The sequence below is a fragment of the Siniperca chuatsi genome, linkage group LG13 (assembly GCF_020085105.1).
Source record: "Siniperca chuatsi isolate FFG_IHB_CAS linkage group LG13, ASM2008510v1, whole genome shotgun sequence".
Classification (NCBI taxonomy): domain Eukaryota; kingdom Metazoa; phylum Chordata; class Actinopteri; order Centrarchiformes; family Sinipercidae; genus Siniperca; species Siniperca chuatsi.
The window spans coordinates 5312800-5456978 of NC_058054.1; the positions used below are offsets into that span (position 1 = coordinate 5312800).

A 144179-nucleotide genomic window follows, 5' to 3' on the forward strand; every position below is an offset into this window, starting at 1 on the left:
AATGTGCGTCACATACTGCACACGCATGCACTAATAACTTTGTAGGTATGATCAATCATGTACTAGCAACACTTAAACACAAGGAAAATATCCATATGTGACATAATAAGTGGCACATGGTCCGGTCTGGATTTATTGCAGTTTCGTCCAAATCTGTATCTTGGCTTGTACTTTGAGAAGCCCCATTATAAGTAATGAAAAAAGCTGTACAGAGTGGTGCATGTATGTTACAATATGACAATATTACTATGAACAAACACTAAAGAGCAGTGCATCAGTGGTACTATGTTACGTTACAAATTTCAAGCATAGGAATAAGGAGTGTGAATGGGTAAAAAAAGAATGAAGTGTATTAATGGGGGCATCACATGGCAAGTAGCAGATACAATAAAAACAGTCTAACAGAAACAGAAATAACAGCAGTGGATTTTGTTTGAGGTACATGATAGCAATGCAGGATAATAGAACTCATTAGTGTCCAGCACCGAGAGAGGAGTAATATAGACTGATGGCCACTAATGTGTACCCTTAAACATGTAAACAATGTATGTTTCAGTACATGTGCATGTGTAAGTGCATAATAATAGGGTACATATAAACACAGTCATCTGTAAGTTTGTGTGTACCAGAGGGCCAGTGTTAGCCAGCATGTATCTGCTGTCGGTCTCAGCCCGCCACAACAGGCTAATGGCTCACTGTCAGTTTCTCCTGTAATTACTGAGGTATTTATAGAAATACCACCCCTCCTCCATCATTCCATAGCCATCACATGCATGTGTGTGCATGTGTGTGGATGCTTCTCCTCAAGGATGTACATACACATTAAACTGTAAGTGTTTATGTGTAACTGCACGTTTGTACCAGGCAGTACAATGTAAAGGTTATCACTGTTGAGCTGCACACTACGCTGTGAAACTATGTTGGGTATAGAGAGCCACAGACTCACCTGTGTCCTAGCTAGCATCTGTTCCACTAGCTTCTGTAACTCAACAGGTTTTCTCAAAAGGTTTGTTTTATCAGTCCTTCTGAAAGGTTGAAGCATTCGTGGAGTTTCTGTCCATTTTAAGATGTTTATCTTCTATTGTACTGGGAGTGTTGGGAAAGCCACTTTGAAGCAGTAGCTAGTGAAGCTACAAGCTACCGGAAATGTTACATGATTTTGGAAAGCTACTGGGGAATGTAGTTACTGTAAACTAGTAGCATCACTGCGCTTCAACACTGTATACTGGGCCGCACAACTCAAACACCTCTTTATTTAAAAAATTAAACAGTTATTATAATTTCATTAGCATTCCACTACTACAACTCGCATGAGGCTTTGACAGCGTGCCAGTGGCTAAGATTCACTGTTGATGAATGCTAACAAAATAAGCCTGTATATAAAATTTCAGCTGATTAGAAAGACTAAAGGATTTAAACAATCTGTAGCTGCTGGTTTTTCAAGTATTTTTCCCCAATCTAAATTTTATTTCAATGATATCCCCAATGTTGCTCAACATAGAAACAGGGTGGTCTTGACAATTCTAAAGGTTTAATTTATTGGTATAGATATGTCTTACTGAAATGCTCATTTGTCATCATGACTTCTCTCCTTGCATTTTTATCGACACAGGATTTTACCTTGGAGTGTTTTTTTTAAAGAACAAAAATATTTTCTAACACAGTTTCTCACCTTTTGTGCTGATGATTCAGCCAGGAGAGTTTTACATCCATCCAAGCTTTGGAAGTACTCCAACTGACAGTCACCTAATGTTGTCTATGAGAAAATGAACAGGACTTTTACTTCTGGAACCCCGGTAATGCAAAATAGCTCCTTCCACTTCATGCTTGACATTTGACAAAAACCTAAATAAAGGAAAACGGATGAAGCTAAGAAAATCTGGTTTGGTTTGATATGGAAGATTAAGTTACAGAGAACAACAGTTCTTGTGCGGAAATCTTGATGTATTAAAAATGTACAAAAATACACTTTGATTAACATTAATTACCATTGCCACACAAACATGGCAGCAGTTTTAAAATCCAACTCAACACATACCACACTCTCTGTATCTCACTGCCTGTCCTCTCACACTCACTCACATGCTAAAGCTCGCCTCAACGCAAACACACTCCCTATGATTAATGAACATGAACTTGCAGGAAAGTGATTTATTGAGCTGTTATTGGCCTTTTATTAAATCCCGATTAATGGCTCTGAATACTTGGAAATACTTTTCATGAAAATGGAAAAATATCAAGATGTTGAATATTTGCACAAAATATCAGCTATCAGCTAATACAAACGAAAACTGTTGTCATCAGATCTGTTATCATAACACAAACACACCAAGTTCTGTTCTCGCTTTAGAATCTGCGTCACTAACATGTACTTTGCCACTGATGCTATTTCAGTCATGCTTGGCAGTGTTATGTGCAGCCAAAGATTTTTTATTGTCTCCACTCCGACACATAAGAGTGCACTAAGTACTTCTGAAGACCAAATCTAGAATCTCAATGAGAATCGTATTTGAACGCTGAAGAGAAACATTTAACTCTGTTGTGATCTTTGGATTGTAATACAAACTGTTTCTGAGAAGTGAGTCGTGTGTCTCCTCGCTCTCTGCCAGACCCACTCAGCTGCTCATTTGCTGATCTCTTACTCTGTTTTTATGTCACTCATTCGCTCTCTACACTCTCTTGCTTTCACTCACTCATTCCATCATCCTCTCTGTTTACATTCATATTCTCACACACATCGTATTTGTCTTCCTTCCAAGCATGACAGACTTTGTTTTATGAAATCCTTTTCATCATGTGATTATGATCAAGCAGATGAATGTAGTTTAAATCTAGTAACTAACTACGGGAACCATGTTAGGAGCATTTCCAATATGTTATGAAATCTTACAGTTTACTGGCATCTTTGATTTAGCAAAGCCAAATCTTTAGTAGATGCTAAAAACTCTTACAAAGGAGTCAGCTGATTCAATCATTAACTTATGTATTGTAGGAGTTTAAGTAGGTTGTTGATGTTTGTCTGAAATTCCAGTGGTATTAACTTTTATAGACCAGCTGCTGGCCTGTCAGTTAGCAACCACTCCTGTTGTTGCTGTTTTCATTGATTCTCCAGTCGTTTTGCATTTCTTCATAACACATAGCTTTGGTAAACATTTTGCAAGCTAGCTGAAATGCCATGGCACCCGGGGGTCCCTTAAGGATGTACCAAGGGTGACACAAGATTTGTTCATTTCCATTTTTTTAGACTATTGTACAAAAAGTTACTTACATTCGCTACATATTTCTATGACATTTTCAAACAGAAACAAGCAGTAAACATTGGAATCACCATATTAAAAACCCTGTTAAATATGTAGTTATACCATAGGCTAAGCTGGGTGACATGACAGCTCTCAGTTGGTAGTTGTCATAGCAATGCAGACACACTTTCCAGCACATTTTTCAAGTGTTTTCCAGGACTGACAGAGCAAGTGCTGGATAGATTTGTCACTGATGCGTGAAAAAAACAGGGGGGGTTTGGTGTCTAACATGTCGTTTGTCCCTGAGTTTTGGATCTGAAGAACATCAGTGTCTCTGCTCACCACACCTTCATCACACTGCTAACACTGAACTTGAACACACACACACTCACTTCCTCAAAACACCCAAATGAATTCACCCTGATGATCAGTATAATTAGGCTACTTAGGCTTGTTTTTGCAATTAGTTTTGTAGGTATAAATGTCATGTAAACTAGTCTTCTTGGTTAATTTATGATTTGCGCACTGTGTATAAAGTACTGGGTAAGTGAGTACTACACATGCACACTCTGCTCCCTGCTATTGTCCCTGTACTGTGAAAACTATATTTCCCCAAAACATCAGCTTCAGGTCTGTTGTCAGCTTTGGGACAATGCATTTTACAAATAATCCAATGGATTTTTAATGGTTTGTTGTAAGAAGTATGAAAAAGATAAAAGATTAAATCTTCTCCTGAGACAGCGGCCTTAATCTGAACAACTGCTGAAGAGATTAAACTGCAGACAGCAGATCCTCAGTGAGGATGCAAACATTCAGGGAAACTACAGTAAACGGCTCATGTTTGCTAAGAGCAGAATACAACAACAGTTTTTTGAAAGCCTGCAGCACTGCATTATTGCAGTGTGGTGTGCCATTAGCAGCTCTTATAAGTGTCTTATAATCACATTTTTATCTTTATTTAGCCATGAAAGGTGTGCTGAACAAGCAAGCTCTAATTAATTACATACAGTTACCCCTGGGAGATACAGTCTCTGTCTTCAGCTGTTTACCACGGAGAAGCTCCACCAGGGCAGCAGACAGGATTTTAGAAATACTGAGGTCATGAGTCCAAATTCCAAATTCACTTGCATAAGAAGTTTTTGACAGGCCATCAAAAAGCCTGTGAAATGTTCTGATTGTTGAAGTTTTTTCTCATTTTCTTCATTCATTTAATCTTCTGATTGTATTTGTTTCTACATGATGATCTAAATGCTGTTTCACAGCCTTTCCACCAGTATACAGTTTCTTTATCATGTTTTTATTTTTACCTAAAAACTTTAACAATATAAAGATAGTCTAAAAAAAAAAAATTTAAATCAACCTTCAAAACTTTACTGTGTAATTTATGTGCAATTACAGAACGTAAACTCTTTCTCAGGCTGTTAAACCTCCCACACTTCCAAAAAATGAGGACGTGTTCTCAGTGTCCTTGAGCTAAACTAGTCTGTCGTCTTTTACTGTCCTGAACCAGATTGTCGCAGGTCCTCCGAGGTTTTGAACCAGCAGCTTTGGATACAAGAGCCAAGTTTCTTCTGGCTGCAGGCATTTTGTGATTCCGTGTGATGTCAGTTTAAGATTTAGTATTTCAGCGATCTAAAACACCAACTGCAAAATGACATTCTGTTGTCAGAGCAGCCATTTTTTGCACCAAAGCCACCTACATTAGTCCCAACTGACCAGAATGCAACGTCGTGAATAAACAGGTTGTGTTTTGTGTAGCTTTTGCTCTTTCATCTCTATCAATACTGCTTTCTTCGCACATAAAACAACACACCAGTATGCAGCAAGTTCAGGCAAGTTCTCTGGGAGGGTTGCTGAAAGGCATTCTGGGAAATGCAGGAAATCATTGGTGCTTCCATGAGGCAGTTTTAGGAACTCCTATAATGCACTAAACATTTAAGTCTGACTGTACATTACTGTCTGACAACGTGCATTTTATGTATTAATTAAGCCCATGAAATGCTTTTTTTTTTTGCTATGTATCTTCAATATACAGTGTGTAGGTAAACAGTAAGAATAACAAATGGAATAAAGGAGTCCTTGATAACTGAGAAAGGGGAAAAAATAGTTTTGTCATACAGTAAGTGATCTTTCTTCCTTTGCAGTCAGCTGTTGCCTCCCTGTCCATGTTCAGCCTTTGTCAATATAATATCATCCCATAATGTGAATCTAAAGATAACCCAGCGCTCACCTATCATACTTCATATGGCAGAAAGGCTTATTGATCCTTTATTAAGTTAAACTGGATAAAGGACAAAATCCATTTCGGGTCATTTAAAAAAATCATAAATGATGATCCATTTTGGAATAAATCACTTAAGTATCTCTAAAATGTACAAGGTCCAGTCAGTAGGAATTAAGTTATATAACCTTTAAAGTTAAACATCATTGAAGTTTCATTTTTTTAACAAATTAATTTTGTGATTTATTGGTAAAACGAAACAAAGAAAATACATGTTTTAACATAAAAAAGGATCCAGCATGCACTTCCAAGCCTGAATGATTCTGCATTTACATCACCAAAACAACCAAAACCAACGCAAAGTCAGACTGATGAACATATTCGGTCAGTGGGACAAGCTATCAGATGTAGGTCACCTAAGAAAGAACAAATACATTTTTCTTGAATCCTTTGCTCCTCGTTTAACAAAGATCAGATGTGGATTCACGGCTGCTTGGTGGACACTGCCCACACCTTTAATAGACTCACATGCCAGCGGGAGTTTGCGTGCGCAGTTTTCTTGCTCGCAGGCGTCGGGAGCGCACAGAGGGCGCACCGGTGTCAGTGTGCTCCAGCCCCTTGTAGCGGTCGGTCGCTGCTGGTTGCGCGCTGTGGCGTCTAGCAACAGGAATTTGGGGAGTGGAAATTCCGCTGTTACTTTCACGGCTCGCCTCGTATTTCTGACATTTCTGCTGTGACGGTCAGTCAGTCGCTGCGAACAGAGAGAGGCGGAGAAAGAGCTGAACTGAAATAAGGAGTAAAGGATTTGGAGAGCAGCGCTCCGATGTTCCTTGCGGTCGGTTTTCACTGAATGCCGGTTAACTACTGATTTCTCGTTTTTAAAAAAATTCCACTTGGAAGTATCGCTCCTGCTTGGTATCAGAAGTGAGAGGTTTGATAAAGGGTCGAGGGCGCACTGCCACTTTTTTCGAACGGATTTTTCCTTTTTGATTCTTCGTCTTATTTTCTGCGTTTGGATTATTTTTTCCAGGAGATGGCAAGTTGTTCCCTGACAGACGCAGGGATCTGGTGCTGAAGCTCGCAGGATGCTGTGGACCCTACAACAACCAGATATCTTACTTTGAGACAATTTTTGGTTGTTTTTCTCTTTTGGACGTAGCCACCCCTGGACGTTTCTCCCCTTGCGTTTGTCTTTATTTTCTTTTACAGAATGTCTGCGTTGTACAATCTAAGGATGCGTAGTGGATTGCTATTGTTCCTTTTCACCCAAGTCTTCTTGGTTGCTTCGTTGACTCAGACTGGTAGGTGTTGACTGGTTGTATGAATACATGTGTCTTGACAACAGGCAGCCTAGCTGAACATTGATCCATTTTGCATCATTTTGCACCATTGTTGCCTCTCACCTGTTATTGCCTCGGATTTCACTGTGAGAGCATCTTCAGGGGTTCAAGTTAGACCATGGAAATATTGTTGTTGTTTGTTTTTTTTTTACTGTAATTTCCCTAATCGATTAAAAGAATTAAGGATATTATACAAAACATATATTTAGCAATATCAAAAGATGCACAAAGTACCTTGCAATCACTACAAACTGACAATTTATTATCACAGACACACACACTAAGTCCCTATGTTAAGATTTCCTAATTACAATAGAAATATTACACATTTTTCGTTAAGGTCTGGTGGCGTTTCACCCATACTTTTGCGCGTGTTGCCACTGAAGCTTGATATAGTCTACAAGCAATTTAATAAATCATTCGTTGAGGAAATAAAATGTAATCATCCTGCCTGTTTGCAGGAAGCAGCAGCCAGCCCGACTCACCTTCATGGGCGTAATCACACCTTACAGGGATGCAATGGAGCCCCTTTATACCGCACCTTTTCTAAAATTGTCTAATCGGGGAGTTTTATCACCTTCTTGAGGCTGGTAGATTTCCCTGTGATGTCAATTTATAGTTACAGTGTGTGGATGGGGGCTTTTCTGTCAACACAATTTTTGCTCTGCTGGTGGATATTTGGATTTATGATGATCCCCAGCTGGAGGTCTCAATATCCTCACTCCCATCCCTTCTGATGCACTTTTACACTAAAATGTGCTATCAGTCAACATCTGAGTGCAGCTCAGTGCCCAGAAAGTCCATTTCTCTCCACTAACTGAACAACTTTCTGCCTTCTCTTGCGGCGCAGATAAATGCGGGGGGAATATAGAGATTCACACCGCGGACTACCTGACCTCCCCGGGCTATCCCGGCGCCTACCCGCCCTCCCAGCAGTGCGTGTGGGTGATAACAGCCCCTGAGCCTGGTCAGAAGATCCTCATCAACTTCAATCCTCATTTTGATCTGGAGGACAGAGACTGCAAGTAAGAGTTCACTCCTCACTCTCTCTCTCTTCTCCTTCTCCCACCCTCCTTTGCTCTCTCCTCAATCCTGCCTGGATACAGTGTGAAACTCTGCCACCTATTGGTCAAGGAGTTATACATCTGCTCCCAGAGAACTGGAGATACAAGGATGTGATATGGCACTGAGGCTACTGGCAATTCCTTCAGAGGAAATGGGGTTTGATGGGTTTTGTAATTCCTACTTGATGGGGGGGGGGATCTTTTAACTCATGTGTCTCTGCTTGGGTTTTTGGCAGGAATGTCTAGCCAGTGAAACTCAGAGCGCGCCAGCTTTTAATTGATGGAGTTCAGTTTGCTCATTGCAGGGATCGAGGAATGGTGTTTACTTTTCATTTGGAGGCAGAGTTTACCTGTTTGTGTTTGATGGAGATAGAGAGTGTGTCTGGCTCTTTTGTTTGCAGGAACAGAACCTCAAGGATCTAATTTAACTTTACAAATTGTTGGAAGTGCTGCTGTCAGGTTTTTGTAAGTTTAAGGAAAAGACACAAACATAAGTTTTTGTCTGAAGCTGTTTGTTTTCTCACCTTGTGCTTGTTAACCCACCTTTATATTTCCAATTCCAGTTCCAGTTACTACCATAAGTTGATTATTGATTAGAAAATTAATTGGCAAGAATTTTCGTTTAGGTCATTTGGGGGCGGGGGATTGTCAGATTTTCTGTCTTCTTTCATAGTAAAGAAGTAAATCTTTGGCTTTGGGACAAAACAAGCGATTTGATGATATCACCTTGGACTCCAGAAACATGTAAGGGACATTTTTGTCTGTTTTCTGACATTTTATAGATAAACGATTAATGGATTGATTGAGAAAATAGTCAGATTAATCAATAATGAAAGAAAATGTTAATGCAGTGCTATTTCCCGTCCCCATCACTGGCTCTGCACTGGCCAGGTAAGGGGCAGTTTTGGTTAAAAACACTTTAGAAATTTTCCACACAGACACTCAAACATGCATCACTAGTCATTCCTGCATGTGTCATAGTGCTTTCCTGAGAATTACCCTACAAGACCTGTAAACAAGTACCCATGCAGACACAGACACAACCCCTCTACCCCCTCTCTTTGACCCAGAGACACACACTCGATTGTGTGCATCCACACAACAGCCCATGTGTTGCTCTATAACATAAATAAGCCTGTTTTTATGTCGGCTCCTCTGTCTTTTTTAAAAGCTCCATAAACGGCTCCTGTGTAAATCACGACTGGCTGTCCAGTGCTGTCTCACAGATGGGGTCCTCCAATACTATTGGATCATGTTTCACCACCCAGGGACTAATAAACCATTAGTGTTCTGGACAGATATTGGATATTGTGTGTCTTTCAGTGGATTACACAACTTCCTCAGTTACCTAACAATCAGGAAATCTTTCTTCAGGAATACCTAATTCTGTAATGAACTTATTTTGTGTGATATCCCAGGGAGCAGTATGTAATAATGCTGTGTAAGTACTTAATGAAATGTAATAAATCGTAGTGATAACATTTTAGTCAGTGGTAGACACTGTAGTACACCACCAACAGAGTATTATTGTCAGCTTAAATTACTTTCCATAGGTTAATGTGCTGGAATAAGGCAGTTGTAAAGTAAAATCTTACAGTTTCATTAGGGTTTAACACGTGCTAAACATTTTATTAATATGTTCTTATCCAATGAGAGAGCAGATAGGCTTCTTGCATCTGACAAGGAACCGGGGGGGGTTCAGGTACAAAAAATATCAAGTTATTTCATATCCAAAAGGTGACAAAGCCTGAAAAATGCGGGAAAAATAAGGTCATAAGATACTACTTTTTTGCATCGAAGAGTCCAGGCTCTTTTTCTGCGATGGGACTGTTGACTTTGGCTATACACACTTGATTCCACTTCTTGGTAAGCCTGCAGTCAAGACAGCAAACATAAAATAAGATTAAGATTGAGAAGCAGCTACAGGATTCAAACCTGTGACCGTTCAACAGCCTGGCCACCCTGCAGCCACCTTAACATGTCATTTGGCTGTTTTCTTAGGGGCCTCTGTTTTGCTCGATTGGTTTCATTATTTGTTGTGTGAGTTTATGTTGGATGATGATGGGGTGTAGCTCATAGCTCTCTGACTTGGCAGGAGCAGTGTTGTTTTTGGTAACGAGTCAAATGTTCGAAATATGCCCATTTAGCCGGGCCTTAAGCCTTTGGCGAGACCACAGTCCCACTTAAAAATTTCCTGAGATGATATTTAAGAGTTTTATTTCACTGTTTGATGCCACAGAGCTCAACCTGAGCTCCAAAATATGATACTCGCTCAGTGAGGCCATGATTGGAAACAGCAACAGGATATAATGTTTTACTATGAATTTGAAGTTTTAAAGGTTGTGTATTAACCTCTTCTGGCTTTCAATCCAGAGGCACATGGGGCAGCAAGCATCTGCTCTGCTGAAGTGTCCATGAGCAAGGTTACTGGATCCTATTCAGTTCTAGATCTGACCCTTGACCTCTGATGTCTCTGCAGAGATGAGTGATAGAACTGAGAATCTGTTCCTCAGGGATCAAATGTACATGTATAGTAGAGCTGAAACGACTAGTCAATTAATTGATTAGTCAGTCAACAGAAAATTAATCAGCAACAATTTTGACAATCAATTAATCGCTTAAGTAATTTTTAAAGCCAAAATATCAAACACTCTCTGGTTCCAGCTTCTCAAATGTGAGGATTTTCTGCATTTATCTGTTTTACATGACTGTAAATGAGCCTCTTTTGACAAAACAAGACATTTGAGATGTCATGGTTTTAAAATTTTAAAGGGCATTTTGTACTATTTTCAGACATTTCATTTGACATATGCCAAACAATTAATCAAATAATCAAGAAAGTAATCGGCATAATAATTGATCACGAAAATAATCGTTAGCTGCAGCCTTTTAGTATATACTATATATATATATATATATATATATATATATATATATATATATATATATATATATATATATATATATATATATATATATATATATATTTATTTATAGTATTAGTATAGTGTGAGGTTCAGTAAGTTTAAGTCAAGCTTACAAGCTAAATCTTAATGTCTAATCAACAAAAAACTTTAGTTTTAGGTCACTAGTTAAATTTTTTTGATTAATTAATCAAATGTTTTATCTATAAAATGATGAAAAATAGCAGCGCACACAGTTCCAAATCTTACACACTGTATCGGGTGCACTGTTGTAGCGAAGGATCAAAACAAACAGATCACCCGCACTCACAGATAAATACTCTTCTTGTTCTCGGCTTGGCTCAAATATACTCTCCTAATTTAAATGTATTGTTGGAATGACACCCCCTCCTCCCTCAGATCAGATAGCCTGTCGCTGCTTGCCCATTTCTCCCAGTCTCATAATTAAATTACTGGACCAGAATGGAACAAACATGTTCCAGTGCTGTGAAACATGGCTGCAGTTAACTAGCCAAACAAAGGAGCCATAGCACTGGCATCCACAAGCAAACGCAGGCTACTTTCCGACATCTGTGCTACAAAATATCTTCCCCGTGCACCCTCATGACCCAGGGTTTTTAATTATGATCCCTAATTACATTGTTTTTAAAAATACATATTTGTCAGCCGGGAAATGTTTTCTGCTAGTGTGATTCATGAAGGAGGAAACTGAAACTTTGGGAGAGTTTTGTACTAAAATTAGCTGATCCCTCGGTTTGGAAACAATGACGCCTTATCACAGAAAAAACCCAACTATATTTAACTGATAGACTGTAGCTTTATGTTGTCAGAAAAATAACACAAATATTAGAATTCCCAAAAAATATCCTGGCATTTTTGAATATGAATAGGTTAAATAGATTAATTTGTGGTTCACAAGTCCTTCATGAGCTTCTGTAAAACAGTCTTGGTTTTCCAACGACAACCTTTTATTTCCACAAACTCTCAAGTGACACAATCTGCGCTCAGTGAACAGACGTTGGTGTAGACGAGAACCAGTAACACTTTTGTTCAGACACACTAAGATGCATCGGCTCTGCCTCCCTAGCCAATCTGGAGCGGCACCAGAACAAGTCTTGTCTCACGTCCACGTCTGAAATAGCGTGGCCGAAAAAGTGAATCCCTGCGGAGCGCGGTAAAATAGAGCAGAGGCATGGGTAAGGAACATGCGTTGGTGGCGGGATAATTTGGGACATCTTTTTAGGAGTTGGCTGAACTGTTTCCTCCTACACGAGGCTGTACTGGCACAGTCTGCACCTCATACATACACAACACACACATGTGATAAACACACACACACACGCAGGCAACCAAACTTTCTGTCACTTACAGTATGTTTCATGTGCACTCTGTGGTGCAAACACAGCTACAGTGTGCACACTCTGCAAATTCTCTAACACACATTTTGTGCACACAGCCACACAAAGAGACTAACACTGGCACACAGAGGGTAACTTTAAAGGGAAAATCCACTGTACGTATCTGCTTTTGGTGTCGCATCTTGGATTTACAGGTTCATACTGGTCACCAGGGGTAACTGAATGTTTTGATGAGTATGAGTCAATATTCGAATCCTGACTGCTCTCTTCATCCTCCCATACTATACCGTATTCAGTTTATTAGGTCCATCTAGCTAAAACTAATGCAACCTAATACCACAACCTACAATAAATCCTACTTTCATAAAGGTTACAATGTTCACTTTTAGTTGAAAGTTGCTATTTTAGAGGTGTTGATTCATCTTTATGATCATTTTGACACTAGTTTGTGGTGATGTTGAATTGTATTGTTATACTGAGAGAGGTGTCTGTAATATTTAGTCAACCGTCTTTGATATAAATGGGGTGGACATATTACAATATTACAATCATTGTGACCTTCATGATGGTTTGCGCTAGTTTTAGCTTGGTGCACCTATTTAACTGACTGTGTAAAACCCTCGTATTAACACAAGTTCAGACTAATAACTGAAACAGAGGTAGACAGGGCACGTTCAGGAAAAGCAGGTACAACAAAGAAGTTAATTAACACTTCATCACAGAATGACTGCATTGTCTAGACCATCCCATGATGATAAATAACAGCTTGTGGGGTGAGAGACAGAACAAGAAAGAGAAACAAATGGAGGGAGATGCTATAAATTCCTCCACGGTGTGATGGAAGGACCAGTTGTTCCTTATGGTATGTCCCAAGGCAAAGTGCTTCATGATTAGTCAAAGAAAAAATGTCCTCAAGCAGAGACAGTCATAGGACTGACATCCCACAGCCTGGAGTTGTCACATGAATGGAAACACAAACATTTGTGGCATTTTTGTGTGTCTATGTGTATGTGTGTTGGGGCTGTGGGGTCTGAGTCATTCAAAAAGTCAGTCATGGATCTTGTTTTTCACTCACTTGTTTTCAAAGTTGATCTTACTTGGCTGATCAACAAATCAAGCATTCTTGAAGTATTTGAAATATACAGTATTTCAGTTAAGGTATGGTAAAAAGATGGATAGATTGATGGTGGATTGCTGAATGAAGGATGAATGGATTGTTGGATGGTAATAGAAGAAGAATGAATGCTTGATCAGCAGCTGAATGGATGGATGATGGATATAAGGATGGCACGATGGATGGATGGATGGATTGGTAGATGACGGAAGAAGAGCAGAATATCTGAAAGAATCAGCAACTGGATAAAGATGGCAGAATGTGAATGAATCAATGGATGGATCTGCGAATAGATGATGGATGTTTGGATGGATGGATGGATGGATAAATGATAGATGAATCAAAAGATAGGTTGATAATGGAAGGAAGGATGTATCATTGGATGATAGATGGAAGAATTGCAGGTCAGATGTATGAATCATCAGATGGCTGGAAGGATTGTGGATGAACGAATGAATGAATGGATAGATGGATGGTGCTAAATGGATGGATATACAGTTGGATAAACTTTAGTTCCCAGCACATTCTTGATGACCTCTTCTTGTGAAAGTGCAAAACAACACTGGACAGCGACTCTGCCGTCAGTTATTTAGTCTTGTGTTTGCGCCGCAGCACAAAAATGTGCCACATCACAAATATCCTGTTGAATCTCAGCCTTTTTCATGTGGCTTTAGACCGAGACGTTGTTTCACCAGTGGTCCTGTGCTCACTTCTCAGTCTGACTTTGCCAGTTTCAAAGAAAATAAAAGGGTCCCTTCCAGATGGTTGTATTTTTCAGTTCCACAGCGGCCACACAAAACAGGAGGACAAAATATGCTGCTGTTACAGAATGGTTAGCCTGTGGCTCGCTTCCAAGGAGGCGTGAGCCTCCAAAAAATATTTAGTTGTTTGTTCTGTTTTGCAGCAGTGTGTTCCTTCTGTTTCTTACTTTGAAGTACAAAAGAGCCGTGAGAATTAGGTCAATGAAAGATGGATATTTGTTTTGTATTCCTGTTTGTAGTCTGAATGAGCAATTATGCTGTCTTATGTAATATGATTCCAATTTTGTCTTTCGTATTGCACTGACAAATGTGTAATTTCTCATGTACGTTTGTTAAAACAGAAAATATTCACAAAACCTTGACAATTTTAGGTTTAGGTTAATTGGGACTGAAAAGTCTTTCATCTTTGTTTAGTTTGGTTTAGTTCCACAGTGATTTAAGAAATTACAGGTATACAGATTTGAGAAAAAGAGATTGAAATACTCACAGGGTTTTATTAGGTAAAAGCATAGAGCAATAGATCTACAGATCAACATACCTCTCCCTTTTCTCATGCCGTCTTTGCTTTCTACTACATTTACCACGTTGCAGTTGGGTCTCAGTCTGGGATTCCCTTCTGCTGAGCTCTCAAACAGAGGGCATTAGTTTAATCATTAAATCCCTCCTGGTCATTTAGTGTGAGCCTCACAGAACGAGAAGAGAGGAAAGGAGAATTGGAAAACGAGGAGGAAATCTGCTGTATAAGAAAGAGACTGTGATCTCTGAGATGAAGGAAAGGAGGGGAAGATGAACAGGAAAGAGAAAGGTGGAAAGAGAGAGCAGAAGGGTACAGACAGACTCACAGAGACAGAGGGCTTCAGGCTGGTTGGCAAGTTTAGTCTAATCCTGACCTCGGTGACACACCTCTCGCTGTTTCTTGTCCTCCTCCACCCTCAGGCTGTTCTGTCGCTTTTTTCATCCCATCACGTCCTGCACCATCACTTTATTTCTCTCTCTCTCTCTCTCTCTCCTCACACTCTCCACCGCAGCACTGTCTATGAACTCCAAGTGCACTCATCATGATTTTTTCCTCTGTTCGCTATATATGCTCTCTGTCTCCTTCTCCTCCATTTGGATAAATGATGGTGAACTACTGTCTACAGCCTGAACTCTTGGCTGTGTTTAATAAAAACTACACATAAAATGACGAGTGAGCAAATTGTATCTACAGCTGCCATTTCAGTGGTTTGTATCTGAACCACATTATCAGCAAAAGCTATTTGCAACATTACTGGTGTAAGAATCAACTTGAAAAAAAGAGTAGCTAAAGATACTCAGCAGTAACTGAATAACTGTGGCCACTTGGAGGAAGAACTCCACAAAAGCTGAAATGTAATGACTTTAGAACATTGATATATCACTAACGTGTTAGCAGTTGCCTATTACACATCCAGCAGAGAGAGCAAAGTTAGCATTCATGTGAAGTCATGTTTCTTGCTGAATGGAAGTCCAATATCTACTTTCCTTTTTACTCTGTTTTGGTCTCCATGAACTGCTTAGAAAAATAACTGGGTCCACTTTGTTCACTAGATAGTCACTATCTTTGTCCCTTTTTGAACCCTTTGAACCCTTTTTGCTGAAAATAGCTTCCTGCTTCATATGGAAACGATGTTGGTGAGAGCTGGAACCAAAAATGTGAGACTGAACCAGAAGTGCTGAGCTTTCCTGACCTAAAATGTAATAATTCCTCCAGCTATTTAATCTGTGATTACATTTATTATTTTGCTATCTGCCATGAGCCTAGCTAGTACGGTTAAGCTAGTTGTCAACAACCAAGCTGCATAGCTGGATGGAAGACTTTTTGCTTTGTATGTCTACTATGAGAAGTAGGTTTTAGCACTTTTTTTGCACAATTTCCTCTATAAGCTCATGTACGTTTGATAAAATTGTCTGAGAGCATAAGGACACACCTCAGTCAAAATTAGCTTACAGTCTCGTATTAATCCTTTGATTTAGGTAAGGTTGTAGTCAAATTGAGGTTGAGCGCCTTGAAAACACCTGAAAAATAAATACTACTAATAAATGATCAACTCGGTTCAGATAGACTACACATTCAAGCAGTTTGAAACATCTTCTGATGCCTTTCCAATTATCACAGAACATGTAAGTTATATTTGTTTTAAAATAACTGACAGTTTACATTGTTTTGCAGTATGTTGTACTACATCCTAAAAAATTTGCTTGGTGCCAGTAATCAGTGTTACAAAGTTCAGAATTTATCTATCAATGAATAGAAATGCTGCGACGAGTTGGCCACTGTCCAGGGTGTACCCTGCCTAAGGCCCAAAGTCACTGGGATAGGCTCCAGTCACCCGCGACCCCTAACGGGACCAAGCGGTAAAAAATGGATGGATGGATGGATGAATAGAAATGGTTTCCACCATTTATAGATCAGAGTAAGAATAGAGTATGAACATTGGGTGACTTTCACCAGCTGACTCTTCTCTCTCAGCAGCAAATATTTGTCTAATGGAAGGAGGGGTGAACTTTGAATCCTGCTATTGTTTCTCTTACGCAGCTCTACATCATTTGAATTTGCCTTTCCAAACAATTATAGACACAAACTCTGCGTCTCTGTCATGGTTTTGGGTTTGTGTTCTGTTAGTTCCTGTTTTATTTTGAAGTAGTCTCTTTCCCTCTTGTGTCTGTTAGTTTTGCTTCCTGTCGTTGATTGCTTTGAGTGTTTTCACCTGTGTCATTGGTTTCATGTGTGTCTCCCTCACCTAAGTGTATTTTAGTCTGTGTCCTTCCTTTGTTCTTTGTCAGTTCGTCCCAGTTGCTATATTGGTTTGGGCTTCTCTGATGTTTGGACTTATATCTGTTACCTGTTTGTTACCAGCCTGCCTGTCTACCGGTCTGCCTACCTGTACCTGCCAGTAAGCCCTATTAAATCACCTAAATCATCGTGCTGTCTCCTCTGTCTGTATTTGGGTCCTTTCCTGTTCCCTGTTTGCCAACACCGTAACAGTCTCATATGAATCAGCTCACACATAAATAACACATACATAGGAGCATGTTGTATATAAATGTGTACAAACAAAGAAAATGTACACTGAAACACACACACACACACACACACACTAAAACATTTCTTTAAATGTAGTCAGACCCATTGTGGATTCCCTGCTCATCAGTGAGTTGCACACAAACACACACACAAATGAAAACACATGTCAGATTAGATCCTTAACGAGCAGAATAACTAGGAGAAGGTTTGGCAGGGGGAAAGAGGGGGAGACCCAGTTAGCAACGTCACACACACGCACAGCTGCAATCTCGGGATTTACAGGATGCGCTCGTTGATGCACTCCAGATGTCCCCAAAACAACGTACACACTTATGCACGATAGAGGGGCATCTATCAGAGTAAACAGACAGATTTTGCAGTGACGATAAAGCTTGTTTTCATCTGTTTTTGTAATAAAGCTCGACATATTCAAATCTGCAGTGAACATTGAATGTACAGTAAGCATGAAAATAATGTCAGTAAATGGGTGGATTGGCTGGTTTAATAAGTTTGGAGGATTTATCCAAAGAGGCATAGGCATCTCATTTGGGAGAATATTTAATGTTATGATGGTTATACACGGCTACTTTTGAATCTTCAAGTCTTAAGGAGTTTTAAGGCTCAGGTTTCATCCGTGCATACTTTTTTCATGCACCAGAATCCTTCAGAGACATGGATCACAACACTGAACTCCATCATCCAATCCCTGAAAAATACACAGAAGACGTTTCTTTGGTCCTGATACCACATAAAAACAAGGAACATCAGTCATGCCTTGGAGCATGGCATGTCATAATGCAGCAACAGCTTCAAAGGAGAAAAACATAATAATGCAGTCATTCACCAGATGTGTATTTTCAGTGTGAAGCTGGTTCTTAGGACAATAATAATGATAATATGTTGTATTTTTAATGTATTCAATGACACTAATGTGACACCATTGATGTTATCCAACTAAAAGTTTGTGAAGCACTTGGCTTTCACATTTGGTGTGGACTCCATGAGTCTGCTACAGCAGCTTTCACACCTCATCAAAGCTCCCATGGAAAACAGGCTCAGGTCCAAAAAAAACCTGTCCAATTGGCTCAAGTGTGAAAATGGCCTTACATGAACTTTAAAGTGATTAAAATATCTCTAAATTGACTGTATTATAGGAATTGAACATGTCTTGCTTTTTTATTGTAGATAGATGGATGGATGGACGATGAATGGATGTATAGGTAGATGTATAGATTGATAGATAGATTTACAGAGAAGCCTTGACCTACTTCCTTCTCTGTGAATTTAGTCAACATTAAACTGAAGTCACAAGGCACCATTAAAATTCTAGTTAACCACTAAATATAAATGACCGTCATCTCTCATCTGATTTGCAAATCTGCCTCCTTGTGAACTTAAAAGGCCCGTGAAAACTCAATGTCACGCTTGGGACAGGTCAGCATCAGGATTCGGGGGTCAGGGGTCAGTCAGTGGGTCAAACTGTGTTTTGACCTTCTCCGGGGAGGATGAGAGGCCTGGGAGGCTTTGTCCTTTCAAATATGCGCGACAGGAAACCCGCCCCCATTGGAGGCTAAATGGCTGTTCACTAGCAGCATGGACAACAAAGTCTGTTTCTTTCTCAGATTGTAGAAGAATGTGTTGTATCTGTCTGGGTAGAAACGCCCCAGGGTGACCTCCCACTGAGTCCCACGTAGGTAGACAACACACACACACACACACACATATCTATACATACATGGATGTAACAGTCATGAGTGTATTTAGTCTGATGACCCAAACCTTTGCAGGTCAGTTCTACATTTTACATCTAAACAAAACCTGGGGCTTTTATTTTGATACTCTACAGTATGGGAGTTTGGTTTTGTGGGCGTGGCCAAGTGTGAGTCTGCGGAGCTTCATTATATTAACTTTTAGGTACTTTGAGGAGTTCAGTGAACACTGGAGTGACTCATCTGCGTGTTCGTCTGTGTCATGAGTCATGTGTCTCTGAGTTATTTTGAATCAGACAGGAAACCACAACATAATTTGTATTATATGCCGACACTTTAGTATAAGATGAGGGATTTTAGACAAGTATCCTTTGAACAGTAGTAGTAGTAGTAGTAGTAGTAGTAGTGGTGGTGGTGGTGGTGGTGGTGGTGGTGTTAGATGCTTTGCCTAAGTAGCAATAGCATAATGTTGCAAGTCCTGCATTAGAGTTCTATATTAATAGCAAAAGGCACTTAGGTTTTAAAAGTAATGTGAAATGGTCCCTTTATAGTGTTAAATGATTTATGCATGATTGCATAAACAACATTGTGAGGCTATGCCCAACTACATTACACAGTGTTTGGTAGTAAAATCAATGAAAATGCATCATAACATTGAATTTATTATACATTTTCTATATGAAATCTTTATTAAAGTTACTAGAAAGTACAGCTTTCAGATAAATGCAGAAGTAAAAAGTTTCTCTCTAGTGAAGGAAAAGTATTAAGTTAAGTAAGTATTAAGTATTAAGCAAAATAGAAATACTCGCATAAAGTATAAACACCTCAAAATGGTAAAATACATGGGTTTATAACTACATTTGAACAAAGAAACAGGCCTGCCAGCACTAAAAAGTAATGTAATGTTTTCATTATATTGCCTGCACATTTACTAATGTTAAAAGAATAATGTTATTATTGTGTAACATTTAATTTTAACTTTAACGTGACACTGAAAAACTTCATGCTAGCTTCTCTCTATCACTCAGGATGCTAAAGTGTTAGTCTGGAGCTCCAAAAGCAGTGATCCACAAAGAACTGAAGAATCATTTTGGGGTTTATGTTTGCGTGACTGAAAAGCTAATTTGGCGAATGTGCTTATCCACTTATAACTGGGTTTATTTCTCAAATGCAACTCGTTAATTCACAACACCAGCAGGCATTTCTGCTTAACATCATTCTCTGAAATTAAGGCTATTTCACAACGTCCAACTGTTAGCTCTTTATCTTTCTATCTGCCTCCCCGTCTGTCTGTCAACTAGACTCTCTCATTGCCAAACTGAAGCAGTCCCTGCTGGGTTTTCTATATGTGTGTCTGAATAGAGCTAGCTAATTAATGTCACATGTTTTTGGGAACAAGAGGGGTGAATGTATAGTCAGCCAGGCCTCTGTGAATGCAGATGAACTTGTCGAGGCCTAACACATGTTAAAGTGCAGTGGAAGTGACACAGTGTTTATTGCTTTGCCCCTAACTCACTTTAGAGAGGCGTGGATTGAGTGTCAGTTGACAAAGGGCCATTTTCCTCCCAAATCTCTCAGTTACAGACGGAGACATTTGGTCTTTCTCTGAATTCAGACTCAGAAACGCCCTTCTGTGTTTGTTTAAGTCTAAAGTTACCCAGACAGACTCCGGAAGTAGTAACTAGCGCTCTCTTTGTTTTCAGTGAAACACACACAATGTTGCAACGCTGACCCTGAGAGAAACTTCGCTACTCCCCAAAATGTCAACTTTAATTTTTTTTTTTTTTTTTTACTTTTTCATATTAAACCCCATTTGATTTTGCACCAAATCTCATTTCATCCTTCAGGGTCCCTAAACAGTCTGTCTAAGAGAGGGGGGGGGGGCAGTGTTCTCCTTCCCTCCTCTGTCAGATTAAGGCTTCCTAAATGAGAACAAATTCCACCTCCTCCTCGTCTCCGTTTTAATTTCCCAGCAGGATTGTGCTGCCGTGGCTTTGTATCTGCACGGCCGAGGTGAAGGATGAGGATATTCATACTTTGGCTGCTTGGCCCAATTTATTTTTTGGGCATAGGAGGGAGTTTGTGTGGATGTGTGTGTATGATCTTACTCGTTTTAATAAGATTTACTTGAATACATTTTCTCAATTTTTGGAAGTGTTCTTCAACATCATACTGTTGATGCTGGGATTACCAAATTATTTTTCATCTAATCAGAGTTTGGATGTTTTGTTTGTTTTGAAATGTGTGTTTATTGCTCCTGACAAACAGTCATGGTCATAAAATGAAATGCGTGTGGGTGGATGGGTGGCACGAGTAAAGGTGGTTATTTCTGAGTACAATATGAGTGTGAAGAAATGGCATCTAGTGAGTGCTCATACTGTAGCTCTAATGAGTTCTGCAAACATTAATGAGTATCTTTATGTTTGCTCTAGTTCTTTTATCTTTGTGAGGACCATTATTTTGATGTTCAGAGTCAGAAAATGTTTGGTGCTCGCTTATTCAAAGGGCTATTTTAAGGTAAAGACTTGGTTTTAGGGTTAGGGTTAGACTTAGGTTAAGGTTAAGGAACTGGGTTATGGTGAAGACCCAATAGGAGTGCAAAAATGTTAGGACACCTATTCTGGCGTCTTGCTTGTCTCGGTGGGAGTGACAACAATCACAAGCCAACCCTGTCTCCCTGAAGTTACGTTTATATCGTTTATATGTTTATATATAACTAATTTGCAAGAGCAAATACATTTAAATGGAAACGTACCTTTTTTATTGTTAATTTATTAACTTAAATGGCAAGTCACAAAATGTTGATACTGAATGTATTAGTAAAATGTTCACTGACAACGTATTTCATTTGTTGTCCTACAATATTTGTTCTTTCAATAAAACATCTGCCCGTAGCAACTAAAGCATGAATAAACTTTTTTTGTGGTTATGTTTAGGCACTCGCACAACTTGGTTAAGGTTAGGGAAGGATGATGGTCTTGGTTAAATATTGCAAAAGGCAACAGTGAATTAAAGCACAGGACACAGTGTGTTTTAATTTGTTAACATTTAAACAAAACAACAATCTTTCCCTAACTATAACCAAAGTGCTTTTGTTGCCTAAACCTAACCATGCACGGGACACAGGATGCTATCCCCGGTCTCCGGTGTCAAAGTCTAAAAATGTTTAACATTGCTTTCACTCCAAAAAAAAAAAAAAACGTTGCCTGTGAACATAACCCAGGCAGCAATTACGATGTAATCTTAACATAATAGGAAAAACAAATTAGTATTAAATAAACCTAATTTTCGAGGAGACGGGGTTGCACTAGCCTAGCAAGTAATTCTCTTTAGCAATCATTGTGTAGTAAGGAAGCAACCTGCCACTTTCTCCAACCAATTGCATGACTTTGTGCCACACAGCACTTCATATTCATTTGTACCTGTAATCATAGAGGCAAGCGTCACACAAAAGAGGAACTTTTTTAGCAAGGTTCTACGGAACTTCCAGGTAAATTTCACCCTAATTTGCATAGTTACATTTTGGCAACATTCGGCCCCTCTCTTTTCTTGTGTCTGAGCTCAATCCCACACCACCTACTATCCCATAATGCTTTGAGAAGCAGTTCACTTGCACCCCATAGAAAATGAATAGGTGCTGCAGCGCATTCAGCGGGTCTTAACACTGTTAGGAATGCAAATATTTCTGCAAATATTTGTGTGTGTGTGTGTGAGAGAGAGAGAGCAGAAAAACTGACTAAGAATATTATTCATGGGGAGATGACATGAGCTGTAGTGACTACTCAAGTCTGTGTGTGTGAGAGAGAGTGAGTAAGAGAGAGAGAGAGAGATGTTGTCGATTTTAACACGGGGAGGTGAGAAACGAGGAGGGATGGGCTGGTGTGTGTGTGTGTGTGATGGCAGGTGGCATCGTAGTGTGTCTTCTGCTCACACACTCGGATATAACACACACACGTGTGCCATCTGTAGCCTCCCAGCAGAGCTCAGAACGACTGGTCAGACTGAGTTTATCGGCACTAAAACACAGCAACCACTCATGTATTACAAAATCTGAACATTGTAGCCTACAGCTTCTCCTGTGTGTGTGTGTGTGTGTGTGTGTGTGTGTGTGTGTGTGTGTGTGTGTGTGTGTGTGTGTGTGTGTATGTGTGTATTTGTGTGTGTGGAATTGTATTAGTCACATTTTTGAGACTTAACTCCCAATTGGAAACAAAAATTTTGTGCGAGAAGGCTAGGATGAGAGAGGGTCGGATTTAGGGTTGGACTTGTAGTGGTTATGGTAAAAGTCTATCTCCAGGGAATGATTGTAAGTCAAATTAATGTCCTCCTATGTGTACAAAAACAGGGTGTGTGTGTGTGTGTGTGTGTGTGTGTGTGTGTGTGTTAGTGGATGTGTGGGAGGATAAATCTAAGCACAGCATTTGACTGAGCAAAGCCATTGTTTTGAATGCACAATGTGGCTAATAGCTTATCAACTTCCATATATATTACTTATTATATCACACATATTCTTTGATTTAAATTAAGCTTAGGTAGCACCTGTACATGAATGATTAAGCTGCTTTGTGGGATGTTAAGAACTGAAAACATGAACTTAGCAAATTATTCATGTCACTATAGTAAATTCCCGATGAAATGCGAGTGTGCACTTTTTTTATTTAGTGCAGTTTCTTCTCTTCGCGAATAAAAGACAAAGTGACTTCACATTGACAAAATTCTAAGAGAGGTTCCAGGGCATGCAGTTTGACAGCAGACAACGTTTTAGCTATTTAAAGTATCAAGAATAAACTTCAGGTTTAGGTGTCTCAAGTCCCCAGTTTGACATTTAACAATCGCACAGGTAGAAGCATATGCACCCACACCAGCCTCAATGGACAAGGGGCAGGGAACGGGAAAAAAAGGGGGCACGACTCCCCTTCTTCTCAACTGGAACAACGCACTCTCCCGATGTTATTGGCACAATCGCTCTCTCTGTCAGCAACAAGCTCACACCTTTTTCCTGAGGTTGTTGAAAGCCATTCTAGGTAGTGAAGGAAATTACTACATGAAGTAGAAGTAGATGAGGCCTGTTGAGGAAAAGTGGGCATGCCAAAAAGTTTATTACAATACTCGATCAAACTTTAACTCCTGAAAATTTGGTTTGGGTGTATCAAAAGTGGAATGTTTCCTTTAAAGCCACATGGTTTATAGAGACGTTTTTGGAAGAATCTTTTAATGTCTGGGGAGGAAGGTGGAGAGCAGACGGTGTTTGCACAGACAGATCCAGATGAAGGGAAAGAGAGGTGGATGGAATAAATGAACGACAGAGGGAGAAAGGTGTGACGCAGCTCTGCAGAAACACTGAGTCATTCCCAGCTTTAGCTTTGCTTTGCAGGAGGTGAATGTAATGGCAGTTCAAACTTCGCCCCATAAATGCTCCCATGATACCTTCCAGATGTGTTTTTAAGAAGATTGCCCAGGTGGGGGGGGGCGCAACACAACACAACACCGCAAGCATGTTAATGAGCTGTAGTGTATGAGCGGAGTGGGGTGAGGGTGTCTGCTTATATCTCAGTACTCCAGTAGCTTGGGAAGAAGGCGGGAAGGAATGCAGGGCTTCTCCATCTGGATCTTATTTATTTAAAGAGGTCATCTGCCACATCCTCATTTGTTTTAAATTTGGCAACATTGTCGGTGCTCAGCGGTCACTGCTGTGGTCAGTTTGCTTTGTATTTACTGTATCACTTGTCTTAGTGGGGCACTTATCAAACTGTGTGGGTGATAATGAGACATCTTAATAATTAGAGTTATTATTGTATTTTCGTGCTAATTAATTGGATTTATTTTTATGTGCGAGTTTCTGTAGGTGTTACTCTTCTTTTTTCTGATCAGCCTTTGTGTTAATTGCTGCTGATGCTAACCACCCACTTCTCATCATTTTAAATAAAGCATTATTTCTGCTGCTTGAAGGGTTAAGTCGAGGGTGTAGTTTTGGTTTCAGAAGTGGGGGAGAACTGAAACTATATAAATGCTATCAACGAAACAATCTCAACTCAAGGTCCGCTTACTCACTTGTTCTGGAGCTTTCAACTGTATCATACAGTCTTCATCACCAGATGGAGTTTGGCCAGTTGTCATGGAACTGAAGATGTTTAAACTTTCCATTACTGTGAGCACTTTTAGGACTTCTCATGCATGTTGGCTTAAAGTTGAGTTGTTATTTTCTGCATTTATATCAACCTTGCAAACAGATCATGATGATATTGGCCATTGGGCTTTCTATAACAATAGTGTACGTTTCTGTATTATTAATGCTCTAACTCCATTGAAATTTGATGTATTGAACTTATACTATATATATTGTTGTATTTGCATCTTTAACAAAAAAATCTATTCTTGTGTCAAGACCACTGTCCTTTATTGCCTTATCTTGACTGGTGTTCAATACTAGAAGAAGAATATTACATTTTTAGTTTGTCACCTATAAATCAAAATGTAAAGGTAAAAAGTCCTGTCAGGCTGAATACGGCCACAACAAACCCCACCAATCAAATGGTTATGACATATAGCCTGAGAGGCAAAACCCAGGGCAAAGAAAGCCTTCTAGGGCGACCTTGATGAGCATATCTGCATTTTTATAATCTCAGAACATTTTTCATCTGGGTTATTGTGGGTGGATAGTAAAATGATACTGTTTAATGAGTTTCTAGTGAGTAAATAAAACTGTAAAACTAGGGGGGACAAAATTAGAAATTTGAAAACTGAGCGGCACATATCCCCTCCATCCCAGGTGGAAATTGCACACTCGGGTAAAGACCGTCATTAGGTCTTATGTTCAAGAGGATTTTTCTCAGTAAAAACAAATTTAGCAAATTTAAAAGCTTCCATGGAATAAATTAATTCATTTGTTTTTCTTATATCAGTTAGTGGTATAGAGTTGCACAACCCACATTTTGTTTTATCTGAAATTCTTCCAGATTTCTAGTTTAACCAACATTTGTTCAAGATACAGCAACAATTTTATACATCTCTTGACCTTCTCTTGCACTTCCTGCTACTAGTAGCTTATTACGTTTGACATTTAGTCCACTTGCACTTACTGTTCTGTACATCACTGTGGGTAAGAATGCCAGTAAATAGCATAAAATGTTAATTAATAATTTAAACGTCTGCTACCGGGCCCCCGGATGGAATGGCAATTGTTTTGCCCTTGAGCAAGACTACGGACAGCTGCATTTGAAGGGCACGAGTAGCCGGTGTGGTTAATGAGTGATGTGAGGAGATTGAGAGGAGGCTGCAGGCGTGCAGACTGAGAGACTCTTCCTTAACTAGAGTGTGAAGAGACAGACCCACTTCATTAAACGGCCTGTCTCGGTAAACACCGACTGCCTCCAGGACTGGCTGAAGTGACTGACTGAGTGAGTGTAGCCATCTGCATGCAGACAGACACACACACACACACACACACACACATTGTTTCTCTCCATCTCTTTCCCTATGGCTCTTATTTTATAAGCTTCTGTAAGACATGGCAGGAAGGGGAGAGGAGGGGGAGCGAGGTGGAAGTTTGATGCTATGAATAAAAATGCCATCACCTAAACATCAATGTCAGCACCAAGACTTTACAAGTGAGCACTTAAGTCCATTTCTCACCGGGCATGTAAAGCCGCCTGCAAACACATGGAGAATAAGACAGAGAGAGACAGAGAAAAATAAAGTCAGGGATGGAAAGAGAAAGAACAGATTTTGTACACCTCTGGCCAAAAACCTTGATTTAAACATGGAAAACATTGTTTATGCCCTGAGCTGTCAGCACTGCTGATACATAATGTGTGTAAACAGACTTGCCTAAGAATTTCTGTATGTTTGACAGTGTGGAAATTTAACAAATGTTTTTATGCCTCCGGCATTATGTTTCACAGTTTGTCACACGATGAATTGGTGACGGTCAAAGGTCACTGTGACCTCAAAATGCACGTTTTTGACCATAACTTAAGAATTAATACAGTAATTATGACAACATGTCACACATACTGTATATTTAATGGGATACAACAAAAGGTCAAAGGTCAACTTCACTGTGACATCATAACGTCCTGGAAAAACACTTTATTCAGCACCATAACTCAAGAACAGAAGGGGAGAGCTGGTCGGACACTGAATAGGTGACACTTTTGACTCAAAGGTCATTGTGACCTCTAAATAGGTTTTTAGCCATTATTTGAAAATGAATTGGGCGATCCAGATTTCACACACACATGTTGACTGTTGACACAGTTGATATTAATTGTTTTTAGAGGATGTAGCTGCAGCAGTAATATGCAAGTTGCAGTATGTTAGTTTACATCAGATGTAGAGACAGTCGAAGGACTGACTTTAAATGTTTCCACATCTTTATAGGTTTGGGCTCTGCTGCTGCTGCTTTTGCTGCTGGTGTTGAATTTTGAATTTGTATTGATTGTTTATGCAATTTTAATTGCTGCGTGTTTGCTATCTGCAACTTCTCCGATATGATTGGATTAGATTCTACTGTATTGATCAGGTCTCTCTCAAAGGGAAACATCTTACTCGTTTCTGGTGAAAATTTAAAAATGTGAAAAATGTCTTCAGATGTTTAACATTTTGCTTATTTAGGGATGTCTTGGTGACCTGTAGTGGTCCAAGAGGAATACCATATATATATAACAGCAGTGTCTGGGTTCGATTCCACTGTAATAAAGGCAAAAGAAAGAAATAATCTTTTTCAAAAAACATTTAGAAATTGTGTAGATTAAACATTTTCAAAAATATAGTTTTGGGAATGTCTCAAAGATTTCGATAAGCATTCAAAGACTTTACGGTTGTGACATTGTGTCCACCTCCTCCACCTGCTCAAGACCTTAGAAACTTTAAAGTTCAAGTTGAAGAGTTGTAAAAACAAATACAAAATTAAAATCAACAAATACTCAGACACATATTTGTGCTAAGTGATATACTGTAGCTCTGTCTGTCTACCTGTTCTCCATGTGTCCATCGTTTACATAGTGAGACCAAAACCTTTAAATCAAGATGTCCGTAAGAAATTTGAGGGAGAAAAACTAATTTCCCATGTCAAACTCACGAGGAGACTCTTTGAAAACCTCCACGTAACAAGCTTTCTGTCTGCACGCTAATGTTGTTTGCCGTGAGGAAAATCAGCAGTCAACAGCTGAATTCTTTGAGTCTGAGACAAGCTGACTGTCTGAGCTTCAGTCCAAACCTGCTGATGAAGTTTCTCACCATGTGAAAACGCCATAGGCTTTTTAAAAAATGTTAAACCTAGCACGGTTATTTGTCTGGCTAGTTTAGGAGGCCTGTTCTTGAGTCTGTATTTCTGTAGGAAAGAGTCTCGTTAGACATACATTCCTATGATTCCACACATTCTTACCTGAGATCTGTTACTGCTGATCAGCAAGCCGCCATACTGAAGGAATATTTTGATATTCTACCTAGCTTCCTTAGAAAAACTCTGGTCTCTTGTCTGAGAGGTCAGAGGTCAGGCTTGGCTTCAACACAGAGACCCCAAAGCTGGTATGGATTTTCTGTCTTACTCAAGAACATACGGCTGACATGGGCACTCAGGTCCAGGTTCTCTGTTGTTCCACTTTATCCTTTTCAGCTTTAGATATTCACCAGGCAAAAAGTTGTTTCTACAGCTTGCTTCAAGAGGAAGAAGCTTGTTATATCATATAACAAATTCTGTATAATATGCTTTATTTGTATAGCACTTATCAAAGCATTCACAAAGTGCTTTCAGACAGTATTGTAATGATACAAGATACATTTAAAAACCAGAAGAATATCAGATGTGAAAATAATATGGTATGAAAAGCCAACGAAATACTTAATACCAGCTATACTAAAAATAGTTTTAGAAGTGATTTGCTGTAAATGTTTATTTACATGTTCCACACAAGATTTCCAGTCTTAATGTCTGAGGCATCACAGACTACATCTGATAGTCAACTGATTTCCACTGGGTTTTCCCATCCTGACAGTCAGAGGCTGGGTCAGTTCTGATGGTCAGCACAGATTATCTGTTAGGAATCTCTGCAGTCTGATTTTAGCCGTCCTGATAATATCAAACATGTCTGATATATGTGCAAAATCCTGAACGACTTCTGTAGTGTGTAGGGAAAACAGACAACCAACAAGTAGAGTTAACAGAGAAGTGGATCTGCTTTTTGATTAGTTTTCCATTGGAGCGATGTTATAGAAGTCAGCATGATATTGCAATTGTCCTTACAGGAAACATCTATGTACTGTATGAGTATGCGTAAAGGTTACTGTCAGAGCAAAAGTTGGTCTCTATGTTTCTTCAGTGGTGAATTTCTCCTTTTATGATTGTTGAACATAAATACGTACGACTGGGGGACTGACATTCACCTTTGAGTAACATTTATCAAACTCTGATATAGCTGCTAGACATAACTTGATGTACACTTTTGGCCCTCTGAAGTTTTAAGAAAAACACCGGAGCAAACAATAAAATGCACCTAGAAATTTAAAATCCTCCATCAGCCCAAACTGAGGGTCAAGATCCACAAGTGGTCACAAGATAAATCTAAGGGATTCTAACAGGCTCTGTGATTCAATCAGCAACAGTGCAGCACAGAGAGAGGAGGAGGGGAGGTGTTTATCAAGACACACACACACTTAGATACATAATCATATACACAAACACACACTTTCGAGTTACTTTCACACTTAGACTTATGTGAATCCTATATACAGTACATACATAGCACAAACACATCAAGTATGCCTGCAGATGCCACACATGAGGTGCATGTTTTATAGAAGTCACATACAAACAGCATGCACTTCCAGAATACCCACTTACACACTTGAGATGTTGTGAAGCGGACAGTGGGTGGACAGGGGGGTGTCGGCTGGTAAAGGATGAGGTGCTGCAGCAGTGGTGGGAGGTCCACACAGACAGCGGAGACTGATGAAGTCTCTCGGTGCGCTCAGTGGGTTCCTCAGAGCCTCCCAGTGCTTCATACTGCCATGTGTTTATATTTCTATCCCTGCTTTACTTTCTCTCTCCGCCTGTCCCCTTCTCACTCCTCTGTCCAATGTCAGACTCTCTGACTCCGTTCACATTGCGCTTTCCTAAATCGGATATAGTTTTTCTTTTTCCCCCACACATACTTGAGACAGAGCTGATGTTTTCTTATCAGCGTGAACAGCAAAAAACATGCACACAAGATCATTTTTCACTTCAGACGTAGACCAGTGGATATATGGAACAAAATAAAATAAAAGAATTAATTCCATTCACATGTTCCTTACGCTCTGATCTACATATCTTGTTCTTTGGGATTAAATGTACCTTACATCATGGTGCCTCACAAACTATCTGTGACATACTGTAGTCTGATGAGATAATATGACTGTAGATATTGATCTTTTCACCATGCAAAGGAAAGTAGACGAGCAGATATACAGCTGCTGTATCTGAGAATTTTCTTCACTGTGAAATGCTCCAGTTTGCTGCTGTAATCTTCCATCTTTCACTTGAGACAGCTGTCATTATTTAGGGTCCCACAGCAGCATCAGCTATAAGGACAAGAAGACAAAACATTGCCAACAAAGCCAATCAGCTGACCAGATTGGTATTTGGAAGAAACGCCTCAATTCAGTCAAAATCCAGAAGCACTCAGTGTCAGCAAAACATGTTTGAAAAAACAGATATGACATCCTTTGTTATGGTTTCACAGTGTGGGTGTGTTGGGTTTTTTTTAGCTTCACTGGCAGTTTGTAACAAAGTGTATAGCGGTTACATTGAAGAATGTCTCTGCAACCAAAAATGTTCAGTACATGTTCATACATGATGACAGTTTTTGTTAATACCTTTTTACATTAAAATTAAAACACATCGCACAACTCTCCTCCGGTACACGATGCTTTATTCACCACCTGATGAAGACAAGATAGCCCTGGGACTTGCAAGAGACAGATATAGAAAAAAGTGTTCAATATCGATGCAGCAGCAGCTAAGATACCCTAACTTTTATTCTCTAGTATGTGTCAAGCTCCAACATGTTTGAGCCTACACTTCCCATAATGCAACTTGCTAGTGTCTTTCATTAGACCCTCCATGCCTCCAGCTTTCTGTTAAACATTTGTATTAGATTGACTTTCTCGTGTAAAATCAGTGGAATGCCTCTTTACTAATCAACTTTTTGATGAGTTTGTGTATGTATAAATTAGACACAACAATTACTCATGCATATGTTCAGCAGCTGTGTGCATTCAAGCAAAGATGCATAAAACACTGTAGAAGGAACAAACACCAGTGCCCAATAATCACCAGGGCAGGTTAATGAAAAAATCAATTATGAGCTCTTTTTTTTTTTGCAACAGTGTGAACCTAAACCTGTATCTCCTCTCTCCTCGTACAGGTACGACTACGTGGAGGTTTACAACGGCGGGGATGAGCTTTCACCCATGTTGGGAAAATTTTGCGGGAAGATCGCACCCTCTCCGATCATCTCCAGCGGCAGCCAGCTCCTCATTAAGTTTGTCTCTGACTATGAGACACATGGTGCGGGATTCTCTGTTCGCTACGAGGTCTTCAAGACAGGTGTGTACTGGTCTGTGGTTTCATATTAGAACCGCTGAAATCATCAGCTAAAAGCTTAAAGAAGAACAGAGGCGGTTGCAATTGCTCTGCTGTTTTCTACACACTCCACTGAATGTGATGAATCGCCTCATGGAAAACAGCCAATTTAAATTCAATTGTAGTTTAGCCAGGTTTCCACAGGTTTGTTTTGTAGCTTTTGGATCAATGTCAGGCATCACCTTTTTACCCATGATGAAAAATAGCCAGGAATAAATTATTTTTTGCCATTTTACCCATTTCAGGAGGCTGGCAGGCTGTTCAAGGGCAGCAGGGGATGATAACAAATCAAACAGACTAAAGTTTTGATAATTCCTGTCCTCTCTGACTTAAAAGGAAATCTGGTCTCATACAACCTGGTTTTTATTTGCACAGTTTTAGCATTGTTCTCACCAAACTAACTGATCTGGGATCTGGGAACACGGCCCTCAGGTGTATTAGGTAAAACCCGCCCTCTTGAGATTGACAACCAATCAAAAATAACAAATGATAACCTGTGACCAGGACAATACTTAGAAGAACTGTGAAATAAGGGATTATTACTGACATTTTAGGTGTGCTCACTGTCACTATCTCCAAATAAAGTGTTTTAGATAATCTGGCTAAACTTTTGGCTAGTTAACAACCTGTCTGATCATCTGGCATTTAAGCTGCAAGTTAAATAAACTCAAAGACCCAGAATTCCATTGGAGGAATAGTGAGTCCCAGCTGGGGCAGGATGCTAGCAGGATAGACCTACATAAACACTGCCTGTCGAGGAAGGAACCTTGCTCCCGTGTCCTACATTTGTATTTGCTGTTCCCTCTTGGGTCCACTTGAGTAGCCGCCAAACGGCGAGTCTCCTGTGTCCATTTTAGTTTCAACCAATGGGGACTGGAGATAAATCAGATAAAATGGGAACATGCGTTTACGTGAGATTCCTCTTCTTCTTTTTTTTTTTGTTTGCACCCCTGAGAGCAATAACCATTCACAGAAACACAGGATCCAGAAATAACAATCCCCAGGTGGACTTGTGTTGAAAAGTACTGTATTGTAATATGAAAAAATGGATAGGCAAGTGCTCTTTTGTACTTAGATGGCAATTCAAACTGGAGCTCTTCGAGTCTCTGTCATCTGCTCTCTCTAAACTACAAAGTATGGCCCTACTTTTGATACACCTTTCAAATCTGCTTGTATCGACTGTAATTTCAGGGTGCAAAGTGGAACCTTGACTGATGAATGACAGGATGTTATTAGAAAGTCAGTGTAATGAATCTTTAAAAGTAGGTCAGCAGAGTATCAGCCTAGAAGGAAGGTTGATGTTGAACGTTTTCCTGGTGGGATTTTATAAAGATAGAGCTTCCACATAGATGTGCGATGATTTATATTTGAGCTTTGATCGCTATTATAATGATCAAATTGGGATTTATAGTACATTCATAATACAGTATGGGTCACCATGCCATTTACTTTCAGTAAAGGTCCAACTTTTCATTTCATTTTTTATGAACTAGACACATATGATGGTGCTGAAAGTTTTTGGGATCTAACAGAACAGGGATAAACCATCAATTGAAATAGATAACTGGAATTTAGGGTCAGTTCTTCCAGTTCCATTTCCTCCAGTGGTATCTAGCCAAGCATACCTTAAAAACCTGGAAAAATAAAACAAAAATTATCTGCAAAGCTAGAGCCAAGTTAGAAAATGTTACTTTTATCATTTGAGTGAACTGACCCTTTAAGCAACTAGCACCTTATGTGATTTTGAAACTCACCACAAGGTCCATTTAGTAGCTGTTCTGGAGCTTTCAATCATATTATCATCCTCAGCAGTTTGACCAGTTTTCATGGCATTATAGATTTTAAAATTTCCATTTTCTTATTTTATTTTTGTTTTTTAAACATTGCAGAACCTTTTACTATAGGCAAAATCTATCCGCTGATGAGGATCATGTGAGATGATCAAAAGCTCCGCAACAGCTTCTACAGTTACTTTGTGGTTTGAACATGTGAAAGCCAAAATATTTCATTTAGAAAATTCCAATCTGCTCAAAGTCAGTCACCGCTCTTTTTTGTATTAATTCAGTTAGTGAATGAATAAAATGAGCGAGTTTGATTCTGTTATGTTGTCAGGTCTGCTGGTGTGAACTTGCAGAGTATGAACGATGCGTAGATGTGTGTGTGTGTGTGTGTGTGTGTGTGTGTCGCTGCTGCTGCTGCTGCCGTCCCTCCTTGTGTTTTCCTATGTTGAGCAAGTCTGTCTCCTCATTACCGGCTACTGTTCAGTGGGTGTGGGTGTGTGTGTGTTTTATGTTCTTATATCCCTGTGGGGACTTTAACCTGAATGCACACTAACTTGTGTCACAGTGGGTCCAACAACTGAGGTCCTCACTGGTAGAGACTGCTTTTTGAGGGTTTTTGAGACTTGGTTTTAGGGTTCCGGTTACAGTTAGGTTAGGGTTAGGGTTAGGGTTAGGCATTTAGTTGTGATGGTTAAGGTTAGGTTAAGGGGCTTTATGTCAAAGCATTATGTCAATGACTGTCCACCATGGGGATAGTGAAACAGATCATCTTCATGTTTTTTGTTTGTCTTGTGTTGCTATGTGCCTGTGTCTTTGCAATTCAATGTATCTGGTTTCCTCTGTGTGTGTGTGTGTGTGTGTGTGTGTGTGTGCATGTGTGTGTGTGTGTGTGTGTGTGCGCGCAGCAGACAGGTGCATGGGACCCCAGGCTCATTTAGCTAATGGGCTGTTTGTCCTTGGGGGTAACAGGGGTGACCTGCAGATGAGATGGATGCTCTGGCATAGAAGAGGGGCTTGGAAACTAGGACAGCGTGTGTGTGTGGGGGAGTGTGAGTGTGTTGGCCTCAATATGGGTCCTCTACCCTCTAACAAGTTAAAAACAGCACTTGTACTCAGTCAGGTAATCCCCCTGCCATGTTGCTCACTTCCTCCTCGCCGCATTTAAAATCCATTACAGTCAGAGCAGCATATTGAAACTCGCTGCTAAAAGGAGCTGCTGCTCTGGTTACAAACAGGCTGTACACTCTGTCGAGACCTCCCTCTTTGTCTCTCTCTCTCTGCCTGTTTTTGTCCTTTTGATCTCAGAATGTTTTTTAGAAATCCATTTTAGATAGACATTTTTTATATATAATTTTTAAGTAAGTTTGCACATATAACAAAACAATGAAACTCTTAATATATGACAAAAATAAAAAGTGATTACGATGGTGAGATAAGAAAACACCCATACGAGACAAGTAAAATAATTACAAAAAAGAGAAATCAAACAGTGACCACTGCTATTAAATTAAAGAAATGAAGAAATAAACAAGTTATAAAAGTTTTTAAAAAATTACATGGACACTTATTTTACATAATGTGTGACTGTGTGGGTATTTTGTAGCTGAAGAGTTCTGTGTGTATGTATGAAGAACTGGATATAAATAGGATGTTTGTCTACTAAATGAATCTCAGTTTGCCCAATAGCCAGTTCTGTCCTGTTGAATTTCTTTCTGTTTTTCTGACACTCAAGAAGCAAGTTTGTAGGGTTAGGGTTTCCACCAGAAACCACCAAACACCAAAAATGACCTATGTTTATGTTGTACTGACAAGCAAAGTCTTATGGTCATGCAAGTAATGACTGTCCTCTCTTGGTAGCAAAGGCAGAAGTAGCATGATGTTATGCCGTCGCAAAACGTTTTCAGGAGAAGGTACAGGTGGGCAGGTGGGCATGTAAAGTGTTTGACTTCAACCCCAGAAGCTAAAGTTGTTCCTTCTCCAACTATCAACCTTGGTTTCATGTAACCATGACCGCCAGAGCCACCAATGACATCATGTCCTCTGTATTTCTGCGAATTGGGGGATTTAAATTACCTAAGGAGTTTACGTTTTAGACACTTGGTGGATTTTTATAGGCTTATTCTGATTTTAGAGTCAATATCATTAAATGTGGATGTTTTTATGCAAAACAAGTGTGTGTAATTCAAATAAAATAATAGGATTAAGTATTCACCAGGATTATACAGTATTCTTGTGAAGAGCTCTTTGAAACAGCATTCTGACAATAGAGTAGGGAGATAAAGTTAAATTAATAAATATAACGTGAATTATATATTTTTTTATTCCTTTGGGGCTGGTGACCACAATCTTTTATTAACCTTAACCAAGTTGTTTTAGTTGCCTAAACTTAATGGAACCGTAACCATAGATGTTACAGATGAGTTGTTTTTGGAAGGAAATTTGAGTTAGTTTAAAGTCTGCTCGATTTGACATGTGTCTCTACATACCTTTCTGTATATGTGTCTGCGGCTTCATCCCTTGTTCTCTGCCTCTTTCTTTACCTCTCCTCCCTTTTTGTCCCTCTCTCTCTTCCAGATCTGTTATTATGATGAGAAAACTCCAAAACACCAGCACAAAAAGCCATAACCCTCTTTCAGATGAAAAGCTCTGTTTGGCCTTAAAGATAGCACTTGGCAAAAGTGGGTAAATCTCTGTCTAATGAGTGTTGGGCTGTAAAGCTCCAGCACATCCGCCTCTCGCAACCATAACCATAAACATAACTCCACCCTCGGCTGACCACAGAATACATATCATTTATAAATGATAGTCAAGTGAGTCCTCTTCAGCGTCCTGGAACTATATTTGCCCCAAATCACTCGTTTTATTGCAGGTTTTCAAACCAGAAACACATATCTCAGCGGTTTAGTCAGCCGGGGGGAGTCACAGTTGATTGAAGGGTGGTTGATAAAAAAGATGAAAGAAAGAAAGAAAGATGGATGGACAGAGAATGAGCCAATGAGAGATGAGAGAAATGTGCCATGTTGTTTGAGGAAAGTACACTCTCGTGTTTGTGACATAACAAAATAACAGACATGCTTGAACATACAAAATATGCAAACACACTGTCACATATGGCACAAGGATTTCTTTGCTCGATTGATCTTTTTGGGGGCAATTTTGTTTTTTTCGAAACATTTAAACTGAGAGAATGTTTTTTCCTTCCACCATTTGGTGGACAGTTCAGCCACGGCAAAAACAAATGATTTGTTTTTGGTGTGGATTCAGGATTTCATAACATTTTTGAACTCTTTTGTCTTTTTTTCATGGGTCTACTTATTTGAACAAAGCAAAGCCTGGTTGAAGGTATGCAGGCTCTGGATGCTTTTCTAGTTTCCAACAATGTTTTTTTAATCTTTTGTTGATGCAGCGGTTTGTAGGAAGTCAGCAATTTATTCCACTTCTTAGATGTTTACTTGCTTGTCTTCAGATCAAAAGGTGCTCTGTTGCACTCATCCACAATGCTCTGAAAAGAATCAGCTGGTGATGGGCTCAAAAAATGACCTACAGTGGCCCATGAGGTTCAGTTCTCACATTAACGCATGATAGCAAAAGAAATTGTGCATTACTAGTTTTTATTTTCCCAGGCTTTATATGAGCCTTCAATTGGATTTTTGCCCTGAAATCACATTCCTTTCTGACCTTGATAGACATACAGCAGCATAAATTTCTCTTGAAGCATAGATTTACTCAGGCCATCTGCACATTTGACACACACACACACACACACACTGGAAAGTGTGCCAGCTGAGCAGGATCGAAGCCTGCCTCATCCCTTCCACATCATTTATCATGTTGCCCTTTTAATGACACCACCTGTGTCAACTGCAAGGGGTCCACTGGAGTGTGTGTGTCTCTTTGTGTTTCTGTATGTGTGGACTCATGTTGAGAGGCATGCTCAGATAACATACAGGTCACATCTGGCCTGGCAACATAAGAACCCCCGCCCCCAACACACACACACACGCACACACAAACCACTCGTGCCTCGAAGGGATGCTTGACCGTCATCCACGCCTCGTGTCGTCTTCCTCCCACAGAGATCAGTCACCGTCTTGTAAAATTGCTCGTGTCACCTTACGATAGGAGAGGTGTGAGCTGCCAGCCGCCAGTTGACTGATGCGAGCCGACGCAGAGATTTTCCATGAGCAGTATCGACAGTGTGGATGTGACCGTGAAGAAAACAGCTTGTGTTTAAAAAACGACAATGACATAACAGCTGATGTGTTCGCCCGCCGCTAGTTTGTACTTTTATCAGTAGACATTTAAGTCATGTGTTGTTACTGCTTAGTGATTTTTTTTTTGTTTGAAAAGGCTTTATTTTATTATCCCACAATCCAGAAGAGCATGTGATGCTTACGGACATTTTCATGCCACTACAGTGGGTGTATCTGTTTTGTGTTGTGTAAAATCACCCTTCCTTGGACTGTCTTTTAGCAAGCACCAACATCTGCAACTGCAGTTGTGGCGAAACAAAGCATTTACAGAGTCTTTCTTGCATTATGCTCTCTGTGCTTGTGTAACATCATGATCAAAGTGCCAACATTGTCTCAGCAGTACACTCTTATCATCACAAGCTACAAGGCAACCTTGAACTTAAATGCTTCAACAAACTGTCCTCCTCAGTACATCGACTTATCTTAATGTCACATGCAGCATATCACAAATGAATTAAAAGTAAACCAGCTAAGAAAATGCAAACCTTCTCAGGAAAAATCAGCATTAAAAGAAAAGCAGCATTAGCTTAATGAGACGGTGATCAAATTCTATGTGAAAATATAACCCATTATATACCCTTCCAAATTTCTTACAGGAATTTACAATGCCTTGTTCATAATCTAGCGCAACATCCCACCACTACACGACAATGACGAGATGAATATACAAAAGGGAGATATGTAAACACAACACAGCTGACGATTTTATCACTAGAAGGTGTTACGCACAAATGCATGAATGAAAGTGTGAGAAATGAAACATCATCGTCAGAGGGTGCAAAATAACAGCAGATGATGTTTGTGGGGATTTTCTTTTGTGTAAGTAAGCAAGTAAAACGTTATTTATATAGCCTTTCATACAGATTCCTGGTTACAAATGATTGATTATAAGTACGTAACAGAAAATATATCAAAGAGCAGCAAGAACAAATCCGAGCGTGAGAGCATCACTTAAATGCTTTGGAGAAAAAATAGGTCTTATAGATAATATTGAAACACAAAGCAGAGTCTGTGTGTATTAACCTTAAATGGACAAAGTACAACACAGCACTGATATTTGACTTTACACTGAATACAGATTATGAGGTCGTGGTTGAATGAATATGTAGGGTAGCGTGTGTGCACATTTGGCCGTGTCCAATGAGCTAATAGGGTTGTATTTATCTGTCTATGAGTGCATCTGTGTGTGTTGTTGTTGTTTGTCTCTGTAAACAGCCTCTCAGTGTCTGGGGCTGTCAATACCTCCCCACCCCAGTCACAACACAGACACAGACGGCTCCGAAAGGGGAGGGGACCAATTCGTCTGATTGGATGGAGATGACATGAGTTTTGTCAATAAAACAAAGGTTATATTTGAAGAGAATATTAAGTAGTCATTGAATCTATTACTGTGTCTTAAAGATTGAATTAGGGTTATTTTACTTTTTATAAATCAGCCATTTTTAACAATTTGGTCACTTTATCTGGAACCGGTAAAGTGGTTTTTCTTATTTTATGATACTGTCATGTGATACTGTCAGTGATAAAAAGGGAAATTGAAAAAACATTTTTTGCTGAATTCCCCCATTGTTTAGGAGAAAATCGAGTTTTAAGACTCACAAAGACTCAGTTAAAGTAAATCTTTATTCCAGTGAAGTCACAGCTGTGAAATTGTTTCTGGCTGTCAAAGTTTTAGACATCCAGAAAGGTCAAAAACTGAAGGTATTTCAATTTTTGTGTGCATTTCCAAAATGTCTATATTCTCATTTTTGCAGCAGGAAAGACCAAAAAGGTCAAAAATATAGAACACAGACTATATAGAAAACAGTATCAGTCCAAACAGGCGCAAACGTTTCTTTAAAGGATATTCTGGCAGATTCAGCATTCATTTTGTATCAACGTCTGTGCAGTTTTGGCTAACGGCTAATTTTGTACTAAGCAAAGAGTTCAAAAAATACTTGAAGTGATATTCAAAATGAAAGTAATGTGAACACGTTATGACCACGACCGCTGAGATTTCACACCTCTGTCCGAGCGAGTATTACTCACTCTGTCCAAACACGTCTTGACACTTTAAAAACTCATCAGTATTTTCTCTCCTCGCAGGTCCAGAATGTTCCAGGAACTTTACAGCTCCCAGAGGCGTCATCAAGACACCGGGCTTCCCTGAGAAATACCCCAACAACCTGGACTGCACCTTCATGATCTTCGCCCCCAAGATGTCTGAGATCATGGTGGAGTTCGACAGCTTCGACATGGAGCCCGACACCACGCCGCCGCCGGGCGCCCTCTGCCGATACGACTGGCTGGAGATCTGGGACGGCTTCCCTGCAGGTGAGGAGAAGGTTTGCCTCAGGCTGAGATGACTAGTAAAGGAAATATCTATCAAGTCTTAAAGTGAGACAAGAACCAAGCTTGCACCAAAAGATGTGCCAAAATATGATGCTACAACTTGAAATTGTTCATGTTTTCACTGGTTTAACTTACTTAAACATCCACATGCAAGATGGTGATTATGGAAAACACTTTTCCTCAACTAGCTACACTGAAAAAAACATAAAGAATATTTTTCAGCTCGAGACCCTGTCTAATAAACAAACTCTAATGGCTGAGGTAAAACAATACAAAACCAGCTATGAAGAAGTGCGAAAGGGGTATTTCTGCCTGCTAAATTTTTATTTCTGAAGCATTTTATGAACTCGCAAGTGCTTTTTTTTTCAGAGCCCCTGTCTCAGAAACACACTCTTATGGCTGAGGGGAAAAAATACAAAAGAAGCTATAAAAATGGATGCACTACCAAGATAGAGCAGTGAGATAAAAATATACATGTCAGACAGAAAAAAGATGAAGGTTAAAGAATTGAAGGAGAAACAGCGGGGCTGCTTTTCCACAGGTGGAGAGTAAGAACAGGGAAAATGCGATGCAGATGTAGAGGATAAATATGCGGAGCTGTGAAACAGCAGAGAGAAGAGAAGGATGAGAAGTGCTGGGGACGGCTTCCCCCTGCAGATGTTGACAGAAAACAGACCGAGACATGTGGAGGGGGAGGGAGGAGAACAAAGGATGGATGACTTCCCTGCAGGTGGGACGAGCTCGGATTGAGCAATGTTGGCGAAGGAGAAAGCAGAAATAGATTGATAAAGACAAGAGGAAGATGTGAGCTGGAGTAGGGGAGTAGGGAAAGTGCGAAGGGATATGTGTTTTCACTTGTTTTGTTTTTGGGAGACAACTTTAACATTTTTGTGCATATATCAGCAACAGCAGGATAAATCCTTAAACAGGGTGCATTTTGCACTTTCAAAGGTATATTTTTGCAACATTTAAGAGCCTGGCGTCTTCAGAATTCTTGTTTTTCTAGTCATATTTTGGAGCACTCCTCCTTTACAGGAATTTGGCACAGGAGGATAATACTGTATTTTCCTGCCCTGATTGGCTGGATATACAAGGGGTGCACTCTGTCCACCTTAGCCCTGATTTGTTGAGTTCTTCATTGACTCTGGAAGTCAATTTGAAGAGGATAGAGGGGATTTTCCTATTGACAACACATTTTTCAGCCACTTATGTACATCTCAAAGTAATCCAAAGGTTAAAAAAATCCACCTACTAGCACCTTTAAAGCTCACTAGGAAGACAATAAGCATATTGCCCAAAATGTCAAAATATTCCTTTATCATACAGAAATATTAGTAACATACAGAAGCTTGCAGTAAATAACAGTCATTAATGGCTCAGCTGTTATTCAGTTGTGTTCATTTCAGTCTTTTACTTGAAACTCATCCTCCTGTGCACACATGGAGGCTGGATGTACTGAAAGAGACTCCTTCACAGCTTGCTCATTGTTCCCTCACCAACCACATTTGGAAAATCAGCTCTCTGCAAATGAATGAAGGAGACGCATCCTGCTCTACCCTCTGTTCACACTCCGTCCCTCGTTTGGACAGCGTTTCTCAGCTTCCACTGTTGTCTAATTAGCCGTACAGTGTGCAGATAATGGTGAGAGCTACATACCTTGGACAGGCCTGAGTAGCCTGCCAGGATGCCCACAATACTCGCTGCTGTGCCCAAAGCTTTGCCTGATTATTGCCAGGGAGGAGACTGGCATGGGAACCTGAGGGACACAAAGACTGGCACAGGTATATAGACAGTGACATACACTTTAAAGCCGTGCCAGCATACATAACACGCCAGGGCTTTTCCTGTCAAATGATCTGTGTGTGTGTGTGTGTGTCTGTGTGTCTGTGTGCACTCAGGTGTGTCTGTTTGCATGAATGCGTGTGTGTGTGTGTGTGTGTGTGTGTGTGTGTGTGTGTGTGTGTGTGTGTGTGTGTGTGTGTGTGTGTGTGTGTGTGTGTGAATGAACTATGTTGGTGTGTGATGCTATACAGCCCTGTATTCCTGTGTTTGCTGAGTGAACATGTGTGTCACTGCAGATAACAAAGCAGAGTGAAGACCAGGATGTAGTTTTTCATCCCATCAAACGCATTCGCAGTGTTAACACGAACACCAAACATTCCCATCATGCACTGTTGTTGTTTTCTTTCTTTTGAGCTGTAAATCTGTTCTTCAAAAGGAATTTTTTTATTTTTTTAACCAGACAAACAAACAACAAGGGATTATTATTTTTGGATTTTTGGAAAAGACTAAGAAGAAGAATTCTGAAGAATTTATTATTTTTTAACTATTTTTTTTTTACAGATTTGTTCACCAAAAAAAGCATTAAAAAATGGAAAACAATGAGCCTTATAAATATCCTAAATGGAGAGTTTTGACTCTGTCAGAACACTTTCTATCTTTTTGACTGAAAAATTATATCCTGAGGTTCACTTATTTGGTTTCCGAAGCTTTCAGCCACATTTCATGCCTTAAACAGCAGATATGGTTTGTTTAGTTGTCATGTACATGATGAAGGTTACGAGATGTGGTTCAAAGCTCCGGAAAAAACATGTAAGTGGACCTAGTAACAAGAAACATTTGTCAAAAAGCTGTTTTCAAGGTTGAAAAATCTCTTTTTTTTTATCTATATCTTACAGTCCTACATACTGATTGTTTATTATGTTGAAATGCTGGAATTTAATCTTCTTCTGAGTGTTGTTCACTTCAGATGTGACCATTTCCTGAATAAATGTAAATGCAGCCATATTGCTTGAAGGATTTTTCTATTTTATAGCTGATTGCATCAACAGCAGACAGCAGACAGCCTTACAGCGAAACCATTTCACACTACCTCCGATAAGGCTGAAATAATTCCAAATGTAATCCGTCACAGATTATCGACGGCCTGCTTTAAACTGTAACTGATAAACATAATTCACCAGATTACCAGAGCTCAGCATTCCAATGTGATTGCCTTGTGTTATTTTTTGGTTATTTTGCCTCCAAGCGGAAGGAAAAGTATAATTTTTGTAACATGTATGACTTCACTCTGGACTGAATGTTCCCCCCGATGTCCTCGAGAGGCTGCAGATACAGTATCTCTATGAAACAGGAGGCATCGAAAGCCTGGCATTTTTTCTCACAGATAAGAACAGGATGAAATGGCCAGCAAACTGTGGGCAGGCTGCAGCGTCAGCGCTCACAGTGTTAAGACATGAGACAGTCTGTCGCTGTGTGCTGCATGTAAGAAAATCACGTTGTTACAGTAGATGTTAGCCCCACTTTGTGCCGCTCATGTTTTATCATTATATTTGAGTCACAGAAGTCAGCATCTCTTTTCCTGAAAGCTAAATCCCCAGCAACAACCTCCAACAACCCAGATGGTCGGTGGACAACACTAACCACAGTTTTGAAGATGTTTTCAGAATCCTCAAAGACTCTTCTGTCCATCTCGGTCTAAGAATGATCTGTCCACAGCACCATTAACAAGATTTTTCAGCAACAAAGCTTTAGCTTTAGACTTTAGCTTAATTTGTTTGACGTGAATCAAAATCTAAAACTATTCTTACTGGCCATTTTTATCTATATCAACATATATATAATAAGGATATGTCAGTTCAGGCTACATTCTTTTTAGGGTTGGTAAACAGTATCAACTTTTTAAATTAAAGTCTTGTCTTTTATCGTGCAGCTTTTTTTGGTAACGCTTCATTTTACAGATCCATAATTTGGTACTTATTGGAAAAATATAGACAGCTAATTTAATGTATACACAATTACTAGCATAAATCAGTGCAAGCAGGTCCACTGTGCATTCAAACATGTGAAATTTGTCAACAGGCAAGCATACTGAAAGCTGAAAGTTTTTTACCTGCAAAACTGCAGTAAGTGTTGTAAACTACCTTTAGGGTTTTTCGAACATTGCTGGGGGATTTATCTTTCGGAAAAATGAAGGCTTAGCTCTGTGACTCAAATGTAATGATAATATGTGAGAGGCATAAAGGAAATGTTTGAAAGTCTGGTCTTCTCATCTTGTTTCTTTATCCATGAGTGTACTCAGAGTCAGAATTTTCTGACTTAATATTAACAGATTATGAAGTAATCATTTTTGCCATTTAATATGTTCAATTTGAATAACTGTATTTCCTGCTTATTAGGGGTCCTTTCTGAGACATGAAGATACATTTTTTCATCTATCTGCAGTACTTCATTCCTTCATTCACAACACTGTGTCTGATAATCTAACTAATCTTTCCATTTTCAAAAGATATTATACCATTGTTGTAATAATGATGTCAGTTATTCCAGTACAAGAAGTCTTAATAAAGAGTATAAAGAGAATAAAGAGTTCTTAATAAATCTTAATTTAACAACCTGGACTCAAAGGTGTGAATATGAGCGCTAACAGGATGACAAAACATACAGATTTAAAATAATACCCTGAGCTGTCTTGAGATAAAAGGGCTATTCTTTACCTGATATGATTTTATATATACAGTTTATATATATAGTGTTTGGGAAGTGTCAGTGCAATATGTTGTGGAAAAAAGTGTTTCTGCCACCTGCCATCTCACCTTTATTCCTGTCTCAAAGGCGCCACATCACTCATGAGAGGTGGGAGATGACACGAGATCAGCTTCTCATTGTGTTTGTCTGCACACTCTGAACACAGCAGATTAAACAAAGTGACTTTCAGTTTGTTTTTTTTGGGGGGGGTGGTTAATCTAAATTGGACATTTTTAGAGTTGAGTTCAGTGTAGAATATAACAGATTAAAAAAACAAGTCTCAAGCTTGTGTGTTTTTGCCCGAAGTCACGAAACATTTCCCAGGACAGTGTGGGCAGAAAAGGACAAAGTGAATAATAAAAACACTCTGCAGTTGATGAGTGATGAAGCTGACGGTCTCCTTTTTCTTCACCTCCCCTGCTCCATCTCTCACTCCCTTTGTCTCTTCGCTACTTTTCTATGCTTTCCTTTTTCCCACTTTCTCCTCTGGTCTCTTTCCTTATTCCCCTCTTCTCCTCCCTCATTACCTGCCTCCTTTCTACCTCTGTCTTACCCCTCCTCTCCATTCCTCTTTTCCTCCCCCAGTGGGTCCCCACATTGGCCGGTACTGTGGCCAGACGTCCCCGGGCCGTGTGATCTCCTACACCGGCATCCTGTCCATGACCATCACCACTGACAACGCCATCGCCAGAGAGGGATTCTCCGCCAACTACACCATCCGCGAGAGGAGCCTCCCCCCGGGACACGAAGATGAAGGTGAGCAGCTGGATTACTGAAGAGAAAATGGGGGGACATGTCATCTGGCATTAGGAAGGACCAGGGTTCATTTCCAGGATTTTTCTGTGTCTCATTTACCTTGTACAGTATGAAATAATACTTCTACAGATTTATAAATTGTCCCATCTACTGTTGATAGCCCCTCACAGTAAACATGAAGTACTGAAAATTAGTGAATAAGTGGTTTGTTCATCTGCTCAGCTTCAACCTAAAGCGTCCTTTAGCAAGACGCTGAATCTCTTTCAGCTCTATAGAAGCTCGTCTGTATGTGATCTTTGACCTCTAACCTCCATGATGGAAGGAAGGCAGGCAGAAAGAGAATTTCTCCTTCGGTGATTAAAAGCATGCAGCAAAGAAAAAAATAGACTTTTTTTACTTCATTGTCAGACCATATGATTGCTTCATCTAATCAGCTGTGTACTGAGTTTGTGATTTAAGGGGAAGAAAAAGACGTGATACCCCACCTCAGTTAAGATGTTCTTGCCACTAGGGCTGCAATTTATGATCATTTCCATTAATTAATCTATTAAATATCTTTTGATACATCTTTTCATCCATAAATTGCCAATAAATAATGAAAAATGTGCATCATAATTTCCCAGACCCCAAGGTGACATCTGCAAATGGCTTGTTTTGTCAAAGAAACCCACAAATGTTACATTTACAATCATATAAAACTGAGAAAACTGAAGAAGCTAAAACCGGTTTGGCATTTTTGCTTCATAAATGACTGAAAGCAGTGATTTATCCAAATTGTTGTCAGTTGATTTTCTGGCGATCAACTAATTGTTGCTACAATTAGCTATTTGATTTAAATGGTTTAGAGTCCACTTGTTCTGGTTAAATTTGAACACATGGACTCAAAACCACCTTGCTTTGTGACCATTTATAGCCAATTAATGTCTATATGCTGCTGCTTGTCACAGTTAATTTTAATAGTTAAAATTGACCATGTGGTGTTGTCTGCAGGATAAAGCCAACAGTAGGAATTGTTTGCAGCTACTGTTTGATTCAGGTCTGCTTGAACTTTAAATATCAGAATCAGGATCTGAATTTGACTACACAACAGTGTAAATTTAATCTTATCTCATAGCTGATACTTGGAATTTAAAATGTGATTTGGTTCTGATAAAAACAGCTTATATTTTTATCAGTTTGACCTACTTTTAACTCTTATCTTCTCCTGTTGAACAATGCATTAGGCCGATTTCACACATTAGGATATTATAACGAGATGAAGAGTTCCTCATGCTTGGTTATAGATCGAGTTTGTTTGTTCGTGTCCACATGTTCTTTAAAAAAAAAAGCAGTCTGTCTGCATCAGTGTGACCGTGTTGGGATGCCTGTAGAGATTTAAGTTATTTTGGCCCGTATGGTTCTTGCACTCTAACCTCAACCCCAGTCACCCCTGTTTAGGAATGTGAGTGTGTGTACAGAGGTGAGTTTACGTAAGGTCCCGCGGTGGCTAACAAGGGCACTTTGGGAGAAATAGACGTAAAATGCTACATTTTACTGTTTTAAATTGATATTTAAAGACTTAAAATCAGTTGACTGTGTATGTATTTGTTGTTTGGGTCAGGATTATCCTTTATCTGAAGATTTATATGTCCCAACTGCACAAAGTGGTCAGTGAAGCTGTTAAATTCTTTATTTTCCTCATTTACAATGACAAAAATCTCATTGTTACGGCAATAAATATATGATAGACAGCGTAAACAGGCTTTTAAAACTGTCAAACACGACAAAATAGGCTGTTGACAAACCAATCTCACCCATTCAGTAGATGTTCTGGAGCTTTCAATCATATCAAATGATGAATTTGAGCACTTTAAGGACTTTTTGTCAATGTTGGCTTACAAATTGTGGTTCAGATTTCCAGTTAAGATGCAAATATTGGTATTTAAATGTTCAAAATCTATTGTAATAAATTAGAAACAAAAACGTTGACAATAAGTGCTGTTTTCGAAGTTGTTCTGTGAATTGTTCCAGGTCAGGAGCAGTGTATTGTAAAGCTTTTTTTAACCTTTAATTTGAAAAATTAGATGTAATTTGTATATTATATTCAATACCACATCATTCAATCACCACATAATGCACTGTACTGGAAATGTTTCTGAATCACACATGTATGTAGACATTTCACCAGAGAGGTCATGTGTCTGTACTGTATGCATGTGTGTGTGAGAAATAAATCTGTCTTAACAGGGATGGCTGAGAGCAGCACTGGTGTTAGACAAAGCTCTAATTATATTAGCTTAAGTAACACACTGTCCCTCTCTCTCTCACACACACACACACACACACTTTGCCTATAGACCCCCCAGCTAAGCAGATTCAGCAGATTGAATTAAAGCCTCTTGCCAAACCAACTCACATTGTCTTTTATCCAAATTCTGCAACAACTCTGATGCTATCAACCAGTGATTCCCAACCAAGGGTACATGTACTTGCCAGGGGGTGCGAGGAAAGATTTTAGCTCAATTAATTTGAAAAAATAGAAATAATTCTTTGGTTAGATAAAAAATATCTACATATTGAGTCAGCTGTAACACCTGAACACAATTTGTCGCGATTGAGAATGCATGAATAGTTAGTAATGATTGAAATAGATAGCTAAAAGTATGAATAATCTATTCAAATAGTTAACGTACGTTGTTAAACATAGTTGGCTAAAGGTAATGGATAAATGGTTGGATAGCTTAATTAATGCTCAACAGTTGAAATAGCTAAATTAATGCTAAACAGTTGAAATAGTTAGGTAAAAGTCATCGATAAATAATTGAAAAAGCTAAATTGGATAAATGGTCAAAATAGTTTGCTAAAAGTAAACTGTTGAAAGAGTTAGCTAAAGTCATGGTGGTTGAAATGTCCAGTTTTAGGCCACTCCAAGTGGTAGTATGCCTACAACACTAGCTAACGTTAGTTCAATTTTAGAACATGACGGGTGGTGTTGATGAAGGGGTACATGAGTTCATCTGACAGGGTGGAGTGGGGGGTAGATCTGACAAAAAAAGGGTGGGAACCAGTGCTATAAACAACCCTTTATCTTCTATTTGCCTGCTTTTTAAATCAATGCTGTGCCTTCTTCCTCTTAAAACTTTCAGAAAGAACTTCTATTCAAGCTTTGCTAACAGTCTCTGAGGGATCAAATTCTGACATCCTGCAGTGAAGTTATGGTTTTCGCTCGCTCTGTCCCGGTCATCACCATCAGAAATGGCCTCCAGCCGGGCCTTTGATCAGCTGAACGATCAATTGGGGCATCAGTTTGCGTCCTGTCTTTCTTTTTGGATGGAGAGGTAGCGGGACGGGGTTCAAGTTTTTCTCTCGTGCCTGCTGTGAGGGAGACATGGAGGTTGTCTCATGAATAGAAATGAGAAAAGAGCAAAAAAGGTTTTTGGATAGGAGGCTGAGGCCAGATGGAAAACAGAAAAGTGAGAGAATTTCGAGATAAACCGATGATTCGGCCGGCTAATATCCAGTGGTGTTTTACTCTCTTATTGTCTAGCTGCAGTTTCAGAGCAAGGGTACTCTTCTGGATTTGGAAGAATTGGGCCTGGAAATTGTCACGTTAACAATATTGATGATGAGCACAAAAAACAAGGATTCTGCAATCTTTTGGTGATGTCGCAAGCAAACTTTTTCCCTAATTTATTTGTGGAACTTGGAATGATGTAAGTGTGTTTGTGTCAGTCTGGCAGACCTTGTGTCTCCAGACAGCCCTCCCACACACACACAAACACTCACGTTTCCTTTTGTTCCCCCTCCCTCTTCCTTCCCCATGCTCCCCTGCTGTTAGAGTGGACACTGCCGCCTCAGAGATACTGACATGTAATTTGAGTTTGTCCGAATGCTGTTTTGAAACAGTTTCGTAAGCCCAAAGGAGAGCAGAATTTTCTCCATCCACAGAGGAGTGCATTATCCTTTAGTTAGAGTGAAAAAAGCTAAATTAGAGCTACACATGACATTAGCAGCGATTTCTGTGCCTGTGTGGGTTTGTGTGTATGAGTGTATGCATATAAGTACAGAATAAAAACATCATGCCAAAGCTAAAATGATTGGTCGATCTACAGGAACTCCACTGACAACAATTTGGGTAAAGCTCACTTATCAAAATGTCAAATATTCTCTTCCAGCTTCTCTAATGCAAAGATTTGCTACTTTTCTGCTTTGTTATTGATTCATCTTTAGGTTTTGGACTGTTGGTCAGAAAACTTGGGATCTGAGAGGCTGTGATGGGCATTTTTCACTACTTTTTGGACATTTTATAGATGAAATAATTCATGGCCTAAAAAAAAAAAGTTTGAGAGTGTTAACATCCATATTATTTTATTATCATACTAGCCAACCTTCCCTGAAATGAAATTTAAATGAAATTCAGTGACAAATTTGCAGTTTTCAGTGGGTTTCAGACGCATGTAGGGTAAGTGTGTGAATGTATGGATACTGTTAGGTAGATACTGATACTGGCCTCTAAAGTGCCACCACAGGAGCTGTTTGAAATGACTCCTTTACTACTGTGACTGACCGCCCAGCAGTGAGCAGGGACACTTTACAATGTCTGGGTGAAACTCTAATCACAATGCTCACTTGTTTTCCAACACAGATTTATGACTTTGTCTTGAGGTATTTTTTTTTTCCCAGTTCTTGAGTTTAATGATAAATTCAGCCATTAGCAACAAGAAAGTGGAGAGAAAAATACAAGAATTTAGTTCATCCAGCTAATGATGTGTGTAATAAACTTTTTAAACTCATATTAAAGGGGAAGTTAGAATGGTTTGCCCTTACGGCCTGACCACAATTCATGTGTTTTGGAATGATGCAGCTTTTGATTCACAACAGTAACTTGATAATTACCTCCTCATTTGTTGATAATTAGGACTTAACTTAAACTCATTTGCCACCCTGGGATGTGCTGAGGAACAAAAACTTCATGTCCCCTGGTATTTCAAGGCACACACAGACCACCATTTTAGTATTAGCACAAGTATAAAGATTATCCATCAATACAAAAAGATAAGTACAATAATATAAATAAATGAATAATACCTTTAAAAAAAATTAAAAGCAACATTTATAACCCATCTTTGCCACCACATCAGTGGCTATTGGTATGCAAGAAATAACTTTTAGTTCTGCGCTTTATAATTCTTGTTAATGGAGTTTTTCTGACTTTGGCAGATTTTGCTTGTATGGAGCCACTGGGCATGGAGTCGGGGGAGATTTCCTCAGAGCAGATCAGAGCCTCCTCCCAGTATAACTCCAACTGGTCCCCCGAACGCTCACGTCTCAACTACCGGGAGAACGGCTGGACCCCCTCAGATGACACCGTCAGGGAGTGGATACAGGTCAGTAATGTTCGGTTACATTAGAAGTCAAGGGATCATTTTTAGTGAGAATTCTTGAGGTCAAACTGGATTAGAAAAACTGAAATTATGTCACATTGGTCCTCATTTTAGAGTCTGATCTCAAAATGTGCGTATGCTCACTCGCTCATGGAGAAACTGTGTTCCTCAATTTGAACTTGACTGTACCGCTGAGATCTTGCTCACATCTGGTCTGAATATTGTTCACTCATTTGTACCACTTCTCTGCACGTTATAGGGACACAGAAGGAAAAAAAAAAAGCCAGCATGCATTATTAATTGAAATCTGCCCCTGCAGCACAGTTGACATTTCTTATCTTCACTGTGAAATCTGACGTAGAAGCCTGTAGTCACTGAATGTGTGTGCAGCCCACTGTTTAATTTCTTTAAACATATAGCCTATGATATCTTTTTCTGTTGACGATTCAGTTTGATAAACTAACTGCTGTACAGGTTTCATTTAAAGGCTGCATTTAAATCAAGCACGTGTGATTCAGTGTATTTGACCACTGGAGCTTTTCTAATTTTGCTCAGTTTCTTCAGGCAGGATACAATGTGATTTGTAACTGCTCTGAGAAGCCCAAAAATGTGAGTTTCTATCATCTATCGTAAGGTTAAAGACTTTACAAATTGTGAAATATAAATATACATAAATATATTGTATAATATTGTGTAATTATACACACCATGTTTGTGCATTTTGTCTTGTCTTTTTTCTTGTTACAAGACTATACTAGATTGTAGTTTGTTAATCAATAGAGTTTGCTCTCTAAATGTTTAGTAAGACATACACCATTGCATTGCATGAATTCTACTACTGTCTCATTTAGTTATGTTTGTTAAGAAACTGAATTACCAAGATGTCAGTTCACTAAAATGGAAATTTGTCAGAGAGAGAGAGAGAGGGAGAGAGAGCTAGGGGTTAAAAAGTCAATTTAGCGTAACTATGCTAGCCTGTGGCTTTCTGTCCAGCTAGTTTCAGCTCTCTTGCGTTAGCTGTGTAGTTCGCTGTCTCTGTGGTAGACAATGACTTCTAGAGCTCAGAGCCAAGCCAGAGTGCAGTTACTGCTATTTGATTCATTTTTGTTTTTGTTCTGTATTCTGTTTTATTAATTTTACATACATGGAAATTTTACATTTCTATGGTATAATACTTTTTTATATGGTAAAACATATAAAAAGAATGTGTCAGCTTTAGGTCTCAACTCAGTTTGGACCAAATACGTAGGTACTACCTTTTGTATGACCAACAAACTGAGGGAAAACATGGTCATCAAGATAAGTTGAAAATCTTTGGCACGCATGAACAAAGTCAAACCAAAGTCTGACTGATGCTCACATCATATGTTTTTTCCTGTGCTCTTGAACACCCCTGAAGAGTGCAGTTCATCACATTTAGCTAAAATCACAGGAACCAGAATCTGATTTGTTTGGATTCCTCTTGGCGCCAAATTATCAGACCTGACAGAATGACAGCTCACCGAAACTTTAGCTACTCATGAGTCTCACTTAAGATTGGGCTTTGTAAACAACAAGCATGTGCTTTTCCTAATATGGTTTGGACCAAAGGAAACTAATGCTAGGTGAGATCGCCCCCTCAGATAGACCTATAAGGTGTGGCTGGAGTCCAGGACTGTCCCATTGTCCAGGACAGGAACTCATAGAGGAAGACTCACAATGCCCCTCGCAGTAAGAACAGACCCTCACTTCCTTCCTGTGGGGGTTACAACAGGAAGTAGACAGGAAGATGGCCTCGGTGCCGAATTAGTAGTAGGGGCTCTCTATTGTCTGTCTGGGGACTTCTTTTAGCTACTGGGCCACAGCTGAGCCCTCTGGGATGTAATGATATGAAGGACAGTGTTTTAATAAAGGTAAATTGGTTCGTATGTGGAGAAAGCCTGACTATACCAGAAGGTTGTCTAATACGCTTTACCAAGGATGCTTTCTGAAATGTTTGAAATGTATTTTCTAGAAGGAGGTGTTTTTAGAAATAAAGAATGTTGCATTTAAGGACACATTTTAGAAATTAAACAAGAAATAACACTTTGGTTTTAAGTGCTATATCAGACTTTGCTCACAAATGAATATATCATTACCATCATCACTATGATATATATTTAGGTAGGGATCATATTGATATTTTACTTCCAACTTACAGGAAAGCTAAAATATCCCTACCAACATTTTGGCTTGTAATCAACACATTATAATTTTGGTTTCATGCTATAGACAAGCAGAGTCAGAGCTCATGCAATAGCCTGAGCAAGGCTAGATTACCAACCAGGCAAAGTAGGAAACGGTCCTCTGGACCCAGAGGCCCCAGGTTTACTGTGTGGCAGTTAGTTTGTGGTGATTTGATGAACAGTATAATAGACAGTATTCCTGCAGATGAGTACTGGTTGTTTTTTTTGGCCCTCTGGGCAAAATATTATGAAGCTGCCACATGTGATCTGCCATGTGTGCTATACCTGATGGGTACTGAAACACAACAAGATGGATACACAAATCACAGACGGTGGGTGGAATCGGGGGCGTCACTAGGGGCCCACAGGCAGGCAATCCAAGAAACCATTGGACAGAAATGTTTTCTTTTTGTTTATATAGAACTATTTGTTTGTATTGTCTTATTACAAACTCCTCTGTGCTGTCAGAGAGTAATGGTAATGTCCAAGTTCAGGTCAGGGGAGGGGATAACTCATTCAAACTCAAAAATGAGCTGTGAGCCCCTTTTGACCCTCTGTTCCTTCCCACTCTCTGTTGATGGTGATGTGTGATCTTAATTATGTTTTGTCGCAAATGCTACCTGGCCCCAGGTTTGCCATGTTTCAGTTATTTTGTGGAATAAACCTTTTAAATACAGTATCGGCTGACATAATAAAAGTCTTAAAACTAAATCTATGTTTTGGCCCCTCTATAATTGCCCCAGATAATACAGGACCTTTCGTAAGTGTCATTTTAGGTGCTATTGTGCTTTAGTTGTGCATATTGCCAGAAACAATCTGCAATCAGTCAAATGATCACAAGCCAAGGCACATAGTGAAGCTGGAGCTTTGGGGGCCCCGTAGGGGCCTGGGGTCCTCGGGCAGTTGCCTGCTTTACCCACCTGGTAATGTATCCATGCTTTTTAATACCTTTTCTGGCAGTTTACAGCACGCAAACATTGTTTACTAAAATAACCATAACATAAGCAGTAATTGACCTGCCTCCTTGACATGGTCCAATCCACCCTTGTGTCTTTACTGTACCAATGTTGAAACAAACGCTCTTCTATGCAAATACAGTACAGAAGCTTTCAAATCCTCTCGACTGTATTGTTTTGAGCCCTGAAATAAAAACCTACCAAGTCTTTTTTATTAAAGTAACTCCAAAACTTACAGGCCCATTTCCCATGATATATAAAAAATGGAGAGGTAAAAAGCATGGATATGCCTTCTCAGCAACAACTGTACTAGTGCTTCAGTGTTTTCCATAAGGACACACTGCCTGTAGATACTAAAGGAGGTGACGACACTCCTCGTTCAGTTCACCGGTCATGAGATTTGCACCAGGGCCTCTCAGTCATGCGCTCACTCCTCACGCCCGAGGCTAGAAGCTACCGGGTCCAGTTTGGTGTGTGTGGACAGATTTCTATATGTGTATGTTTCTCTGTTGTTCAAGTAAAGCTGAGGAAACAGCAGACCATCCTGCTGCCACGGTGATTTATAGCCTCAGAACCAGTTCTGTTGCGCGCCCCCAGACTCCGTGAGGCATTTGAGTTATTACTGGTTGTTTTTGTGAAAATTATTTTCCATTTTATTTGATTAAGTGCGGTGCGTGGCCAACTCCACACAGCTTGGTTTGCCTTATGGCTTTCCATTTATCTTACTTGTGAAGAAAATTATGACTTAGTTAATTCTTTCATGCCTGCCTCCTCCACTATAAACACCTCTATTACTCATTTAAAGGCATTTATATTTTATTGATGCTATTTTCAGGTGACTATTCATAATGTTGTTGGGGTGATGTTACCCAGTGGCAATTTGGATGGCGGCAGACAGTGAGCTCATTATCTATCTTTATGATAAATCTGTAATCATATTTTGCACTGTAGTGACTCATTTCATCAGCATACTGGATATTTGCAATGAAATGTAAAGCCTCCAAATCTGTAAACCACATTTCTATGCAAGTAAGGACTGACAGAAGAATTAACTGTAATGCTCAAGAAGAAATACTAAAATTTTACTTGTGTAGCAATAAAATGACCAAAGTAGAAACTTGTGCAAAGTAAAATGAGCTTTAAAAGTAACTTTTAATGTGAAAATTATAGATCAATCCATACTTAATATGAGAAAAGATCATTAAAAATAGAGTTCGTAATTATTCAACAAACTGAACGGCATAAATAAAGTGAAGTACAAATCCACGTTTCAAGCAACTTGACTCCATCTTATACACACGCAAGTAATACTACCGTCTTTAAAAATGCTAAAAAAAATCTGATCAGATACAAAAACAAGAGGGATTTGTTATTTTTAAGACTGCATTCAAGCTTTATTTGTACAAATGTGGCTCAAAAATGGCCAGTAGGTGCATCTTTACAAGTTGTAGTAAATTGACTTGTTATTGAATACCATGATATAAGCCCAGGAAAGGCTTCCTTCCCTTCTTGACTTCAGGTATTTTTAGACACCCTGCTGTTTGTCTTCAGGATCTCTTTGACGCCACCAGGAAGAGGTCAGCGACGTGCATCTGGAGAAAACATTTGGGCCCGGTGTGAGCAAGATGTGTTGTCGAAGCCGGGGCAGGGGAAAATTGAAAGACAAAAGATCCTCCAGAGAGCATTAAAGAGTCTCGCTATCCAGAGCACACCTCTGGAGGAATGTCACGGTGATCTTCCAGAGAGAGAAACCTCAACACAAATCAGACTTATTAACATGGAGACGTACGTGCGAGGCCGTGTCTGAGTTTTGTTTAAGCACATCAGTGGTTGTGGTGAAGAATTCAAGTGTCTTTGCGTTGTGCTAATCAGAAATCTAATTTCTTAAGCATTGAGAGGGGAGAGACAAAAAAGTGATGACATGGTAGTTATGTCATTCATCAAAGAAAATAAAGCCCCCGAACCAAGTAGATCTAATTAGTCTGATGTTCATTTTGGATAGAAACCTCGAGGCAACTGAAAGAAAGTATTTCAGAAATGAGAACTAAATTCCTTCTTTTTCATCAATGCCAATGAGTCATTTAGAAATTTTGTAATGAGGTTTTAAGATTCCAGTGGTTATAAAAGTCAGCAGATACATTCACAAAAACATGACTATGTGATTTTCCAGCAAGAATTTAAAGGACCATACCAATGTTTTTGCAAGTTTTAGCTCTTTAATTAGCCGTGTATTCATGTAATTATTAGGGGACAGGGTTGCCTAATTAGTGTTTTAAATTTTTGTGCATGAAAACCTCGAGGCTGCAAAAAGAAAGTATTCTGGAAATTAGAAAAATAAGTCCTACTTTCTGATGAATGGAAAGGTGTCATTTTGAAATTGAGATTCCGTGTCAGTTGAAAATGATGTTGGTAGGATGGATACATCACTCTTTACTGATTAGTTAGGGCAAAACAAAACAAAATAACCCCCTCTTCCCAACAAGAAATCGGCTAACATGAACACAATGTCATGTTGAATGAATGAAATAAAACAAAATGGCAAATGAGTCTGATTATTATGCTAACATAATCCTGTAAACGTCCAAAAATATTGTCAGTCATGCGGAAAGAAAAACTTTCTTCTCCCCATGCAATCCACTGCATCCCCAGAGTACCGCACTTTCTTAAGTAAACACTAAAACCTCAGATGAGAATTGAGTAATTGAGGCTCTTTCTTTTACTATCACTGTTAAAGCAGTATCCTGTTTTGGCAGGAAGTAGCAGTGTTTTTTGTTCAATCTCATTTAGCCACACTTGACTGAATTATGTCCCCTTCCTGCATTTTGTTCCAGTCATTAAAAAGCTCTAAGTGTGACAATTGTCTGTGACATAAATGTAGGCACTGCTAAGTGTTGTTAATTAGAAGATGGAAGAGCAATTAGCCTTAGTCATTTGATGGAGGAAGTCTGGAGAACAGAGCTTTGACCGGCCGCTACAATAAAACATGTAACGACTGCCACGGCTGGCCAATGGATCACTGTAAGTGCTGAGGCTTTTCCTGTTTAAACTGGGGCAACATCATCAATTCTGTTTTATTCAAAAACAATTTTCTGTTGTTTTTTTTTTCACTTTTAAAACTGTTTAAAACAAAGGTGATGCCATCAAAATTGATTGTTTTGTTTCACCAGCACTGGAGAACCCAAAGATATTCAGTTTACTGTCGCGAAAGACAAAGCAAACCATCAAATTCTCACAAGTGAGAAGCTGGAGTTAGTGATTGTTTGGCATTTTTACTTGAAAAGTGATTTAAACGATCAGTGGTACATATTTGGTACACCGTCTTCACCTTTATCTTACCACGTTTCTGAGAATTGCCCAATCCCCTTACAGGAAAAGTGACCTGTCTCATGGCTGCGTTACATTCTGACCAATAGAGAAATATGTCTCCCTGTATGATCATTAAATCGCAGCTCTAGAAAGAAGCCTTTGCCCTTTGATTCTTAGGGACAACAAAACCTGTTTTTACCATAGACTAGTGTTGCCCAAACTGGGGTCAGGACCAAGGTAAATCAAAGGGGTCATAAGATGATTCAAAGGATAAGAAAGAAAGAAAAATATTACTGTTACACAAAATAATTTCTTTTCTTCTTTCATCTCTTAAGGCCTCTAAAAAGCCTTTAAATTCATCAATCTAAGATCGAATCACTCTTTGGTTGAACTGCTCACAACACCGAGGACACAACCTGTGATAGGGTGTCACAAGTAGACATTGAAAACCACTTTACTTAAGTTCTTAACCAAACTCTTGATGCTATAATGAACAACAGAAATTATTTAGTAGCTTGTTTATCTAATTTCACAGCCAAACTTACTATACACAGTGCCTTTGTTACATACAGTGTGTGTGGTGTTCGGGGGATACGTCTCGTGGGAATTTAGAGCAGAATACAGCTGGGAACGCCAGCGAGCAATCCCACGAAACATCGTTTCCCAGGGGTCTCCCTGTCAGTCTCAGAGCCCACACAGACCCATGAGAAGCTATTTTCCTCCCTTTTCCTGAAAAAGCAACAGTGGGAGAAGTTAAATAACGGCCTCTGGTCCCTTCCCATGTACAGTATCACAGCGGCGACGTCTCTATGGTAATATAATTACACACCATATATTACAGGCATCCCACATACTGAAGCGCTGTGTATTTTGGTATGCAACTGATCATTTCCAAACTCAACAAACAAGCAATTTCATTTAGTTGAAGTGGAATGAAATGTAAGTCAAATGGAGTGTCACCTCATTTAATACGCAGTTGTGAAAATAAATACATTCCACTTCATTTTTTAATGCAGTTTGGATGAACTTGATGTGATAACTATATATGGAGCTACATTCTGTCTTGGTGGAGTATTCTTAATTTTAGAAAGGTTTTAGTATTTGTGGACAGTATGTGAATCACTGATTTAAAAAGACAACTGTAAGGCGTTCTGTTATCGCTACTGCTTTCTTTGATGATGACTATCTTTTTTATTAATCTTTTTTTATCTTTTTCTTTTCAAGCACTGAACTTTTTCTGGATGCTTCTTTTTGCTGCAGTGAGATTAAAAAGTCTTTTTTTATCTGTTAGTTAGCCTTTGAATCATAATTTCATGAGAAAAGTAGCAAAAGTATAGCCACGAGATGCGATAATGTCACTGTAATTTCACTTGGAGTTACTTATTTTAAGAATTGCTTTGAACAAGTGAAACTGCTTGTGAAATAAGGATGAGCACACTTTTACCACTTAACAAATACTTACAAATTACCACTTTGTCAGATTTGTTTAAAACCAAAAACAAAATTAAAACACTTCCAAAAATGGACGTTTTATAAGGTGGAATGTTCTCTATTGTTAGGACGTCGGACGAGTTTGTCCTGAGACTTGGGTGACTCTGTTAGTGAGGTTGTTTACTTACCGGGAGTTCTAACTCAATCAGACACAAGACAATACGTTTAGTCAGTCTAGTCATACAGTCAAACTGGGAAATTCCCCTCAGCACCAGAGAAATGTTGGCTATTTTAAGCTGTGACAGCTAATCGCCTTGTTTTAGCAGACAACTGCCATGGTCTGTAAAGTTTTTAAGAATCAAAAAGTAGCTATTTGTCAGAAAAAACTAAACGGCAGGTGGAGATTGAGTGAAACTACATATTCACTGTTTGAATAAAGATTGCCAATAAAGTAGTACTTAAGATAATAATCTGAAAACCTGTACTTACAAACTTGTGCTTTACATAATCTCTATTATGAACTTTGTCTGTAGGCTGCATTGATTTTGTACCTGTTTATGTGCATACACAGACTGTCATGTCCTTAAGGTAGCCATATGGGTCCAGCTAATGGCTAGGAACTGAGTTTCCAGATGTGTGACATGGAAACCTTAACATAACTAGTTTGTTCTGGTTAATGTGTGTGGAATTTTTTTTTTTTTGCCTGAGAATTTATATTTTTCTACATCTAACTTTTGTGTTTTGACCATAGTTTTGAGCTAAATCATTAGCACAAGTTCTTGCTAGTTGTGTCTCAACATTAACTAGCCTGCTGGCTAGTTAGTGTAGCTAGCGAAGAGTTTCTTTGGGTTAAACCCTGACGTTTTGACCCTAACCTCTGACATTTTGGGAAATATGATTTTATTATCCTACCCAAAGTCAGATGGGGATGGTCTTAAGCCTAGCTTAAAGAGAGCACAAAGACTAGAAGCAGGAAGAGACTGCTTGCCTTTTTAATGTTACGTTTTTACAAGTTAGTGAGGTAGCTACTATTACATCCAAGAATAATGGGGGTTTTATCTAGAGGTACAACCTGGCAACCCAGCTCACGCATCTCTTTTAAATTTCTGTAAAACTAGCATATTTCCTAAAATGTTGACATTTGATTGAGCTGCCTCTTTTCAAGTTTGGGAGTAATGTTATAAACTTGGGCTAAAGACAAAACAGTGTACCATGCAGCTATTATTATTATTATTATAATTATATTATTATTATTATTATCCAGTTGTTATATGTTTTGTCCTTATTCACGCACAGTCTCTCTCATGAAATCTGCTGTTGGTCACAACCTCTCAACCTAAAGGGTTACAAACCCACACACACATACCACAGGTCACACACTAGTCATTAGTGATGTGGGTAGACAACCGTAAAATTGATTCTGAGTTGGTTCCCACACACACACACTCACGCACATACTGTCTGTTATGCTCTAAATGAGTTTGATGTCACACACACTCCTCAGTATCTCAGAAAACAGACTCTTCCGGACATTCTTGTGGATCAGCAGCCTGAGGCTCAAACCTCAGTGTACCCCCGACTCAAGGGGCCTGAATTAAACACATGTCACGTTCCATCCCTTTCTGGGATAAGATTGTTTTATTGATGATGAGAGAACACAGTATAAATAATAATTGTATCAAATCAAATGTCAATAAATAGCACAAAGGGAATTACCTAAGAAAAGTTTATGTCACGTCTGATACCATTTTCTCTCTTTTTTACTATAAATTTTTAAAACAGAAAACACTTCAGGGTTTCACATTGTAGCCACAACGGAAACTAAAATGATCGAGAGGATTTTAAACTGTCAGCATCTCCTTTCACCATGTTTAAGTGGATATTTGTAGAGAATAAGATTAAGCAGAGTACTCATGACTAACAACACTTGTCAGCAGTTTGGTAGTGGACTATACTGACTGCATAATGTTCCTGTAAAGGTATTCATTATGTGGTAGAGAGGCGGTTGTCTTAACAAATGGGGCTGCCTATCTCTCCAGTATCCTGCTCTGATTTTTCTCTGTCTACTTATGGACGGATCACAGTATAATTAATGAGATCTGAGCCTCTTGTTTCTCATATGCTTCAAGTGAATCATGGTACAAGACAGTGTTGTATTTGTAGGAGGATACCTTGGCTTTTTATGTATAAGTTAATAATACATTTAAACTTTCAAATTATATTTTGTTTGTAACATCCAAGAAGAAACTTGTCAGGAGAAAATGTGCTTCTTTTTGTTACACACTTTGACACTTTAAGATCTGCCTAGAACTCACACACAACCTTGTGCTTGAGCAGACTGGGGTTAAATCAGACTTTAAAATCCAAAACTATTGCAACATTTGGCATTCATTTCCTTTCTTTAGTGCTTTTTGACAGTACTTGTTGTAAGAGGGGAAAGCCTTTATCATTTGCTGTCTCCATCTGTATTTTCCATCACAAATCTAATTCTTTAACCTCTAGGCCAGAGGTTCCTGCCAGATGTCAAATTCATGATTTTTATTTTGTCAAATTACTTGAGTTACTCTGAGTACATTGTGACAACTGCAGAAGTATCCCCTGGTGTACCTCGCCTGTAGTCCTGTCTAAATTTTTCCATTGACCTGTCCTTACCGTATTTACTGTGTTTCCAGGTGGATTTGGGATTTCTCCGATTTGTTACAGCCATCGGGACGCAGGGAGCGATCTCAAAAGAGACCAAGAAGCACTACTATGTTCGCTCATACAAAGTGGACCTGAGCTCCACCGGAGAGGACTGGGTCACCGTGAAGGAGGGCTCAAAGCAGAAGGTAATGATGAGTCGTTTATGCTGTAACAACCCACATCTATCTGATACTGATTAGTAATGAAGGACTCTGCATTCTAATCAATGGGGAGAGAAATGTAGATGGCTGAATCAATGTTTTCCAAGGCTGACAGCATTTGGCAACATCCCTTATCTGAGCCTTGACTGAAATGAGTGTGCTGAAAGTCTGCTTTGCATCCTGCTTCTCTCATCAAAGTTATAATCCATTTCTTCTGAGGAACATTGGTGTTGAAGCTGTCTTGGTGACATTGGTGCAGAGATAAATTGATAGCTTCCAGAGTTTCTCATTAAGCGGCGTATTGACGTGTTACAACGTGCTAGCAACAAACAAATCATGTCAAAGTCTCAACTACTATTAAATCAAGCCTGAAAAGTTTACCAGGGTGCTAAATTTGGCTCCAGTGCCTCATGTTTAACAGCCAGTTTCAATATATGTCAGTATAAGTCAAACCAGATTCTGCTTAAACCACGACACACCAGGAGTTTATTGTAGTAGGTAGCAGTAGTAGAGGGAATAATCGCAGTAGCAGCAGCAACAAAAGATAGTGTCGTTTTTGCTGTTGCAGTAGTAACAGTGGATACATTAGTAGGAACAGCAGATGACACAGTTGAAGTTGAAGTTGAAGTAGTGGTGGTGCCAGTGGCAGTAGTGGTAATACCTCTAATAGCAGCAGTACCAGCACCCATTTCAGTAGCAGTAGAAGTAGTAGTGGTGCAACAAACAAACAGTAGAAGCAGCAGCAGTAGTAGTAGTAGAAGGTGCAGTGGTAGTTTAGTTGTACAGTACTGAGTAGTACTGGTGGTAGTAATACTTCTATTGCAGCAGTAGTAGCATTTGCTTCAGTAGTAATAGTAGTAGTAGTGGCAATGTTGGTCAAGCTGTAGTAGTAGTAATAGTAGTGGCAGTGGTAGTAAAATCAGTAGTAGTACTACCAGCAGGAGCGGTGTTAGTAAAAGCAGTGGTAGTAGTAATAGTAGTAGTTGTAGTAGTAGTTAGCAACAGTTGTACTGCCACTGCAACAGTTTCATTGGCAGAAACACTAGTGATAGTAATATCAGTAGCAGAAGTAACAAAATACAGTAACAGAAGCACTAATGTCTCATTTATTTTTCTGTGTTTTCTCATCTTCAGATCTTCCAGGGGAACCATAACCCGACGGACGAGGTTCACGCCTTCCTCCCCAAACAGACTCTGGCTCGCTACATTCGCATCCGCCCCATGTCCTGGGAGCAAGGCATCTGTATGCGCTTTGAGATCTACGGCTGCAGAACATCAGGTGACGTTAGCAAACACTTACAGTACACAAACCCACACATACTGTACATGATATGAGGTTACACTCCCAGCTTGAATTCTTGATGCATTGATTTAGATTTTTCAATAACTCTGGCACATCCTGTTAGTGCTGGAATCCACACACTTTTATATTTCATTAATACAGTATATTTCATGCATTTTCTTTCTTAATTAACTTTCCCTGTCACCACAGGGATCATTAAAGTTTAATGTAATCTAAATCTTATCTAATCTAACACACACATATGCAGTGTGGGTGTATGTGCTCACACTGCCCTCTTTTGATTTTCACTTCCATTTATATTATAAATTTACATATATATATATATTAATATAATATATTATTAAGCATGTAAACACCACAGAGGGACAGAACTTGCCAGCTCACTATTTTATATTAAAAATGTAACTTTACAGTTTAGTTTTGACTCATTTTCTCCATTTTCCATGAAAAATTTATATTATTTTGAGACATTTCTTATCTGTTTTTAGTGCTATTTTCTATCTATTGTGCTATTCTTGCCACCACCATCGAAATGTGGCGCCGCAATATCATAAACTTCACTCACTTTAACTCAAAGACGACGACCCCCCCCCCCTTAAAAAAGTAAGCTCCCCCGAAAGCCATGGTATAGTTCGCACATTGCAATTTTACAAAGAAAAAGGTTCTTTTACACACATTACATTCACTTCCCTAACCCTGGGATGCATTTCTACAAACACTAAATGTATCTTTACTAAGGAAATAGACAAAGTAATGTTAACACCTCATGTGAGAAGACAAACTCTGGAGTGACAGTCAAGAACACTTCTTGACAAGTTTTACCTGCTTTTGGCACTGGACGCCTGTTCTTTTCGCACCATACACTCTCGCTTTAACAACGTTTTCTCACTTCGTGAATCAAACTAACATCTTTTTGGCTGCTGGACGAGAATCTCCTGCTGCTCTCTGCTGTTTTAAAATAATCACATTCAAGGCGAATGCAAACTCCCACAAAAGGACACCATTATTCATTACAGAGGAGCAGAGGAAAAGCATGCTGCGTCATTACTCATCCTCTAACATTATATAAACCTCAGTCCTTGATGTGCTACAAGCAACTCTCAGTAGGAGAACTCCATAAAGCAGATATTAGGCTCTTACTCATAGGAGAACAGGCTGTAGAGTGCTAGACAGGTGATTCAGGAGATGTAATAACACAATTGGGAAACCAGGAAAGTGTGCGTGTAGTGAGCAAGTACTGAACGTGATACATAATTTTCATTCACTCCAAAACTCGTAACCTTATATTTTGTCTTAATTTTAACATACATTTAATCCAATTTCTATACTTAATCTTAAGACAAAGTCCTAATTCAAAACATGTGATTTAAAGAAGTGATAAAATACATGAAAGACAAGCTCATTCTTGTCCATTTAACCTATTTTTTCTATCCCTGGGAGGACATTTGGTACTCATGAGCACAGAAGCACAAGAACACACACAGACAGTACTGTAGGGGGTTTCCATAAAGAACACTGAGGAGCTTTAAATTCACATTGTGGAGGAATTTACATCCTCAGGAGCTGTTGTTAAGCGCCAGATATAACTCTGGAAACATTTGTCAAATACAAATATCACACTGAGACCACGGCTGTTTGAGCCCGGATATTAGTTCTTGCTTGTTGTGGATAATGGCTTTAACTTGGCTCATAATGATCAGACCATTGTGTCCACATATTATAGAGTTTCATTAAGTTTTGTTATTCCGAGAAAACTAAAAGCACAGCTAAAGTTTCTCAATTATCCAGTAATTAACCCAGTATATTTTCTAATACTTGAACAACATTAGAGAAAGCAGACGGAGCTGGTTGTCATCCCCTTCAACAGGCGAGTCTGTCAGTGTCAAGGGCCCATGAGACAAGACTTTGAAGCGCCAACATTTTCCAAGGATTCTGCCACCAGCTGCCTCTTTTGACTCAAAGGTCAAGGTCACTGTGACCTCAAAATGACCTTGACAAACACGTTTTTGGCCATAACTCAAAAATGTATGCTGTAATTATGACAAAATTTCACACAGATCTTTAATGGGATACAACAAGGAAGTGATGATGTTTTTTACCCAAAAGGTCAAAGTCTGGACCGACATGGATGTAAACTGCAACTTGACTGGTTGGCGGAGGCATACAACCGCTGGGTGGAAATTCTAGTTTTCCCTGTCAAAGTTTTCAGGGAAGTTTTTCCTCATTCAATCAGGGGACTAAGAACAAAGAGTGTTGTATGTTGTAGAGATGGTAAAGCCCTTTGTGGCAAATCTTTCATTTAGAGTATATAAATAATTGGCTTTACTTGACTTGACTTGATCCTGGAAATACATCCAGGCTCAACAGAGTTGAGGTCAACGTTTTGCTCACTGGAATGATTAAGGCCATGTTCGGGCCAACTTGAGCCCTGTGTGAAAAAACGCAGCTCCTCATTCATTTAAATGATAAAGTGGGGAGACCAACGCAGAGGGCAAAAAAGTTGAAGCTGGCTCAGCTTTCACCACAACACAACATCATCTGGGAAGGCCCTTTGCCCACTCAAATTCATGCAAGTGCACAGTCACAGTAGATTACTTTGAAACACGTACAGTGTATTTCAGTTTACCTCCCGATTGTCGAGACAAAAGATAAAATGATAACTTAGAGTAGAACAGTAGAAGTTGTAATAGTAATACCAAAGGGCATATCCTATACTCTGCACCGACAAACATATGAACACCTCTGTCTACGTAGACACCTTATGTAGTATAAACAGAACCATGTGCACGTCTGCTCTCCATGGCCACATCCATTTTGGAGTGTAGAGTAGTCATACCAGTGCTAGTAGTTATATCAGTATTAATTGTAGTAACAGTAGAGCTACAAGTAAAAACACAAGTTGTCAACATTAAGGTCATTTGCTCAAAACAATGCAATATTAAATCAGTCCTCATACATGCTTATACATAGAAAAAAGCTACATCATTCCATGTTCAATTCAAACAAACTCATCCCAGAGATGATAAATGTGTCTTTGGTGTTTTTACTCTTGAGTTTAAACACTGCAGCAGCGCCCAGGGGGCATCAACTAAAACCGCTGACTAAAGCATTGACAAGATAAGGATGGCAGTAGCCTTTCTTATCATACTGTACGCCTTTCAAAAGTTTCTTATCCAGCGCTGTTTCCCTATTTCTCTCTCTGCACAGACTACCCATGTTCAGGGATGCTGGGGATGGTGTCAGGTCAGATCTCAGATGCTCAGATCAGCGCCTCGTCATACGCTGACCGGGGCTGGGTGGCTGAAAACGCCCGCTTATTGACGGGGAGATCGGGCTGGACCGGGCAGCAAACCAAGCAGCCCTTCAGAAATGAGTGGCTACAGGTGGGTTTAATACTAAACTTTGAAAGCTTAATGATGGCTAATGGTGTGGTAAATGGTCAAACAGATGACCTGGGATCAAATTTCAGCCAGATACTGAATCCCTACATACCTTGTATTTTTTATGGTGTAATTGGGTTTTGTTTCATTTCTGCTGCAAGAAACGACTTATTTCACCAAAAAAGAATTACAATTACAGTACATTCATCAGTAAGTCAGCCAGTCAGTGAGTCAGATTGTCTGTCAGTCAGTCACTTAAGGCTGCTAGTCGTTTAGTTAAGAGTAAAACCGCCGATTTTTCTCCTCTCTCGTCCTCCCTGGCAGGTGGATCTGGGCCAGGACAAGATGGTGAGTGGCGTGGTGATCCAGGGAGGGAAACACCGCGACAGGAACGTCTTCATGAAGAGGTTTAGGGTGGGCCACAGCCTGGACGGAGAGGACTGGATCATTGTCAAGGAGGATAACACCACCAAGCCCAAGGTTGGTTGGACATGTGCATACATAATATGCCTTCAATCTGCGTTTGACTGCTGTCACAGGTATTTCCATACGTATTACTGCTAAAATTACGCAGAATCACATACAGTCACATTTACAGAAAATGTTTAAATGTCAAAATTTCAATTAAATTCTCATCCCTTAGAGATGTGTCTTTCTTTTAGGGATGTAAGTTTTAGTATCTGGTAGTATCTGGCCCACATTCAGCCCAGGTCAAGAGAAGGGTTGCCAAGCCAGGTTGGATGGCATGTGTTGATAATTTTTAGATCAACTGCCAAAACAGTTTTGACTCATGTCGCTGTGCTGATCCAAAAGTTGTATCAGCAATCAGTTTGTCAGGCTTTGTGATTGTGTATTTAAGACAATAGATGTTTATATTGCCTGTGATATTGGAGCCAATCATATAAGTAGCACTTTTAGAATTCAAAAAAATAGTTTTATTTATCTGTAACATAGCTTATTAAGTTGTAGATGTATGTATAAGCAAATAAAGAATGCAGCTAAAAGGCTGTAGGATGTGAAAGTTCTCATATGAACTCCACTACTGAAATGGTTCTACTTTTTCGTCGACTTGTGGTTCCCCCTCTCTTTCTCGCTTTATCATACTGTATCCATCTTCTTTGTCATATTAACAGAAAATAAATTGTACAGGAGACAGATAAAAGGTTGTTGACATGAAATAAACCTCCTCTTACTGTAATCTGTAATTCCTGCAAGCCATCAGACAGACTCTCGACTGGCCGCAACGCCACTCCTGGAATGAAATGTTTAGCACCCAAATTACAGCCTACTATTCATACGAGCTCTGGCTGTGCTGTTTGTTGGATGCTTTTGTCTGACGCACTCAACAAAACCTTAACTAAAGGAAAGATGAAGCTTTCAAACGGAAATTGGGTGTTGTAAGAGCAAACAATAGTACATGTAGGGCACAACAAAGAAATACAGACTGAAATACAGACTAGAACATGAAAAATAAAGGTTTAAAAGGTGTGGGGGAAAATCACAGTACGATTTACTCTATGCACCAGACCTTAACATTTATTCATTCATCGACTCACTTGCTGATTGATTTGTTTCTTCACTCGGTCACTCAGGCTTGTCCCCTGTCCCTTCACAGCATCTCAGAGGTCCCATATGGACTTTTTGTTTTAACCTTTATTTATTCAGGGAAGTTTCACTGAGAGGAAGCCTCTCTTTTGCAGGAACGCCCTGATCACATTTGCACAGTTACACACATTCAAACCTGGAAGCTGCCCAGTGCAACCACAGTATGATCTGCTGGCCACTGAGCAGCTCCACTGGAGCGGCTGGGGTTAAGGGCCTTGCTCAAGGGCACCTCAGTGGTGGTAGGCAAGCGCTGCTTTTTCACTCTCCTGCCAATCCAGGGATTGAACCGACGACCTCCCGGTCATAAGCTGGCTATCCATTACCTTCCTGTATACAATATTTTGCCTTAATAACACCCCAAAAATACCCTAATATGTAAAATCACAAGTCTGTACCTGAATTGAGTTAATTCGATTCACTCACTAAAATCTCTCAAACCGCCATAATCCATATAAGAGAAAAGAGGATCTGAGTTTATCTGAGTCGCCTTCAGGTATCACCGTGCGTTCACAGTTATGCTTTACGAGCACCAGGAGTGATTTGCCGCCCGTGTTTCACCTCTCAGGCATCATAGAGGTTGCCCTATCTTATTGTTGGAGGTTGTTAAGGGTGTATGCAGCCTGGGAGGAAGACTGCAGGAACTGCTCAGGGCTAAAAAACCACCTCCTCTGCATGTTTTTCCGGTGAAAAAAAATCAAAACACAGTTCATATTTTCCTGAGGAACCATCAATCAACGATAAGGCACTTAAAGCAGGTTTGGTAGTTAAGACGGAAATACACAATATTTATCATCAAGTATTTTAAGTAGGGTTAGTGCATTAATAATGTAACAATATAATTTCTATTTTTTGTTAGACCTCCATTATAATTATAAGCACAAAAACCCTTTTTATCTTCATCGTGCTCCCCCACTTCTGAAACAAAGCCTACACCCTAGTAGATAACTGTGAATGCATTATAGTCATTTTAGCCATTAATGTCACTTTGTAAACTGATAAATAAAGTTCTTTTTAACCATTAATCTGAACCATTTTCACTACCTTTATATCTAAAAGTGAAACTGCTGCTCTCACAGCCAGTCTGGTTGTTCAGAATAAACAGAATAGTAGCAATGGCCACGATGACTGAAAAAAAAGAGGAAAAGAGCGCCACCTACAGACACTCAAACTTCACAAGATAATGTAAAGAAAGCATTGCAGTACTGCTTTGTTTGATTGACAGGTGGTGTCTGAGCAAAACGAGTGCTTGTTATGAAAGACAGAGACAAGATCAAAAATCAGAATGTCACAGATTATAGAAAAACATTAAAAATGGGAACAGATTTTTTATTTGTTCTGTCCTGAAAATATTAGATCCCACCAGTCTCAGTCTCTTCTTGGCAATTTGAGTGATTTTGATCCTCAAGAGGAAATTCGTGTCATTGCTTTCAAGACCCGACATCCTCTCCTCGGCTGGCCCCGTTGGTGCGACATCCTCCGCTATGTGTTCCAGATGGCAGGGCGGAGGACGAGGTTAGCCATCAGACTCCTGCTGATTTACTGCAGACGGAGATCTAGATACTCCTCCATCCCTTCACCCTGCCTCTTTGCTCTGTTTCCTGTGTCTTTTTATAAAACCTCTTCAAAAGACGAGGCAGGAAGGCTCAGTGAGGCCCTGGCTGGTACATGCATTTATACACGCCTTGGCTCACATATGGACACACTTTATATACTGTATTATGCTCATGCATAAACATGAGTGCATATCTATAGTGGGAGACTGGCCTGTTGGTTATCTGACCTAAGCATAAAAAGCAATCCTGGAAAAGGGAAACCTGTGTTTTATATAACACATGAACCTGTACTACACAGAATATTGAGAAAAACATAGGGGAGCACATTTAGAGTAAGAGCAAACTGTAGAAATCTCAAATTGTAATTGTTGTTAATTCAAGCAAATATATCCAGGTTCAATTTGGAGCTCCATTTAAACCCAAGTAAATATTAATGCATTATTCATTTAATTTACAGTTGCAAAGTGGGAGGAGTTATTTCGGGCGTCCCTGGTTCCAAAAATAAAAGTCCCATTAATTTTTCCCATAGACGATGTTACCTGACTCACAGTTGGACTCTTTTACGGCTTGGATCAGCATGAAACTCTCTTGGTTAAATGATCAAGATTAAGTCAAGTCAAGTCAATTAAATTTTATTTATATAGCCCAATATCACAAATTTGCCTCTTTACAATCTGTACAGCATACGACACCCTCGATTCGGAAGAGGAAAAACTCCCCATTAAGAACTTAAGAAATATCTGGTTCTTTGATAAATAGTCGAAGGTACAAACATGTGTACATAAAACCTTGGATGTAGACGTTAACTACGATTCCCGAAGCGCGTTTCGGCAAGAAACATCCCGGGTTTATAATTCTGTGATGTGGACCGCTGGGGGCAGGTGGACGACACAAACAGACGTAAAAAAAAAAAGAAGAAGCTAAACCTTAAAAATAGAATAAAACAACATATTGCATAAAGTTAAAATGTTCAAAGGAGCATTAAAAAAACAAACTTCCTGCACAAGACAGTAGAGTACAGCACACACCCACCAATAAATAATGCAACAATAAAAAAAACTGTATTTATAGTTAGCATTTAGCATTGACCTGGGAGAGTCCATAATTTTTAGTGCCACTATCTTTCCTTGCCTGTTTTTTTTTTTTAACAAAATGCCAAAAACTGCTGCAGTTTTCCATTTTCTCACCAAAGGTAAATGCTAAAGACTTGGCGATCTGCTCACGTGTTAGCATGCACCACAGCAGTTCTACTCAGGCAAAGAGAACAACTTCTGTGCATTTTTTGTTCCCATACAGACTCAAATCTTGGTGTATTCTTTAAACTTCTGCCTTTTGTACACACTCAGTCACATTCTAGCTACCCCCGTAATGCCACACTGCATCCTGTGATAAATCAGGCAAAAGGAAACCTCAGCAGTTCGGACAGGCAGGAGTGCTTTTGGTGTTTGGTGTCCCACCACTTGGCTCCCACTGTGACAGAAACCATTTTCATCTGTGCTGTGTCCATGTCGGACATATGAAAGGATGTCCTCCGGTTCTGATTTCCTCTCTTTTGCCTTTGTTTCATCTTTTCATTTAGTTTCAGCTTCTTATCAAACTGACCAATGCTTGATCAGAAGCAGATTTACATTAGAACATTAAACGTTATTGTTTGCTCTATTCTTGTTCGGCAAATACAATACAATACAGTATAATGAGTGCTGCAGAGTTTGCCAACTTTATTTTAGGCCCTCTATTCTTCCTTTTAAATATCCGAATCATACAGTTAATTCAATGTTAAACCCTTTGTAAGAAATTTGGGATTCGTCTTTCGTCATTCTTGCATTTGTCAAACACTGGTTATCGCAATTAAAGTACGATCAGGCCCGTGACATGTCTCTCTGTTTTCTGCCTCAGATATTCACTGGGAATCAGAACCATGACACCCCAGAGCTGAGGTCACTGGGTCCCCTCCTGACCCGCTTTGTCAGGATCTACCCAGAGAGAGCCACCAACGAGGGCCTGGGCCTCCGACTGGAGCTGCTGGGCTGCGAACTAGACGGTGAGTTCCATTTACCAACAGAGTGTCTGCAATGACTCAATATGAAATGTGTTATATCTCCTGAACGGTGCATTATATATTCCAGGATTCTTGTAATGTCTGTAATTTAAGTACTCAACTGAAATGTAAATGTATGATTGTAAGTATTTGCATTATTTGCATTAACATTTTCTGACATCTAACTTATCTAAAATCATAATAATATGAAGAGCAACTTAAAGTGAATTCACAGGCCTACTTTATGTATCGCCAACATTACACACAAACAATAACAAGTAGAGCGAGTATAAACTGTCATCCCCAAGGCAAGTTATCTAAAGTTATCTTACATTTTAATATTAGAATATTACATGGAGGTTGATATTAAGCGGAACGCTCCTATGGTTTCTGGCTTTGGCAGAGTTGTTCTGGGTTGAGAATAGTGCTCAGCTCAAGGATGCAGTTACTGCGGCTGCATATGAGTTTTTCTGTTTCAGTCAGTCTTTAGGTTAGTTTGAGCATCTTCACTCTAAGAAACTTAAAATTAACTTAACTTAAAATTGCAGATTTTTTCCATGTTGGCCATGAACAGGGAATAACAATTGTATAATATTTAATTTTCTATTATGTCACAATAGCACGAGAGTAGACCTTAGACCTAATCTAAGCATAAAAGTTTAAGCACCGGTCAACACCTTACACCACATTATTTAAACTAAAGTCCAAATCTTGACTAGCACATCGCAAGGCCAGACATTGTATCTAATGCTTAAACCAGTGTACTAATTAGTCAGTTTTACAAAATACATAAATTATACGAAAATAAATTTATGGCATATATGGTGAGACAGACTGGCAGCTTCTGATGAACATCTAAACACCAGGGTCTAGTGTTTTCTATATAAGCTTATAAACCGATACCGTCAACGTACACGTTGTCATGGGTTGATACACATTGCCACTGTTCAATTTCCCCAACATCAAAGCACATTCACGCTCCAGAAAAGCTCCTGTTTCATCACATTCACTCCCCAGTTTGGATCATCTCAGCTACTCGACCATAACTACTTCTTCTGTCTAAACTTTCCATTGCGAGCTGCAGATGGCAAATAATGCAACGCTACATAGACAGTGTGTATTGCCCTTTAGGATCAAGTGGCCGGTAGAAGAGGTTTAAACATGTTTGTACACTTTCTTTTGGTGTTTCAGTGTGGATGCCAAAATGTTAGGACAACATCAGTGCAGAAGGAAAATGTTCAACATGTAAACAGCACCTTCAGATACATTTGTATCATTAAACAGTGAACTGCTTACACTTCAGGCTGCTTATCTGCAGTTTAATGAGAGAGTAAGAGAGTAGGGAGAGCAAGCACTTGAAAGGCTGACGCATGCCATGGCAGGCTACTATCTCTACTGCAGCAGTCGTCAGAGCTGTGTGTGTGTGTGTGTGTGTGTGTGTGTGTGTGTGTGTGTGTGTGTGTGTGTGTGTGTGTGTGTGTGTATGTGTGTGTAAGAGAGAAAGGGGGGCTCAACCTCCCACAGTAGGTGAGGGAGGAACAGATGAAGGGACGAGGGAGGCTCTCTGGAGTATCTGGTTGCCCTGTAGGGAGATTAAGGATCAGCCAAAGCAGGCAAGATCGCAGAGTAGACGATGAGAGACGTGTGTGTGTGTGTGTGTGTGTGTGTGTGTGTGTGTGTGTGTGTGTGAGAGAGAGAGAGAGAGAGAGAGAGAGAAGCAGAGAAGTAGAGAAGAGGATGGAATAAGGAGATACAAGAAGATGAGAAAGATGAGAGGTGTAATGGAGACAGGAGATAAACTTCAACTTTGAGAGATACATGTGATCTAAAAATGTCTTGGGCCTGTTAATTAACCGCTAAGAACCCCTGAAAACCAGGAAGAACCAAAATCTTCTTCAAAGGTTTTCTGGGTGGGTCTCAAAAATTCAAAAGTTCTCAGCCTCCATTTGTTTTTCTATTTATCTATAATGTAAAGTTTATTTGAAAGCTGAAATGTTGAAAGGTGAGAAGCATAGAATGTGACAGTAGACAGGCAGCTAATGTACTGCACAGCTGCTGGCATGGAAGTATTAGCTTTAAATATATAAACAAAATGTAACCCTGCACCTCCTCTAAAGTAAAAGTAAAAGTAAACCAGTCCACATGCAAAATAAAAGATCTTAGTTATCCAAAAGAAAAACATAAGAAAAGGTCCTTAAACACTCTTTACATCATTAAACAAACTAACTGAAATAAAAAACTCACAAATTTGAACTTGTTTAAAAAAAACGTGTTTCAGTCCTCACTATGTAGCAAGTACACACACACTTGTGTGTGTGTACTTGCATATGGTGAGGGGGTGAAACAAATATTAGAGGAAAAGGGGGATGAAACCGGGACCGGATGAAAATAGTTTTACTTTAGGAGAGAACAAAGACAACACACACACACACACACACACACACACACACACACATTGTCACAGGAGACATAACATAGACGCTTTAATCTGACTGCTAAGAGCACGTACACACACATATGTACACACTCAAATGGATGCAAACCACGTGTGTACAGATGCATAGAGACACACAGACACTTAAAGATACCGACAAACCCACACACATCTTCCCACACACTGAAACACACACGTTAGTAATTGTGTATCAATTATCCAAATCACAGCCTTACACATCGATGCTCACTGAGGCAGTTTATCTCTTCATTAATGTACATAATGATAAAGCTTTGACCTCAAGGGCTCTTAACAGCTAAACAAACTGATTTCATACTATTAAATAGTTAAGATGTACTACATATATTAAAAGCTTTTTAATGTACGGCGCTAGATGTAAGATCACTTAACTAGCAGTTCATTTGGATTTACTGAACAACTCTAAAAGCCACGTTGTGTGAATAAGTCTCTTCCTGTTTCCAACAAAGACATCAAGATGCCAACTGAAGCTCACAAAAACACAAGAGAAAATAACAAGCTGACAACACGCCTGCAGATCAGTTTCAGCAGTGTAATCCTGCTTCAAGCTTTGAGTTAAATCACCTACTTACATCCACGCTGTTGTGAGAGCAAACCTCGATCCCACTCAAAACGCTGCAAACGCGTTTCCTTACAAAGTTTAATTACATGCAGACCATCTGTGATTTTTACATAGCCTACATATGCAAATTCAAGTTCAATTTGCTTCATTTCCATAAAAACACATCACCAGACGTCAACTGTATGGTAGAATTTAACAAGATACCAGAGTTTCTGTCATTATCACTCTGATCCTTGATGAGAAACAAGAGTGCCGGCTCTTCAGTCGTCAGAAAAATCGAGACACTTGAGTTTTGCAGGATTGTCATTGAGAGTGTCTGCCATTCAACCTAATATCTCTTTCCCCAAATGAGTCACAGTTCTCTTGCATAAATAACGAAAAGCCAAATCTCTTATTAAGCTTTAGATGTTATTACAATGCATGGATGCCCTTAAATTTGGCTAAATCTACCTCTGTTTGTTTTTGTACACGTCGTGCTGTGGTGATACACGATCCCCCTCTCCCTTTAATTTCAGTGCTGCTTAGATGCCCTGTCTCACCTTTCTTCCAATCTGGTGAACATCAGTTTCATTAGATCTTGCCCACGTCCCTGTTTTTTTAGCATTTTTAGTATCTTTAAGGAATTACTTCCTGGTTTCAAGATTTATATGTCATATAAGTGCCATATATTGGCCTGTTAAGACCAAAAAGCCCCAGGAAGTTAGGATCAGAAGTCCCCTTTTGCACTGCCCTGTTTGCATTTCCACCACATAGGAGCTGTAAAGATTAGGTTAATTATATTGATAATGTATTCAAAAGCAAGAACTGTGTTTGAGACTCTTTTTTTGTTTGTTTGTTTTTGTTTTGTTTTTGCATGCAATGAGCAACAACACCTTGTCCACTGAAAAACTCCTCAGCTCCTTGTTATTTTTGACTACATTTTTAGATTGGATTAGATTCAACTTTATTGTCATTACAAATGTACAAGTACAAGGCAACAAAATGCAGTTAGGAGCCCCATCAAATAAATCGGGAAATAAAAGTTCCTTTTGCTCATTCCTGTTTGCATTTTGTACGTAAACGTTAACAGTTAGCAAATGAAGTCAAGTTGGGGTTTTTTCTTTCTTTCTTTCTTTCTTTATTTTAAATGCTGCAAACTCTGCACTTATAGTTCCTTATAGGCCAACGGAACATAGTATGTCTCCACTTTCCTTGTTGATCTTTCTTTCTTTTTAATTGACTGAAGAACTGTGCGATAAATCTAATGTGCTGTGTAGTGTATCTGTGCAAGTAGCAAATGGCAAATACAATACAGTCTTTTATCCATCTCCCTATTCAGACATTACAACTACAGCACCTCCCACCACGCCCATTGCCTCTACACTTCCTATGACCACGTTTGGAGCGACCACCACAGCGCCGATCACCATCCCCGGCACGACCCTGGCTCCAGACTGTGAGGAAGGACTACAGGACTGTGCCGGTGAGACCGAGGCACTCGATGACTACTACACAGTGTCGGGTAAACCACCAAAACTCTGTTCCTTTTACTATGTTTCTACCCTCCTTCGTGTCTGTATGTATGATTTTATTTTTCTAGCACTCCCCAAAACTCAGTTGCAATGTTGCAGAGGCAAAACAATAAAAGGTAAAAATGCTAAATGTGAATAAACATTTTAAAAAACAACACATTTTGCATTTGAATAATTTGTGTAAGGCTGCTTGTAGAGTCTGTTTTAAGTGATGTGAAGTTAAACACTCTTGCATGCTTTCTTCTTTTTCATCCTGTAGCAGTCATCTCTTCTATGATGGTATATCTTGATTTTGACAGAAGGGAAACTCGATGGACTACGAACTAAAACATTCTCCCTTTCTGTTTAACTTTAATTTTCCGTTGCATTTTTAAGTAGAGCAGAAGGTAAACTGCCCCATCCACGTTTAAAATTCTCTTTTATCTTCCCTTTTACTGTCATACGTGATCAAATCCATTATCCCTATTTTCTTAACTGTGAGAACTGGACTGTGAAAGTAAAGATCTCTCTGAAGAACATTCATATCCAAAAACAAAAATTGCATCCTTTGGATTTTTTGAATTTTTAATATTTTCTGCAGTGCAACCTAACCTGAAAATCTGGTATTGATTTCTCGTAAACTGAGGTGTGTTGAGTATGTGTTGGCATCTGTGTGGATGGGACCATACCACCTGACCTTTGACTCCACTCTGACTGTCCCATCTGTCTATAGCAGGAGGCCCCACAGCGGCCGACCCCATCATCGACTTACCAGGTGAGGACGATGCCACAATCTGCTTCCATGTTTACTGTTCTCATCTTTCATTTTTTCCTCTCTTCTCCTCATCTGATCTACTCACCTTTTGTCCTCCTTTTTTATTTTCTTGTCTTCATCTTTTCTATTTTCTCCTCTTTTCTCTTTCTCTACCTGTCATCCTGTCTTACATCCTCTCTTCTCTTGTCTAAACTGTACAGTAACTTTAAAGTGGAAGTGAAGCATTTTACAGGCAGATGTACAAAGAAATGTGCGAGTTTAGGGTTGCCAGATCAGTTTATTAATTCAGCCAATGGTCCCATCATTCAGTGTCACCAAGAGTACTGACCACAGTTACAGAGAACAATGAAACTGACTATAGTGGGAGTAGATGGCTTTTTCATTGTCCCAGTTCACAAATGAGACTTTAGCCCAACACTGCTCAGCCCAGACACAACTGGACTGCAGAGAGAATTGTTGAAAGAGTTGCTCTAAAATGCATCTGCATTGTTTTTGATCATGTTTTTTAATCGATCATGCTACTAATGCCAACTGAAATGAACTACAAGGGAAAGACAGAAGGAAAACAGAGAATCAGACAAGAAAGATAAAAAATATGCTGAGAGACAGAGAAAGAGGGCAGGAAAAAGCCATTCAGAAAAAGATGTGAAGAGGAAGAAACTAAAAACAGTAAAACACAAATCTCTTGTTCTTGCAGTTAAAGAAATACAACTCATGCAGTTTGTCAAAAGACAAATGGTTATTTGTGATATAATGGTTATTTTATTTACCTCATGTTCTACATTGCAGTGGCTCATGCTCATGTGAGACTCTGACTGAACGTTTGGCTTGTGACCTCTTAAACAGAAGCAGTATCCGCCTGCAACTCCTTTTCACAGGTTATGGCCTTTGGTTGTGTGCATGAGTTGTGAGCAGTTCAGCTAAAGAGTGTTTTGTCTTTCTCAGATTGCTTAATTTTAAGGATTTTTTAAGGCCTAAAGAGATGAAGATATCCACTATTTCACAAGAAGAAAGCAAGAAAATGATTGAAAAGTCAATAAAATTAAACATAATTCATGTAGAAGAAGTATATTTTTCTTTCTTAGTCCTTTAATCATCTTGTGACCCCTTCAGATTTATCTTCAACCCAAAGTTTGGGAGCCACCACATTATAGTGATAAGGAACAAGCTGAGGTTTAAACTGCATTCTATGAAAGTGGATTCAGCAGCAGAAGGAAAACTGGGAGACATGGTGCCATTAGACATGTTCCCAAAAGCCACCCATAAAAACATGACATTTTTGACCAATTGAGGATGTTGGTGTATTGAGAGACATTGAGGTTGGTGAGCCTGCATACACTCCACATTTAAAGCCAAATGCAGTGCTTAGTCTTTTTTTTCCCCTAGCTTTATTTTCTGCATGAACATCTCAGCACCGAGTCACAGTTTATCATCCCTTGTGAATGCACCAAATTCAATTCATTTGGAATAAACCGCCAACCGAAGAAGGAGAGGGATGAATCGGCAGAAAGGTAGCAAAATAGTAGCAGTGAATAGAGATGAACAGAAAGAAGGAGGGTGAGAAGGATGCAGAGGTGGAGGCAAAAAAGAGAAAGGGAGAGTGAAGGTAAAAGAGAGGACTGGAGTGAGGTATAGTGAGGGCTGGAGAGAGAGAATAAAAGCCTCTTGGGTCTCAATTAGCCGAGTCGAAGCATCGCGGGAAGACAGCTCGGGGTTGGAGGGGGGGGGTTACCAGCTCCACGGTCATCTCTGCATCCTATTAGCCTCTCAGAAACAACATGTCCAGTGTTCAGAGATTTCTGCATTCACTTGGATGCTGTGGTGAACCGCTGCCGCCAGTCGACTGCTGGCACAGGCAGAAAGGGAGGGAATGGTTGGGGGTTTTTCAGGGGGCCACATCCGCATGTTGGTGGCTCCACGCCTTTCACTGTGGAAGGTCCTCTGTCTCTCTCTCTCTTGATGTCCTGATCCCAAACATATGTACGTGTTGGCGCTGTTTTCTATCAGTGGTGACATCTTAGTTCCTGTGTTCCACTAAGCTGTGGAGGAAAGTATACGACGTGTACAATTACAACTGTCTCTGTTATTCTCACCCCGTTCCATCTGCACAAGCCTTTTGTTTGGTGCGATATGTTTTCCACAAGCTATACAATTTTTTTTACTGTGTGTACGATACAGCAGGAACAGTTTTCTAATATTGATGTTACTTGCAGACTTGCAGTTTCTTCTTCAGGCTGTCTCCTCTCCCCTTCTAAAATGAAGCCAATTTAGAGGGTGAAAATAGTACGTGAACATAGTTTTCAGCCTGTACAACAGAGAATTGGTTGCCTTTTAAGAACTGAGTCCAGCAGCTAATACTTCTAGGAACATTTGATTGGCTTTCTGGATAGTTTTACAGGAACAGACAAAGGCTGATTAAGAGTTCAGTACGCTCTAAACAAATTAGTTTGTACGTGTTGTCCGACCACGTCCAAAGGCAAGTGTGTTGCTGTTCCAAATGGCCACACTCGAAGGCGGGACGAAAAGTCTGCCATCATAGCCTCCTCCTGGCTGCATCACACTGCCTCCTTGATCTCTCACCAAGTTTTTGTAATCTTGGTGCAATCAATAATACAGATGAGTATAACGGTGCACACTTTCACTTTCTCCCCTCGGAGAACTAACAGAACAACAAATAAATATTTGTAGCTTCCCGTTGTGAGGAATTGTAGCTCTTCTCATCCCATATTATTATAAGCTGAATCACTCTGGGTTTTTAAATGTTGTTCAGACAAAATAAGCACCTGGAAGACAACACTTTGGGCTCTGGCATCTTGCGAAGGGTATTTGTCCTTTTTTCTGCTATTATATAGATCAAACAATGAATCTACTATTTGAAAAAAACAATAGATATATTAATTGATAATGAACATAATCATAATAAAGTAAAAAAGTTTGGAAGATCTGGGCTATGTATACCACAGCTTTGATCCTTATTCTCCTGGAAGTTCAGCTCATGTACACAACCATGAAACATCTTAACTGAAACCTCCTTTATCAACAAACTCACATCCAACTGCTCCTTTCTCTTTGCTGCAGCGTACGTGTGGTTCGCCTGTAACTTTGACTTCTCGTCGCTCTGCGGCTGGACCAGAGAGGCCGGGACGGGGGCTGAGTGGCTCACCCAGACCAACGGGGCTCCTGCCGTCCACAGAGGACCGATCCTCGACCACACAGGTAGGAGATGTGTGTTCACCTTTGTGTTCGAGGGTTTTTTTCAACCAGCACCACTCGGCAGATGCTTTGGGAGAGCACTGTGTGGCTCTCCATGTTACTACGCAGCTGTTGAAAGCCTGTCTGAACCTCTTTTGTTAGATGTTGGAATATTTTTAACTGTACGCTTTAAATACCACGCTACAGTCTGTGCCGCTGGAAATTCACAGCAGTGCCTCTTTTTTTTTAGAGGAAAAGATGCATACAATGTAATGAGAAATTCCCGTTGGACACATAACCTTATTCCTACTGTGAAGAACAAAGAGTTTGTGAAAATGGAAAACTATCATGAACTGGTGTTGTTATGCTCAGCCTGGATCCTGCTCAGTTGGTTATGCATTTTGAGACAGACCAAAGACCACAGGCCGATAATGCCATAAGTGGGTCCATATTGATGGGAACTTCTCCAGCCATAAACAGGTGACATTAATTCAGTCTGGGCTAGTTACCAGTGTAAATAAAAGTAAATAGAGCCAGAATATTTTCTGACATGAGCATGTTTTCCAGGACAAACTGAGACAAGATTAAAATCAAGTACATCCTTGGATAATAATGAGACATCCCTTCCAAAAATAGTTCAGACTGTTGTTGTTTGGATGGTTCTTTTTAAGTTTTTAAGAATATAGATTTATGTGTTTTTATCTATGGATTTTTGTGGGTATTTATTTTCTGTGTTGTGGTAATCAGCGTTGGTTGATTAGAAAGGGAGCACTCTAATTTCCATGTTTTTTATGGAAGAATAAGTTGATCCTTTGACTGAACTTAGTGCACGACATTGTCTTGACATTTTTTTCTGTATTTAGCTACAAAAAACTCATTGGCGTGTCCTGGTCAAGAAAGGCAGCAATAACAAAGAGTTACAGACAAACAACATATGACAGATAACACAAAGTATGCAAGAAAAGCTCAATTAAACAGAAATGCGATAAAATCATGAATACGATCATAAAAATGACCTAAATGGCACCTTAAAACACCCAAGAGCTGTCTAAATCCAATAAGAAATCCAAAACAAGAAGTTAATAATGTTAACACATCACGATTCCAAAACATCCCTAAAAATCAGCAGCACTGTGAAGAAATGCAATGAAACAGAACTCTATTCATAGCTGTCTATAAATATAATGTATAGTCAGCACCACTGAATAGAACGGAGCAGAACTTGCAGATGCTTTGAGCCTTAAAACACTTGAATGAATGGATGGCCTTGAAAAACTTGACTTTTTAAAGAATACAGCACTCAAATTTATCAGTGTGCCTCAGCTCTCTGTCCTTCTCTCCATTCAAACCTCCTGTGATGGATGTTTTTGTGGAGACAGCAGCAGCTCTAAAATGAATGGTTTCACCTTGATTTCTTGACTTAACCAGATCACAAGTAAAAAAAATGAACCCTTTGTGTTGTCAAGTCATTTCTTCTCCTGAAGCATGCCGATATTGAGTCCTTGTCAAAAACCCTGCAACAATTCCTTGAATGCCTTGTCTTTGAGGAGTGCGTGAAGCTTTAAGCAATCAATTGAATGCAATAAAGTGAATGCATAATGAACACTAGAGAGTTTTGGAAACCTTTCATTGTCACAATTGACCGTCATAATGTACAGAAAATAAATTTGGCCTACTGACCGTATTTTTACATTCTTTAAGGTCTTATTTTGAAAAGATGGTAAAATTTAGTATTTTAAAGAGTCAAAATATCTGCAGCAATGTGTCTACACGCTGTCAGGAGGCCTTCAATGCAGCACACAGCCACTTCTTAACTTGTCTTTTACTGCCCCCTGCAGGCAGACCAGGGAACTTCATCTACATGCAGCTGAGTGATACAGACACACCAAGTAAAATCGGCGAAGATGATGATGAAGAGGAGAAGGTGGCGAGCTTGGTCAGCCTGCCCATCACCGCACCAGACGCCGACCTGTGCATGTCCTTCTGGTATCACATGTTCGGTGAACACGCGGGAGCGCTTCACATCAAGCAGAGGAAGGAGGCGGAGGGGGGGCACGTCCTGTGGACGGTCAGCGGTCACCAGGGCAGCCGGTGGAGGGAGGGACGGGTTTTACTGTCACACTCGAGTGTCTCATATCAGGTAATACAGAGTCCAGGATATGTTAAAAATGCTTCACTTTAAAATTATGAGTGTTTATCATGTAACTGCAACATAAGCGGTTTGAATCTTGTTTGTCATTGTCATTTTTTGTCCTTTTATGGGATAAAAATTACTCTTTAAAGTTTCTTGTTATTTTTAGATCCTGTCTTATCCATTTGGACAGTTGTGTTGGTGTGCTGTTATCTAACCTAAATCTGACATAAACAACTTCCACAGGAATTAATGAAAGAGAAAATCGTAATAAAAATAGAAAAAGCACTGAGTAGGGACAGTGAGGTTACAGTCACCTTGCAGAGAGAAGGTGTTGGCTGGACTTTGGGTGCTCCGGTTTCCTCCAACAGTCGAAAAACATACAAGTTAGTTGCAACTACAAAAACGGAAACTCGAATTTGCCCTGTGTTCCCTGCCTCTAGCACAATGCATGCTGGGATAGGCTCCAGCCTCCTGGACCCTGAACAGGATTAGCTTGTATAGATAATGCATGGATGGACAAAAAGTAATGATAAATCCTCACCCATTTTTGTATCAGTCCATGTCCTGATGCAAGTTAAGCTTTACTTAGTTTGGTTTTTCTTCCTGTGACAAAAAGCATAAATAGAACTATGAAGATTGAACACATAAAACAGTGATTCCCAACCTCTTTGGCTTGTAACCCCTTAAAGTAGTGTCTACATGCGATTTTTAAATATTTTATGGGGAATTTTACACTTTTATTAAAGTTACTGATGAGACAGATGTGGAATTCTGTTGAGGAGATAAGGTTTTCTGAGTCAGTAACATCTTTTAAATCTCTTCTTAATTCATATTTTTATCAAAGAGCTTATCCTGATTTTGCTTGAGCTTTTCGTTTTCTTTGAATTGTCTTTTTATTTCTTTCGATTTTTCTAATTTCCTGTTTCTTTTTTTATTTTTATTTTCTGCCTTGCCACTTTGTAAATTGGGTTTTGAAAAGTGCTCTATAAATAAAGATTATTATTATTATTCTTATTATTATTATTATGACATGCAGCAAAAGTCAGGAGTCAAACCAGGGATGTTGCAGTTCATGGTCGGCTACATGCAACAGTTTAACCAAATGAAGTGATTTTCTTTTCTTATCTTGTTTCATTTTAATACATTTTAGAGGTCAGAGGAAGTAAAGCTATTAAAATTGCAAGAAATGCAATAATTATGGAAAAATTAACAGAATTTTGTGTACCAAAAATGTAGTGTCTGAGCATGTAGCATCTTAGCTATCAGAATGACTCCTTAGCTGTGTATCTATCTATCCGCATGTGACTGACCCTGTGGTGTTATTTGCAGGTGGTTGTGGAGGGCGTCGCAGACAGACGCAGTGCAGGTCACATAGCTGTGGACAACATCCAGATCATTGATGGACTCGATGCTGAGGACTGCAAGGGTGTGTATTGTATTGTTATTACTCACTTAGTTTACCAGATGTGTAGCGTTATACTGTTATACTATCCAGTGATGAAATCATTCTCAGGGCAGGAGATGAATTCTCAAATGAGTCTTTTTGGTTTCACAGTTCATTAAGTTGCTCTTCTTTGTTTATTTGACTTCCCTTACCAGATCCCCTTAATGGTATTCTGTTCTTAGTTCTGTGTTGTGTACAGTCGCTGTGCTTTAATCTAATGGAGGCTGTTTTTTACCCCCCCTCCAGATCCAGAAGCTCCTACGTCTCCGCCAACTGAGATCTTCATCCTACGTAAGTACACCAATTTTGTCATTACCGTGTCATTATGTTCATTTTGGTTGCACATACTACTGTTTTTAGTGGACACGTCTCCAAAGACTCAGTGAAGTTGAAAAAATTACCTGGATGGTAGAAATTGCTATTGATCAGTCCTGACCACAGGTGTGTGCAAAAAAGTCAGATGAATAGTCCTCTGGATGATGAATGTGAAAAACATTAAATTGATACCAAAATAAGGGTTGAAGGATCACACTTGTGTTTTCCTTCTACGATTTTCTTTTCTCTATGTAAAAAATCGTGTCTGTCTTCTCCAAAAGTCCGAATGTTTATGTTTATGTTATGTTTGTCCTTGCAAAATCTGAGTCACGCACAATTTATGTTTTTGGACATCTTAAAGTCCATCAGTGGATTTCCATGTTTCAGGAACATATATTACTTTCTACACTATATACTTAACATTACTCCTGACCAATTTTCCAATGTGCACCATAGATTTTGTGTTGATTTCCACTTATTTCCATAAGTTTCAATACTCATTTTAACTTGCACAGACCTGAAACCAGTCCGTCACAATAAACAGTTGACCTTAACTTGTTTATTTTTCTGTAAAAGTTATAAAACCTGTTCTTTGGTGGTGTGTTTACAAAAGACTTCCAGGATTTAAGAGTCTGCGGCCAAAAAACACAGCATTCACAAGTTATAATGCGTGAAAATCAAACCCAGAAGACAAACAAGAAAGGAAAGTTTGGTCATTTCTGGAAAGGGCTGCCTTTTGTATTTTATGATCCAGAACATGCAAAACCACCAGTATGGACCTTTAAGCCTGTAATCATAAGTCATTTGAATGGAACATAACTTGCGTCCATCTTTTTCTCTCTCTCTTGCAGCGATGGACTCCCTCTCACAGGAGACCAGTGAGCTCGGCGGCCCGGGCAACATGCTGAAGACCCTGGACCCCATCCTCATCACCATCATCGCCATGTCAGCCCTGGGCGTATTCCTGGGTGCCATTTGCGGCGTCGTCCTGTACTGCGCCTGCTCGCAGGGCAGCATGACGGACAGGAACTTATCTGCCCTGGAAAACTATAACTTTGAGCTGGTGGACGGCGTGAAGCTAAAGAAGGACAAGATGAACGGACAGACTAACTATTCAGAGGCGTGAGGGGAAAAGAGAGACGGAGCTGCGATTGCTCCGCATGGACACGTGATACAGCCAATCAAGTGGGAGGAACACAGGGCTGAAGCCACCAATGGGACGGCAGGGTGGGCTGAAAGTGAGCCAATGTAATTTTTTTTCTCAGGAGCGGCAGTGGAAGGGACTGACCTGTAGGGGGCACTGTGTATAAAGAATCTGTACAGCAAAAAAAAAGAAGAAAATTAAGGATTCTATTTGTTTTTCGGCGTGTTTCGTTAATTTCATGTAATCACATGCTGGTGTTGAGACCAATTCAGATGACAGTATCGTTTGTGTGTACTTTTAATCGAAAGATAAGATTTTATTTTTTGTTTGTTTGTTTTGTTGCTTTTCTTTTTTCAGATGTCATAGTTTCACAAAAGAGCGGAATATGTGAAAATATGCTATTCTAATATCTGGCTCTTTAGCTGGCCGTGTGTGTGTGTGTGTGTGTGTGTGTGTGTGTGTGTGTCACATTCATATACATCTGCACTTAAGGTGTGTATGTGTCTAGCTGTAAGCGTGTATGTGTGTCTTACACTTATGTTTATCTGTATACATGAAGTGCAAGCATCTTTCTTTCTTTGTGTGCATGTCTGTGTACGTGTTTGTGTGTGTGTGTGTGTGTGTGTGTGTGTGTGTGTGTGTACTTGTGTGTGTGTGTGTTTGTGTGTCACATTCATATACATCTGCATTTAAGGTGTGTATGTGTCTAGCTGTAAGCGTGTATGTGTGTCTTACACTTATGTTTATCTGTATACATGAAGTGCAAGCATCTTTCTTTCTTTGTGTGCGTGTGCGTGTTTGTGTGTGTGTGTGTGTGTGTGTGTGTGTGTGTGTGTGTGTGTGTGTGTGTGTGTGTGTGGCGGGTACCATCGTGACCTGTGTCTAGTTCCGACAGTGCCTTTTTTTTTTTCCTCCAGTTTTTCTGTTGCCTTGTTTTCTGCTCTGTGTTTTTCTCATCGGCTGGCGTTCCGTCCAGGGTTCCTACACAGATGTGTGGAAAATTAAATTTTGTAGATTGTGATTATACAACTACATATTTTTAGTGTTGTAGTGTACTGTCAATATCACGTGTTGATGTAGATCTGAAGATCTTCTGGCCTTGATTACAGTCGTACTGACACCGATTAAAATGTTAAAAATCCAAGTTAAGCAGTTAACATTTAGGTTTTGGAAAGCTTTGGAAAAACTATGGAATTTCAGAATGGAAAATGTATAGGAGCCCTGAATGCCTCGTTTTCATGGCACATGACACATCCAACATACTGTACATAGGTTTTAATATATTTGAGCGCCCTTTTCTATAGAAAAAGACACCAGTGCCGCAGTATCCTTTCTATGTTGGAATCAAACTCGCCCTAATCTCCAAAATTCAGAAAATGTACAGAAAATATTAATTTCAACAAAACCTGTTGTTTGTGTTTCTTTTACAAATATGATCTGGTTGCCATTTTGTGAATTTTGTCGGTGGTTGGTTTCTTTTTGTGCTCTGGGAACAGGAAGGTTTTTACAACGATGGGAATGGCTTTGAGATTATGGAGAAATGCCTCACGGGAAGTGATGTTTTTGTACAGGGTAAAACGGACAACCTCAGTACCACTAAGATGATGACAGCACATCAAAGATGGATCATCGGGATTGAAATATTTTATATTACTGCTAACGGCTAACGTTTCTCACTGGCACACAAAATGACTGTTAAACCTTTAACCAGAAGTGTGTCCAGCAGTCTGGAAGCCATCAGAAAGACTTGAAGTGTCTCTTCGGGTCCATCAGCATCTTCAGCATCACTGAGTTGACAAGATGTGGAGGCTCTGAATGCTGGCTGTCTTGATTGAAAAACCAAGAATCAATATTTGCCGTGACAATGCTGTACTCTCCGTCAGTGTTTTCCTGTGTTGACTATCAGAGGAGAAATCTTTGAAGGATCTTTAATGGAGCAAAAGGATGTTTAACGACCCCAACAGGTGACTTCACATGTCTAAGTGTCCTGGAAATAACACACACAATTAAGTCGCATTTTCATAACAAAAATGAGTTTACTAGCTAATTAGAGCAGCAACCCAACAGAAATGCCTTGTAAAACAACAGGGCTCATTATTTTCATTTTTTTATTCTGACCTCTAAATTGGATTTTTTTTTTAAAAAAGGTAATTTGCAGTGAAAGCACTCTGTCTTTGTTTTTTGTATGTTTTTTTGCTTTTTTGTGTGGGATTCTGCTGCATTTTAGCCCCATTTTACTCATTACTCTCTATTGACAGGAGCATTTTCTTAGCTATCAACATTGCAAAAGGGCATTATTTCCTGTAATCTACAGTGATCAATGCCCTCTTAACAATTTAAGGGTCTGTGAGGACATAAAATCCTGAATGAAAATCAATTTAAACTGATTCCTTTTAAAAAAAATCTGGGTATTTTTCAATGAAAAATGAGTTTAAAACTTAAAATGACGAGCCTTATAAATACATACTTTGTTGTGTTTTAGGTTTTGTAGCTAAATGTGTTGTGATACTGGTCACTTGTTCATAGCACTGTATAGGTAGGAGGATTGAGTCTTGAAAGACAGACATTTCACCACTCACTAACTTATTGGTATCAGTGAACAACCTTGTCAACCTCCAACAGATGTTTTGTGTTCACTCTGTGATAAAATACAGCACAATTACTGAATGTCCATTTATGCTTGGCAAAACTGACAGATACTATACTTACAAAGATTAAAAAGCCATTAAGCAGGTATGATAGTTGACATATTGCCACTGGCAACTGGGAGAACAACATTTGTCCCAGTGTGGTTCTGCTGCACTGCACTGTGGAAGTTAAATCTGCCCATTTTTAATGTAGCATTATGTGGCATCGTGTGAGCTCAAAATGTGAAGTGAGACTGTTCGTCAGTAGTCAGTATAGCATCAATTCTCAATTCTTTCCTTTTAAGATGAGGCTTTAGAGACACTCTTTAAGTTTTTCAGTTTTTGTTGTAAAGGAAATCCACCTCCTCAATTGGTTCAGTTTAAATCAAATCATTGTCTGGATTCAGTTACAAGTGAGAGGACGTTTCCAATCAAATTAAGGTGCTCTGACTGTTGAGATGTTCATTATTTGCTCTTGAAAATCACACTGGTTCAATCGTTTTTGTTTTCTTAGCAAAATATCAACTACATATGTTTACAGCAGAAGAACCAGACAAGATTATGGGTATCAAAATGTAATTTCAGTCTGACAGAATGTGTTTCTAATGTTTCAGCCGGACATCAATAAAGCTCCTTCACCTTTAAACAAGAAAGGATGCTGCAGCACTAGATGTGAAAACAAATGTTGCACTGATATATTTAAAAAAAAAATCTGTGTTTATGATGTTGATTTATGAAAAGAGAGAGAAGGAAGGCGAGGACAGTGTTATTGTTGCTTCTTTTTTAACACAGTTTCAGATGAGTACAATTTACAGAGATGTTTTTCATTCTCGAAAAAGCTTATATGCATCTCTTTGAAACGTAACTTTAAATTTTATTTACTTGGTATAATATCACCTTGTGTTTTTGTCACTGATGTACGTGCCATTGTTTTAGTTTTCTTTCTTTGTATGACAAGAAAAAAAGTTTTATTTTCAATACTGCTTCTGTAATTTTTGCTGTCTCAGATCCAGAAAAAAAAACAAGAAAGGAAATAAGGAAGTAAAAAAAATGGAAAAGCAGTGAGGCCTTAAGTGACTAAAAGTATTGTTTGTACTTTGACTTTCTGGTCAGCACCCAGACTCATCCGTCTCTGTTGTCTCAGACTCTGATCATTGACTATTACATTCCAAAGAATTGGATCAAATAAATGTTTTAAGTAAAAGCTGCTCTACTGTTTCTTTACAACCTCAGAGAGAATGGTTTGTTTTAAAGGGTCAGTTCGCCCGAATTACAAACCCCTACTGGTATCTAGCAATGCAGATAGTTTGTGTTTAAGCTGCCCAGGGTTTTCATTGGATCTGCATTTTATTGAAGAAAGAGTCCCATTGAAAACAACGTGTTCTTAAGGATTACCCTGAGAAATTGAAACATGTTGTCTGATTTTAGTGACTCAAACCCTTTTAAAGATCAGGCATAAGGAAATTAAGGTTACAGGAATAATAAGACATTCTGGGAAATAGGCTTATTCACTTACTTGCCAAGAGTTGGTTGATACCACTCACATATCTGTACAATAAATGTGAAGCTAGAGCCAGGAGATGGTTAGCTTAGCTTAGCAGTTAGCACAAAGTCCAAAAGTAACAAAATCCACCTACAAGTACCTCTTCATATTTTGTTTGTTTAATCCGTAGAAAAAGTGTACAGACAACAAGTTGGGTGTACTGTCCTGGCAATGAGTTGCCCTTATTCAAAGCTAGACAGTTAGCGAACAGTGTGAAGTCCTTCAGTAAACACAAGACCTAACGTTAGCTAACTTTTCTTGGATATTTACCGTTTCCTGTAGAATTTTGGGTGGTGAGTAAAACCCATAGACAGTATAAAGGTAAAACCTCTTTTAAAAATCAAAAATACACCCTCTTACCTGTAGTGCTCTTTATCCATCTAGGTTGTTTTGGTGTGAGTTGCCGAGTTTTGGAGATATCGGATGCAAAGATGTCTGCATTTTTGGAATATAATGGGACTATATGGCACTCGGCTTGTGGTGCTCAAAGCGCCAAAAAAATTAATTTGAAAAACTCAACAGCAACATCTCTTTCCAGAAATCATGACCCGGTTTCTCAAGATAATCACGGCCATAAAAAAATGATAATCCACAGACCTTGTTGTGAGCAGTTTCATGTAGGGACTATCGGTAGAAAGAAAATAGTTCCTACATGAAACTGCTCACAACAAGGTCTGTGGATTATCATTTTTTTATGGCCGTGACAGTGAGGCAACCTGCACAATACCAGGTCCCTGAAACTGAAGCAGCTAAATTCAGCCATCATTAAGTTTATTATTTACACCTGTGCTTTTCCTACTGTGACATGTCAAAATGTCTTCAGTGAAAAAGCCCTTTGGACCTTGTAGTGAGACTGTTTGTCAACAGCTGTTTCCAAGGTCAATTTCTCATAACAAATGTAAATTTGAACATCTACAATTCCATGACAACTGGGCAAACTCCATCTGCAGAAGAAGATTGTGTGATACAGTCGAAAGCTCCAGAACAGCTTCGAATGTTCCTTGTGTTGCCAACTGTTTTTGCAAATATTTAACTTAATTTTTTTGTTTTCCAAAATCTTTCATGAGCTGCTTTCACCACTATTCACAATTACTTTTCATATTTTGCAGGTGTGGGTAGCTCCTCTGTTACCTGTGTGCACTGCATTGTGGGTCTATGAAGTATAACAACAGCACGCTCAAAAATCACGTGGATTAAGTCTGCATCCAGACTTTTTGAGTAGACAGTGGGAACTCACTGCATACTCAGCCTGCTTAGAATAATGTAGTGTGAAACTGGGACACTGCTAAGACTAAAGAGAAAAGACGTGACAAAACAAAACCTCCGAAACAGTCTTAAAGATGGATTGGTATTCATATAATGTGTGGTAATTATTGTAAGCATCTTTGTCTGCATGCTGTGTCATGCTTTGACCACAGAGCAGCAGCATTGTCTCTTGAAACATTTATTCATAGCATTACAGTTCTCATAAAACTGTCCGCTCGGCTCGGCTCGGCTCAGTCTGATCTCATGTGAAACTTCAGTCATGTGGCTTCGGTTTAGGTGAGGTTTCCTGCCCAAAGTGGTGCCATTGCATTACTTTACCATACCCTGGTTTCAGTTGTGTTTATTTGCTGTCTCATTTCTGTGTTGCAAAGAGTTTCAGTGCAGTTACTCCTCAAGCAGCAGACTTATTGGGTTATACAACAGTCTGCCTTTCACCTCTGCTGCCCCCTGACTGCACACAGCCAGCTAAATTTGATATATCGGGGCTTTTTCTAAAGTTCCATCATCAGTTTTCAGTTTTGACAAACAATAGAATTACAACTCCTTTGGCATTAAGGCTGGATTATCAACTGGGCACTATCCATTGAGTGTCAGCTAGTTTGTGGTAATTTGATTAATTGCACATTTGTTTTTCACCCCTAAAGCACACTGTCAACTGAAATTACAAGGGCCTTAAAGTGGTTCCTGTATGGTATGATATGGTCTTGTAGTGGGGCTATGTGCTAAAAGTGACATGGTACTTATTCCTAAATATATTTGTATTCAACAAAATTAAAACAAACAGGTGGTCAGTAGAAGCCTACAGCTAATTTTTGTCCCTTTATCTGGGTTTATCTGGCTATGGCTGGCATGAGATATGATTAGAGATATTAGTTGGAAGAGGTGGACCTACAACCAGTAAAGCCACCGTAATGTGTGTGTGTGTGTGTGTGTGTGTGTGTGTGTGTGTGTGTGTGTGTGTGTCCAGACTGGTTCAGAATATCTTAACGGGGAAAGTAAAACAGCAAACACTGTCCCCCGTGCCTTAGCATTTCCCTCTGATGTGCCCTTAAGCAAAGCAGTGGTCATCAGAGGCCTGTGGTTGTGTTTTTACCCCAGGTTTGAATGTGTGTGAAACTGATACTGAAAAAGAGCACTCAGCAAACTCTCCCTGGACGGATTACCAGAGGTATGTGGCAGGATGATTGTGCAGTGATGTAAAGATGTGTAATGGAGATGGTGACTTCATGTGTCATTTGGCCAGCTGGCAGCATCAGCTGCTGCATACTCATCACACATTTTACAGGGATTATAGAGGCTAAATGTGGGAGGTTGACCACCTATTGTTCCTTCGCTGCTTCACTCTAAAAGAGGGAAGTGTCTTTTTCAACATATGTCTGTCTAGTTAATGTTACATCAACGTTCTTTATTAATTGGTAGCTTTATGCATCTCATTTTGGTTTTACACCAAATTACATTAAGTTAACAATTAATTACAGCATTTCTTTGCTTATCCACTTTATTTTGCTATAAGATATATTTTCATACACTCATTTTTATTTTGCTACTACTTTAATACTGAATGAATTTTATTTTACTTCTGAAGTTTGGGTCAACCTCGTTTGGGGCGGTTGTGGCTTAGTGGTAGAGCGGGAAGGTTGGTGTTTCCCACATGTAGAAGTGTGAGCTTGTTCCAGCTCTTCATTGAAGATAAATGATATTTACACTGAGCGAAATATTCAAACCCAAGACTCCATGTAACATATGGCTGCGCCATTCCATCAAATGGAAATATTCTAAAGGTTTTGTGCATCATTTTGTACACATTCCCCCAAAATTCAGCCTGAAATATTTGGTATCGTTGCACATTTTGGGATCTCTAGGTCTGTATGTCCGTCCATATGTCTTTTCTTGTGTCTGCTCCCGTCGTCCATGCCAGCACCTTATCACACAAGAAAACCAGAAAAGCGAAAATGATTTGGCAGCTCTAAGGCTGTTTTGTACAGGATAAAGGCAAACTTGACATTACAAAGGACTGAATGTGAACTCTGCATCAGAGACTGCTTTCTCAGTTTGCACAGGAAGTGAAGGTGATGTGAAACTGCCTGCAGCACAGCTAAAAACACAGCAGATGAGCATGTGGTCGTTCACCTGAAATTGTTTGGTTGAAAGTATCTTTGTACATTTACTCAAGTGTTGTACTTAAGCATAGTTTTTAGGTACTTTTTACTTCTACTCCGCTACATTTGAGAGGTAAATATTGGACTTTGCAATATTAGTAATATATAGTATTCAGATCCTTTACGTGAGTAAAAGTAGCAATACCACAATGTAATAATACTAAATTACAACTAAAAGTTCTGCATTCAAAACTGTACATAATTATTATCAGCAAAATATACTCAAAATATTAAACGTGAAAGTACTTATTCAGCTAAACAGAATGACAGAATGGTGCTGTTATGTTATGTTATTATATATTATAATATTGTATCCATACTACTACTGATGCATTAACATGTAAGCAGCATTTTAATGCTGCAGCGGGTTGAGAAGAAGCTAATTTTGACTACTTTATATACTGTTTGAGTAGTTCAATGTATAACAATGAATGCATCAAGTACATTCATTGATATTTCTTCTTTCAAAAGTTAGATAGTCTCACTTAATTTCTTACTTACTTCTCACATATTTTTTACAATGTTATATTCTTACTTTTACTCAGGTCTGAATACTCCTTCCAGCACTGATATTTTATAAGATGATGATATGGTTTGTTATGTGCACTGTCAAATATACATTTGGAAAGTAACTAGTAACTATAGATGTCAGATAGATGTAATGCAATAAAAAGTACAATATTTACCTTTAAAATATAGTGCAGTACAAGTATAATAAGACGGTGTAGTCCCTCATTCGTCCAGGAGTGTTCTATCGTAGAAAAGGTTTCAGTCGTAGTCATCTGGACACTGTTTTCACAATTGAGAATGACTTCCGGATGGGAGCCGAAACGTCTTGATTCTGAAAACAGTGTCCAGATGACTACGACTGAAACCTTTTCTACGATACAAGTATAATGTATCATTACACCGACAAGTATAATGTATCATTATACTTGTACTACCCCCCGTTCCTCACACTTTCCGTGTGTGCAAATACTGGATACTGCCTGACCCCAAATTTACTGCGTGGATTAAACATAAATTAATTTAGGAATACGCAACATATAATGAGCGCACAACCGAAACAATTACAGTATTAAAACTAGATTTTGACACACAGGGCCCCAATATTAGGTAATAAAGCAGGAACCACCTTAAGGCCCTGTATCATTTCATCTGATATTGTGCTTTGGTGGTGTGTATTCCTTCCCAAATTTTAAGCTGACACACAGTAAAGGGTTTTATTTTTGGATTATAAATTATAAATTGTAATTATATGTAAGCATTAGTTTCATGTTGCAGCTGGCAAAGGTGGGGCTTTATACTTTATATACTGCTTGGTATCTTACAATAATCTATAATAATACACCATAATTTATTAGTTGTTTATATTTTGTATTAACAACATGAATCTGTAAAGTACCTAGCAACTAAAGGTATCAAATAAATGTAGTGGAGTAAAAAATACAATATTCCCTCTCAGATGTAGTGGAGTAAAAGCATGAAGTGGCATAAAATGGAAGTACCTCAAAACTGTACTAAAAAGTAAAATACTTGAGTAAAGTTACTTTCCACCACTGTCCAAATGTAAATGCATCATATGTTATTATTTTATATTTTATGTCTAGATTTCTTAAAGTGTTATGAAAATCCTTTAAGTTGTTTATGTTTGTTGTTTATTTTGACCTATATATAAGTGTGCAGGTGTGTGTGTGTGTGTGTGTGTGAATAGGGATATTTCACCACATCCGAGGTGAGGACGGGTTCACTGTTCCACGGTGTGTTTGTTCTTTTACACTCTACGTGCCGCGGCTCTTCCTGTGTGGGCGGGGTCTAAATTAGAAGAAGAGGTTTGTTGAACCGGGGGCATTAAAAAAAAAAAAAAAAAAAAGACTGAGTAGCAGCACCAGAGCCGTACGGCAGTAACGTGTTCGGGCGAGCAGGGGACTCCTCACCACTTATCTAATATTTAACATAGCCCGTAAGAATAAGTATTAGTTTTAGTTAAGTAGCCGTTAACGTGTTGGGGTTGGAAACGTTACGTACGTTGGCACGTCGGAGCGGAGCGGTTTATTAGCTTAAACAAAGCGGACCCTCATAACAGTTTTAGCTAGTCTTCGCCTCAGTAAACTACATTTTTGGGGGCAAATGTTACTCTAAATCAACAGGAACGCAAGTATAGCATCATCATCATAAGGTAGGTGTTGTTATTTTAACCTACTGTGGTCACATTTAACCTGTCTGCCATGTTTACGGCGACTGGAAAACACACTGTAAACGACAAAAGGGGGAGAAGCAAGGAATGCCTGTCTTCAGGGGCAAACTTTGGGTGTGGATTAACAATAACTAACGTTAGCTAGCGGTCAGTTGTATTATTTCCCTTACACAGTACGGTTTTTCAACAACATGACCTATGAAATGTTGGCATATTTCAACCTAACGTACACCTCAAGTCTGTCCCTCAATAAATCTTAAAGTGGGCTTTGTACAGAAAGTAGGCCATTGAGCCGCTTTGTATGACCAAAGAGGGCAGTGTGGGTGGTTAACGCCTGAGAAGATGGTGTAGGTTTTTTAAAATCATGTTAGTTATCATTCCTGAAGTCAAAACTACCACACAGGCTTTTACGGGCTGGTGTTTAAACCTTACAGATATATGTAGTATTTCTAAAAACTTCTATGGTCCTCAATAATGACTTTGTAGTGACTGTTCTGCCTAAAAAAAGTATTTTATTTGATTACTTTGGCGTCGTATTGCTACAATGGTCCTACAGTGGGGTATATTTTGTTTTAAGTCCCTAAAGGATACATATATAGAGTTATAGTTTTGTGGTTTATCGTGTACATCAACTCATCTAACTGCTTCATTCTTTTAAAGTTATGTGCATACATTATTCCTGTCTCCTCAAAGGATTTCTGTGGGTCTTTCTCTAATGGGAATAGGGAACAGCTTTTGAGTTGAAAAGTTACCCTATTTATGAGAAAATGAGCACTTGGTGTGGTTTTGTGAAGTCTTCTGATACTGTCTAATGCTATTAAAGCACTTGGGTCCCTTTGTCCAACCAGGCATTTCTCAATTTGTCAAAAAAAACAAAAAAACAACAACTTTGCAGATGTCTTTTAACATTTGTGTTTGTACATGTACGAAGGGAGCGTTTTATGAGTTACTTCAGAAGTTTCGTACCTTCGGGCAAAACATACACGAAGAAGAAAACCAAACAACATCCCTTTGTAAGCCAAAGTCGCAAACATTTGAGTGAAGTAAGACTTGTAAAGAATATTCTGAAAACAAACCACAGCTGGACCCCAGTCTGGTCAAACTGAATTACAGACTGTATAAACTGTGGTTGAGGATACAGTAAGACGAAGACATCTTAAAGCAGGCCAGATTGGTTTACCAGAATCTAGAGTCTCTTGTTCAGCCTTGCCCTCAGCTCTGATTCATGACTGTTGACTGTGCAGCATGTAACTTGGACAAGATTGGTCTTGCCTGCCTTATTCACTTCCTGTGAAGGAATTGCAGCCTGAGGGGTTGCTTTTTCTCTCCCTTGTTAATCTCAGGGAGAAGCTTGATTTGTTGAACCAGTAGTCTGCGCTCACCAAGTTCTTGCTGCAAGGCCTAATTTAGTGAGATGGGAATAAAATGCCTTGGGTTAATTACTAGCCTGTCTTGGCTTATAGACAGCGTCATAATGACATAGCAACAGCACCGCATCTAGATGTGAAAACACATATGTCTTTGATTTCGTGCGGTGTGTACAGATCACATGGATGCAGATAATACACACCAGGCCTGGTAATTGTAGACATGAGGGGAGACATGTCTGTAGACCAGAGCCGGCTCCCTGTAGATCTCTGAGTCACTTCCCTTAGTTACATTGTTGTAATGTTTAAACACGGTGAGCAGTGCTCGGCCATGAGCTAGGAGTGTCTGGGGCAGTTGGATAGGTCATTCAGCGTTACTCAACACCAGGCATTTACCCCGACTTGTCAGATATGAGTCATGGGTGACGGGCCTTCCAGCGATTGCCAGACAAAACATGTGAGGGGAGGGGGGTATGTTTGAGGATATATGATCATGATTCAAATATCCCTTCATGGCTCCGTCCCTCCCTGGTAAAATGTTGGAAGTCCTCACAGCAGAGACATGAAAAGTGTCAAACTTCTTGAGAAGAAGTGGCAAGAAAAAGAAGAAGGTTGGCAGATAGACTTTAGGTCATTCTTAGAAGTACAGAATATTGCTGGTAATGGGAACTTAGCTGAAGAGCACGACCCTTTCTACAAAACAGTACAGTACTAGGAATGAAGGATCGGGTAGGTAGGTACTACCTGAGACCAGAGTACAAGAAAACATTCATAAAAAGGAGAGACAAGTAACTAGAGCTGAAAGAATTAGGCAGTTAATCGATTAGGAGAGTGACAGAAAATAAATCGTCAACATTTTTGATAATCAGTACATCATTTAAGCCATTTATCAAGGCATAATGCAAAAATTATTATTATTATTATTATTATTATTATTATTATTATTATTATCTAAAATGTTCGGAGTTGCTGCTTTTATGTTTTATATCACTGTTTTGAAGGTGGATAAAACAAGACATTTGAAGACTTCACCTTGGGCTTTTGTGCAATTGTGATTTTTACTTTTTACTGACATTGTTTAAGACTGAACAGTTCATTGTAAAAGTAACTGTTAGATTAAATGATGAAAATAATTGTTAGTTGCAGCTCTGCAAGTGAGAGAGAATGTGAGATCCAAATAAATGCCACAGATAAATTCTCTAAATGTTTTTTTTTATCATCTTCATCAGTTACATTGATAAAAAATGTTAAAAATAAAACACCCAAGGGGAAAAAGATATCTAATTTTAAAAGGCCTTTGCAAATAACTTTATTTCTAAGGTGCCTCAGTAAATTCTTCATGCACAGCTTACTTAAGAAAAAACTGTCCTAGCTGTGACGTATAAAAGAAAGCGGAGGGGGAGCCCAGGTATCATTTTAAAACTTGACTGTAGGGGTTTCAACAAGTTTTCAGCGCCAAAATTATCATCATACTCACTACATCAAAATGACAAAGTGAACTCTGAGTTCAAGTCGGAAAGAGGTGGGAAAAGCACGGCGCACCCAATATTTCAGTTACGTAGCTTTTCCACGACATCGTATGGAGCTAGTTAAGATGGAATGCGTTATCTCATCTTTCTGGGGAGAGTTGGGAGATTGGGGTCTCCTCCATATGACAGGCAAACCCCAAACTTGCAGTTTGTTCTACAACTTAAAAAAAATATACAGCAGACTGCTTGTAATAATTTCCAGAATCAGACCGCTAAATCAGCTGAGTACATATGGCTTTTAGATGCTAAAACACATGTTAAACATGTTTATGCATGTCAGAATCATCTCGCTTTGCTCTTATTTATCATTCTACTTTTTTGCCACAGAAAGTTTAGAAAGGTTCGGATAGTTTCACTTTTATTTTTTGAGATGCTGGTAATGTAGGAATCTATGATGTTAGTTATTAATCACCTTGAAGAATATGGTCAAGATTTATATTAACTGACAAAACCTAAACAGCATTTTCCCTCCCCTTGCCTCCCTTAAACTTAGGTTCAAGTAAAAAAAAAAAAAAAAAAAAAAGTAATTGGTGATTCTTTAACTAGTTCAACATTTCATTCTTGGTATCTTTAATGATAGTGATCATAATTAAAGCATCAGCCAAACACATGCATTATTGTAGGAAAAGGACAATAAACAGTTTTTTTATAGTCAGCTGGATGTCAGATTGAACACATTTTCTGATGCTTTGTCTCAAGAACAAGAACAAGTGTTAACACTCATCTAGTTTGACAGCACTTTTAAGTTCACTATCGGCCTCCATGGCAGATGTTAGCTTTATAAGAGAAGGTATTCCTGTTTGTGGGTTGGGTTTCCTTCAAGCATGCTGTGTTTGCAGTTTGAAACAAGGGGTTCTTCCTGATTTTTCAACCGCCTGTTAGAGAGAAAAGCGGTGCCTGGGTGTGGTTTAATTAAGGAAATGGATGCAGAATCATGCTGAGTTGTTTGAGGACCTAATGGACTGAGAGTGGACTGTGACTTTTAGCAGCAGGTGGGGGCCGGCTGACTGACTGGGTGGCAAACAGAGCTGGGGGGATGGGCAGCCAACTCATTTTGTGGAAGACCGATGACCCACACAGCGTGAACAATGCTGATTTGTGTTGAACACCACCTTTCACTTTTCACGTTTCTCACAGATGTTCTTGGCACTTTAGTGCAGCATTCAGAATTTGATTGCACCAGGATGCATTATGTGACAGATCTGGGACACAAAATTGTGTTTTGCTCATATAGCAGTCAGATCCTTAAAACTAGATATGGAAGTGGTCGGGTTTATATTGTGAGTTGAGATATGCATTACATAGTTTGGACACAGTCCAGTAACAAAGTGCATATAAACAGTGTAAAAAGTTGGAGACGGAGAAAAAGGAAAAAAGCAGTTATAGAAGGTGCGTATAAGCACTTTTCAGGCCAAATGTGGAGCTGATTTGTTTCGCGAAATCCAGTTTCTGTCATTTCTTCTCAGAGATGGTGCTAAAATGCGTGAGGTGATCACACATTAGGTACAATCTGCCCTACATCAGCCTTGAATCAGTTTGATTTTCGGTTGCCCCAGTCATTGAATAGCTAGAAATCCTTATATGATTATGTCTAGAAACATATTTTGATAATCAATTAATGGTTTGATTAATTGTTTAGGTCATTTTTCATGCTTAAATGCCAAATATCTCTTTGTCTGTTGTGATAGTAAAATGAAGAGCTTTCTGTTTTGGACTGTTGGTTGCACAAAACAAGCAATTTAAAGACCTCATGTTGGGCTTTAGGAAATTATTAATAAAATAAGATAATCCTTTTATTGATTCCACAAAGGGGGAATTCAGGTGTTACAGCAGCACAAAGACAGATATAAGTACAGATAAATAGAGAAACATAAAAGAAAATAGAAACTATACAAGAGCAATTCAACTCAAAACTCAAACTTACAGGCAATAGCAATATATCAAACTGTAACTAATTGTTATAGACCAAACAATTAAAGTAGAGTAAATAATCTGCAGATTAATTGATAATAAAAAGCAATCAATAGTTGCAGCCCCAGTTCCATTCTCTACATAATTCAGTTTGCAGCAGTGCAATGTAATAACAAGGTCGTTTCTTTACATGGAAAGATGCTTGTAATGAAAGTTGGTGTGTTTGGATTGTTGATCATCACATATATCGAAGCTGTTGCGCCACCTGTCTACAGTTAGCAACACAACTTAAGATAAAAATATAAAATACAAAAATCTAATTTGTAACATGGACAAAGCAAGATGAGAGAGCAATAGCGCAAAATACTGTATACTGTAAGTATCAGTAGTGAATGCAATTTGCAGTGGAATTAGAGGCTTGTGTGGGATAGTTTTGAAATGATGCACAGTATTTAAGCAACAACATGCAAGTTAACAATGATATGTGGAAGGAGGATCAATATGCACTTCTCTTTTCATGAGCAAAGAGTGAGCCAGCCATCGGGGTTAGTGATGTACAGTGTGGTTAACCTCGAATAGCATGAAACAAATAACCACTGAGACATGAGCTAGAGTTGTGGTAGCTATTGCAATAGGCCTACTTCCCATTTGTCTGATGCACAAAGTGGAGTCATGCATAAAATGCATACAATTTGTGAAACTTGTTTGTTTACTGACTGGTGAATTTTAACCTCCATTTCAACTTAAAATTGAGCACCAGACAACCTGAAATAATCACATTTATTTTGACATCTGTCATTTCTTTCTACCAGTGTTCAGCAGGGAAAGCATCAGCAAAACATATTCAGCAGGAAACACTTTCTGTAGTTGCTCTTGTTGTGAAGACATTTGTCAGTGGTGAATGTAGGGGAATGTGCAGAAATGTCATATCTTACATTTTAGTGTCTTAAGTCAATTCTCATAGTATATTTCATATTTTAATTATGTTTCATGTTTGTTATAACATTTTGTAAAGAAAACTGATGTGGTTTTCATACTGAAGTCACAGTTTTTGTAACAACAGTACATATATGTAACAGCATGGCATGTGCACGTCCCAGGACAGGAGGGCTCTGCAGCGGGTGATTAAAACCGCTCAGAACATCATTGGTACCCATCTACCGAGCATCAGTGATATCAGTGAGGTGCCTGTGCAGAGCCCGAAGGATACTAACAGGCAGTACCCACCCCAGCCACAACCCGTTCACCCTGCTTTCATCTGGCAGGAGATACAGAAGTATCCACTGCTGTACCACCAGACTACAGAGCAGCTTCTTCCCTCCGGCTGTGAGACTCCTAAATTAATTCTCAGCACTCCACCATGTCAAATAGTTTTATCTCAATGATTTATTATTGTTCATCATGTATCACTGTATATCTTTTTTTTTAATTTAACGTCTGTTTCTATGTGTAGCATGAAGGAAACTGCGACCTAAATCTCGTTTCACAACCCTGTGTTGTAAAATGAAAAATATAACTGTAAACAGGAAGCAGATTGGTAATGAAGGCTTATGTCTTCCGGGAAAGGGTCACGTGATAGGCGAATCAGGGAAGTTTAGAACTTAGAACTTTAGAATTCAGTTTAGAACCTTTTTGTAAGCAAAAGAACAAGATGGTGGCTGTATTCGGAACTGCATACTACAGACGAACGCGGTAGGGCTGGGCGATATGGCTTATAAATAATATCTAAATATTTTTAGGCTATGCCACGATATATATACATTTTCTCTAAAATAACATACCATAAATTCTCAAATAGTGCAAACATATATGATGATCTTGTAGAATATGATGCTTTGCTGTAGATTAAACTACCCAACAGTGTATAAAACAGTTTAAATTAGCATAGCAGTATCACATATAATAGTTAAACACTGACAGGGACCATTTTACTGTGCAATAAGTACTTGGAGAACTTTTACTTGTAGTGGAGTATTTTCACAGTGAGGTTGGTATTAGTACTTTTGTTTAGGTAATGGACCTGCAGCGGTGGATGGCCATCCACCCTGAGTCTGCTTCTGCCCGAGGTTTCTGCCTCTTAAAGGAAGTTTTCCTTGCCACTGTCACCAAGTGCTTACTCATGGTGGGATTTGTTGTTAAATAATATTATAACGAGTACGGTCTAGACCTGCTCTATAGGAACAGTGCAATGAGATAACTTCTGTGAATGAATTGGCGCTATTTAAATAAAATTGAATTGAACCTGAATACTTCTTCCGCCTCTGGTTAGCAGTAGCACACCCACAGCCTAACTGCACCTGTGTTACCGGCCGAGCCTCCCTCTTTAAGGAAGGTGGCCTTGTGGGTAACCAGCGGTGTTGTTGTGAAAGTGAGCTTTTCCCTTACGTTACTTTAGTCAGCCATAAAGTGTGTAGATGAGCTCAGGTTGCAGTATAATAGTCACTGTGTGTTGTGTTTGCTGCCACAGAAAATAAATAAAAAGTCCCTGTTTATGTAACGTTACTACAGCATTGTCTTGTGCTCTTCACAGCAGAGTTGCTCCAGATTGTGAACAGCTAGCTAGTTACCAGCTTCGAATCAGGCTAAAGTCATTAGCCTAACTCCCAAATAGGTTTTGGAGCTGCAGAGCTGGTGGAGGCTGTTATACTGCAACCTGAGCTGGCTGACTAAAGTAACGTAACTACCCCTCAGTGGCGACCAGCGGAATTACTGAAAACTTCAATATAACGCTATAGCGCACATGAATTAATATTCGGAAATATTGAATATATCCGATATATATCGCCCAGCCCTAGTATGCAGTATGTACTACATACTGCTTTTCATTGTAGTATGCAGTATTTATTTTGTGGTATGCTAGGCCAGGCTTAGCCGGTTTCCGGAAAGCAGAAGTAAACAATAGGAGGAATATAAATGTCAATACCACTTAGAATTTAATCTTGTGTAAGAAAAATTCACAATTGTAACTAGGCTACAGTCTGTCTATAATGAACGAATCGCTACATTTGTCCTAATAACGTTACCCATACACAAGGTAGGCTGGTCCGATGCATGCTCGAGATTTTTTCCGAATCAGTACGACATCTGGATATTTTTGGCATACTGTAGATTTTGTTTGCATACTGCATACTACATAGTCTAGCTAGTATAGTAGGCGGTTTCGAATACACTCGATGATTTCTGTTTCTGGCTAATCCAGTGAATCAAATACTTGAAAATTCCAGAAATCAAGGTACTTCATCACATTGATGTAAACATCTTCTGAATCAAACATATGCCACATCGCAGTCTTCCTGATTCATTCTCTCAGCGCTGCCTCTCCTGCACCACAGAAACATCACCAAAGGGACGCCACTGTCAAGTAGGGGGAGATGACGCACAGGGAGTCGATTATTTGCAACACCACTACATGTCAGAGTAGAGGAATGCTGTGAATTTACATCAGAGAGAGCGTGGCTCTGGTCCCTGAGGCGTACTTTCAGTCTGCAGATTGAATCAAAACGCCTCTGACCTGTCTGAGGCTGATAGCGGGCAGTGGACCATAACAAGGAGCCCTGCCAAGGATTGAGTTTCAGTTAGCTCTTCCCAGTAGCTGTTGGAAGAAATTCTTGATAAAACATTTCTCTGGGCCTGTTTTTTTAGCAAGCAGGTAGTATATACACATTCAAACTACTCAACAGAAAAAGGAGGAGACACTGGACTGAGTCCCTGCTGCTGTGGCAGGTTTGATTTTGACATGTTTGGATTCATTTACTCTTCTGCAAGAACATGATGTCTTGCCAGTGACTGTACGTAACACCAGAACTTTAGGAAAATACATTAATATACAGGTTCTAAGTCACTGGAGCAAGGATGGTCTCTTAAGTCCAGAACACACTACATTGTGTAAAGCTGGATTTAAACAGCCTGACCATGCCAGACTTTGAAGTTGGTAAAGAGTTTAACTTCAGTATTCGTCACGTTCATGTTAGCCGGTTGTTCTTTTGTCTTCATGGAAGTTGTGGTAGCATTTGCTGGGAGCAGTTTTTCAGGTTGATTACTTAGTACAACCTGTGTAGCTTTGTCAGTGTCATGGACATGTTGTCATTTTTATGGACGATGCAAATACCACCTATAATTTTTAAAATAGTAGTAATCTAATTGTAGTGTTAATATTAATAATAATAATAGGCATGACAGCTATAGAAATAATAATGACAATATTAGTAAGAGAACCAATAACAACAACTGTAGTAGCAGTTGTCGAGCAGGAACACGGGGGCAGTAAGTGCCGGAAAGAGAGAGATGAGAAAGCACAAAACTACGGGAGAGAGAAGCTGTCGAGTTAGTAACATGCAGTAATGGGATAAAAATGCATACAGATGGAGAGGGAGAGGAGGAGAGAGGAAAGAGGTGCATCATGGGAAGTCTCCCGGCAGTCTTGGCCTATAGCAGCATAATTAAGGGATGGTTCAGGGCTCACCTAAGCCAGCCCTAACTATAAGCTTTATCAAAGAGGAAAGTCTTAAGCCTACTCTTAAATGTGGAGATGGTGTCTCCACTTGTTATTACTAGTTTTATCCAAACACCAGCTGTGATTTGAGTTGACAATATGGGTATTTATAAGCTAAATTTTGTTTACTGCAGCCATAAACCTATTATATCTATAGAAAGTTAGAGGAGTATGTACACTCTTACTCAGCAAGACCCTGCTTTGTGTTATTACAGTCACACACATCCACATTTAAGAAATTCCAGTCAAAACCACTGTCTCAGTTACTGTACTTGTATTGGAAAGAGCTGAGCAGCTCTGGCTATTATAAACAGAGGTAGAATTGGAAATGAAAAATTGTGACGCTAACATTTAGAATCACAAACACAAAGCATATGACGTCTCCGTCTTCTCCAGCCTGACCATACAAAGTCATGATTCAACACAGTGTACTCCTGTTACTCTAAATATTAGGCTCTCAGGTCTGTCATCGCGACTACTCATAGGCCATAGTTTCTGCTTGATGATAGAGAGAGGTGTTCGAAAAGGAGGATGAGTAGAGTAAGACTTTGTAAAAGAAAAGTAAGCAAGACCTTGTGTGAGTTTCTAAACATCTTGTCAGCTCAGCAGTTGTGTTTTTGTTCATTCTTGTAACACTTAACTCATCTGCCACTTAAAGTCATTTGGTCATCAGCTTAGACTTGAGAGGCTGTTACCCAAGACTGTATTCAGTATTCACTCTGACTGTGAGCAAGGAAGTGGCATGTGAAGTCAATAGGCTTGGGCCGATTGTCAATTTCATTGAGAATTGACAATTGCTTGAATCAATCGGCAATGCCTATCTAGCTGCCATGCTCGTCAAATTTTTATTTTTTTGGGGGGAGGGGGCAGAAAAAACTTACTGTGGTGAATTCTAAGGTGTGTGTACATCATAAACTGTATAAAACATGGCTAATCCAAAAATGGGCAAAGAGGTGGAGCTGAGGCGGGTCAAATGAAGTCTTGTTGCTGAACCACATGTTTCACAGTTTTACCACAGTCTGTTGATACTTATCAGTCTTTATATGACGGATGTTGCTATCAGCTCTTATCAGCTGTGACGTACACTGGGAGGAAGCTGCACTGACTTTCATGTCCTGCCATTTCTATTGAAGTCTCCTCCTCCAACAGTCATACAATCATTCAGCTATCACTGTTGACTTGCTCTCAGCTGTTCTCAAAGCTTTGAAGCTGAAAAGGTAGCAAGACTCTTCATGAAAACTATTATGTCTTATTTATTTCCCTGAGAGCTGTGGTAATAACAAAGGAGTAGATGTAAATAAAGAGAAGCAGATGTTGAGGAAGATTTTTCTGGGAGGTGTCCTTAATATTTAATTCAGAGTAGATGTTGAAGCAAGCCTGATTTCCAAAGTTATCATGCCCCAAGATCATTACCAGAAATGCCAGTGCCTCCCTAATGCCATTATGTGGCACACAGGCATTGGAGACCCTGAATGCCTCCCGATCTGTCAGCTCTCTGCAATTTGCAGCCCTGTGCAGGACGAGCCCCAGAGCAGTAAACAAAGCTGGTCTTCAGGAATGTTGGGGAGGAGCTCTAATGCTGTAGAAAGTCTTTGCAGTTGCTGCTGAATTTTATTAAGCGTCTTGTTGGGTGGATTGCATGTTGAACTTTTTGTCCATCTTGCCACAAGTTCTTCTTTGTGTCAGGGTTTAGTTAGTAAGTATATTTAAAAGGGACAGTGCCTATTCATCAACAGAAAACAACAGAAAATAATTTCCATCTGTTGCCCCAGGCCAGAAGTTAAAAGGCGACATAAAAATCACATTGGGCTCAGCTGTTTCTGTCAGATGTCAAACCTTTTTACATCCCCCACTACTCTCCAAATCTTTCATTGTGCATTTTTTTATCAGGCATGTTTTTCCTTTCACCGCTCCCCACAGCAGTAAGATAACTATCACTAAAGCACTTATGGGAAACTCGCATCTAAGTTGGTCATAAGGCCTCATTTCACAGGATGTCGTCATTTTGCAGATGCCTGTACCCTCTGACCACAGCACTGGAGCAAGCATGTTACACTTTTTCACTGAGCATCTACTGAAGAATGTACAGCCACCAGTTTTACCTCAACTTCACTCATAGTTAACTGTAAACAATTTCCTTTTCTTCATTTTCATCCACTGACACTTGTAGAATTTGCGACTTAGCTCAATAATATCCACCAGGGGTAGACTATTTTGGGACACAGCTGTTGACTTAGCTACCGTCAACACTGCCTGATTTCCTATGTATGTCTTACTGGGGCAAATACACGGAAAGCTGGTCCGAGTTTCTAAGTTTTAGGATTGGGCAGACAGTCAAGGAAGTGTGTCACTGGAGTTGTGGGGAATGGCAGAGATTCAGGGGGAGGCATGAAATAGCCTGACCATATATGGGAACACACACATGCATACACGTGAACACACCAACCCCTTTTCTCTTTTTTTCTGCTATGAAGTTGTGACCTTAGCTTGAGCTATTTTTCTGGCCAAAGCTTGCTGACAAGTTAACAATCTTTAGCCACTTTGGAGATTTTAATCTTTGTTTATTGCTGTTTTTGGTGGCTGGTTGGTTAATGCTTAGAAGCTCAGCTCAGTGTGGTAGAGAGGCATCATAGGACTGTTTTAATGAACCACAATTATTCCTCTCCAGTTTGCATTCTGTGGCAGCTTGAAATGTCAGCCATCTTAGTATTAAAGCTACTGCTGCTGCTCTGTTACAAGTCTGCTGTTAGACTCATTATGAGTCACTTTGGATAGGACTAAACAGCTCAAGTGTAAATGTGACTATTCTCTCCTTTACGCAACATTTTTATTATGTCTCCTCAAGCTTCTCTTTGTCTTCCTCTGTCTCTCTCTTGTCGAGTCTTATCTGAATTGCCCCGTCAAGATAACCAACTACCTTTACGCATGTCTGTAACCTCATGAAAGTTTCCAAACCGCAGTCAGAAACCAAGTGTGTAGTATGGGGATTCTTGGAAGAACTGGCAGCTGTCGCTAGTTGTGTGGGCACATCATTCCTCCATATTTGGAATAGGCAAAATGAGAATCGCTCCTTCCCTCTGCTGCCTAACGGTAACTGAGGTATTTCACCTCAACGTCAGGATAGAGCCTTTACAACACACGGCATGATAAGTGTTAGGAAGACAACATCACAGAGTATGTCTTGAACCTGAATTTATTCATGCTAGTGGTCTCATGAAAACTATTGTTTAAAGAGTCACCAGGCCATGAGAACCTTTTTCAAGGGTTAAATGTAGATCTATTTCTTTCATGTTGATGTCTCCCCTGGTTTCAGCTTCCAACACTGAGTTATTTTATTTTTCTTGTTACAGATGGATCTGCGGTTACTTTTAATAGCAACGGTATCGGCGGTCCTTGGTGGCAGCTGGGCACAGCAAGGTAAGAACAAGGACATGTCAAAAATGTGTTCAAGTTTTGCTGTTTTTCTTATCTTAACTGTTAAATATTAGCTAACCCAAAGCGTAGCATGTTTTTCAGCTCTGTTAACAGACTAGTGCAATACAGTCACCTTAGTATTCATTGTTACACGTCATGTGTATGTTGATTATCATGGTTTGACTTGTCAGTTGCCATGCTGTGTGCTTGGGGCTAAATAATGCCCTCTCTTGTTTTAGACTTCTTAAGCACAATGCAATACAGCAGTGTTTTTATCCACTTCACCATTCAAATCTTGTAGTTCTTCATTCATGGTTTAATGACAGTGTGGGTCCTGTTGGCTAGTGGTGGGAGGCTTTTTTTACTAGGTGAAGTCATCACTTGGTGAGCTGCCTGGAGCTTTTCTCAGCATGACTCAGTTTTGGAACTGGGAAGGGGTTATGATTTGCCAAAAACTGAAGCTGGTTTGAGTTAGTGAACTAATGGAAATTCTATTTCGTCATCTTGGCTAAAAGGAACATGTGTTGTCTCTTTCAGAGGAAAACATATGCAGCAAGGCAAACACGTGTGGGGAATGCATCCAGGTCGCTGAGACGTGTGGATGGTGCTCAGATGAAGTGAGTTGAATCACTAAAGCTGCCACCTAAGTATTTTATCATATGAATGAAAACTTAATCTAGACAATCTTAAACTGTGGGTGTGACAAGTTCAGAGTCTCGCCTGGTTTGTGTGGCAGCATTGCTTAATGGTTTAGTTGCATAAACACAGCTGATAGTCATCATGTTGTGCATGAAATAAAGCAATCTCTAATAAATATAAAGAATACATTTTTACAAAGTCGCATTTGACAATTCCAACATTTCAAAAAGTCTGCTTACAACAGACCGGAGTCATAGTTGGATCCATTAAAAACAAACAAATGCAATCCAAACATACTATGATTTAGGTAACAAAATAACAAAATCATTACAGTGTTTTTGATGGTTTTCATTGATTTTGTTTTAATCATTTTGAAAGGGAGGTAGGGTTCAAAAATTAAAATGTTTTTCCTTGTTTCCTCATTAATTTAGTCATCTTTACTATTTATACAAATGGATACATCTATACATGCACATCAACTGTACTTACCCTATACATACATGCACAAACAAATGCAGAGTAGTACTAGAGAGTTATTAGATTCAAGAGAGTTGCTCTTTCTTTAATAAACCACAGCTGCTCCATTAGTTGTAAACATGAGTGCTGCTGCTTCTTGCTCACAGTGGAAACTTTGGCTGAATAATCCTGTTTAATTGGATGTTTTCTGTACCCAATGCAAGTACTCTTGCTGTGGTGGCAATACACTACTGAGTGAACAGACCACAGTACAGGAAAATACTGATTTACAGGATCTTGAGGTTAATATGAAATGTTTGTTCACTCCCTCACAGCTAGAGTATAGTTTTCAGTGTGGAGGCTACCAAGTGCAGCACAAACAAATGGCGACTGTTTTAGAATTCTATGTCCTACTGTGCAACAAATGTTTGGGAAGCATTTTTATTTCAACATTAAATACAGTGCGTTGTGATGAACAGCATATTTTTCTGCTTCTTCAGTTTAACTCTGCAAGACTTTACATAAGAAGATTTAAATAAGATAGAACTTTATTTATCCCAAGGGAAATGGTTGTGCAGCAGTTGCAATAAGTAGGAAAGAGTGTAAACATATAGAGTGTGCATGTGTAAAATATCAATAAGGTGCTAATCCAAAATATACACAATGCCAAAAAATATATAAACTGGTAAACGGTATGGTGGTTTCAAAAAATAGTCCAAAATAGATCTCCAAATGTTATCTGAAGCCATGAGTAATCATTCCCAAATATAATCATTATATTGATTATAGACTTTACCAATTAACCTATTTGTCCAAAATAGTGAGATTTGATTGGTTATCTTAGCCCTGTGAGTCAGTACTTACTCTGAAACTGTTCACCAAGGTGACTCTTTTGGTGAATAACAAAAAGCATCTCTGAGTTGGGTGTATATCTCGACAGAGCTGCATTCCAATTCAATCTTGCCTGTACTTCTCTATCAGACTGCTGACTGATATCCACCCCTGAGCTTATGAAATCACAACATGACTGCACTTTTTTTTAGTACAGTCATGTTTGGTTGCTGGCCTTTTTACCAGATAAGGTGAAATATCTGCAGCACTGAAGTACATTTGGTTTAATCCTCTCATACGCATTTGATGTTCAAAATCAACCCAAAATTGTAAAGGAATCACACTAAAGAACAACTCTCCAAGTGCTACAAATGCTCCATAAACAAACATACTTAGCCCCCTTACAATCTGATTTCACTGCATGAACTAAATACGAATGTAATATCTATGAATGTAATATCTATGAATGTCGTGTATGCTGCCCACTGAGAACATTGTGTACATTATTCCCTGTGTGATTTGAAATTGACTAAACTGAGTTTCTCTCTGTATATCCCCTACTCTTTTGTACATTATTTCCCAAATTCACCCCACAAACTCAATGTTCATCAGAACAATAGGTGTCTTATATTTCTGTGGTTTTTAAACTTTCAAATAAATCTCATCTGTATGATGAGATGCAGGGGGGAAAAAAAGCCTCTATGGGTCATGTGGTTTTGAAGGAATTAGGTCAAAGCACTATTTTTGTTTTGACTGAGTTCATTGTCTCAAGTACTCCTCCGCTATGCCTTGTGGGATATCATGTGCATCCAATCTATATTCTTTGCCAGGCTTCCCAGTCATCTGTTTCTCCTAGTCTCCTGCTGCCTAAGAACAAAAAAAACAGACAGTTAATCAAAACAGGACCTTTCCAGATGTTTCTGCACATACATCACCTATTAAAATGACCTTATATTTTTGTGCAAGATAAATTTGTATTATTTGGTGAAGACATTCAAGATGAAAATATCTTTTGTGATCACACCACAACACCTGCATTTGTATGGCTTTTGTTTGTTAATTTATTTGAGGTGTGGCCTGATACAAGAACATCTTGTTTTCTATTATGTCACAGGTTCTGGAGTACAAATGTCATTTAAAATAAAACCTCTTGTGCTATTCCGCAGAACTTCCTCACTGTGGGCCAGTCCAAGTCGGCTCGCTGTGATGATCTGGAGTCCCTGAAGAAGAAAAATTGTGATGTGACCAAAATTGAGAACCCACGCGGAAGCATCACCATTAACAAGAACAAGCCTGTCACCAACCGCAAGAAGGACGTGGCTGAGAAACTGAAGCCTGAGCAGATCACCCAGATCCAGCCCCAGAAACTCACCCTGACACTCAGATCTGGTAAATATTCAACTTCTGCAGCCAAATCTTTAAATGTTTTGCCATGGTTGAAGTGTTTTATTTAGTGTATATATTTTGGTAGTTTACCAGTCTTTGGTATCAGGGCAAACCAAGTCAACCAGCTCTGGAGCAAAATTAGAAGTCATTATTTCTGTGTGAAATATGTTTTGGAAAAGACTAGATAAACACAGTCAGTCATATCACTAGTATCTCTCTAGTATAGACCAAAGGAAGGATTTCTTGTTGTAACAGAAGACTTATACTGCACAATCTGCCTTTAAAAACTCCTTCATGCCTGCGCCTTCAAAATGATTAGTAAAAAGATTCAAATTAATTATGGTAGTTTCAAGAGATTATAAAATAAATATAATTATTATTAATGAATTATTATTAATATTTTATGTTTTTTGTATTTACCTGTGGCACATTCTGTCAGTCGGGTGTATCGACAACAGGAAATGGTGAGGTATGGGCAGGTTGAAATGTAATGTTTTTGCTGTTTTTTATTTTGGTTTTGTTTCTTAAGGTGAGCCCCAGACGTTTGAGCTGAAATTCAAGCGTGCTGAGGACTACCCCATCGACCTGTATTACCTTATGGACCTCTCCTTCTCCATGAAAGATGATTTGGAAAACGTCAAGAACCTTGGCACTGACCTCATGAGGAAAATGCAAAACATTACCTCAGATTTCAGGATTGGTAAGGAAAACTCCCCCAAAAAAGGATAATAGTCAACAGAAAAGCTGTAGTGTTACAAATATTTTTACAATCCTGAGTAAAATACATTCTCCTCTTAGGTTTTGGCTCATTTGTGGAGAAGACAGTCATGCCTTACATCAGCACCACGCCAGCCAGGCTCCTCAACCCCTGCACAGGGAACCAGAACTGTACCAGCCCCTTCAGCTATAAGAACGTCCTGAAGCTGACAGACAAGGGAGACGAGTTCAATCGATTGGTCAGTCAGCAGCAGATCTCAGGAAACCTGGACTCTCCAGAGGGGGGCTTCGATGCCATCATGCAGGTGGCGGTCTGTGAGGTAAGAAGTTGCTTAAGAGTTTTTCCTGTGTGTTTTTTAGTGCCTGCTTGTAGTGTCAGCATTTAGGGAATTTAGACTTCTGCCATTGCACTGTATCTAGGCAAGAGTGCCTTGTAAATTTGTAAAATATTAATGAGAAGGCTCTCTTTGTCTTTTCAGGAGCAAATCGGCTGGAGGAACGTGACTCGTCTGCTGGTGTTTTCCACCGATGCTGGTTTCCACTTCGCTGGAGATGGCAAACTGGGCGGCATCGTCCTGCCCAACGATGGGAAGTGTCACCTGGAGAACAACATGTACACCATGAGCCACTACTATGTATGTAGTTTATCATTTATTTAATATGCATAATGTATCCAGGGCTCAGCTTGACTTTCTTTTTGTCTCAATTTCTTATTGATGTTAAGATTGTCTCTTTCCAGACCCACATTTGTCCACACAGTCTGGCATTTGAAATGGTAGTTGAATTCTGCTTTTATTAATAATTATGTGTCTTTGTTTCTACCTGTGTTGATGAATCCTTTGATAGGACTACCCCTCCATCGCCCATTTGGTTCAGAAACTGAGTGACCACAACATCCAGACCATCTTTGCCGTCACTCAGGACTTCCAACCTGTTTACAAGGTGAACATTGTGTTTTCTGTACATTGTGCTTGTAAAATTTAACTAGCCCCTTTCATTAAAATATTTACTTTTTTATTCACATCATATAATTCACATTTAACATTTGTTCACTCTGTTCTTACCTTCAACCCTTGTGTCTCCTTCAGGAGTTGAAAAATCTTATTCCTAAATCAGCTGTTGGCACGCTGTCTTCCAACTCCAGCAACGTGATCAAACTCATTATTGATGCTTACAATGTGAGTCAAACTGCACCATCTTCACATGACATCTGACTGTCCCTGGCATTAAGACAGAACTTGTGATTTTAATTTGATTTTAAATTACTTTTCGTGATTTATTTTATAATGTTACATATTTTTGCACATTCCTTTGCATTGATCCTGTGGGAAAATGTCCTACATCCTTTTTTCCTCACTAAATAAAGATTCCTGCGCTAAATAAAGATTACAATGAATGACCACAAGAGGTCATGAACGTGCAAGTGTTTGTGAAGGCAAATAATCAAAGTCAAATCAAATTTAAAAACTGAAGGCACTGTCTCTGTGACACTTTCTCCCTGGCATTAAATACATTGCACACATTCAGGTTACATGAATGCTCTCCATCTTACCAAATCACTCAAAGTTGTCAGTTGTGCCTTAGCCACGCCGTTCCTTAACATACATATTAATGAGACCACACATTTTAAAATCTCCTGCCCAGTAGCAGCTGGGTTTCCGCATGGAAAATGCTTGTATGCACAGGTTGATTGAGTAACCTTTTTTTTTTAATGCACAAAAGGTGCACTACTGTCGCTGCAAACTAGAGCCTATAGTGAGTGTTTGATCTCTCTTGTTTTGGACAGTCTTTGTCATCTGAGGTCATTCTGGAAAACAGCAGGCTGCCAGAGGGAGTTTCCCTCACCTACAAGTCCATCTGTAAGAACGGTGTGGAGGGAACAGGGGAGAACGACAGGAAGTGCTCCAACATCTCAATCGGAGACGAGGTAGATACAATACTATTTGTTTGCACGTGTGAAAATTATTCAGCTGAAAAAAAAGAGATCAATTTAGTTTCTTAAACATCTCAACTCATGGGGGACCCAGATAGCACAGTGGGAAAAGCATTGACATCACAACACAAGTGGTGCAAGTGCTCAATCCTTGGCAGCAGTGTGAATTTATAGCCTGGATGTCTGTTTCTAGGGTGTGAACCTGGTAAACAAATATGTTCTTCTTGTTACATTAGTGTCTCCTACTGGTCAGAGAGATTGGCTGTTGGCCAAGTTGTGAGACAGAGGAGAAAAAATAATTTATTTATTTATTTATTTTTAAAAGTCACTTAAAAACAAAGAATAAATGAGAAACGCATCACAAGCTAATAATGTGAGTCATGTCTGAAAAGTGGAACAATAAGCTTCAAGGCATCTACCTTAATAGGTTTCATAACCCTATAAACTCTCCTCTGGTTTCCAGGTGTTTTTCAGGATTTCCGTTAAATCCCAGAAGTGTCCATCGCATGGCAAGACTGAGACCATTAAAATTAAACCACTGGGCTTCACTGAGGAGGTGGAGATAGTTCTGAACTTCATCTGCAACTGTCAATGCGCCACAAAAGGAGAGCCCAATAGTGAGAAGTGCCACGAGGGCAACGGGACCTTTGAGTGTGGAGCCTGCAAGTAAGTATTCAGTACAGCCAAAAAGACACTAGAACAGTGCTGCTGAACCGTGTACCATGGACCTACTACTACTACTACTACTACTACTTCTTACAAAATACCAGGTGCAGTGATTAAATTGAATGAAAAGCTGTTGGATTTGGGGCATCTATGGTACATGGTTCAATTGATGAGGAGGGAGAAATGTGTTTTTTACTTTCACCCACCCAAATAACACCCATAGGTACAGACCAGTGTGCTTCAAGTTGTTGCTTCCCAAACATTTAGTATACTTTTTTTGTCTTGTTGAATTATACTCTGCTCATAATGTTCGACTTTGATTGCACACATTATTCCTGAAATGGTTCCCCTCCTATTTTCTGTGTCAGTTGTAATGACGGACGTATTGGGCGCCTTTGCGAGTGCAGCAAAGACGAAGTGCGGACAGAGGACCTGGATGCCAACTGTCGAAAAGACAACGGTACAGATATCTGTAGCAACAATGGTGACTGTGTCTGCGGCACCTGCGAATGCAGGAAGCGGGTGAATCCTGCAGAGATCTACAGTGGCAAGTACTGCGATTGCGATAACTTCAACTGTGACCGCTCTAACAACAAGCTCTGCGGAGGTGATTATAGAAATTCGATTATTTAAGAGACATCTGTTTTATTGTAAACTCTGTGGTAACCCTTGCAATTGCCTGTGCTTTACCAGGACATGGGCGCTGCGAATGCAGGAAGTGCATCTGTGATGCCAACTACACAGGCAGTGCCTGCGACTGCTCCCTGGAGACTGCCACCTGCCTCGCCAAGAACGGGCAGATCTGTAACGGCCGCGGTACTTGCGAATGTGGAATCTGCAAATGCACCAACCCCAAATTCCAGGGTCCAACCTGCGAGATCTGTCCCACCTGCCCCGGCATCTGCACTGAGCACAAGTGAGTCTGAAGCTTGCATGCTTGGCTAGAAATGTAAAATTCAGAAATCTTAAAATGAAGGGTTCCCGCTGGTTGCAGATATTATGAAATAACATGTAAGTTTAGAAGTGGTATTCCAGACTGAGATTCATGAATTGTGATAAAGTTCTCCTTAAAGTTCAGAGAATGTCAGGGAATTTACAGTTGGATGACTTTGTAGTAATATACTGTTTATGCAAATGTTTTGCAACTTTTTTGTTGTTGCAATGTTTCATACATATCAGTTTTCTTTTTATCAGTTACATTTAAAAGCAGTGCTTCACCTGTGTCACTGAAGTCGGGAGATAGTTTTGTTGTTTTCCAGTATGAATACGTAGGAGTCTTTCAAAATAGAGCTGTTACTTTAAAGCGAGACAGTCTTGGGTTTGAGCCTGATGACTGACTGTTTACAGTTTGCATTTGCTTCCTGTTTGTCTTTGTGTTACCTCCAGGCAGGGCTGTAGCTACCACTGAGGACACTGAGGTCATGTCCTAGTATTTTTTTTCCTGGGGATTTGGGGCTTTTTAGAAGCCTGAGGGCAATTTATGTTCAATAATAAACAATCTGTAGATATACTGTATATTAAAGACAGATTCCAGGATGTTTTATACTCAGTATATTTATTGATTACTTGAACATCAACAAATAAATGAAAAAAAATAAGGATTCACTATTTCCCCATCACATTTTTATTCTTTGGTGTGAATTTTTTGAAACAGCATTTATGCTTTAATGTTAACATTACAGAAAATATAATTGAATACATTATGAAAAATCTAAATGATTTAACAGTTGTTGAGACTGCCACTGGGTTACTCAATTTTCTTCATCATCCGGAGGCATGTAGTTTGCTTCGATTAGTAACTTTTCACTGCTCATTCCAATGTATGCTGAGTGTGAATCAACCCCCCCGTCAATGTTTTCACAGAGATTGTGTGCAGTGCCGAGCATTTGAGGCCGGTGAGAAGAAGGATACATGTGAGCAGGACTGCAACTACTTCCAGCTAATCAAGGTGAAGGATCGCGACAAGCTGCCCCAGCCTACAGACCAGAGCTTCCCACTGACTCACTGCAAAGAGCGAGACGCCAACGACTGCTGGTTCTATTACACCTACGCCATCAGGAACGACACCAAGGAGGTCTATGTGATGGAGAAACCGGGTATGATTGGACTGGCGTCATCATTCTCTGATATGTTGAAAAAGATGCTGATAGGTTGATTGCATAGTTATTTTACAAGTGGGCGGAACCATACAGTCCTGCCACTGTGCTAGCAAACAAATATGATACAGAGCGAACGTCGACACAGCAAGTAATGTAACTAACGTTAGCTAGGTTGTGGGTTTGCAAACTGCTACAGTTGTTGCTGCGAAGCTAACAGCCAGAGAGGACGAGACGGTTTCCCAGAGCCAGCAGACCAGCTCCAGACAGCGATACTCACAACTCTCCTGCTACTATAGCTAACATCACAACAGCAGCACATCTTGGCAAACTAGAAAGGAAGCTGAATGTCTGTGAGCAAGTTATTTAACGTTACCTGACACACATCACAAACATCAGCAAACGGGACAAAACAATACTGACCTATTGGTTCTGTGAAACACAGCAACACTAATGTTACCCACCAAGCAGAAACGGCAACCTCGGCATCCGTCTTCATGCCTTTCAACTCTCGGATGTCTCTCCACCGTTGGAAAGCCTGATCATAAAACTTCTTTTTCAATTTTTGTTATTCTGACCTTCTCCTCTTTGGCTGTTTCTCGGCCATCTCTCCTTCTTGACAATGCGATTACAAGTTAGCATGTGCCAGATTTACCGTCCCTCTCCCCCCCACTGCCCCTTGTCCTGTGCACAAGCACAAACGGCACCTGTTGCTGATTGGCTGGAATAGTGTTGTGTGGCTTGGTCCGAACCACTTTGTTTGTTTCCCATTTACAGAGCCAGGGCAGGACACCAGAGGTTTTTTTTTTTTTTAGCGGACACAGAACGGACAGCTAGCGGACGTTTTTTTTTTTTATGAACTCCAGCAAAGGATTTCATTTGTTTTCTGTACATTTTCTGTTTCAGAGTGCCCGGCAGGACCTGACATCATCCCCATCGTGGCAGGTGTGGTAGCAGGTATTGTGCTTATCGGCCTCGCCCTGCTGCTCATCTGGAAACTGCTCATGATCATCCACGACCGCCGAGAGTTTGCCAAGTTTGAGAAGGAGAAGATGAATGCCAAGTGGGACACGGTGAGTCAGTCACACCAGAGCACCTGGAATCAGTCATGGGAACTAGGGCTGCAGCTATCGATTATTTTAGTAATTGAGTATTCTAGTGATTCATTCCATTGATTGATCGAGTAATCAGATAAGAAATACTTTTGCTTTATTAAAGAGCAATAGTAAATATGCAAAAGAGAAATTAAGACAGGTCTCTTAAAATAAAGAACTAATTGGTTTCCTTTTTAGAAAAAGGTATATATACTTAAATTTCAGAAATACAAGTTTCATCCTAACTACAGCTCTGGCGTAACGTAAGCCTTTACTGTCTTCTTTGTGGCATTTGTAGGAGGCAAAAACGAGTGGACAGGAACTATGACTATCATAATAATAAATAACATGAATGAAGCTTAGGCTTTCACAAATTAACTGCAGCTTTTTATTTTCTGTGGTTAATATCTTGCACAAAACCTGGCTAATTTAGGGACATCATAACTAGCCACCACATTGATTTACATTGTTAACTAATTACATAATTAATACAAATGGCCATAATTAACGTAGCCTACATTCTTTACTAGCCTTCATTTACCTTGTGTCGGGTCCGCTCTGTAAACTGGACGCATAGACTGTAACGTTATGCTTACTGCTGAGATGCTGAAGCATAGACGTCATGCTACTGGGGTAGGCTAGTTCGGTTCACTGTACAGAGTTTTCGTGGACACTTTCTGTCACTTTCTCTGGCCAGTCTCTTCTCTGCGCCCCTCGCTATTTTCTCTCTCTTCCTCCTCTTTGGTGTGATTTGACAGCGCAGATTACAAAGATGCTCTGAGCGTCTCTGATCACACACAGCATAAGCACGTTGTGCGACAGTAATAGTCATCCATGTGAAACACAGTCCGATTTCTATAGTTATGAATTAAACAAAGCTTGCAAATAATTTGAATCAATGATTTTTAGTAATAGAGTTACTCGAGGAATCGTTTTAGCCTTAATGGGAACTTGATTTATGGCACAGGCTTTACTCTGTGCCACAGTTCAAATAATGGTTACCTGAAGCCTTCCATCTGGCATTATTTCAGCTGTTACATAATTGATATCTGCAATAAAATGTTTACATGGCTAAATAATAATTTGGTTATCTTTAACTATGTTACAATATTTTTTAGACTTTTCAGCTCTTAAACTGTATGGAAAAGCATCAAATACACAAAAAAATGAGCACAACATCGCATGGGTTCTCCAGAGCATTTGTGGATGTGAGGAAGCGTCAGTTCCGTAGTCAAACGTGTGAAGTAATCAACAGGAAAATGGCCAAAAGGTTTGGTAGAGGATCCCTGATCGGAACAACACATCCAGAGAGAATCTCCACAATCTCTGTGGCCCTCACTCTGTCCTTGATCAACCTCCGCTCCATGCAGTTTTGTTTAGTCTTTATTCGCAGAGGGAGCAGCCTCCTCAGCTGGCAGTGCTGCCTCTCACTGTCCACATGGTACAACTGCACGACCATAAAAGGCAATGAAGCAGAGAAAAATGGAGAACTACCATATGACCACTGATGGGAAGCTCAGCTACTGCTGGCTGTGTGGAAATCACAGCAGCAGTGTTTATGGCCTTATTGGAGGAAGCAAACATTCATTACAGGCAGCGTTTGTGGGAAAGTCATTGTAAAAAATAATGTGTTACTTTATTATTTAAGTAGAGGAAAGTAGACACATGAACAAATTTAATTTCTGTTAAAAGTAACTTGTTTGTTCCTTTTTGTATTCTCTCTTAATAAACATGCTGTAGCAAGATAGCTTGTGCTGCCAGGGGCGTTTTCAGGGTTTTTTGCTTTAGTTTTTATGGTTAGCCAGTTCTTTTTATATCAAGTATATTTAAATAGATATTTTTCCCCAGAGATGCTATGGAGTTTCTTTTTGGGGCTTTTTGCTAACAAAACTGAAATAATATCAAAAGGAAAAAGTGAAGATATCCTACTGAAATATTACAAATCACATATTACAGGAAATAAGAGATAACTTACTATTACAGACTTACATCACAAAAGGAATCTGAGTAGCAATTTTCCCTGGCACTGATACTGTACAGGAGAACATCATTACTAGCGTGTTAGAGATGGAAAAAGGAAAAACCATTTGGATAGTGAGCACAACAATAATTAGTTACTATAAGAGATTGCTTTCGGACCTTTTCTGCTCTGTGCTGAACATTTTCCTTCAGACTTTTGTGTCTATCCTTTACACTGATTTTTCCTGCTTCTCTTCATTTCTTTTTCCTCTGTTTTTCCCCGCCCCTTTCCTTCTTCATGTTAGCAAGGGAACCCCATTTACAAGAGTCCTATTAACCAGTTCCAGAATCCCAGCTATGGGAATAAAGGCGCTGCTCTTTAGGTCAAAGTTTGTATCATCTGTTGGCCGTGTATACTTGCATGTGCAGAGTGCAGTTTTATACCTTGACTGACTGTAGGGCTGGTTTGGTGACTGCATGTTGTGAAATTAGCATGCTTACCCCACAGGTAGCAATTGTTTGTTACTAAAGGTGTAATATGCTGGGCTTTTTCCTTGTTGTTAGTGACCAAATGGATTAAAGAAAAGTTAATAGTAACAAACTAATAACTAACAATAGTAACAAAATAATTTAGAAATTGTTTTTATTTTAACCATTTTCTCTAATTTAGATCCTACTCCCTATGTTAATACAGTATACTTCGCTGTCCAGTGAAAACCATGTATCTCCAAATTTGGTGATATCAGAATTTTGCAGATAAAACGAAGGATTAAATGTTCCTTTATCTGTTAAGAAAATGATCTGACTTCTAAAGCTAAATATACCAATTAAAAACCACGAACCCCCTCAAACTGCACTTCAAATGACAATCGATCTGGCAGAAATTCGGCCTGATTCTAAAATGAGTCGAGGGCGTCCTATTCGGGGCTAAAATCGTGCCGAATCCGTACCGTGTCTGCCCGGCTTAACCAAATGTGTTAAGCAACAACAAACTCCACTTCACTGTCATCCCCGGGGGGCAGGTGCACCTGCAGAGGGCAGATCATTTGAATACTATGTGCAGATTGTAGTAGTTAAGGATAAGGATAGACAGAGTGGCAGTCTGACACTTGATAGTCCACTGCAGCAGTCAGATGCAAGCTGCTAAAACCATGGCAACAGTGTCAAACCATCCACTGCTGAACCCCAGTTCATAAAACATGTTTGACCAAACTGTTGCCTAGAGTCAAATAGTGACAAAGACAAACAACGTGGTCACACACTCATTGCTGGCTTTTGTCGTTTGCTATGATACTATATAACGTAATCTTAAACTGTTGAGCTTACTGGTATTGAAGTGCTGTGATTTGTTAACCCGATCACTCCTTATAAGTTCGCAGCTGCTTCACTCACTCTTGTTGTTCTCTGTTTCTCAGGGTGAGAATCCAATCTACAAAAGTGCCGTAACAACTGTCGTCAATCCAAAGTACGAGGGCAAATGATGGAGCGTTGCCTTCATTGTGACATCACTGTATGGAAAGAATATGGGCTGGGGTGAAGGGAGGGGCGGGTTTTATAATACTCTCACTGTTTGTTTGTTGTTGTTATTGTTGTAGTCACCAAATGATAGCAAAGCATTTTGCCACTATTTCGGTTTGTTTTACTAACTTGTTTTTATTTTCTATGCATCATCTGAAATGTGTACAGTCTGTATAAATGTGGGGATTTTTTATTTTTTGCCTCAGCAGAACTTGAGAGAATGTGTTGAACTGATTTGTAGTTTTTTCGCCACAGGACTGGCAAGGTAACGGAAAGCCTAGCTGTGCCTTTTTTATAGAACCATCAAGCCATCAGTGTTTTGTCGAGGGTTGAATTGGATGTTGATAATGGGCAACGAATGAAGAGTTCCTATCCAAGTAACCATGTATACAGTGTTGAGCGGGTGGCAATCTATCAGTCAATGTTTCAAAAACATAGATGAGCTTAAGGTCTTTTTAGATTGATTTGCTGTCGGAGCAAAGGTCTTATTGTGTCTGTAATCATTTTAACTGAGTAGGTGTCACTCTTTAAATATCTCTGGATTGAAACTCTTCAAATGTAGCGCCAGTGCAGTAGCAATGAAATGTGTACAGTATGTTTTGGTTTCTGTGTTAAGCCATATATGTATTCACAGAACAGGATTGAAGGCGTTAGTGTGTTTCCATCTGAACAATCAATTTGAAATATATCTTTCTCTAGAAAATATATTTTCTTGGGCTACCTTTCTCGAGTAAAGGATATCAGTGTACAGTAGTGTTACTGTTTGGCTCCAGGTTTTACTTGCTTAATTTAAAGCCAACTCAGGTCCTTAATTATTCACAGCAATGCCAAATACACGCAAACCTGCCTTATTTGCTAGCTAAATTAGCTTATTTTGAAATGCCTTGTTTTATTTGTAGTATTTGAATTGGGGAAGTGTCCCACTTTTTTTTTCTGTATGTCAGTAATTCCACCCAACTCTTTTGTGGTGCCTCGATCAAACATTTTTTATTGAAAGAAATGTGGATAATGTCATTTAGTTTTAAAGATCAGTGGTAAGGGAATGATCTCTAGATGTTTTGGGTTTTATAAAGAAAAAAAGGGTACACCGGTCACCATTGTTTTGAAGTGCCTTTTTTTAATTTTAACATTCACATTTGCAATTCTGTATTTCTGAAATTATTTATTAAATAAACATTAAAAACAATTTACCCCTAAATTGTTACAACATTATTGTGCAATTACTGTTTTGTCAATTTGTTATCCTACTCACTGGTGTGTTCAGTGTGTCTCCATAGCTAGCCTTACCAGGAGGCCTGGTTATTAATGTGCTTGAACCTGATGGGGAAATTCTGAGTTGGGATGTGAACAAAAGATCTGCTCTTGTCCCTCAACAAAACTCAGGACAAAGGACAAAGCAGGTTATTGATTCGTGCCTTTCTCATTCTGACAAATGGAAGCAGTGGAAACTGCGAGCTCGTTAAAATGAGTCAACCAGATGAATTGTTAGAAGAATTCAAATGTAATTTGCTCACGTCTGGCACTAAATCCCTTGTAATAGTTTTCAATGATTTTGTTTACAAGTGCCATGATGTAGAAAGTTTGCTAAATGTTCACACAACTATTAATGTTTTAAAGAGAGAATGGCATCTTTTAAGTAGTTTAGCTCAAAACGGGAGCAACTTGGAAAGCTCTGTTTTGTGGTGTACAGCCAACTAGATGTGTTTGTCTTTTTATAACAAACTGTGAAAACCTCTTCAAGTGGAGTAAAGTTATTTTGGCCATGTTTTACCCCCATTGACTCATACATAAATAAAATTAGACTTAACATGACATGGAGCTGAAAGGGGTACTGTATGGCAATGGTTTTATTTCTGCTCTGTGACTAATAAACATGAGATGTGCTTTAAAAAAAAAAAAGTGGTGAAATATTTGTCATGCACAGTTTGAGGTCTTACATGCCTATTTTCATCATAAAACACATAAGTTCACATAGAGAGACAGCAATGAATTGTCAAATAAAAGTAAAGAAAATGAGGATCAAGTCTAAATTGAAGCCTGGGCTAAAAACAAACAAAAAGATGTCAAAGTTTGACTTCAGTGGAACATAAAAAAAATCAGCTATGAGCAATAGATCAGACTTTATCGTGACATTGTCAGCCAATCACGTTTCGTTCCATCCCCCGTGGAGCGTGACGCCACAAGCCCAGGGCTCTCCACAGGTGATTGGTGGCCTCGGCTGTCCAATCACAGGCCGTGTTTTACAGCAAAGTTGTTAACCCCCAACAGTAGCACTTTGGTTGCCACCTCTCTAGTTTCAGCCTGCTTTACATCGACAGGAAAACACAGACTTTTCATCGACCGAAAAACGCTGTTTGACGAGGTGGATATAAAGCGGACAGCGGCTCTTCCTGCCAGGATACCGGCTCACCGTTTGGTTTTATTTCACCATGAAACCAACTAGAAGAACTAGCTGTGGTTACCGTTAATGGTAGTTGGCTCCCTCTCTGGCTAGCTGCGTCGTGTAGCCTGCCGTCCGTTTTATTTATTTATTTATTTTTTTTTTTACTTCTGACTTGCAGAAATGTTGCCCATCTGTCTGTAAATCCCCGACGTGTGCTGAACGATCGACTCGGTGAGTATTTTCTTGTAATGTTTTTAACTTGAATCGATGGTCGCCAGAAAGGCCCATCGTGAATAGTGTTTCTGGCATCAGATGATTTCATACACGCAATCAAATTCCTGGCTGGTCAGCTGGATGCAATTCAGCACTAAAACCACAAGTTCCTAATCACTTTGCCAGCTCTCGAAGCAAGGAGATTGCGATATCGATCGATTTAGGCAAATGAAATTGTTTTTCACTGCATAAAACAAAAATCTAGTTCACTGGTTGTTACGTTAATGGCCAAATGAGAATGTCGGAAACCTGATCCAGCTACCAGGGAGAGAAAACATCAGCGGAGGTGAAGAGTCGATGAGAGCTTCAAAAGACAATTTAGACATGATTTGGCATTAGGGTATTTCATCGTCTTGGTTGGAAATGTGACATTGTTGGATCATAAGCTTAGGGTGTGTGGCTAAACAGTGCCAGGCAGTTTCTGTAGTCCGTCAGGGAACTGCTTGGCCCTGGCCTGCATGGGTCTGGATCCCTCATATCCCCTGCATTATCTACTGTAACCCACAGTAGTTCCCCTCCTCAAACACCCACCTCTCCCTACATGGACCCAAAAAGGGGGAACTGTTTCTGCCTCCCTTTTTAAAGATGAAGTTAGGAAGACCTGCACCCAGTCAGGGATAGAGCTGCCTCATGGTGACTAGCGGTGGTTGTAGTACTACCATCAGGTAGTAGTTCTTGATAAAAGCCTTCACTACATCAGGTCAACCAGGTAAGCTGTAAATCACAAAAGGACAATAAGTTGGCTTTCCTGTGCTTTCCTGTGCTTGTGTAAACTCTTTGGGTATTGTGGGACTAACCCCACCCTCATGGGACATTTGTAGGCCAGCACAAAGTATGTGATGTATGAGAGTACTGTTTGTTAGGTTGAGATTAGTATGTTTACATGTTTTATCAAGTTTTTAGAAGCCTACATGACTTGGAAGACTAAAATATTTCACCCTAGCTTTTGTCATTTTTGCATAATCATAGGGCACCAAGGCCCTGACCGGAGACTCAAATCATTGCTTTTTTTCTAATTAGTAGTTTGGCTGGTAACTATGTGCAAATTGAAGAATATATTTCAAGGCATTCATCTACAATACAGCTTAATATCAGTGTAACTGAAGGGGGGAAAACACATCTCTAAAATGGGAAGATTTAAGATCACTGCATTATATAGTGCTTCCAATTATGCAGAGTTTAGCAGACGTGTTGATTGTTAGAGGTTTTGACACACAGGAACACGCACATATGCCACGACCTCATGGCAATGAGCTCAGCTGCCAGACAGAACCGGTACAGCTCAGTATTGCTGACGCTGCAATGCCAATGTATCACAAGTAGGACTAGGATGATAAGAAATTCTGAGGATTCAATAAAAAATATGAACAAAAGTATCTAAATGTTAATAGCTAGATATGTATATCCAACAGATTGGTATTCAAATACAAACTCTTATCCTGGGGGCTGGGGTTTCATTTTCCTCAGCACTCATGATCACAATGCTGCTTTGCATAACTGACTTATAAATCTACATGAATTTGGTTGATTCTCTTAGTGAGCGTTCACTGTACGACAGGACCAGTTCCTTTAGCCCTTTTTATGCATGAATTATTAAATGTTTTTACTTTTAAAAAAGTGAAAAGGTATGCCTATAACTTTTTTTTTTTTCCCCTCAATATATTTTATTTTGAAATGTGTCGGCAGTGGACACATTTCAAAATAAAATATTAAATGAATAAAGTGATTCAGTGGAACTATGTTTTTAAAACATTTACTAAAGAGCAAGTGGTATGAATACACACAAAGCTATTCAAGTGCAAATTATATCATCATTTTAAATAATAATGTGGAATGTACATAGGCAGAATATACCCTTTGGCGCATAACGTCCACTGGAGTGGGCAGATGTATTTTCAGTCACAGAACAAAATGTACAAGACAAATGATTAAAACCTGGATAAAAGTATTTCTAACATCTTGAGTTGAAACATTACCTGTCTGGTTTTCTGAGAATAAAAGGATTTAACGGTTATTCCTACGGTACTTCTCCTCTTGCCTCCGCTATTTTGAATTTATGATGCAATATATAAAATGACAGAGATACAACAATAATAATCAAATGGAGTTCTGGGCAACGCTTTGGGGGTCCGCCGTGTGGTGGTCGGGACATGGTACTATTACTTTAATGGTTCAAAATGGCTTCCAAATATCTGTCCGCTGTAGTGGACATCATGCATGAAAGGGTTAGAGACAGGTTACAGTTGAATTGCTAGAAAATGCGCGTCAGCAGGGTCTCGGGTTTAACTCCGATACAGAGACCTCTAGTAGCATTCAGGTGCAGCGTCACTACGAGTGACACCTTTTTTACATTACACGTCTTTTGACCCAGTGCTAACACAACAAGACATCTACAGGGTCTACAGCCACACCAGCGACTCTGAGCAGTTGTTCGATGTGTTAGCATGCTAACATTTAGACTCGAAATACAGCTGAGGCTGATGGAAATGTCATTAGTTTTGCAGGTATTTGGTCATCAACCAAAGTATTGCATGGTGCTAAATGAAAAGTAAAGGAATCACCAAAGTTATTACAAATATTCCTGGGGGGGGGGGGATAAAAATGTCTTTATTTATTTAATAGCTGTCAAGATATTTCATTCAAAACCAAAAATGAGGGGGCATCATAATGACCTGGTGTTAAAATGTGTAACACTTACCTGCAATGTCCAGTTTTGAATACGGCCAGGGACTTTTGCTGCATCTAATAATCTTTTCTCCACACATTTCCCGTCTGCCTGTTTCATACAAAGCATCAACTTCTCAGCCATCCAGAACTCGTTGGCATCAAAATGTGTGCGCCTTCTCCCCTCATGTTTTGCGACATTGCAAAAACAGTGGTACTCGCATGATACAAAGATCAAGGTGGAATGGTGAAAGTTTGGGTGACAGTGGAGTCACTGTAGGTGGCGGATGCAAGCAAAAAAATCTGCTTAGTAGGAAATCTTTATACACGAGAATCCCATTTGACGATATCCTTGAGCACAGCCAGGTGTGGTCGTTGGAGGGGCAGACCAGTCAGCACTGCTACAATTATAATCAGGTGGTGGACAAATGTTTTGTCTTTTCTCCGCCCACAAACCCTCTCCTAAATCTCTTTTTAAGCAACAAGGGACAAATCTTAGTTGAATTTCTTTTTTTAAATCTGACTTGCATGCCACTTGGTTTTATTTTTCCCTGTAACTGAGTTGTTTATAATGTCTTTTTCTTTTTAAAGCCCGTAGACCGTCACCAAGTCCAGAGTTTTGGCTAAATGTCCTTGTTGCTCTTGTCAATTGGCTCTCAGGTCGTCATGGTGCAGTCAGTGGATTTAATGATGAAAAGAGAACCTCAGTTCCCCTGGGTGGACCCTGGCTAAAACCAATGTCATCAACAGGTAAGGTGTTTTTTAATGATTGTAAAATATTATTCTGACCTTGATAACATTATTTATTAACACTCTGGATGTCTTTGGCTCTTGTTGTGTAGCTGTTGTGCAGTTCATAATTCCCGAAATCCTTGGGGTCATAACAAAAGCTAATCTCAAAGCCCCCTGAGAGCACTAAACAGTTACAGCTCAGTGAGACAGGCATGGTACTGTGACTTTGCTGTAGTTGGCCCAACTGACTAACATATACACTCATAGAGCTGCACAGTGTTTTGGATACAAATATTCAGCAAATGGTGTGTTTTGTGTGTGTGTGTGTGCTGCATTCAAACATAGGTGTTGTTGTCCTGATTGTCTTTGCCTGTCAGACCAGAAGAGGGCGACATTGTTCATGTGGTGAATATGTTGCCATGAAGCCTTTCACCTGGAATAAACGTTTTGTTGTTTTTTTTTTTTTTTTTTTTTTTTTTTTTTTTTTTTACAGTGGGTTGTTATATGCCTACCAGTGATAGATAAGCTTCAGTGGATCTGAATAGTTCTTTCAGGTCAGTTAGCAGGAACGGTGATTTCTATGGTATTTTAGGCGTTGGCCTGTAGTGGATAATGTGGAATTTGTAACTCTTACCCCAGTTAAGGATTTTGTTCCTCCAGTTTTGCACCAAAGCATAAAACCAGCTACCATTTTTTTTTTTTTTTTTTTTTTTTACTGCTAGGATTTTAGGGTAGTTGTACTGTATTTCCTAAGGGTAGCCTGTTTTTTATTAAACCAGGCAACATGCATTTTAACAAATCCTTTATAATATCAATGCATGACTAAAAGGGAAAAGTTATACAACAGAATAAACTTGGACAGATAAGCTGAAATTTAACAAACGTGGATATGATCTATATTTAATATTAAAATATGGACTGCACAGTCAAAACTACTAAAATGGCAACACCAAATATTAAGTAATGCCTTAATTAATGTCACAAAATTTGCAGCATTGATCATTACTTTCTTTTTCGTTATACACATGGGAACCAGTTTTCTTCATTTATAAATTGATTTATCTATTTTGGCTTAGGTTGTTAATTTTCATCTAGTAATTGAATATAAGTTGTCTATATTTTTATTTATGTATTTATTTTGTATTTTATTTAGATGTTTCATTAAAAAAATATCTATCTATCTATCTCTCGGTCATGCATAATGTTTATTTCAATAATTTATGTGTATGTGTGGAGAGGAGTTAGTTTGCAAGAAATGCCCCCTTCCCCCCACCCCCGCAACGCGCAAGCGCTCGGAATCGTGTGGGAATGGTCGGTCCGCGAACTGGGGGTTGGACCGCTCCGAGCGAAACAGAGCAAAAGAGTTTTAAATGTCCGCCATGTTGTCCATGGCGCACTGAACCAACGATAGGGAGCGGAGCGTCGGAAAAAAACAGTCCGAGAGAGAGCGACCAAGATCCGGGCCTTCCCCCGGCTCCGTTGGCGACGCCCTAAATACAAGCTACAACCCTTCGAACGTTAGAATAGAGAATAACCGCACAGAAACATCCATGAAAGCTCTACTCGGTACCGTTGTGAATATTAGGAGATCCGATAGATTTATATTGCATCTCGAATTGTGAAAAATGAGTAAATTGTCGTTTCGGGCACGGGCGCTGGACGCTTCCAAGCCACTACCCGTCTTCCGTTGTGAGGATTTACCCGACCTACACGAATATGCATCCATTAACCGGGCCGTGCCGCAGATGCCTACGGGGATGGAGAAAGAAGAGGAATCGGTATGCTTTAACCGTACGAAAATGTGAAAATATATGCTTTGGTTTATTTTTTATTTTTAAATGATCACAGGCGTCCCTCTTTCTTTTTTTTCTGCGCAAGCTTTCACAAAATGGCCGCCAATTTTCTCAGGAGAAACACGACGGATTTCTGTTGCAAATGGCATATATGTGGGACTTGGACGAATGTTTGGGGAAAGCCGGGATGTATTGTTTCATTATATAATAAAATTGCCCGGTTTGGCCGGTTTATTTATGCGTGAGGTGATTTTCTGAGTACAAAGGAGTCATGTGACTTCAGCAGTTCCGACATTTTGTCTTGTCTGTCAGGATGGGGCCTTGTGTTGGCGTAATTGCAAAGGACCAGGGCAAGGGGGTGCTAGTGATTTCAGATTATATTTGGCAGCTGTGTTACTACCAGGCAGAAATGTCAACACTGCTGTCATGCATTGAGGAAAAACTCAGTCTGGGCCATCTTGAACAGGATATAGTGTGTGTGTGTGTGTGTGTTTTGCTAATGTCATTGTTTGTGCTGACATAATTAATTTCAAGACAGCTTTTGCTTTAGTGCGTGTTCTCACGGTTGGGTACAGTTGGCTATTGGCACATGTCATGAAATTGTCTGATACAACCCTTAATGTTAATATATAAATAATATTTATATGGAGGCTGTGGGTTGTGATCCTTCACTGTGTGTGTGTGTGTGTGTGTATATATAATGCAGCTGTTGGCATTCATTTATTGCAACAACTAAAACCATAGTTTGAGCAGTAAATGCACTGGGTTTATCCTGCTTGTGTAACTGTCAGAGATGTATATTTAATTTCAGTCTAACCTGGAGAGATTTCTCCTAATATACTATCCTCTTTCGGGTGGCATGGTGGTTTTTAAGGATAGCTGTTGTCGCTGTAATCCATCTCGTGTTTCCCAGTGTTGACATTTGATTTTTCCAGATAAGAACATTAAATCCCATCCACAAACCTAATCTCTCCGGTGCTTGCACATTTTGAAATTAATAATTTGAAAAGCTCTACAAGCTATTTAGGCAGATAATTGGCTATCCTTTGGTGGAACCCTTAAGGTATTTGGACAATTTAGGTGGCAAGAGAGTGATATTTTCAAGTGAGGTTCAGGGATGCCCACTAGCCACTGAGGCAGGGAGATAAACAAAGTCTGCTATATGCTCTTGGTTGTGCTGCCTCCCACAGAGGTGTTGTGGTTATCTGTAGGATGTGGGGCGTTGTGGGAATTGTGCTTCCATTCTTGTCATTTATTAGCCAACAGCCCTTATTCTGCGTCCCCCCCCAAGCAAGATATCAGCTTCTCAAAGAGTATTGTTTTGTAGCTGACCCAGCGGTCTTGACTGATGTTTTAAATATAAGGTATTTTTTTATAATTCGCTGGAAGTATGCTGCAGTCAGTCTGCCTCCCTGTTCTTGTGGATGCTCGGTGTCAGGGGTTCAGTGTGTCAGATGGCACAGCAGGCTGGCAGACCAGCGGCACGTGGCGCTCAGGAGTTCAGGGCAGGAGGAGGAGGGGGGTCGCTGTCACTTCAAAGTCTGTGCTCTGCTCAGCTGGAGAGCCTGGTTATGTAACCGTCATATTATCATAATAGGTAGGCCATGGCTTGCTGCATGCCAACCGCTCTGTTTGGAGCTGTCTGTTGTGAATTTCTACATCAGGTGTTAACACGCTTTGAATCATTGTTGATATATACTGTAGCTCATGCTCTTTTATATGACTCCATCAGCAGCACTTAAGGTACAGTGGTGTTTTTATTGTACTCTTAAGTACATGTGTGTTTAGTTTTCTGGGCCTCCACTGGGTTGCATCCCTGATTCTTCAGTCATTGATCTACGCAGGGAATAGTTTCTGGCATGTCTGGAGAAATGCTTGAACCACTGAGCTTTCCACCACCCCAACCACACTACCCACACATTCACCGTGCAAACCACTGAACATTGAGTGTTGTCCCTGTACTTACTGACTCTACAGTGAGCTGTTGAGCTTAGACCACAGAGCAACGTTTTAGGTGTAGGCCTTTCTGTATGCTACGTTTAGCATTGCTCGTTTGAACAATTTAGTGAGCACAAGACCACACGCTTGCTGTCTCTGTTGCTGCTGGACTTGCCTTTCAAAAATCATTGCTCAGTCAAGCATGTGGTTTTGTAATTTACAGGCGGTGTGTATGTAGCGTGGCTTGACTGAAGCGCTGTCATCGCTGAAAATCCCTCAGCACGTGCAGCTTGTTTGTTTTGGGCCAAACACTTTGTCTTGTGTTTACGTTTGGGTGAACGTGCAGTCAGTGTCTGCGGCCCTGGTGGGAACCCACAAGCATCTGTTGTGTTTGCGTCTTTGCCAGACACAGTTCTTGTACTCACACACACACACACACAGTGGTAGAGACTGCTTCTATCTTATTTTACCAGCCATATTGCTTTGAGGAATGGAAAGTTTCTAAATTCATGGTCGCTTACTTTACAAACAGCCGGGCAGAGTTGGAACTTAACAGCCACAGCCAAAAGCGCAGTCCGATCGCTGCTGTTAATTTCCCACTCCACTTACGCTTGGTGTTTAAAAAATCATCCTCTCACACACAGTGCATAAAACTGCTTTGTACTGAAGCTATGCATCCCTCGACAGCCCTACCCAACCATCCCCTGCTGCTGTCCATCATGTTAAGTGGCATTTACAGTGTCTGGGACAGTAGCTGTCAGAGGCGAGACTGGTGTAGGTGGCGGAGGCTCTGGCTGCCTCAGCAGACTTGACAGTGATCGATGTGGTCATTTTAGAAGGCTATTTCTGGACTCCTGTCTGTACGTGTGAGAAAGCGAGACCAAGAGAAAAATTGTGCATGTGTGAGGCACCAGCTAGTGCTCTGTATTCTGACTGTTCACCTCAATCTAAGTCTGTGTATTCTCAGGCAAATAGCCATGGCTGGGAAAGTAAACAAACACATTGCTTGATTAGCTTTGGCAGCCAACGTGTTTTTGCTCAAGGCCGTTTGATTTTATGAGTTTTTCCCCGTATTGTGGAGGGGCCTGAGGAAGTTGATGTCGAGCTTTAGGCATTTGCGGGGGAATTATTCAGTGGGAATCGGATAGGAACGTGAAGGTTATGCAAGCGTTCGTGCACAGAGGGCGTCACAGCAAATGCAACGGATAGGTTAAATGTGTAAGAGTTTTGAGTTCTGTATGCAGACGCCTTAAGGAAGAATAAAACCGAAAGGCTTGTCCACAGCAACTTCACCAGCTAAGGGGGTATCCTCAGAACAGATCACCAGAGCACATGGCGCTGTAAATGTAAAATACAATCACTTGCCTCGGGTTTAACAGACGGTAGGAAATCGGCCCAAAAGTCCAAATGGTGTTGATGAACACAGTACTCTGGGACACAATAAAATAGATTTTATTTAGTAGACTGAAAATGTTAAGATGACTACAAACAACATGATGGTATACTGAAGGTCACACATTATATGGTTTTTTGCCATTTTTAATTTAATTTTTTGACTGTGTAATGACTAGTGACGACCAATCAATTTTGCCAGCAGCAAAATGAGTAATAATCCAATATTGTTTTCATATTGTGCATTAGTAATTGTGATACACTGTTGTCTAAATCAATCAGTAAAAATAAATGCTGATTTAAAACCTTTCAAAAAAGAGACTTTTTGCAAACTGTGGAAGCTCATTTGAAAATTGTGTGTGTGTGTATAACCATGGTGTTGTATGTAATGAGCGTTTACCTTGAGCATTTAATGTGTTTTTTTTTTTTTTTTTTTTCAAGTTGGATAGGGTACATTATGCTCCTAGCTAAAAATTGCTCAAAGTAATTTGATTGTCATGGTGATTTGTCCACATTTTACAGTCTTGGCTAGTAGATGGAAAAGCTGTTTTTCTTGTCTAAATGCAGTGTATTATACGAAAAAACACATTAATGACTAAGCTGAAATAATGACTTATAAAACCAGCTTATATAAATGTTAAAAGTAGAAAATTCCATATTGATATAATGGGGCTGCTCAGTCGAATCCCATGCACTACCACACCACCAAACAGCTGTTTATTGTTAAGTTGCCGTTAAATAATGATAATGTTAAGACTCCTCTCAGGTCACAGTGCTACTATAGTGCTGTTCTGTTAAAGTAGGTTCTGAAAAACCTTCTATACGGGGCAATATGGAAAGATTAAAACCATCCAGCTTGTGAATAGGGTTGGTTTGTAGGGTTTATATGTAGCCGACTGAAATTTGTGACCATCGGAGAATTTGTCATATCATTTATACAGAGGTATCTTCGTGTTCAATTCCAATTGTGTTTTTAAGGATTTTTGGCATCAATGTAATGAAGCACCTTGATCTTTCAGGGGTTTATTTCACTGGATTAGCCCAAAACTGACATTCCCATGTGGGTGTTTTATCTATATATTGTTTGTCAATGGAAATTCCACAGAATTTGATATGCATAAAATCTTTATCAGTATGTGTAATTTAATATATTACCCAACCCTACTTGTGAATTTAGTGTACTGTTGCAGTGGATGCAGCCCTGCGACTACTACAAATGAATCCTCAGCCTATATGAAACACTGCTAGCAGTCATTATAGAAGTAACTTGAAGTAACTATGTTGGACAGATGCTTGCATATGACACAGCCAGTAGGGCTTGCAGTATAACCACTATATACGTTATGTTCACATTACCTGTGAATAAGAAGCAGTGACTTAAAGGGACAGTTCACCCCAAAAGCAAAAATACATATTTTTCCCATTACCTGTAGTGATATTTATCCATCTAGAATTTTTTTGGTGTGAGTAGTTGCTGTGTTTTTGGAGATATCGGCTGTAGAGAGCCTTCTCTCGAATGTAATGGGACTAAATGGCACTCGGATTGTGGTGCTCAAAGCGGCAAAAAAAAAAAAAAAAACATTTTGGAAAACTCAACAGCAATGTCTCTTGCCAGAAATCATGACCTGGTTACTCAAGATAATCCACAGACCTTGTGAGCAGTTTTATGTAGGAACTATCAGTAGAAAGAAAATAGTTCCTTCATGTAAAGAAAAAACACATAATTATTTAGTAATGAAAAAGAACCGGTAAGAGTATTGATAAAGAACCGGGCCGATAAGATAAAGATACAGTCCTAACGATACACACCCGACAGCTGGTTAGTGGCTTCACCCTGACTTTGGGAAGATGAGCAAATCACAGTTCAAGTCCCTTTACTATAAGACTTGTTTAACCAATCTTGTTGTGTGATCATTTGTATGGCGCACACTCATCTATGAGATCACTCACAAAAATGACAAATCATCAGTGAGCATATTTGTTTCACATTACACACAGACATTAGTAGGGGGAAAAAAGTAAAACTACAACCGGTGCGTTTATATAAAAAAAAAAAATAATATTATAATGATTATAGTCTGAAATTATGTAAAATGCATAGGTTGTCAGAAAATCTGATTTGAGTAAAAACTAAGCACCTAAGCCCTCCAGAAATCCAGGGAAAACCCTGCATAATGTCTTTATGACAAAATTGCTTACTAGAGCACAAAGTTCTTTTAGAAATCTATTTAACTTGAAAATGTACAAAATGTTCTTCCCCTCACAAAATCCTGTGGGGAAACACTGGGGTCATGGTTTTTGGAAAGAGACATTGCTGTTTGAGTTTTTCAAATGTACTTTTTTAGCACTGCCAAGTTCCATATAGTCCCATTATATAAAAAAACAAAAAAAACAAATGCAGACATCTCTACAGCTGATATCTCCAAAACTCGGCAACTGACACCAAAACACTCTAGATTGGGGGGGGGGAAATAGCACTACAGGTAAGAGGAATAATATGTATTTTTGATTTTTGGGGTGAACTGTCCCTTTTTATTTTTATTTTATTTTTTTTATAAATGTTTGTTGCAGAATTGAGTTTACTGCAGGAACAGCATTAGGTGTCAACCAAGGGAATATGGCAAACCTCATCAAGTGCAAAATCAGACTCAGGTCCCTCTGAGAATGTCGACTGCATGAAGCAGAATCTGAATCAAGCTCTTCAATACTTGCATATACAAACTGGAATATATACTACATTAGCATTACACAACAGTGGCTGTCCCATGACTGACTTACAGTGGTTGTTTTGGCAGTAGGCAAAGTCGGTTGTTTTTCATGGCTGGAAAAATGCAACCGTAACAGACCAGTTGTGCTCACGGTGTCACACTTATTCATTCAAGTGTGCACGCACACACTTTTTGACTCACTCATTCACTTACTCTGTCTATCTTCCCTAGGCACAGATACCACACACACACACACAAACACACACCAGCACCACCACCAACCCTTGTGTCTCTGACAGCCGCAGGGAAAACAATAAACACACACCTTCTCTCCAGAGAGCTGCTGTGCGAGGCCACGCTGCCTTGTTGACAGACTGCCTGCCAGTGGCTCACTGCCCAGCTCTGGGCCAAAGGCTCTACTACTATGACTGACTGGGACGGTTCAGACAAGCAGCCCGCCAGCAAACCAGTTAGTCAGCCGTCCAGCCTGTCTGCCTTCCTTCCGGCACATTACCCCTCAGCAGGCTTGGCAGCGGCAGGCTCTCATCACACTTGTGGCCAGTAGATAAGGCCAAGTGACAGTGTTGGACAAAAATAGTGTCAAGTTTTCCTCTATTTGTGCTCTTGAGATGATAGTGATTGGATGGCAAGTTCAGGTTTGTCTCTGTCGAGCTTCTACACATCATTCTAGGCCCATTCGTTAAATCTCTTATGAGCTTTATAAATGCATGTATTTAGATTTAAACACAAAAACTGAAAGATTCAGTGTTCAGAGCTCTGTCCTGCAGTGTAGATTTAGCATGAAATGTTTTTAATATGGTTCTGTTTCACCCGACAGTCCTGATTGTTGTTGCTATACAGGGTGTTTCTCATAGATTATCATATTGTGTTGATGCCAAATGTTGCCCAATGTGTAACTGAATAATCGTGAGTTTCCTCCTGCAACTCAGTTTGCACGTTGGGTGTACATTTGGCTGGTATCTACATGAGTCATTGTGTCCCCCCCCCACCAGCATAACAAAGTTTACCAGGCTCAATATTTTTCAGTTGGGCAATGTTTTGTTTCGTCACAGTTGATTGCTTCACAATTTGGTCTTAAGTTTGTGATCTGTTTGAACATTTTCTTGGATTGTTTAGTTTGTTGCAGTGCCCTATGTGAAGATTCGGCTTTTGATTTTAAAAGGACCTGGTGTTTGCTTTCACTGTATTACAATTGAAATAGAGAAGAGTTCCTGATGATGGCTGCCAGTTTTTCTGGTAGACTGACTAGTGACATCCAATCATATCTATGCAGATCTGCAGCATATTACAAACTGGATTTTTGAGGCTGATATTTGGGAGTTTAAAAAAATGTAGATAATAATCGACAGGTAGGGATTTTTTTTTTTAACAAACACAACGTAAACAACTTTGATCCCCTTTTTTAGATTTGTTTTTACTTCTGTTTTTATTTTATTATTATTTATTTATTTTTTTTTTGACCAAGAGACAAACTACGCAGTTAGTGCTCTTTGGTCGACAAACTATGTCATGGTGACACTGTTTCTAAAAGACCTCAAACTTACTTTGGCATTTCTGTACTGCAGTTTCTCGTTACTTATTGGCTGACACATACACTGATACAGATAGGCTATATGTACAATAACCTCCTTCGAGAGCAGAGTATTTTTTTAACAAATCCGACTGTATAACCGTTTTCTATAAATGGTTATTTATTATTTATTGCCTTCATATTGGTTCCAGATTTAGTTTTAAAATTGTTTTTAAAAGTCTTTAAGCTGTGTGGCACCAACTTTCTTTAATCCAGTATGCTAGCTTCGTAAGTCATTTTGTTTCTATGGTTTTTAGCCACACAGGTTGTATATCTCTAGTAAGAGCACATCCATCCTCTAGTGGTCCAGGCGTCTCATCTCAATCTTTGTCTCTGTAGGAACACCATCTCCAGCGGGCCATCTCGGCACAGCAGGTATATGGCGAGAAGCGGGACAACATGGTCATCCCGGTCCCCGAGGCAGAGAGCAACATCACCTACTACGAATCCCTCTACCCTGGAGACTACAAGATGCCAAAGCAGCTAATTCACATACAGCGTAAGTGGGCTTCTCTAATGGCAAATATGTGATGCAGAAAGCTGAGAAAATTAGTTTGATGTAGCAGATTAGGGACCTCAATTATTCCATTAGGTTGGAATAGTGTTTCCCTCAATTATTTTGAATGCATTAAATGACACTTGAGGGCTGTTTATCAAAATTATAAGTGGCAATTAGTAGAATATTCCACATTAGTGTACTTTTGAGGCTTTTATTTGTGAACATCACTTTAGACCGCTTATTTCATTAGATTAACTTTTTGACTATAAAGCTGTAAAGTATTAAGACTTTTCCCACATAACTCTCATATCCGAAAGAAAAGGTGACCTGAAATGGCATTTAAACCCATGTGGCTAAAAGTGAAACAGTCAATCAAGATTTTTTTTTTTTCGACTGGGAAGTTTAATAAGTTGGCTGTGTAAAGGCTTATAAAATGGCAAATCCATTCAGTGATTCATGAGGCCATTGGTAGTAAAGGGGGGCTTTTGTTTCTGACAGCTATTCATCTATTTAATGGCATCAGATGTGTTTCATGAGCTTTTACTGAGTTGTCACATGTTTGTCAAAGTAAATGAGTTTGCTAGATTGCTCGGTTCAGTAACCATGTTTGTGTCACAAGTGGTTTCAGTGAGCAATTTGCTGTACCCTAAACAGAGACACTGTTATCAGTTGAAAGCTAAAATGACAAATGTTTTTCCTTGTCACATTGCTGTCGGACTAATTTTAGGGTTTCCTCGGAGGTCTAGACAGTCTGAAACATGTAGAAAATACAGTATTGGTCATTTCCAGTTCTGAAATGTTAACCATTTGTACCAAATTATCTTAAATTTATTTGTCTGTTGATATAGCTGAAAATCTAAATCTGTAAATCAAGAGTCAAAATCTTATATAATTGCCAGATTCTGCTGTTTAATCTCGTCTGTAACAATCTGTCATACCCGGTTGCCTTGATGGCAGCTCAATATGAAAGCAATTTGCTTTAATTAAATCTGGACTGAGGTTAGCAAATACTTTGGTCTGTACATTGTTTGTACAGTAGCTGTGCATGATGGATGCCTGGTTAATTTGATTTTGGCAGATGTGGCAGTGTTCTTGCTGCGAGACACTGCTGAATTAAAACACAAAAGGACAGCTGGCTGTGAGGTTTTGTTTTTGTTTTTTGTTTTTTTTGAAAATGTTGAGAACCAGAAAGGAAATGTTTGACATAACTGTCTCACTGGTCACTGAGGCTTGAGACAAAAGACTTAAAAGTAAAACCAAAGTGAGTGGATAGCTTTTTATATTTTTCTGTTTCTTGAGTCAGAAATATGCTCACACTAGATAATTAGGAAAGGGCAGATAGTCACATTTTATGCTTCAACAAAAATTATACTGATTGTATTTTTGACCTGCAGAAATATCAACTGTGCATTATTTAGCTTTCATATAAACATAAATGCAGACTCCATTAAATTGTCTGATACAGTGTCGGGTCGGTCTGTGATTTACTGGGTTGGATGTGACTGAATGTACCAAACTCCACACAACAAAACAGCCAGATATTCTATACTGTCCAGTCAGTCCTTTTTTATGTTTCAGTTGTCTGGAAGGGCAAATCTGGAGAAATTAAGCCTGATAATCATCTGGTGTGTCCCTGACCTTAGGATCCAACAGGTGCTGGGTGGGCTGTACTCTTAAAGCACTTATTTATTCCACTTAACTGTGGGCCATTAGTCCTGTGTAGTTTTAATATAAACCTGATGCATCTCCTTTCTGCAGAAGATAAAATATATATGAATTTAGGCATTTGATGGCTCAGTTTTGGCTGTTTGGCTTGGGATACTGCAGTACTCAGTTTGCTTTGTGTCTTGGTCATATTCTTTGTTGCACATCATTAGTCACTGTTGTTTTTACATAGTCTTATACAATAAGACTGGTTATGTTGCTCTGAACACAAACCTCTCCTTTCCTCCCCTGTTTAATTGCATTAGTTCACATCATTTTTCAGCAATGTAGTAAAACTGTTTCTGAATCCCCAGTTTCTCTCAGCTGTTACTTATTCACTTGAGCTGCTGCTTTGTTTTGGTCAGAGCGGTTTTTCTTGGTTATGGATGTGTGTCTGCAGACAGGTCCAATTCTAGTTTTTGTTTTTTTTTTTTAAAGCAGACAAGTAAAGGGAGCAACAGTGTTTAGTTTGGACAGCACAGAAAGCTATTTGAAATGCATATATTCAAAGTTTGTCTATGTGTTTTTATTGTGTGTAGTAGCTGAACTGTTCGGTCAATATATGTCACCAGTCTAGCAGTGAATGTTGTAATTTTATCCCTGTTTTTATTTTGTAGTGTTGGACAAATTTTCTTTACATATGTCTGATCATAGGTATGTAGCAGAGCGGAAAACCTTGCCATTAAGATACTTAAATGATGAATTCTAAATATGGACTACTGTGTAGGTGGTGACATTGCTTTTTCTTTGTTACCGAGTAGAGGATGTACTGTATACATCTCTTGCACATTGGCTATGTGACTTAGCAGAACACACAAACTGACACTGAATGTATACTGAATGACTCTGCCTTCTTGTATATCTTTGTACTAACTGGCTTGTAAAATGGTGAAAGTGGATTGTGAGTTTTATGGGATTCATTAGCCACCGAGGCCTGCGCACAGAAGGTATACATTCTTGTCCTTCTGTAATTCAATGGCTAAAAGTGAGTTTTGGTGTTATATGCTGCATCTCCAACAATAACTAAAACTTAGGTTCATAGAAAATCTGCATTTCTGCAAGTGATTGTTCAGCAGTGAGGTTAAGTGAACTTAGCTGGAAACTGGCTAGATAGCGTTCCGTAATGCTGCATGCAGTGCCTTGAGGCATTACCAGACCAATTAAGCTGAATTTTTACTTCTGCCGCTCAGTTAGCTGTGTCAGAGTAAAAAGGTCATGTCCACCAGATCACTTGGAAGTTCTGTGTCGAATAAATTCCAAAATGTGAATGCCCCCCACAATTTTATCTTCATTCCTGGCCAAAAATGTACCTTTCCCCGCATGCCAGTATCACTGATCTTTCTTTTCCAACCCACTCATTCTACGTCACTATGGATAAACAGATAAACTAAACACAGCAATGTTCAACTTTAAAGTTCAAAACATGAGGGCAGTTGCACCAAATGCTTATCTGAATATGGGGATTACAAAAGAGGGAAAATTAGGACATGAAGCCTAACAATATTTAGAAACAAGTGAGTTTAGAATTGAATTTTAAGACAAGCCACACAGACTAAAGAATTAAATTTCAAGAAATCCGCTGACCAGGTGAAGTTACTTTTTTTAATATCTTTAAGCAGATTATCTTCCCCATCATGCACAACTTAACTTCTACAACCTTAATTTTTGTTTTATTTGCCCTTAGACTCATCTGTCTCTAAAGTCTGTTTCCTTTTCTCGACCTCCCTGCAGCTTTCAGCTTGGACACAGAGCAGCCCGACTACGACCTGGACTCGGAAGACGATGCGTTTGTCAACAAGCTGAAGAAGAAGATGGAGATCAGCTTCCTGCAGTTTGAGGAGATGATTGACCGGCTGGAGAAAGGCAGTGGACAGCAGGTCGGCACTGTTTGTCTCCATCTGCCCCCAAATACAGCCAGCTGTAAAGAGAGCCCAATGAAATACCTTACAGACTAATGCACATCTAGCTTCTGAAAAACGCTGATACCTACATTAAATAATTGGTAACACAAATTTGAAATCGTTTAATGGTAAGACAGCCTCAGCATAAAAGCCCGTCATACCAGATTTGTCACCCTCACCACTGTGTAAATGCATCTTATTTATCAAAATGTAACTCCTGTCTGTATTTCTCAGCTGGTAAGCCTTCCAGAGGCCAAACTGCTGCTGAAGGAGGACGATGAGCTCATTAAGGAGGTCTTTGACTACTGGAGCCGCAAGAGGAAAAACAGCAAGGCCAACTCTCTCATCCCCACCGTCAAGCAGGAGAAACGGGACGGCTCCAGCACCAGTGACCCCTATGTGGCCTTCCGACGGCGCACCGAGAAGATGCAAACCAGGAAGGTCAGTAGTCTTTACACGCTCATGGAAGTTTATACCAGATCCGTTGGTTGGTTGTTGGATTTTTTTTTTCTGTTCAAAGGTAAAATGATTACAAATATAAATATCCTCCGTCTGTCTAATTATTGTGTAGTTGGACATACATCAGTGGAAATGTGACTGCGACTGGGGACACAGTGCATTCTCATACCTTGTTGCAGGAAATGTTTTGTCATGTTAGACGGGCTTCCTCCTTGCATGAAAAAATGTTCACACTGTGATTACATTTCACTGTGTCACTGTCTTTTGTGAAGCTTGGCCAGATTAGCTTGATCCAGTTCGCCGTATTGTAAACACTGCACATGCCTAACCTGTGATGTAGACGGAATAGATTCTCGATACCTGGACCCTGACAGGCTGACAAAAGAATGGTTTCAGGCACTGCAACCACGTTCAGTGAACACCATCTTTCTTCACTTAGAGAGTGTCTTGTCTTTGCTTTGTGTCAGTCAGTCACTACAGCTTTAACTAATGCTGTGTCTGTACCGACAGAAAGAATATAAGGGCAAAGTGAGATTTAATCTGCTTTTAAATTGTTCTGTATTTGTCTGCCAAGCAAGCTGAGCTTCTCTGTGAAATGGTAATTGATAGAGGTGCAATGGTTAATTAGCTTATGGTTCATTTAGAAAGAGACTAAAGTCCCAGATCGGAGATGTTTGAATATATACACAATTAAAAACATCAAGTCTGTGACTGTTTGAACGTACCATGATGGACTTAAGAGAAGTCAGGTAAAAGCACCCTCCCAACCCACCAAAGTGACCTGATAGTCTGAGAAACACTGCAGCTCTTTTAAAATGTGGATTATTTATTATTTAGTGGTATATCTCTGCCGAACACAAACGCTGACGCCATGAATTTGTAGTTTCCTCTCAACCCTCATTTAAAGGGTGCATATGTGGTCATATGAAGAATTTAGCTTTGATGTTAACTTTGATCTTAGTAACCTGCTTTGCTTTGATCCAAACAACTTTCTAAATGTTCATCTAATCATTATAGCTTATGTGTTATATGTTGCTTGTTGTTAAGTATTGCTTATACCTATTCCTTCCTTCAACACTCAGAACCGTAAGAATGACGAGGCGTCCTATGAGAAGATGCTGAAGCTACGCAGGGATCTCAGCCGAGCCGTCACCATCCTGGAAATGATCAAGAGGAGGGAGAAGAGCAAGAGAGAGCTGCTGCACCTCACGCTGGAGATCTTTGAGAAGAGGTGAGCCTGCCTCCGGGGCTGGACACACAATGCTTTAATACAGGAATAAAACAAAAAGCAGTTAGACAGCAGGTTGGCAGGGTGGAGACAGCAGGGCAACGTTAAAAAGGAAAAAGTGGGGTGACTGCTCAGAGTTTAAAACTGAGATAAAAGAACAGTTGAAGCTACCCTTTTCCGTTTGTAGGGTACTTTGCTTTTTGGAACCGTTTGAGCCAAATAAATTTTAATTGATGTAGTTTGAAGGGAAAAACATGCCAAATGAAATGGTTTGTAGACAGTTGATCAGTCTGAGACTTTTTCTGGCTAATCCTTTTTTCCTTCTCTTTTCCAGAAACGTCATGTCAGATTACGGTGGTGAGGTGATGGCAGAGGTGTTGGCTGAGCGGGCGCTTGTTAGGCCGCAGATCATTCCCCTGGTTCCCCTCACCAACCAGTACCGACACCAGGACCACATGGACCTCAAGGACCATAAGTCCAAGGTGAGGTTCACTATTTACAACATTCCAGTGTGAAGTGTTATTTATCTGCAGAATGAAAGGGGTCACATTATCAGTCACATTTTCAGTCTTGAGAATAAGGCATATTGAAATGGTATTGGAAATATTTTAAGAGAGCTGTGTGCAAGATTAAAGTTGCCCATAGTCGTCCGTCTCTAAAGATGTGCTTTTTAAGGTGCTCATAAATGATCTCCTCTTTCCCCTTTTAGCCCGAGAAGACGGAAGTTCCCCGTCAGAAGAGGAAGTATGAGAAGAAGCAGAAGGTGTTGCCTCTGTCATCGGGCACCCCGCACCATCCGTGTCCTGTTGTCTTCAACGCCAAGGACCTCAACCAGTACGATTTCCCCAGCTCGGATGACGAGCCCTTCTCTCAGGTACATGCACAACTTATACAAACACAGGCAGTCGTTCATGCAAAGCCAAGCACGCACTAGGCAGAACAAGCGTGACCGCTCGTCTCTCAAAATGTTGGTAGATGTTTTTGCTGGATGTGTTGAAGTGAATTCTCTGTGTAACATTTTTTATTCTTATTTTTTTTTGTGTATTGCCTTTTTCAGTATTTCTTGTAAACATGATTCTGAAATGATTTTAACAAAGTGGCAACAGCTTTTATATCCTGATTTAAAATTTGTTGACTACCAAGATAAAAGAACTTGCTGAACACGTAAAGTTCTTGAACGACTGCAAGGCAATAAAACCCTGCCACTTGGTCACTGAGTTTAAAAGCCGACATAGATCAGTTTACAGAAATCGGGAGAAACTGAAGCAAGTGTTTTTGTTAGTTGTTCTTTTGTTAGGTTTTAGGTTTCTACTTAGTGGTCATTTTAAAAAAACAAAGTGGAACTAGGAACAGGAAAATTATATTGCATTATGAAAAACAGCATATGATTTTGCCTTAAACAGATGACAATGATGATATGAAAAAAAATAAAATGGTTCTATTTGCAGAATATATTTCCATGGCTGCATATTCTGACACACCCTTGGACACCTTTTTTAGATAGGGATTTAGTGTCTTCTTAAGTTCAATACACAGCAACAAAGTGCACAACACATGCTGGAAACACCGTTCAGCCCTGCTGCACTGCAGCCTACCCAAGCCCTTTCCATCCCGCCACTGTTAGTTATTTTAGAGGCAATGAGCTCTGCCTTTGTCACTGCACACTGCCCTTTGTCCTGACAATGCCACTCAAAATTGTAAAACCACATAAGACAAGTGAGTGGGACATGTATTTAAACCAGGCCCTCTGGCTTCAGTATTATCAATTCTGTTCTTCCAGTGACCTTAGGCTGACCTTCTAACCTCTGTGTCCACAGCTGCACTCAGGCTCATCAGAAGCAGAGGAGGAGAACGACCCAGATGGTGCCTATGCCTTTCGCAGGAAGGCAGGCTGCCAGTACTACGCTGTAAGTACTGTGGTAATCCACACAGTTTATATAAAAAAAGATTATCAGAGCTTTACTTTTATATGGTGATGGGTTTAAGGGGGCATAATGTCCCAGCAGTGGTGCCCTGAGGCTGTAGATGCTTAAATTCTCTTTGCAAGCACTGGTTAGAACAGGAACAATTATCCACCTTGAGTTGTTGTATTATGACATGCTGTGAAAAGTTTTCCATTGTATTTCAATGTAATGTAGCATAGCTGAAGTAATGTAGCAGTGTTGGCTAGAAGGTCTCTGTCCAGCAGGTGAGATACATCTTGGTGGTTTTTAGAACTCCGTCTTTTATAGTGGAGTATTCAGTTGACGGATTTAAATTTATCTCAATATTCAAGTCATTTAGTTCCCACTCCACAGTAGACTAAGAGTACTTTACTAAGTCACTAAAGCCCCCAGTTACAGATTGCAGAGATCAGAGATATTGTACCCCCAACAGTAAGAATGCAATGAGTGACGTTCAGCATCCTGTCTGTTTCCAGGCTCATCAGGATCGTGTGGGTAGCTGGCCATGGTGTGGACCCTGGGAGGACGGTTTTGCAGAAGCTCGCTTTCGCTACAGTCTCACGACGCTCACCGTGCCGCGGCGCTGCCTTGGCATGGCTCGCCGAGCGCGTGGG

General features: G+C 39.5%; 3 protein-coding genes across 6 annotated transcripts in view; all 3 read left to right on the top strand.

Annotated features, from left to right (window-relative positions):
* The first annotated feature begins 6077 nt into the window (after nt 1-6077).
* On the top strand, nt 6078-88388 carry LOC122886584 (neuropilin-1a-like). Of its 3 annotated transcripts, none has more exons than XM_044218959.1 (18): nt 6078-6761; nt 7651-7825; nt 31181-31362; nt 39518-39745; nt 44876-45046; nt 50246-50412; nt 60979-61134; nt 62284-62428; nt 65660-65835; nt 66157-66312; nt 70887-71031; nt 75382-75564; nt 76287-76328; nt 79407-79544; nt 81359-81660; nt 82984-83080; nt 83345-83389; nt 84265-88388. In XM_044218959.1, the coding sequence occupies exons 1-18, from the start codon at nt 6671-6673 to the stop codon at nt 84537-84539; spliced, it is 2874 nt and encodes a 957-aa protein (XP_044074894.1). In that variant the 5' UTR covers nt 6078-6670; the 3' UTR covers nt 84540-88388. The 3 variants fall into 3 exon arrangements, with proteins under 3 accessions (XP_044074894.1, XP_044074893.1, XP_044074895.1); XM_044218958.1 differs by having other exon boundaries at nt 6098-6761; nt 76290-76328; XM_044218960.1 differs by lacking the exon at nt 76287-76328 and having other exon boundaries at nt 6098-6761.
* A 5616-nt stretch (nt 88389-94004) lies between these two features.
* LOC122887601 (integrin beta-1-like) lies at nt 94005-121566 on the top strand. Of its 2 annotated transcripts, none has more exons than XM_044221007.1 (16): nt 94005-94331; nt 106999-107065; nt 107600-107679; nt 110155-110377; nt 110904-111074; nt 111173-111411; nt 111571-111726; nt 111938-112033; nt 112180-112269; nt 112878-113018; nt 113488-113690; nt 114059-114297; nt 114384-114606; nt 115554-115786; nt 116693-116859; nt 119145-120277. In XM_044221007.1, exons 2-16 carry the CDS (start codon nt 106999-107001, stop codon nt 119220-119222), a joined length of 2406 nt encoding a protein of 801 aa, XP_044076942.1. In that variant the 5' UTR covers nt 94005-94331; the 3' UTR covers nt 119223-120277. The 2 variants fall into 2 exon arrangements, with proteins under 2 accessions (XP_044076942.1, XP_044076943.1); XM_044221008.1 differs by having other exon boundaries at nt 94006-94331; nt 120255-121566.
* Nucleotides 121567-127729: 6163 nt separating this feature from the next.
* The window catches only part of LOC122887600 (enhancer of polycomb homolog 1-like), a 23984-nt gene continuing 7534 nt past the window's right edge, over nt 127730-144179 (top strand). Inside the window, 10 exon segments of the mRNA XM_044221006.1 lie at nt 127730-128187; nt 136171-136330; nt 139766-139911; nt 140170-140376; nt 141477-141625; nt 141957-142104; nt 142332-142496; nt 143440-143529; nt 144042-144170; nt 144172-144179. The exon segment at nt 144172-144179 is cut by the window's right edge and continues 12 nt beyond it. Of these exon segments, the coding sequence (XP_044076941.1) occupies nt 128035-128187; nt 136171-136330; nt 139766-139911; nt 140170-140376; nt 141477-141625; nt 141957-142104; nt 142332-142496; nt 143440-143529; nt 144042-144170; nt 144172-144179 (1355 nt within the window). The 5' untranslated portion in view covers nt 127730-128034.

Bases quoted from the DNA above. Each gene is read 5' to 3' on its own strand.
- LOC122886584 (XM_044218959.1), top strand. From the start codon at position 6,671: ATGTCTGCGTTGTACAATCTAAGGATGCGTAGTGGATTGCTATTGTTC. The intron at 31,363-39,517 runs GTGTGTACTGGT...CTCTCCTCGCAG, and splicing joins CTACGAGGTCTTCAAGACAG to GTCCAGAATGTTCCAGGAAC. The intron at 79,545-81,358 runs GTAGGAGATGTG...TGCCCCCTGCAG, and splicing joins ACCGATCCTCGACCACACAG to GCAGACCAGGGAACTTCATC.
- LOC122887601 (XM_044221007.1), top strand. From the start codon at position 106,999: ATGGATCTGCGGTTACTTTTAATAGCAACGGTATCGGCGGTCCTTGGT. The intron at 111,412-111,570 runs GTAAGAAGTTGC...TTGTCTTTTCAG, and splicing joins TGCAGGTGGCGGTCTGTGAG to GAGCAAATCGGCTGGAGGAA. The intron at 113,691-114,058 runs GTAAGTATTCAG...TTTCTGTGTCAG, and splicing joins TTTGAGTGTGGAGCCTGCAA to TTGTAATGACGGACGTATTG.